Source organism: Cydia splendana, chromosome 27 (genome assembly GCF_910591565.1).
Source record: "Cydia splendana chromosome 27, ilCydSple1.2, whole genome shotgun sequence".
NCBI lineage: Eukaryota > Metazoa > Arthropoda > Insecta > Lepidoptera > Tortricidae > Cydia > Cydia splendana.
Window position 1 is genome coordinate 2395979 of NC_085986.1, and position 144179 is coordinate 2540157.

At 40.0% G+C, this 144179-nt stretch overlaps 1 protein-coding gene across 1 annotated transcript; it reads right to left on the bottom strand.

Moving 5' to 3' along the window:
* Positions 1 to 21621: 21621 nt before the first annotated feature.
* On the bottom strand, positions 21622 to 110529 carry LOC134803789 (ankyrin repeat domain-containing protein 50). Its single transcript, XM_063776625.1, has 41 exons — positions 110405 to 110529; positions 109480 to 109731; positions 102619 to 102713; positions 98986 to 99149; positions 97646 to 97756; positions 92174 to 92353; positions 91026 to 91144; positions 89967 to 90097; positions 88817 to 88911; positions 87822 to 87931; positions 85522 to 86161; positions 84970 to 85113; positions 84086 to 84185; positions 83591 to 83690; positions 83063 to 83185; positions 81698 to 81831; positions 79535 to 79693; positions 78157 to 78240; positions 77506 to 77635; positions 74576 to 74642; positions 70740 to 70891; positions 66411 to 66548; positions 64747 to 64926; positions 63399 to 63469; positions 61888 to 62069; positions 59743 to 59884; positions 58996 to 59186; positions 47200 to 47298; positions 46102 to 46285; positions 44606 to 44789; positions 43574 to 43643; positions 42282 to 42428; positions 41524 to 41607; positions 37862 to 37960; positions 35747 to 35856; positions 34714 to 34841; positions 33118 to 33293; positions 30540 to 30657; positions 26956 to 27039; positions 22555 to 22625; positions 21622 to 21787 (listed from the first exon to the last, which is right to left on the bottom strand). The coding sequence occupies exons 1-41, from the start codon at positions 110432 to 110434 to the stop codon at positions 21672 to 21674; spliced, it is 5694 nt and encodes a 1897-aa protein (XP_063632695.1). The 5' UTR covers positions 110435 to 110529; the 3' UTR covers positions 21622 to 21671.
* Between the last annotated feature and the right edge of the window lie 33650 nt (positions 110530 to 144179).

A 144179-nucleotide genomic window follows, 5' to 3' on the forward strand; every position in this document is an offset into this window, starting at 1 on the left:
AAAGTCCGCCGTTTATTGGCCGAAACCGTATCTACGGAAGAAACATGATTATTTCGCCGAAACCGAAACCGAATCTTCGGTCGGGCACTAAACTTTACACATCATCACAATCAATGATCCTTGGAACAGGTATAAACATATTAAAATGGGGCCTGCACAATACATAACCCTCCCCTGCGCAGTCGGTTAATAAAAGGGGTGTTATGGGAACAATTTGGCATGTTTTGATTCACCGATTGTTTCATAATTGACATTTATTGAACGAAGGGTGGAATTTAGTTACGCTTAATAATTGTCATGTTTGTGCGCATGATTTGATTTAATGAAATGTTACAGTACACATTCAATGGTGATAGTTAGGTATAACACTGGTGAAGCGCTGGTGGCCTAGCGGTAACAGCGTGCGACTTTCAATCCGGAGGTCGCGGGTTCAAACCCCGGCTCGTACCAATGAGTTTTTCGGAACTTAATACTGTACGAAATATCATTTTGTCACGTAAATATTCCTAGCCCGGCTGTGGGCTTTCCCTGAGGAAACTCACGGACAATTAAAGTTACTAAATTAAATAAAAACTAAATCTTACCAAAAGCTCAAGCAGGTGCTAAACCTATTTCCATCAACTATTCAGGGCAATAAAGGACATGAATGAAAGTTAGTTTTTGTGACACATCATTTATTACTAATTCGAACACGGGCAGTTACTCTACATGTAAATCATTAAGCTAGCATAAGCACCTTATTTTAATAATGTCAGACGACAGAGCTGGGTCGTGCCAGAAATGGTTCTAAAATGATTTACAAGCAGACCTATCTAAATTTGTTAGTCCCTAAATTATCATTTGCCATCACATATGATTCTACTAAATTCTTTAACTTTAAATTTGGAAATGCTTCTAGGACGGAAAGAAAGCGTACACCAACCTCATAACACTGTTCCACCAGTTCAAGCCCGACGTGTCATCCTCCGCTGTGCCGGAGCCGATTTGCAGCAGCGGGAATCTGACCCGACACCGCAGAGCAACACCGAAGGTCTAAGGTCTCAGTTTGAAAGTGACGTCATCTCCATCCAGCAGAAGAGCGAAATTCTTATGGCGAACTGCTCACCAGACACACTTGAAGTTTTAGGAATATGGACAGACTTCCATACTCTGATATGCGAACTGATTTCACATACGTAGTAACATAAAAACGAAAAACCCCAGTCAGCTGAAAGAAACAATTCAAGATTAATAACTAGTAGCATGTGCTCTGCTAACCTAAGAGACATTATATGATCTAAGTTTCTCACCAGCTGGAAATTCCTAGAGTGGACTCATCTCACAGCTGTGATACTCCCTCCCACCACATTGTTTTACCAGCAGACTGGAAACAAAGCGAAATGGTCAAACAAAGATTCAACAAGGAGTTGCACCTGAGGACATCCATATATTATCATATTCTACTTACTGTTTGTGGCAAAATAACAACAGCATGAGCTCCCTAGCTCATGGATGCAGCGGCTACTGCATAACCAAGCCTCTGATCGATGCTACCAGAGCATGATGTACTTCGCTTCACTGTTCTATGTATAAAAGATGCCCATCCAGGGCGAAAACCAGCCAGGAAATGATCTCAAACCATTCTGTCCCTGGGATGACACAATCAAAATAACAGTAACTAATGAAATTCATGGAATAATTTTATATGCAAGTATAACCCAAAGAAATAAATCATATTCAATTATTTGAATATATTTCAACCTATTTTGTATTTATAAATTAAGTTTTTGATTTAAATATTTATTAATATTATTCCATAAATTTAGGATTTAATTTGAAGTAGCAACACCATCAGCTTCAATTTGTTTCCTATTGGCTGAATGCCCGTCATGTATATTGTTGCTATATCAAAGACTTCCTTGCCATAGAACAAAACTACACTATATTCGAGACAATCCTAAAAACGTTAAACTGAGCTAACCATACAAAGTGCCGTGTCACAATACCCCTCTCCCCGCTGTTGCGTTTTACCAAGGGTAAAACGCTCGCTGTCCTCAGCGACTATCTAAATCTAAATCATGTGTCACAAGAAACGAAAAAAAAAAACACAAACAAAACAACCTCAACCATACTTAGTATGGGAGAACCCTAAACAAAAACCACCACCGAAGTGATTGTCGCAGGAACGAGATCCCTATCCAACAGAAAAGCCAAAGTAAACCACACAACTCCACATACCAAAACCAATAACTAATAAATTTTGAATTTTCTATCTCGAACCCACACAACCTAAATACAAAAAAAATGTGGTATCCGCACAGCCGGAAAAATCCACATCGCAATATCCAACTATCCAGTAAACCATCCCTTGGTTCTACCAGCACAACTTTATCCAGTTGCGCTGGCAAAACCAAACCAACTGCCAGGACCGATGTTCAGCATACTCAAAATATTTCTCCGCTAGACCGGGCAAAATTAAAATCAAACAATTCCTACTACTAAGTTTACTAATATAAACTAGAGTAGTTAAATAACGAAATTTGCATTCCAAACTAAATTCAAAATATCCAAAATTACTAACCGCTAGTTAGCTAAATTATAATTATGTGTTATGTGCCTGAGAACGTGTGCTGAGAGAAAAAATAAACGGACTACATAACCAAACCGAAAAACAACGTCCGCGGTATGCAGTGCGCGCCCTGCGATACCTCACAAAATAAAGCCTCTCCTTCGCACACCAAAAAAACAACGCCAATCCACACATGCACGGCATCCGCCACGTATTGGCTAAAACCATCAGCACCGTAACACCCAAATTTCTGCGTGACCTCGCACGACAGCAAAAAATAATCCCACATTAAAGACAACGCTCTTGACGTTAATTGAGCTATGGTTGCGCCGCTCCATACATTCATCGCTTTCAGTTCGTAGCATCCTTCCACGTTCATACTGTGTGGTGAAACAGTTATACCTGTTCGCCACGTCTCTGACAATTGGTGATTAAATATGACTTTGCAATATTTAACACTGTTGCTAAACTACAACCATAAAAACCTGTATGAGCTCTATTGTTCAGTCAACGGTGGCGGCGCGGCGAGCAGTACCCTGTACGCGGGCCGCACGTCCACCGTTCACCCTGTTCAGTCAACGATGGTGGCGCGGCGAGCAGTACCCTGTACGCGAGCCGCACGTCCACCGTTCACCAAACCAGAAGCTGCTACCTTCCCTTTCAGGTCTTTAATGTGCCATGATCCTATACAGTGACCATCTTCCGTCTCTAACTCGTAGACTAAAGGCGACAACACTGCCTTTACTCTACACTTAACATATTTCGGGGCGAGTTTCGCCATCCTGAAATTTTGTGCGTCACTCTGCACATAATTACGTTTCCATACTAAATCGCCTACTGCAAATTGTTCTGGACGTCTTCTCAAATTATAATTCCTAGCATTTGTTTCGTGTGCTCTCAATAAACGTAACCTAACCTGATGAAAAATATCCTTTAAAATCCCGAAATTACCCGCATATTCCTCCCTAGGTACACCTGGCTCGTAGTCCCTATCTGTGTCCTTATAAAACGACCCATTGATAACTGGCTCTCTAGCATGAACTAAAAAGAAAGGAGACTCATTTGTGGTTTCATTTACTGCACTGTTTATTGCAAACTGAATTTGGTGCAATTTTTCGTCCCAAGTCCTATGGTTCTCCTTTACGTACGAAGCTACAGCTGTCATGACCGTTTTATTGTATCGCTCAACCAGGTTTACCTGTGGAGTATATCGAGGTCCGTAAAAAACTTTAGGTACGTTATAACGCTTCATTAACTGTCTAAATTCCGATCCCGTAAACTGAACTCCGTTATCAGTAATTACGGTTTCGGGTACACCGTGCTTCAAAATGACATGGTGCTCAAAAGTCTTCGCCACCAACGCGCTGGTTGCGCGGCGAAGCGGAAAAAGAAGCGTATACTTTGAAAAGCAACACGTAACCACAAACAAAAACGTAAATCCTGCACGAGAGCGCGGAAGGGGACCTACCAAATCAATACTTAACGCTAACATCGGTCGATCACATACTTTTGGCTGTCCCATCAGACCTGGAGTCGCTTTCTGTGAATGCTTATAGGCTGCACAGGTATCGCAAGCCTTCACGAAATCGACAACGTCTTTGTACATCCCTGGCCAAAAGTATGTCAACGACAACCGCCTATGAGTTTTAAATACTCCAAAATGTGCCGCGGTTGGTTCGCAATGATTCGCGTGTAAAACAACGTTCCTATCACCCTTGCGCACTACCTCTTTCCAATCAAACTCTCGCAAAAGATTATACTTGTTTTTACTCAACCGGTACAATTTCCCTCCCCTAATACTATAGTTTGGGAAATTGGCCGGCAAAGTTTCACAACCTTTAAACGTCCTGTCATACCATTCGTCAGTCACGTCGTTAGGATTCACTTGGTCCACGGCGTCAACCTTCATGAGCCTGGACAGCGCATCAGGTACGACATTGTCGGAGCCCTTCCTGTGCTCAATATCAAACTCAAATTGAGACAGTCTGCAACCCCAACGTGCCAACCTGCCCGATGGATTTTCCAGGTTCATGAACCACTTTAGTGACGCGTGATCCGTAATCACCTTAAACCGACGCGAGCCTAAATATGCTTGGAACTTCTCAACCGAAAACAAAACCGCAAGAGCCTCTCTTTCCGTCGCGCTGTAATTCCGTTCACACTTGTTCAGAGAACGACTAACGTACGCAATAGGATGCTCCTGGTCATCAATAGTCTGTGAGAGCATGCCACCTACGCCATATGAAGATGCATCAGCGTGTACCGAGAACACTTTGCTAAAGTCTGGAACCGCCAGAATCGGAGCTGTCACTAATGCATTCTTCAAGGTGTTGAAAGCGTTATCGGCCTCAACAGACCATTTAAAAGCCGGGGCGTTCTTCCCCTTTGAAGTTAATTTATTTAAAGGCGCTGCTATACTTGCGAAGTTCCTTATAAACCGACGGTGCCAAGAGCACATGCCCAAAAACGTCTTTACTTCACGAGAAGTCGTGGGTATGGGAAAGTTCAAAACGGCTGAAACCTTCTCTGGGTCAGTTCTTAAACCTAATTCATCAACGACATGACCCAAGTACTTAATGGACTGTCTAAAGAACTTTGACTTGCCGAAATTTATCGTTAAATTAGCCATTTTCAACTTTTCCAACACACGGTTCAAAAGAAGCAGATGTGTCTGAAAATCTGACGAACATATGACAATATCGTCCACGTAACAGAACACCATACCATTCTCTATGTCACTGGTTATGTTGTGGTCAATGAGTTTATCCATGAGCCGTTGTTGTCGCGCACTCGCGCCACACAACCCAAAAGGCATGACTTTAAATTTAAATAACCCACGACCAGGGACACAGAAACTAGTTTTCTCCTGCGAACTTTCATTTAGCGGTATTTGCCAAAACGACGAGCTCAAATCAATGGTCGACAGGTACCGTGCTTCCTTTAAGCTATCTAAAATTTGCGGAATGTATGGCATGGAATACGAGTCGCCCTTTGATACTGCATTTAGTTTCCTACAGTCTAAGCAAAACCGCCAGTCCCCATTTGGCTTCTTCACTAAAAGTGCCGGGTTGTTCCAGGGACTTTCGCACGGAGTAACAACATCTAACTTCAACATCCGGTCTAATTCGGAACTTAAAGCTGTACGCTTCTCAGGAGAGAGCGGATACTGTCGCGTTCTAATAGGCTGGGCATCGCCCGTGTCAATTACGTGTTCGACTAACGACGTCCTACCTAATCCTTTTTCCTCGAACGAGATATCCTTGAACTTCCCTACCACTGAGTCGGCTAGTTCTTGTTGTGCTGAAGTTAAATTGTCGTATGCCTGAATGGTATTCACCGGATTTACTGAAATAATGGACAAACTTAAATAATTGTTTGGTCTTTCTATGTAGTCGATGCTGTCAAATAATTCTGGCGCTAAATTAAATGCGCGCCAGAAATCCACGCCTAAAATAACGTCCGAGACAATACTGGGCACAACATAAAACTGAATAACCTTTGTAACATTTTTGAATGTTACCGGAACAAAAATGTACCCCAGTGACTGGACTACGACGCCATTTGCAACGCTACATGTATTAGACTCCATTCGTTGGAGCTCAAATCCAAACTTAATAAAATCTTTATAAGACTGCCGTCCTAAAATTGAAACGGCGGCTCCTGAGTCCGCCAAACCGTAAATGTCAAAATTACACACCTTAAGTTTCAAATATGGCCGAATGTCACCTTCCCTAGGTGCGAAGAGAATCGTAGCAATCGAATTATAACTTAAGAATTTTTTCATTGAAGCACTCAATTTATCCGGAAAAATATTGCTACAATTCGGCCCTATTCGTTTTTTGTCTGTGAAACGGAACGTATTTCCGCGCTTTGACTTTGACGTTTACGATCTGTCTGTGTTGTCTGTGACAGCCGGTTCGGACAATTCCTCGCTATATGATCTTTTGTACCACATGAATAACAAATAATCTCGCCTTTAGATGGTTTAGCCCTGCATCTCTTAAAATCATGCGCAGTGCCACCGCATTTATAACAAGTAGGAACCGTGGCAGAGTTCTGTGCATGTGTGGATTGCGTGGACGAGCGTTGGACGTTCCTAACAGCGTTACTTTGTTGCCCACTCGATTTCGCTTGCGCTGGCGACCTACTAAATGTTTGTGAACGCTTGCTACTACTAACATCTACTGCGTTCACCTGCTTGGACTTGGCTTTATATGCGAAATCACTACTAAGTGTGTGAGCCGAACCAGACTTGTTGGGCTCAACAAAATACTGCGTACGCTGTGATGCCTGCTCTAATTTCCTACAACAATCCTTCAGCTCGGCTATAGAATCAACCTTTACTAATGCCAGTTGTTGTGAGAAGCTAGGCCTAATGTTATTCATCAAAATCTGCAACTTTTCCTCCTCCGGCAATGAAGGAAACGAGGAAACTCACGGACAATTAAAGTTACTAAATTAAATAAAAACTAAATCTTACCAAAAGCTCAAGCAGGTGCTAAACCTATTTCCATCAACTATTCAGGGCAATAAAGGACATGAATGAAAGTTAGTTTTTGTGACACATCATTTATTACTAATTCGAACACGGGCAGTTACTCTACATGTAAATCATTAAGCTAGCATAAGCACCTTATTTTAATAATGTCAGACGACAGAGCTGGGTCGTGCCAGAAATGGTTCTAAAATGATTTACAAGCAGACCTATCTAAATTTGTTAGTCCCTAAATTATCATTTGCCATCACATATGATTCTACTAAATTCTTTAACTTTAAATTTGGAAATGCTTCTAGGACGGAAAGAAAGCGTACACCAACCTCATAACACTGTTCCACCAGTTCAAGCCCGACGTGTCATCCTCCGCTGTGCCGGAGCCGATTTGCAGCAGCGGGAATCTGACCCGACACCGCAGAGCAACACCGAAGGTCTAAGGTCTCAGTTTGAAAGTGACGTCATCTCCATCCAGCAGAAGAGCGAAATTCTTATGGCGAACTGCTCACCAGACACACTTGAAGTTTTAGGAATATGGACAGACTTCCATACTCTGATATGCGAACTGATTTCACATACGTAGTAACATAAAAACGAAAAACCCCAGTCAGCTGAAAGAAACAATTCAAGATTAATAACTAGTAGCATGTGCTCTGCTAACCTAAGAGACATTATATGATCTAAGTTTCTCACCAGCTGGAAATTCCTAGAGTGGACTCATCTCACAGCTGTGATACTCCCTCCCACCACATTGTTTTACCAGCAGACTGGAAACAAAGCGAAATGGTCAAACAAAGATTCAACAAGGAGTTGCACCTGAGGACATCCATATATTATCATATTCTACTTACTGTTTGTGGCAAAATAACAACAGCATGAGCTCCCTAGCTCATGGATGCAGCGGCTACTGCATAACCAAGCCTCTGATCGATGCTACCAGAGCATGATGTACTTCGCTTCACTGTTCTATGTATAAAAGATGCCCATCCAGGGCGAAAACCAGCCAGGAAATGATCTCAAACCATTCTGTCCCTGGGATGACACAATCAAAATAACAGTAACTAATGAAATTCATGGAATAATTTTATATGCAAGTATAACCCAAAGAAATAAATCATATTCAATTATTTGAATATATTTCAACCTATTTTGTATTTATAAATTAAGTTTTTGATTTAAATATTTATTAATATTATTCCATAAATTTAGGATTTAATTTGAAGTAGCAACACCATATTATGATATTTACCAGTTGCTTTTCGGTGAAGGAAAACATCGTGAGGAAACCGGACTAATCCCAATAAGGCCTAGTTTCCCTTCTGGGTAGGAAGGACAGATGGCAATCGCTTTCGTAAAAACTAGTGCCTACGTCGAATCATAAGATTAGTTGTCAAACGGACCCCAGGCTCCCATGAGCCGTGGCAAAATGCCGGGATAACGCGAGGATGAAGAAGAGTTAATGTATAACACTAGCGACTCCCCGGCTTCGCGCGGGTTACACAAAACCTTACTCAAGAATCACTATTGATAATAGGTAAAACCCCATGAAAATCCGTTCAGTAGTTTTGAACACTTATGAGTTAGGGTCTAAGTGTTATTTGGCTGCGGTTTTCTGTTAGGTGGAGGTACTTCCCTAGTTGGGTTCTGCTCTATACTCTGTGTCTTTAGGTATTTAAATAAAAGTAAATAAACAATTTGTTCATTTTCGGGTAGTTCTAACATTTATTGGTTAACCAACCAAATATAAAACCGCCTGGATCTGTCTCTGAACGGCCTGACTTTAACCTACATTATTTGATCATGTAATGCTTTCATCTACCCTCAACTGGCTTAAGGAGCCATTTGAGGGTAGATTTTGTTTACTTTTATTTAAATACCTAAACCGGACGGAAGCTGGTCAGTCCTTAGGAAGACCTAGTGGCTGAACCTAACATCATGGGAGAGACTAAAGCTCACAGACTCCGTTGGTTGGGCCACCTCGAGAGAATGGATGAAGATCGGAACGTGAACAGAGCATACCTAAGCCGTCCAGCAGGAAGACGTTCTATCGGACGCCCCAGATATCGCTGGTGCGACACGGTGGAGGTGGACCTGCGCGAACTTAGAGTCAACAATTGGCGAGAGGTCGCACAGGACCGAGAAAAGTGGCGCTGTCTTGTGTCGGAGGCCAAGTCTTATTTTGGGTCGCTGAGCCAACGGAGTAAGTAAGTAAATACCTAAAGATACAGAGTATAAGAGTGGTATCCGTTTTAAGGAGCGTGTCTAGCCGTCGCGCTTCCTTTCTCGAGTCTCGTGGAAGGATGCTGTCTTCTCAAGTGCGCGGGAGTGCGCGTGGCGCGAGTAACGCGATACGCGGCAGGGCTGTCAACTTACAGGGTTATACCATGGAATATTAATAGTACTTAGAGTCAGACCAAGATAAGTCTGCAACTATTTTGACGTCAAACTTCTATGAAAATATGGCGTATTTTTAACACTTGCACTGCGTGTGCTATCAAAATCGTTGCAGAATTACCTCGGTCTCACTCTACCGTACAGAAATGAAACTTTATACAGAACTGAAGTTTCACAGCGATTCAGGGACGAATCATGTTGTTAATTTCTAATGTATGACTATTATACCTTTCGGCTATTTAGGGTCACCATTAGAACTCTTACCAGTCATTATCTTATCTATCACCGAAAAGCGCACAGTAAATGTGTAATGATATTTCGTACATAAGTTCCGTTGCAAATAAATTACTGTTTGTTTGTTTCCGAAAGACTCATTGGTACGAGCCGGGGTTTGAACCTGCGACCTTCGGATTGAAAGTCTCACGCTCTTACCGTTAGACCACCAGCACTCGTAAAATATAATAATTTTATTTATTTATTTAAGACACCGGCAACAGCCCTACCCGCTTGTCACGAGCTGTCGCCATTCTAACATCCTTAGGAGGCGCATTGTTTACAAAAACAACTGATTCTATGCCAACCACATGCCAACCAACCTTAAAACCAATGCACTACGGCACAATTTCGAACAACTCTAACATTTAATCGTTTCAACTGTTTTCTTTCACGTATGGAGTCGTAAATTGTTTTAACGTTTGTTTTATTGATTTAAGATCATTCATATTTGGAAACAAAAGAAAGCTATATCAAAAAATTAACTAGTTTAATTTGAACTGAATTTCAGTTTAAATGTTGGTAGGTTGGTAGTGTTCTCATCGAAAAATCTTTTTAATACTTTTATTGATGTATGAAAACAGATTTAAAAAACAATAATTAGGAATGAAGAAGTTGAATTTGATGGCGCTTAAAATGTCTAAATGAGGACGGAAGAGAGTAAATACAAAAAAAAATATCAAAAATTACCATGACACTTATTCTCTTAACAATAAAGTCGCGTCAAGATCATTTTGAACACCTCGCCCGCTTAGCAACTTCTGCTGCTGACTGTACCTAGACGGATGTTCGATGGTTCGCCTAAAAAGTATTCCTTGTTCATGGAGCCATTGTAACATAAGCTGTAAAGGGTCGTTGTCATCAGTAACAAGCCACATGGGAGCGCCATCTAGCGGTGGGTAGGATAAGCTCACTTAATTGACGTAAGTACCCGCGCGACGACGTAAGTCGAAAATTAATCCGTTATTTAAAGATTAAACGAATTCACAGTGGATGAATGATGATTGAATGAATTTAATTTAATTTTTAACAAGCAGAAACGTATGCGAACGATGTTATTAAGCGTAAAATAAATTTAAAAGTAGGAAAATTACTGTATTGCAGAGGCCGTGAGTTCAAGTCTCATCCAAGACAGTAAATGTTCAACTTTTAAATTATTCTAAGTTTAAATAATTGTTTAATGATTGTATGATACTTGATGATACCGACTCATGCAATAATTTTGAAGGTAAACGCATTCACTATATAACATTTATTAGATAAAAACAGTTAATCCCTTTTGGCTGTGAGACGTGGCAAAAAAATTTACATTCAAACATAAAAAAGAAATAATTCCGTTTTTTTTGTTCGTTATTAGTAAAAATCATCATCATCATCATCATCATCTCAGCCATAAGACGTCCACTGCTGAACATAGGCCTCCCCCTTGGACCTCTATTATATTATATTTTATTAATAAAAATATTATACCATAAAAAGAAAAACAATACTCAGTCATAAACTTGAAAAATCCCATAAAGTCGACTTAAAAACATTCCACCCTCAAAAATCAACTCTAAAAACTAACCTAAAAATCTCTGGTTTGTTTTCAAACTGACAGATAAGCGGCGAACCCGACACTATTCGCAGATAATTGGGCTTACACACTAACTAGCCAGCATATCTAGACCTCAGACATCTTTATACCATACGATTTTCACAAACTCACTAACATTACCTCAAATGTAAATAGGCTTAAACGCCAAAGGCGCTCACACATAGTGCGACATAAAATAGTAAAAAATGAAATAAAATGGAACTAAAAAAAAATCCATACTAAATTGTTGCCATGTTTAAGCATTTTACGTCAAAAATGTGACAGTTACCATAGTACTATTATTTATTCTGTCCAGTTACGTAGGAAGTGGCGCACTCAATAATTTTCTACAATTTCTTGTCGGGACTATACAAGGTCGATCACAAGAATTGGCACGAATGGAATGAATGTATGTATGTAATAGTAATACTTACTAAATTTTAATAATAAAATGTACATAATAATATATGTAAAATAATGTAATTAAATATAGAATAGTAATGTACCTATTCTAATAATTTTAGTATGACGTGTAAAATTGTGATTTTATTAATAAATTATTGTATTGAATGAGTGAATGAAAATATCTCTCTGTATCACATTTAATCCATGCAATGAAAGATTCGTTCACTCCATTCGTGCTTTCGTGTATCTTTCGTGAATCAACCTTGTAGGTACTTAGGACGTTTTGCGTTTGACGTTATATAAGCTTAGGGGAGGTCTACGTAAAACGGACGCTAACACAAAGGGTGAACGGTGTCAAATTACGTACCAAGGGAGTTTTTTATGGCAATTATTGGACAATTATTTTTGGTTTACGCTAGATTTGACCGAGGGCTTTTGTTTCGTGACAGACGTTTTTTTACTGTTTAATTTTGAGGAATAATTATGAGTATCAGTGGTCCTCGAGTTAGGGAGGCTGTGGGCTGTTTTTCTTAGAAGTTAGTTAATGAGGTACTTTCCTAAATACTAAAGTATTTGAACAAATTGAATTATTTCAGAAAAATATTTTAATTTGTTTTTATCAAGTAGAAACACTACTATATAAATTATAAACTGAAATAAATGTCATATACTAAGAAAAAGTGACCAAGGCCTCCAGTGCCCCAGGCTGGAATCGAACCAGCGTCCTCTGCTATCGCGGCAGATGCCTAAGCCACTCGGCCACCGGGTCACAGCGGCATCGGTCAAATTTTCCAAGTATATGCACTTCTTACTGAAGGCTTATGGCGCCCCCTGGCCATCTCTAAGGTAGAACAATATGGTTCGAACCTTCTAACTAGATCACTCATGTGATACCGAGCTAGCGAGAGAGATGGAGCTGCCATCAATACTAAAGTATTTGAACAAATTAAATTATTTCAGAAAAATATTTTAATTTGTTTTTATCAAGTAGAAACACTACTATATAAATTATAAACTGAAATAAAGACCTTGGTCACTTTTTCTTAGTATATGACATTTATTTCAGTTTACTTTCCTAAATGTTCAGAAAAATATTGTTATTTGTGTTTACTTTTATGTCATTTTTCAAACAAGCTGAATGTTCTATGGATGAATAGGGTCATTGCGTCAGTTTACTGTCCAGTGCGTTTCCGTCCACTTGGCGTACTTGCTACAAAGAATTGCGTATCATTTGAATATACCGGTATTTATTCAAATTGCGGGGGATGAGGTGAGCGAGATCCCGTGCCGTGATTGGTCCGTCCAAAGACACGGACGTCACACAAAGACACTTTCGACTCGAAAATGGAGTAAAACTACCGTATGCGTGGCAGAGCGGGTAGAGCATTATGCTCAGTCTGGAGGATATCTTGTCTGTGCATGTACTGGACGGTAAACTGACGCAATGACCCTGTATTTTTACAGTAGGTACATATGGTGCTAGTTACCGCCCTAGTTGCTAAACGGGCGAGGTGTTCACAATTACCTTGACACGCTCTTAAGGGGCCCACTGATTAACAGTCCGCCGGACGGTATCGGCCTGTCAGTTGTTCGGAACTGTCAAAATTTTGTTCTAACTGACAGGCCGATACCGTCCGGCGGACAGTTAATCAGTGGGCCCCTTTAACAATAAAGTCGTGTTAAGATCATTTTTAACACCTGGCCCGCTTAGCATATAACACTGTGTCGTGTCGATTTAAAGCACTCCCTTCGGTCGTGTTTTAATTTATTGGCACTCGTTGCGAATTTATTTCCTACTTTTCGCATTTATATCGTAAAGCAGGAAATAATAAAAATTTATTAATTATGGATTTGTATGGATTAGACTACGCCTCAATATATCTATCATTCTCTAAGCCAATTTGTGTAATAATGTCCTATATTTATTTATTTTTAAATGCAAGGCTCACATTTGTTAATATTTATATAATACCACCATCCTGTGGCGAGTAGTAGAACTAATCGTTGTATTCTTGCACGAGAATTAGTACATTTAAAATAAAACAGATGGCGCACAAAAACATGAAATGTAAAAAAATGCAGAATGTAGACTAATGTGTGTGCGTGTGTAACGCACTGATTTAAACTTTCAGGGTTTGAATTCATTATTTCATTATTGAATAAAACGGGACTTAACCCTTTACCGCATACGAAGCCATTGGCGGGTATGATATTCAACTCTATTTACAGCTACTAAAGTACAATTTAAAAAAAAAAAATTATTACATGCAGTAAGCGGTTAATCGCTTACAATTAAGTTTTAAATTTACCTCCAACGTTTCGAGGCCGACGTTGTCCCCGTGGTCTAAGAGAAGACTGGCTAGTTTCCGACGTGTATGGTTCCTATTGATATACTAGGCAGTATTTAGTGGCGGATTTGCAGTCTTTGCCACGCGAATTTTTTGTCACAATTTGCCGCCCTTAACATCTTGCCACCCTAATTGGCCCGGGCCTAATTGGCCTTAGGGCAAATCCGCCACTGACAGTATTTCTTCAAAATAAAACAAAAGTAAGAGAAATTATATATATTTCAATATATTTCTTCACAACATGTATCGCACGGCACCACCTACGCTATATTCGTACAAGATTCAACACAAACAACTCATAATCTAAATCACAATGTCACCAAACTCACACAAATGTGCAAATAGAAAGTTTACGAACCATTGTTAGTTGTTTTTAGGGTTCCGTACCCAAAGGGTAAAACCAGGCTGTATCTCACGAACCGTGATAGCTAGCTGTAACAGTTGAAATTTTCACAGATGATGTATTTCTGTTGCCGCTATAACAACAAATACTAAAAAGTACGGAACCCTCGGTGGGCGAGTCCGACTCGCACTTGTCCGGTTTTTTACATCAAACTGACTTATCCTCCTAAGGCCCAGCCATACAAATGAAAAATCCAGAATTTGCCACTGAAAGTTGAACCTTTAGTGCAGGGAATAGAGTTCATTTTGGGTTTGTTTGAAAATTGAACGAAACAAAACAAATGCGACTCTGTTCCAATTGAATATGATTTAAATTTCATCGAACTGATTAAGTCCTATAGGTAGGACCTTGGGCCTTAGGAGGTTATCACGAGGAATATCGTACATTGACCTTGACCCGCCTGTTCCTATCTCTGTCGCACGCGCGTAGAGTTAGACCAAGAAAAGTCTGCAGCGATTTTGATAGCCCACGCAGTATAAGTGTTATTTTGTATAATAACACTTGCACTGCGTGGGCTATCAAAATCGCTGCATACTTATCTTGGTCTAACTCTAATTATATTGCTCCATGATGCCAGTGTCCAATGACATTTGCGGAATTTCTGCATTAAATGTAACTTTATTGTTCATTTGATAATGAATAAATAAATAAATAAATAATAATAAAACATCACTTGCGCGTATGTATGTCCTTTGCCAATGTACGGGAGCGATAAGGATAGCGACATTTGTCTCGGCGTCATCGTCAAAGTGTTGTCCTTGGTTCGTAAACTTTTTAAAACTGCACGGCAATGGGCACGAAATTTGACATAATATTTATTAACCTAATGTAATTTCGTATAATTTTAATTGATATACTTATTGCGATTTGTGTTATTATAGTTTTCTGGGTTTTACTGTGTCTTTTATAATAACCCTAAAAACTTTGCAATGAACGTTACATTAGGTTTTAAAATATAATATCACGCTCCCAAAACTCAATAAATAAATATTACAATATTTTTACAAAATAAGCGTAAACTAAGGCGTTATATGCGATGATTTTTGTATGAGAGTCATATATTAATATTAATATGACCCACAACAAAAACTTTAAAAATAATTGTAAAAAAGACTAAAAAATATTGACTGGAGGTTAGCAAGAATCGATTCACAACTATCATACAGAAAATAATTTGTCATTTTTGTCCCAAAAAATATCAAGATATTTTATAGTAGGCCTATGTAATTGAGGTTTCGTTATTATTAAAAGTGATTTTATAGCAAGGGAAAATTATGACAACATTTTAATCATAAAATGAGTATAACTTTCAACTATGTATTTCAAAACAGGTATTTTCAAATCACTTTTCTTAGAACAGAATGACATATCTTGATACTTTTTGTGACCTAAAAATACAATATACATGAGATAGGTATAGTATTTGTTATATTTGTGTATGTATACCCTTGCTAGACACATCTAGAGGGTTAATCAAATTAGTCTTTATTCAAAATATTCATCTGTGGAAGAATAATCTTGAAACTCTGTACACTAAAAATGTATAACTACGATTTTAAAATTAAAAGAGATGTCACGAACCGCTTTTAAAGCAAGTCAACCCTTCATTATAGAACGTAGTTACATATTACTAAATAAAATATAAGAAAAGTATCCTAGCCTCAATTTATATGACACGAAATTCAAACTCGATCAAGATTCAGCCTCAAAAATTTAGTTAAATTTAATTCGATTTTTAATCTTACTCCGAAACACTACCACAACTATACCATTGAGAATTTTTTAAATTCTAATTTTTCTTAGCAATGACTTCTAAAGTATCTAGTTTATATATTTTTGCTGGTATCGAAACATCGCCACTAGGTTTTTTTTGTAACTTACATAGGGATTTTTATTTATTGTATTCATGAGTTAAAATAGATTAACTTTAAATGATGTCACTTCTAAATGAAAACATATGAAAAAATATTTATTAACTAAGAGTTTACACTTTTCTATAAGATTAACTTTGGTACCCGCACTAGGCACGCCTGTATCGCGCGGACCAATAACAGTATAAACAAATACTTTTTCTATTGTTAGTTACTAGTATTCTCGTGCGTAGTAATATCGTTAATATACCTGTCAATAGTAAAGAAGTCATTGCATTTATAATTTTGCCTCATTTCCCCTAAACATTAGTGCCTCGAACAATGTGTTAAATCTAAAACGCGTTTCACCTAATTTTCATTCACATAAATGTTATAAGTTATAAACCTATTATGAGGTGAATTCGTTACTATGGTATAATATTCAAAATATACTATCAGTAAGATTATTCATTGAATATTATTATAGAAAGTAAAATATTGCTTTTTTGAAACTATTGAGAGTATGTTGTATTGAATATAATTTTTCATATGCCCCAACATTCTTCTAAAAAAGTCTACATATACGGGTAAGTGTAACTGGTCGTACTTTCATTCCGGGGCCTGTTTACACATTGATTACTGTTTTAAGTGCAAGTGTATACATTTACCAAATTGCCACTAACATAAATAGGGACCGTGCGAGTTGGAGGGTCTGCCATCTTGTGGCCTGAATCGGAAACATATGTGCACATGTACATTGCAAGTGCTACCATCTACCGTTCTCGTCGGTACGTTTCCTTGTGCATAGTAGGTTCTGCCATCTTGTGGGCTACATCGGAAGGATAAACGACACATTTACGCCTCACGCCAAAGATCTGACGGCTCCTATGCTGCCCCCTATAGTAACTAGTGAACTTGCAATAAAACACTAATCTATGTGTAAATATAACTCAATGTAAAGGCAGGCCACACTTAGTTACCTTTTAACAATATATTTTATAACTAAAGAAAAATCCCCGCTCCGAATCGTTTCTGGTGCAGAGGCTGTCCATAGCCATCCAGCGGGGTAATGCCGTGAGCATTATGGGCACTTTTGCACCGGAAGCGATAAACGGGATTGACTAATAGTTAATTTCTTTGTAATTATGTAATTATTTGTAAAAATACTATATTAATGTCACTTTTAATGCAATAAATGATTGTTTTGAGTAAAGAAAACATCATTTTAAGCAAAGCAAATAAGAAAATCAAAAAGGTACCGATTTAATATTGAGGTATCTTGTTAATTATTTAAATTTTGAAGTGATAATATATTTTTGCATATATTCGCTAATATTGCAGTTAGCAACCATTTAGATAAATTATACACGCGTACGCTACAGTTGGTGTTGCCATCTTAAAATTTCAAAACCCTACTAAATTTATTATTTAACCTAAATATTACATAATACATATTGCCATATATTAACTTGTGTATACACGTCAGAATGTTTCGGTGTTTCTATAGACTTTTTTAATTCTTTTAGATGTTTTGTTTGAGAATTTATAGATAAGTAAATTATGTATTGTAAAATCTATAGAAACACCGTATCTACACAACAAACCGGGTATACACCGACCGGACGACCGTGCGGTCGGTACAGACCCGGCTAAAGGGACTAGTTTTCAAAATATTACCATAATATTACGTTTAAATGCACATCTTTTAGAACCAGAATGTGTAAATTTGTTCGCATTTCTGAGATCACGTTTTGTATGGTTATTGTACTATTTTTGGGATCAATCCACTGGATTATATTTTGTATTTTAGCTCTATGCTTAGGAATGCTACCGTACCATTTAGCTACGTATATTTTTCAAAACCTTAAACAAAGTTTTTATTGTTAAACTGAAATGTCATATACGAAAGAAAAAGTGATCGAGTCCTCCAGAGCCCAGGGCTGGGATACAACCAGCGTCCTCTGCATTCGCGGCAGATGCCTAAACCACTCGGCCACCCGTCTACGGCGGTATGGGTCGGCTTGCGGACGCTCTTAAGGGCTTACGGCGCCCTCTGGTGTTTATTTTTGCCAAGTTCGGTGAAGAGCAACTGTACGTAGTTTTCTTAATAATTTTTCACACTATTGCAATATAAGTCATTGTATCAAGCTTTTTTGACGAAGTCTCATGCGTAAATTTATAGTCATAAGGTTGAATGTCTTAAGAGATATTTCAAAGACTTAAATCATAATCGTAGCGTGCAATTTTTCAAGTATTAATTGATTGTTATTTAATTTAACACTAGTTTTCTACATATTTTAAAATCGAGTTAAAAGCAAATTTTCCTTAAGAAAATTTAGCCTAACAGAGGAAACTTAGTCACTACGGACGTTTTTATATAATTATAGATTCAGGTGTAGAGTATTATAAATACAGTGGTGCATCATTTTGATATAAAGTTTTTTCACATAACATTTCGCCTAAAGTTGCACATAAAGTACAGATGCATTTTTTGTTAAACTTTCTGTTTCTTATACTCTGTATCTTTAGTACTTAAATAAAAGTAAACAAATAATTTGTAAATTTTCGGGTAGTTATAACATTTATTGATTAACCAACCAAATACATAACCACCTGGATCTGTTACTGAACGACCTGACTTTAACCTACATTATTTGATCATGTAATGTTTTCATCTACCCTCAACTGGCTTAAGAAGCCATTTGAGGGTAGATTTTGTTTACTCTTTTTTAAATACCTCAAGATACAGGTTATAGTTGTTATATAAGATGTCATATTATATCAAACTTTACATTATGTGAAACATTGTAAATATTAGATTAATAACGTTTATATCTTTAAATCTTCGTACAAGAGTGAATTGCAAACAATTTGTACACAATTAAGCGTAGTTAAGAAGCAGTGATTAGCCTTAATTTAATTGATTCATTTGTGTTACGAAAATTAACCATGTAAATTGTATTTATTGTACTTAATTCATACAAATATAAGTCTATAGCATACGAGGTAAACGTATTAGTGCTCGACATGCTAATGCGCAATAGATGACACCCTGCTGTCACCTCTATTGACAATGACTTAAGTTTCAAGATGACATGTACTGGGACCGCGTCGAGCACCAGTACGTTACACCTTGCTAACACACTCTCATGCATATAACGTAAATAGAAATGGCTTATTGGTCGTAAGACAATGGAATCAATTAACTTTTGACAATTTTTTTGCGCTTCACTCATAAAATAGTTTTATAATATTTAAATTTTGGCTTTTTAACGAAAAGACCGCCTGTTGTTACCTGGTTCTATTTTTCCGTTAAAATTTCTTTGTAGTTTTACATGTATGTAAAATGTATAATTATTGGTACAATAAAGAATATTTACTTACTTTTGGCTACAGACAGAAGAAAGGTCCCAGGTCGTATAGTCTGTATTTTTAGGTATACAATAAAAGTAAACAAAATCTACCCTCAAATGGCTCCTTAAGCCAGTTGAGGGTAGATGAAAACATTACATGACCAAATAATGGAGGTTAAAGTCAGGTCGTTCAGTGACAGATCCAGGCGGTTTTGTATTTGGTCGGTTAACCAATAAATGTTATAACTACCCGAAAATTTACAAATTGTTTGTTTACTTTTATTTAAATACCTAAAGATACAGAGTATAGATTGCAAGAATAAGGAACCATTTCGCGCAGTTTATTTATACGTGCCGATTTCTCAAACTACACATTTTAACGTAACTACAACGACGATCGTTTCGATTTGGACGAATGGGTATTTCATCATTGCGTTACGTTATATTATCGACCTTAAATCTCAACACATAATGTCGATATTTGAATGGTTCACACCTTGGGTTTTCTTAACGCCTTTTTATAAACATCGAAGTTTACAAAAATGTCCTCGATTAATTTTCTTCAAATTTTTTACATTTAATTTGTTTTTTATACAAGTCTTACACATTTTACTTTTTAAATTGGCTCACATCGACAAAGTATAATAATACATACAAAAAAAATGTCACTTCATATAAAAAATATCAAAATCATAAAATTACACAATATCTCAGGTTCCTAATTACACTTAAACAATTAAATCATATTTACATAACCTATAAATAATAATATTGTTAATATCATAGTCTAAATGTAATGAGACTTATATGCCAGGTCCTTAGGATCATAGTTTAATACAGATGAGTGCATAATTGTTTTCCATCGTATTTTCTCGGAAACGTTCGTATTTGTCATGCTACTTCAGTCAACATCAGTACTTTATGTGCCGAGACCAGGCGTGGCTCACTTCGCTATTTCGTCGCTTTGCTACAGGTAGCTAAAAGTACATCCGTTCCACACTAATTTTGGTGGCTAGCCATAAGCCGCGCGTGGCGCTGTCGCCACCTAGCGGCCATATCTGTCCTGATCGTAACAGACGCGCTTTGTTAGAGAGTGAGTCTTCTGTACCTAGTACTATTATTTATTCTGTGCCGAGACTGACTGAAATAGCAAGACACGTTCGTACGTTTCTGTGAAAATACGATGGAAAATAATTATGCATTATATCTGTATATTATAATTCCCTTAGACCGATATAATTATGAATATCATTAATACAAAACAAATATTACACCATTTTCACATTAATTTCTTTGATTTATAATACCGATTCATTATTTCGCATCTGCTCTCTCGCTCTTCTGTATGTACTCGTACAGATACTAGTAGCCTTACCACGAGACGCTGACATATTCGCGAACGTCTGTGCAACTTACTTTCCATAAATCTCGGTAGCACCATAGAGAAAAAAATACATAGAGTGCTCACTCCATAGATCAGTTTTAGTACCAAAAAGACTAATATTTTCATAGTCGACATCTAGCATCGAGTAGCGGAATTATCAGCACTGCTAAGTAGCAGTAGTAGTACTGTCAAGTGACAATAGATGTAGCACCGACCGGAAAGTCTTATGTTGTTGAGCTAGATGTCTCTATGGTAGCACTAATATGCCAGTACGAGCGAGATGTATAGAAAGTTACGCACACGCTAGCGAATATGTCAGTGTCAGATCAGTGTCAAACTCGTGGTAAGGCTAAAGTACATTTCACTTTACCCCCTTGACAAATTATGATGTCATTTTGCCGTTAACATTTGATATTATTTAATTTGCCCTAATTTTTAACCTAAGAAAATATTAGGCCATTTAGTAGCTATTCGCTGAAATTAAATTAAATGATAAATATCAATTTGTTACAGATTTACTTGAAAAATAGTCTGTCCTTGTCTGACGCTAACATTTCTTCTTTACTCAAATAATTGGGCTAAATTACCCTATAGAGATCTTTGTCTAACATGACTTTCTGTTCGGTCCTTGCCTCTCGCTCTAGTTTATAGCGGCGTCTCCTTCCTCCACTGGAAGGCGTTGGTTTTGACAGCCGGGTTGGCGGAGCTGGCGCTCGCTGCTAGGGCTACCCCCGTGCGACGAATATTGGCGGCGGCGCTGTCTGTTAAAAAAAAGAACATTTTTTATAGTATAGCTGCTTAATAACCATAGGGTAATTCGCCAATAACTGGCCACTTTTAGTAACTGGCCACTTTTAGTAACTGACCGCCCTAAACTAAAAATGAATTCTAGTTCACTTAGTTAAGTTACTGCAGTCATAGAGAAATACTCCAGTAATAAAAACCGGCCAAGTGTGAGTCGGACTCGCGCACAAAGGATTCCGTACCATTACGCAAAAAACCGGCCAAGTGCGAGTCGGACTCGCGTTCCAAGGGTTCCGTACATAAGTCCGACGCACGCTTGACTGCACATTTCTAATAGGTTTTCCTGTCATCTATAGGTAAAGTACTATTTTGTGTATTTTTTTCAAAATATTAGGCCCAGTAGTTTCAGAGTTAAAGGGGGGGGAATGGTCGGACAGACAGACGCACGAGTGATCCTATAAGGGTTCCGTTTTTTCCTTTTGAGGTACGGAACCTTAAAAACGGCAAAAACATCACGTTTAAATATTTATTAAGTATACTCTGTTTTTAGTATTTGTTGTTATAGCGGCAACAGAAATACTCACCATCACGGTTCATGTGATACAGCCTGGTAACAGACAGACAGACAGACAGACGGACAGCGGAGTCTTAGTAATAGGGTCCCGTTTTACCCTTTGGGTACGGAACCCTAAAAAGGAGAGAGAGGGAGAGGGAGGGAGAGAGAGGGCGAGAGAGAGAGAGAGAGAGAGGAGAGAAGGACTCCAGTAATGAAAATGTCACTTACCGAGGCCGTTTCTGACATTCGCGACAAGTCGCATTGCCGGATTTGTCACGATACCATTCCTCTTTCCTTTACTGTGAACAAATCATTATAGTAAATAAAAGACAAAAGATAATATCACCAGATTGTTGTTTATAATGTTAATAGGCCCACAGATTACCAGTTCGCCGGACGATATCAGCCTGTCAGTTGTTCGGAGCTGTCAAATTTTGCGTTTAACTGACAGGCCGATATCGTCCGGCGAACTGGTAATCAGTGGGCCCCTTTAGAGCGCTGTTGGCCTAGCGGTAAGAGCGTGCGCCTTTCAATCCGGAGGTCGCGGGTTCAAACACCGGCTCGTACCAATGAGTTTTGGAACTTAAGTACGAAATATCATTTGATATTTACCAGTTGCGTTTCGGTGAAGGAAAACATCGTGAGGAAACCGGACTAATGCCAATAAGGCCTAGTTTCCCCTCTGGGTTGGAAGGTCAGATGGCAGTCGCTTTCGTAGAAATTAGTGCCTACGTCAAATCATGGGATTCGTTGTCAAGCGGACCCCAGGCTCCCATGAGCCGTGGCAAAATGCCGGGATAACGCGAGAAGATATATTGTTGTTTATAATGATCACTCTTTTTTTCTGATAATGTGAAGAAATCTAGTTTTGGTTTGACTTTCATAGTTTTTTAGGTCAATCTAGTACAGCCTGGCAAAAAGAGTAGAAATTAAAAAGTGGCAACACTGTAGTGTCGTCCAGTTTTCTTATATAAATTGGTTTGAAAGGGACGACACTACAGTGTTGCCACTTTTTAATTTCTACTCTTTTTGCCAAGCTGTACGGCCGAGTTCACAAACCTCTTTACAAGCCCACATTCCAAAAATGTATTTACACGACCTTATTTCCAGTGTCTTTCGTAACCCAAATACTTTGTCAAAATCTATGACATTCAATCTGAAGCCATTTAAAATTCTACCCAAATAAATTATTATCTTAACCTAACCTGCATCTTGCATCTACATATGATATTGGGCTGAATGAACGCGACACGAGATCGACAGCCCGCCTGCTTCCGGCCGGGCGTCCCTACACTACATCTATAATATAGATTATTATAGATTCTATATGATAGTAGACCGGCCAGCGAAAGAAAAGTCTTCTAGAAATCGATTTTCGCTCATGTCGTCTCGGATATGGGTGAATATGGTGCATTCACTGTAATGCCCTGAACCCAAATATATGAGATGACAAGCGCGAAAGTGGTGGGGGTAGTTGCTGTGACGTCATAAAGTCGGCAGTACAAACTTTTGTAAACCGATTGCCACAAAATATGCATCTATATTTCGTTTTTTAGCATTAGAAAGAAGTAAGCGATCTTGACATGTCTTTCAATTGAAAAACGCTTTTTATAAACCATTACTTATGAAAGCAGAAGAATATAAATGATTGTATTAGATTCATAATTGTTACATATTTGCCGTGACTTATTTTTAAAACGTGTTATTCAATTAAAAGACACATCAAGATTGTTTACCTTTTTTCTAATGCTCAAAAAAACGAACTATAATTATGTCAACAGTTGATTAGGTGAAACATTAGATTAGGCGAAGAAAAGTTATGCGAAAGCGCCAGTATATTACCACACCTAGAGCGAACAATATTATTTCCAGTAAATTGAAATAATATTGTTAGATATCACACACCACAACTGGTTATTAATGTTATTATAAGCCAATAGACGTTTATACTGTAACATACAATCTATAGAATATATTAAGTTAAGGTTATATTTTAGCAACATAAATTACACATATGTCCAGTCGCCGTCAGATATATCGGAGCTGCCGAGGTGGTCAAAAATATCTGATCACGCACTCTAGCGCCTCGGAAATAAAGGCGTGTTCCGATATTTGTGAGCGCCTTGACCGCTCCGATATATCTGATGGCGACTGGACATTAAAAATAATCTTTCTCTCTAATAATATACCAAGTTTAATTGTAATTAGTAATAAAGTAAATATTCTAAGGGCCACTTGCACCAATCACTAACCCAGGGTTAACCGGTTAAACCTGGAGTTGCCATGGTTACCAGTACACTTTGAGAATGGGTTAACGATTTAACCGGGTAACTCCGGGTTAGTGGGATGGTGCAAGTGGCGCTTAGTATTTTTACATAGGTTACGTACGTGTATAATTGTTTTCCATCGTGTTTTCTCGGAAACGTTCGTATTTGTCATGCTACTTCAGTCAACGTCAGTACTTACAGTATAGAGACTAACTGAAATAGCAAGACACTTCATATTTTTCCGTGAAAATACGACAGATAATAATTATGCACTACATTTGTAGGTAGGGTTCGCCAGTAACTGGCCACCGGCCAATAACTGGCCACCCTAAACTAAAAATGAATACTATTTACCTATAAACAGAATTCATATTAGTATAAGGTTTCAATAACTGGCCAGCGTTCAATAACTAGCCACCTTTATATTAAAATGAATTCTGTTTGTAGGTGAATAAAATTCATTTTCTAGTTTAGCCTCCTGAGTTCCCCTTGTCATTATTGCAGTTTTGAATTTGGAACCGTCTTATATTCCATTTTAATTCAAATTTCGATTTGGATTAAATCCTTTATAAGGGCCTCAGGAACTCAGGAGGTTAGGGTGGCCAGTTACTAACAGGTGGCCAGTTACTGGCGAAATACCCTATTTAAACGCAAAATATGGGTCAATATACAATATATATATGGGATATATATACATATGTTAAAATTGCAATCCTATCTTTTTACTTATTTAACTTAATAAATTCTATAGATTTATTTATGACAACGGTGAAGATGATTTAATACAATTATTGTTAGTAAGGGTGATATTCCATCTGTCCAATATATTGGTCCAATTGCGTCTCACTCTCTCATTAAGCAAAATGTGAGACAAAAAAATTGGATAGGAGGAATACCACCCTAAGCGCCACTTGCACCATCCCACTAACCCATGGTTAACCCGTTAAACCGGTTAACCCAGTGTCTAATTGTATTGGTAACCATGGTAACTTCAGGTTTAACCGGTTAACCCTGGGTTAATGGAATGGCGCAAGCCTAAGAGACTTATACATAATTTACTTCTTAATATTATGTGCTCCCTGCCTATGTGAGCCTGAGCCCTTCTCGTTTCTTCTCTATTTTAAACCTTGTGCTCATACGTTTAAGGTGCAAAACCCAATACCTCAGAAATGAAACCTAAAACTTTCATGGAACTTTCTTTTAAGGTGACCTAAACCCAAATGATGAAGAGTGGATGATGTCACAGTGAAAGTATTATGCCAGTATTATGATCACGTAAAAACGCTTGAATTAAATGACAACCGAGTCTGCAGACCATAACATAATAGACAAGTTTATTCGTATTAAAATACATATTTAATGTTCTGAAAACTGCTACGGAATTTTCTACACTGCAAGAGCATTCCATGAAAATAGTTCGTTTTTCATTTAGTTTTTTTAACAAAATTATTTATATGCAATATCTATTGGGAGACACAATCAATCTTATTATTTTAAATTTATAATGTAATTTTTGACGATCATGATGATAATCCAGTAACTTTGTCGAATTTTGTAACCTGGCTCTTTTGCGTCAAATCCGGTAGTTCTGATTTTTTGCAGACTTGTTTATGATGTTGGCCCAATGAATAATCCAAGTTTGTGACTTCGAGCGCCGAACGCAACTTTGACAATCCTGTTTTGTTGGGGAAGGCGGGGGGGGGGGGGGGGGGGGAGGGGCGGTACGATCTTGTGGCTACCGGGCCAAATCAGCTTTGATTGACCTTATAAACAATTGTGCCAACCGGCATCGCCTAAGACAAAAGTGTATACTCACTGCACTTGCGGTGCTACTTAGCCTACGAATACAAGTTCGAAAAACTTATACATTTTGAAAGGCTTTATCTCGGAAAATATTAGATGTACAGAGACAATTCTAGTGTCTTATTGTAGCAAATTAGTCTACTTTAAAAACGCCCTAGGAAGTTACTATCAAAAACTAGTACTTTAGGGTTATAATCGCCCAAATGTAAAAAAAATTGCGGTTTATTCGATTTTTGACAAAGTTGCGTTCGGCGCTCGAGGTCACAAACTTGGATTATTCATTGGGCCAACATCATAAACAATTCTGCAGAAAATCAGAACTACCGGATTTGACGCAAACGCAAAATGTATCATTTTACTGTATTATGAGAAGATAAACATAATTTTGACGGATGTAACAAATTTATAGTGTAATTTTCATCTTGAAATAAAGTATAGTTTTCCTGGTTCTTACTGACTGACAAATTGGTTTGACCAACTATAGTTTTTACGATATCAAAATACTGGCTATATGACTTTAACCGCTCTGTTACAGTATAAACCTCTCTCGCTCACTCACGTTTTCTTAAATATGCGCCCTCTCGCTCGCCCCAGACTGCCTACTAGCCTGTTGTACGCCTGACGACTCTTCGAAGCTCCTCCACTATGCACAAAACTTTGCTTTAACCCTTTGTTACAGGCAAAGAGAATTTAAACTAGAGGAATATTGTCAAAGTCAATTAGGCGCCATTCATTTATTACGTAAGGAGATTTAGGAGTAAAATATTTCTTTGAAAATTAAAACTAAAACAAATCCAATGTGTATTCATTTTTCCTACAGATTCTTACGTAAGTAATAAATAATACACAGGGGGGAGGTGGTCCGCCTACTCTTATTTTTTCTTACATAGGGGTGGGAGGGGGTCATAAACTGGCATAAATCGTCTTACATAATAAATGAATAGCGCGGTACATTTACAGGCACAAAAATAAGGATCAAATTCAATTGTCGTTCTAAAAGTGTTGATAATTTTTTTTTATTGGGGACATCTTACACAGATCAACCTAGCCCCAAACTAAGCAATACATACTTACACACACACATACACATACATACATTACATTACACATACATTACATACATACACATACATTACATACATTACATACATTAGTGTCGAAAGATGGCAGTAAATGTACTGACTACATAATTTACTTTGACAATATTCCTCTATTTCAAATTCTCTTTGGTTACAGGCTATAGCTAAACCCTCCTTTATGACATACTAAAATTATTCTAATCAATAAAAACATATTTTAATTTCCTAAATAAACATTAAAAAAAAAAAACAAAAACCATTATATTTATTTATGTCGAAAGTTGGTTAAGCTAAGTTGTATAATAGAAATCCTTATACCTTAATACGACTAAATTGCAAAAAAAATGTACGTAATTAAGCGCAGTTAAGAAGCTGTGATTAGTCTAAACTTAATTGATTCATTTGTGTTACGAAAATTAACTAGTGGCTCTGTGAGCTGTAGACCTCGCGAGCAGAGCTTTAAATAACATGGTACTAAGAGCTTTAAATATAGTAAATTAAAAAAAAAAAAACAATACGAAATGTATGTGTAAAAAAATACAAAAAGTTATAATAATATCCCAGCATACAATTACTGGGGATCGAACCCAGACCCTCTGTGCAAACAGAAAAAGCGAACGTTTACAAACTGAGCCAAATAGTTCTTAGATGGGTTGACGAAATTTAGCTACTCCTTCTCAAATTAAAATTAGTTAAAATTAAATATCTCCATACCTTCGAAACCAGCGAAATAAATTTTCTGAATTTTTGGCCATTTAATCTATAAACATATCTCAAAAAGAAAACACTCGTATGGTACCGATACCACTATTTGTTTAGGCGCGAGCTATCACAACTCCGCCATTTAAAAAAAAATCAAAAAACCGGACGGACAAAAAATTTTTATTTAGACATAGAATCCAGTCACAAAATTTCACGAGATTCGGTTAAGAATTACGATCTGTAGAGGAGAACATCCGGACATACAAAAGCAAAATGCTCCAGTCGAAACGTAGACCTTCGCTACGCTCCGGTCAACTATGTAAATTGTATTGTATTGTATTTATTGTGTGTACTTAATTCATACACATAATATAAGTCTATAGCATACGCTAACACACTAGTCACTTTCATTCATCTATCTATCTAATATTATATACAATTACCTTTAAACGAGCAATTCTTGTTTATTTATTTATATGTATATTTATTTATTATGACGATAAAATTTGATATATGGGTATTTTCGGGAGCGATAATTCGATCTAGCTAGGTCTTATCTCTGGGAAAACGCGCATTTTTGAGTTATTATGTGTTTTCCGAGCAAAGCTCGGTCTCCCAGATATTATAACCTAATTAGAAATGGCTTAATTGACGTAACACAATGGAATAAATTAACTTTAGACTAATTACATGTCCTTAACTATGTTTTTTTTTTGCAATTCACTCTAACAACAAAAGCATTACACACAGCGGATTACACTGATTAATATACACGAGCGACAGATTTTCAGAAAAATATTCAAAGCACTAAAATCTCCTTTTACAAGTTTGATATTATTTAGCCATCTATCCTTTTAAAATACATGTTACAATCACTAACAGAGTAACAAACAGAGTTAGAACATAAGTGAGTAGGCAACAACAGGCGGACTTATCGCTAAAGAGCGATCTCTTCCTGACAATCTTCAGATAGCGATTCGGTGGCTAGAAATAAAGTAATTGGGCAGTGCAAACCCACATAACTGTAAAGTTTATAAATTAAATAGTATTATATTAACATATTGTAAAAAAAATGTGAAAAAATCTAAATTGATTGAATAAGAATTTATAGTAAGTATTCTTTAAGTATAGATTTAGGCCCCTCCTGACTTGGCAGTATTTATACTCTGTATCTTTAGGTATTTAAATAAAAGTAAACAAAATCTACCCTCAAATGGCTTCTTAAGCCAGTTGAGGGTAGATGAAAACATTACATGATCAAATAATGCAGGTTAAAGTCAGGTCGTTCAGTGACTGATCCAAGCGGTTTTGTATTTGGTTGGTTAACCAATAAATGTTATAACTACCCGAAAATTAACAAATAGTTTGTTTACTTTTATTTAAATACCTAAAGATACAGAGTATAAGGGCCGACAAGACAGGGAGGGCCTTAAGTCGTCTAATACCTAGAGTTAACACATACCTAATGTACGGGTCCGTACAGCAACATTTTACTTCACTTTAAAGCAATTTCTTTTACTTATTATTTTTTACATACTCGTACATATAAGTAAATTTATGTTTCTAATGCTAACTTAACTTGTACTTAATTATTAGTGTACCTATTTAGCTTAAGATTAGTTTAGAGCGCACAGCCAACAAACTGTCTCACAGTTTGGCGAGATATTAGATTAAGAGCCCAGCAACGTGCACACTAGCGCCACAGCTAAATAATCAAAAGTATTTAAATTTAACGAAAGATATTGAAAAAACCGGGCAAGTGCGAGTCGGACTCGCCCACCGAGGGTTCCGTACTTTTTAGTACTATTTGTTGTTATAGCGGCAACAGAAATACATCATCTGTGAAAATTTCAACTGCCTAGCTATCACGGTTCATGAGATACAGCCTGGTGACAGACAGACGGACGGACGGACGGACGGACGGACGGACGGACAGCGGAGTCTTAGTAATAGGGTCCCGTTTTTACCCTTTGGGTACGGAATCCTAAAAAGGGGGCCGCTACGTACTGTATTTTGTTTTTAAGTACCTTTTGAATACATCAGACTAGTTTTTATGTTGCTGGTTTCGTCGATCTAGGAACTCAAAACAAAAACGGCCGTTTTAACTTTGGACGCATAGATTGACGAATCCAGCAACATATAAACTAGTTTGATGTATTCAAAAGGTACTTAAATACAAAACACAGTACGTAGCGGCCCCCTTTTTTTCATTATCTTTCGTTAAATTTAAATAATCACGATTATTTAGCTGTGGCGCTAGTGTGCACGTTGATGGACTCTTAAGGTACTAAATATTGTATTTTTTTTGTAAAATTTTCAATAAAAAACAGAAGTATATGGATATATCAATAATTTCACTCACCTATCTCGCTCTTGCGGCGGTTTCGTGTCTCGCCCCAGTATGATTCGCATATGTGTGTCGCGGTTGAAGTGTGTGTCTGTCACCACCGGCTGAGCTGTCAGGCTTGGAGGTTGAGAGCCTGCGAAAAACAAAATATGTATTATAAATATAAAGCGTAGACACACTGGCACCGTCCCACCTCCAACGGACTAATGTAAAAGCGGGCGGGGCGGCGGAATGCGCCGAAATTTTAAAACATAACAAATATAAGAGCCTCGGTAGAGAGTACCATTTGGAGTTGAAACTCTAGGTCCATGGGGTCCCAGCGCGCATAAGTTGTTTGCAGAAATCGCGAAGCGTCTGGTTGACGTAACTGGTGACCGAAGAGCTGGCGGCTACCTCGCACAACGTATCAGCATTGCGATACAGCGAGGAAATGCCGCCAGCATCCTTGGTACAATGCCTAAAGGGCCTATTTTAGATTTAAGCTAGTTAATAATTTCGTTTAGTAGTATCACTGTATATATATTGTACGTAAAAAAAATATATATATAAGTAGTGACCCTGCCTACGAAGCAGGAGGGCCCGGGTTCGAATCCTGGTAAGGGCATTTATTTGTGTGTTCATCATAAATATTTGTTCCTGAGTTATGGATGTTTTCTATGTATATAAATATTTATATATATGTGTATATTATATATATCGTCGTCTATTACCCACAACACAAGCCTTATTGAGCTTACTGTGATGTATGTAAAAATTGTCCTATTATATTTATTTATTTATAAGTACTTCCAGACCAATAGTTTTTAGGGTTCCGTACCCAAAGGGTAAAAACGGGACCCTATTACTAAGACTCCGCTGTCCGTCCTTCCGTCTGTCTGTCACCAGGCTGTATCTCAAGAACCGTGATAGTTTTGTAATTTCAACTGTCTAGCAGTTGAAATTTTACAAATACTAAAAACAGAATAAAATAAATATTTAAGTGGGGCTCCCATATAGCAAACGTGATACGTGCAAACCCTTCGTGCGCGAGTCCGACTCGCACTTGGCTGGTTTGTATGAAAACCACATTCCAGTTCTATTCGAATACCTTGTAGCGTAGTCAGTACTGCTACTCGATAATAGATGTCACGTGTGTCGCGACTGACGAAAAGTGTAGTTCTCAACAATTTACAACTAATATTACAATATTACCAGTCTACTAAATATACTTCCAGTTAATCCGGTTATAATATTAGCTGATATTTGTTGAGCATTAGACTTTTCGGTCGGTGCTACATCTATTGTCAAGTAGCAGTACTAATACTTCCGTTACTTGACGCTAGATGTCGACTACGATAATAATAGTCTTTTTGGTACTAAAACTGATGTATAGAGTGAGAACTCTCTGTATTTTTTTTCTCTATGACAATAGTGATATAATCAAGCTTTTCAATCTCGTACCTCGCTTAGGCAACTCAGCAAGCTTCGTGGCCTTAACACGGTACTCGACTGAAAAGCTCTCCATTATATCACGATTGTATAAAATACTATTATGAAAATATTTTAATTGGTGTTTACGTTAGCGCGATCTACATGAATCTAGTATTTAACTGGATCAGGCATGAGTGGTGGGGGGAACTGACAGAACGGGATAGTCTTATGTATCTTTCAGTAGGAGTAGCAGCGAAAGCGCTATTATTGTTTGTCCTTGTCACAGTCTCACATTTTTTTTATACCCACCGTAAATTTAGTATGTATTATGGTGGGCAACAAATAAATTCGGCCAATCATAGTGTCGCATTGCGTAAGTGTTATACCACTTCTATAGGATCCTAACTTCTATGGCAATCTAACTCGGAGGTGGCGCCATCTCTTGACAGATTCATGTAGGTACTACAGTTCACTTACCATGTGTGGGGCTACAAATGTCGCTGATAGGGCTCCGTGGAGGAGAGGCGTAGAGCGGACTCATGTTGTCTCCGTCGCACGGGTACCCGTGGCGCTCGTCGCGTCGTCTGTCTCGCTCGCACGCGAGCACTTACCATGTGTGGGTTGTGTGGGGCTACAAATGTCGCTGATACGGCTCCGTGGAGGAGAGGCGTAGAGCGGACTCATGTTGTCTCTGTCGCACGGGTACCCGTGGCGCTCGTCGCGTCGTCTGTCTCGCTCGCACGCGAGTACTTACCATGTGTGGGTTGTGTGGGGCTACAAATGTCGCTGATAGGGCTCCGTGGAGGAGAGGCGTAGAGCGGACTCATGCTGTCTCTGTCGCACGGGTACCCGTGGCGCTCGTCGCGTCGTCTGTCTCGCTCGCACGCGAGCACTTACCATGTGTGGGTTGTGTGGGGCTACAAATGTCGCTGATAGGGCTCCGTGGAGGAGAGGCGTAGAGCGGACTCATGTTGTCTCTGTCGCACGGGTACCCGTGGCGCTCGTCGCGTCGTCTGTCTCGCTCGCACGCGAGTACTTACCATGTGTGGGTTGTGTGGGGCTACAAATGTCGCTGATAGGGCTCCGTGGAGGAGAGGCGTAGAGCGGACTCATGTTGTCTCTGTCGCACGGGTACCCGTGTCGCTCGTCGCGTCGTCTGTCTCGCTCGCACGCGAGTACTTACCATGTGTGGGTTGTGTGGGGCTACAAATGTCGCTGATAGGGCTCCGTGGTGGGGAGGCGTAGAGCGGACTCATGTTGTCTCTGTCGCACGGGTAGCCGTGTCGCTCGTCGCGTCGTCTGTCTCGCTCGCACGCGTAGCCGCGTAGGTCGGCGTCTCGTTCGTTGGCTGCGTAACTCCTATATGAAAAAATATTATATTAATAACATTAAAATTAAGAAGGAGCTGGTGGCCTAGCGGTAAGAGCGTGCGACTTTCAATCCAGAGGTCGCGGGTTCAAACCCCGGCTCGTACTAATGAATTTTTCGGAACTTATGTACGAAATATCATTTGATATTTACCAGTCGCTTTTCGGTGAAGGAAAACATCGTGAGGAAACCGGACTAATCCCAATAAGGCCTAGTTTACCCTCTGGCTTGGGAGATCCTATGGCAGTCGCTTTCGTAAGAACTAGTGCCTACACCAATTCTTGGAATTAGTTGCCAAGCGGACCCCAGGCTCCCATGAGCCGTGGCAAAATGCCGGGACAACGCGAGGAAGAACATTAAAATTAACATACAAAGTTTGTATGGAAGAGATCGCTCTTTAGCGATAAAACCGCCTGTTTTCTAGCATAGTTTATTTTACAGTACATCTGGTGCTACATTACGACACCAGGTGCTATAATAAGCACATTACGTAACTACGTCGAAAATTTAAAGGGTCATATGTACTGTATAACGTTATACGTTGTTGTGTTTGACCAGTCTGGCCTAGTGGGTAGTGACCCTGCCTGTGAAGCCGATGGTCCCGGGTTCGAATCCCAGTAAGGGCATTTATTTGTGTGATGAACAAAGATATTTGTTCCCGAGTCTTGGGTGTTTTCTATGTATTTAAGTATTTATAAATCTGTATAGTCATAGTCATAGTCATTTATTTATAATATTTTAAATATTACATATTACATGTCAGTCATGTCATGTGTGTGTAGTATATAGTGTGTATATATTATATATTTCGTTGTCTGAGTACCCACAACACAAGCCTTAGGGGTCATCCATTAATTACATCACACGTTTAGGGGGAGGGAGGGGTCAAGAAAATGTGACATATTGTGACAAGGGGGACGGGGGAGTCACAAACGTTGTGACGTCACTTTTAACTTCATCAGTAACCGAAAATTTATTTAAATTATTTTATTCGCTATACAGTAAAAAGTTTTTGAAATGATAATCGTTTTTATTAGTTAAATTTTATTTCTATTATCTATATATTATATACTAATATTTCTTTTGTCAAAAATATTTTGATAAAATATTAAATAAATAATTGCCGATTTCGTTGAAGAAATGTGACATCACACCAGGGGGGAGGGGTTTGCCAAATGTGACCAAGTGTGACAAGGAGGGGGGAGGGGTAAAAAAACCTAGAAATTGGTGTGACGTAATTAATGGATGACCCCTTATTGAGCTTACTGTGGGACTTAGACAATTTGTGTAATAATGTCCTATAATATTAATTTATATTTATATATACGATACACGTGCGAATTACCTATTTTTCGCACTTTTATAGTAATATTATTTTCTTGATTTGTGTGTATTGTTTTTTATATTTTACCTAAGTTTAGAATCCTTTTCGACCGCATGATGTTCGGGTATCACGTTTTCCCTCTCTTTCTCACGCCTGCTGCGGCCGCAGCGTGCGACCTGTTGCGCGAAAGAGAGCGATAGATTTGCTCGATTCGGCTGTAAAAAAATAGAAGTGTTAGCGAGATTTCGAGCAATAAAATCAAGGGCCTAGCCAAGAAGACAATCATTGTTTAGAGTTGCTGATTTTCGTAGCATCTGTCATCCGGATATTAGGGTTCCGTACCCAAAGGGTAAAAACGGGACCCTATTACTAAGTCTCCACTGTCCGTCTGTCTGTCTGTCACCAGGCTGTCTCTCATGAACCGTGATAGTTAGCGTGACAGTTAGCGGCAACAACAAATACCTACTAAAAAGTACGAAACCCTCGGTGGGCGAGTCCGACTCGCTCATGTTCGATTTTTTTTTTAATTGCATATCTAAATGGTTCTTATAAAGATCGTAACTCACTGGTTGGCGTTATTTTAATTTTGGGTAAGATCTTAAATGTAATTTAATTAAATGAAATTGGGTGAACGTATAGTTGAGGGCATTATATTTTAGTCATTAAATATTGAGCAGGCTCGATCAAGAGGTTATTGAGCTAGAAAAGCTTAAAATGCTAAAATGCTATTTGTGAGGGGTCTTGCTATTCTGGTCAATTTAATTGCAAGAAAGTATCGCCGAGTTTGGTATCAAATGAAAGTGCTCGGTTTACACATTTTTAATATTGTTCCTTAATTTATATCTTGCTAATTATATATATAATAATTAGCAAGATAAAAACGAAATAAAATATACATAATATTAGTATTTGACATTTCACAAGAAAGATTACGGCTTACCACAGATACAGTTTATTTTAATCTCTATGGTGACTTAAATTTATCAATAAGGGCTCCACAGATCTTGCAATAAATCGCACGATCCTTTGACGACTAAGTTGCACTGCATTCAATTGATCTTTTTGGCGAACCGCGAGTTCTCAGTTCGGGGCGAACTACTAGTATAAGTAATTGATTAACCTTCTCATGATGTGTGAGATCGGGAGGCGGCTCGTGGTCTCTTGTGGAGCCGGCGGACGATTTCGTCGAGTTGCTGTGTGTGCTGCGACGCTTGTATTCCGGAGAATCTTCTGTAAAATTTATGAGATGTATAAAGGAAATATTTACCCTAGAAATTAGAAATTCGTCCACATCTGTGACCAATCGTCGGAAGATTTTATAGTCCTAATGTCAAAATATACGTATACATACCATACATGCATACATATAATCACGCCTATTTCCCGGAGGGGTAGGCAGAGACCACGGATTTCCACTTGCTACGATCCTGACATACCTCTTTCGCTTCCTTCACTTTCATAACATTCCTCATCCACGCTCGCCGGTTTAGGGTGCTCTTGACCTGGCCTTTCTTCAGGATTTCCCCGATCTGATCAGAGAAAGTCCGCCGAGGTCTAATACCCCTTCCAACTCCCACTTCCACTTCTCCCTTATACACTCTCTTTGTTAGCCTTCTTTCACTCATTCTTACCACGTGTCTAAATAAATATGGTGTCAAAATATGTTCAATTGTTAAAAGATACTCGTGTATAGGTACAATCGCCTGCGCTCGCGGTGTTCCAGTTAAGAAAAAATTGCCTTAATCCTTGCAACTAGGGCATGCTCCCGGGAAATCCCGGTTCTCATATTCCCGGGAATTCCCGGGAATTTTATAGTGTCAAAAGAACCGGTACTGGAGACCCGGAACCGGTACTTCCCGGTTCTCATCGTATGACTATTTATTCCCATTTCAATAGTAGTAATGTTTTAGTACTTTAGCTCGGGACATTATATAACATTTAATAATGATGCTATGGAACAGGGAACCCAAATAACCCGACAACCTAAAGTAAAGTAGGCATTCGTGCAGGCAGGCCGTGCCGTCATAGTGCTGAGTGCATCGACTACGCTACGGCCGTGTGGCTCGGCCCAGGCGGAGGCAAAGTGTGCCAGTTAATTTCGTAAAATGGGTTTGAACGCCAATTAAGTGTTGTTTATAATAAAATAAGTCATTTAGTCATTCTTATGCATTATTTATATGAAAATAAGTCATTCATAAAGATTGTACGCTAACACAAACAATTTCTTAAAAGTAATCAAAAGATGCCTTGAGAACCGGGAAGAACCGGGAATCCCGGTTCCGGCCATGCCCAGAACCGGGAAATGAAATTCTTGGTACCGGGATCGGTACTGCATGCCCTACTTGCAACCCTACCTGGCTACCTGCAAGGCGTTAAAACGAGTATCGCCCTAAGGGTGCGAGCGCAGGCGATTGTACTAGTATATTTCTACATACTACAAGAAACACACACAGATGTTAGCGTACATTGAAAATAATATTTAATATGTATGTAAAAGATAAAATCTAAAGATTTCATAATTTTTAAAAGTTTTTAATCAAAATTTATATCGTTTGAGGAGTACAATACGAGTATACTACACTACTTTACTTACACATGGGTAGTTACTTAAATTCTTGGTTTACTTTTTTGTACACAGTGTTCGTTTTTAGGGTTCCGTACCCAAAGGGTAAAACGGGACCCTATTACTAAGACTTCGCTGTCCGTCCGTCCGTCCGTCCGTCCGTCTGTCACCAGGCTGTATCTCACGAACCGTGATAGCTAGACAGTTGAAATTTTCACAGATGATGTATTTCTGTTGCCGCTATAACAACAAATACTAAAAACAAAATAAAATAAAGATTTAAATGGGGCTCCCATACAACAAACGTGATTTTTGACCAAAGTTAAGCAACGTCGGGAGTGGTCAGTACTTGGATGGGTGACAGTTTTTTTTTTGCTTTTTTTTCGTTTTTTTTTGCATTATGGTACGGAACCCTTCGTGCGCGAGTCCGACTCGCACTTGCCCGGTTTTTTTATCATGGTTTATTTAACTCATTTACTTTCAATTGCTCAAAGGTTGACTCGAAGAGATCCCTTATAGGGATAAGTTCGCCTTTGTACATTATATATGTATAAATTGTTTCATTGTAATTTAACCTATCTTATGTACAATAAAGTGTTTACATACATGCATATATGGTTTAATTATTTGCCCGTGTTACAGGAAACACCCGGTATGTACGTATATACTTACTGGTGTTGTGTTCAGGCAGCAGCGCGGGCGCGGCCCGCTCGAGCAGGCGGCTGATGTGCGCGTGCCCCGCGCGCCACGCCACCGTGGCCGGCGTGCGCCCTGCGCAACAACCATTCATTACTACACGCCGGGAAATTAGGGATTGATGTTCGAGCGCAGCGAGGTACAATAGAGATATGAGGCTGGCATCCCTATTCTCGCCGAGCACATGTGTCAAGTGGGAACGCAAGGACTTAGGAGGTTACAAAATGTCGAAAGCAATTAAAAAGTCAATTTCCATCTTAAATATTTGCATGCTCGCTTTAATCATCTTCAGTATTTCCGCACACGTATAAGAAACATTACTATATATAGGCTAGTAATAATAATTTTAATTATTAAAAACATTTAGATTACAATAGATTAAACATACAAATTATAAACTAAAATAAACCTAAGAATGAGTAAAACGAACTTAACAAATAAAATATTGCCCCCCACTCTGGTTGTCTCCCGGATCAAATGTGCCAAAAATACTGGCGGCATTACCCCGCTGAATGGCCAGTGATATTTGTTGGATAAGGAAAGAACCAGAGCGAGGGTCGCAGCCCCTATCCCTTAAGCGTCGCCCTATATCCTTAATAAAGGCTTTGGCCTCGGCACACCAAGGCCCCGCCGTCTCGACGGCAACCGGGACAAAATCGTACACCTGTTCAAGGTTCGCGTACTTGCTGTGCTTCAACCTAGCAGCAGTTTCAGCCGCTGCACCTGCCTTGTTTACCGTGCGCGTGAGATGAGTGGGAGCAAAAGTACTCACACACGTGGCATCCCAAAGCAAGCTGCGGCCCTTCGCCCAAGGAACAAGTGTAAGACCATCCGATCTCTTGCCGTCCAAACGACTTAGGCCCTGGGGCTCCATGATACATGGGACGTTCGCCGACACCAAAGCTCGCCTTATTAATTCATTAATGGCACAGTGCCTAGGTATCCTACCCACACACCGCAAGCAGCTTAGCCCGTGGTGACCATCCGCCTCCACCATTGCCCCGCACTTACACTGATGTGGCTCGCACACCTTGCCCCCAATTCTCAGTGCTACCGCCATCCGTAACGTGTCATTATCAACTAAGGTTCCCAAGTGTGGCGACGGCAAGGCATGCAACCATGCCCCGGACTCAGGTTCCCTAACAGCCTTTAGCCTGGCAACGTCCTTCCCTACAGCACTCTCCAATAGGCCCTTATGCCACTCACGGCACAGAATATCATCCCAAAGTCTTTGTGAAGAGGGGTTTTCTGGTCGTTCAACTCCTGCAAAGCGGCACGACCACTCGGAAAGAGCCTCCGTGAGAAATGTAATACAGATATTGCCACCATTTAAGGAGAGAATTCTAGTGGCAAGACCTGATGCCGCATGAGATGATGCTAGGAAAGCCACCAACCCGACGTCACGCATGCAACGTACCCCCAGACCCCCATACCGAACAGGAAGTGATGCCTGGCGCCACTGTGGTTCATCGAAGCTGACATTCAAAACACCCTCTAAGCCCTGTCGAAGTACACGATCAAACACCTGTACATCCTGATCAAACCTCCAAATCGGTGCAGTTCTCAAGATATATGTCACACGAGGCATTGCAAAGCAGTTTCGAAGAAGGATGAGTGAAACGTGCGCCGACAAGTGTTTGAAATGTACAAAAGCAGACTCCAGTGCCTGAGTCTTAGCCCGGACCGCCGAGCTCACCCCCTCTGGAAAAATGGGTGCTCCTAATAAGGAAAATGAAGTTTTGTTCAGCAGCCGGAGACCTGGAAAAACCGACTGGAAGTTAGGCACGGAATCTAATGCTGAGGTACCACATGGATACAGCTCACATTTTGTGGAATTTACCTCTAGCCCAATTGATTGTAAGTAAGGTAAGAGCCTACTTACATCATCCAGGACTACATTAGGGCTTCCTCCAATAGTGCCATCATCCAGGTACCACACGTTCAATGGTGACTGCAAGGTCGTTATACAATTCTGTATCGCAAGACAAAATACCAGAGGACCCAACGGATCTCCTTGTTGAGCACCTACCTGTGAAGAGATCGTGCTGTCACCAAAGAACAGGTTACTTGGAGAGGAATAACATTGGAAAAGAAAGGGATACAAAGTTGGAACACGTGTCTTTACCTGTTCCAATATTATATCTCTTTCTACCGAATTAAATGCATTCTTGACGTCAAGCTTTAATATAACGGTATCGCTGTTCTCACGGGACTCAGCAAAATGCCTAGTCGCATGGATTGCCGCCTCACAACCTAAAGGAGTGCCAAAACCTATTTGACGCGGCTGAAAATACGCTGCCATCTCATCCTTTACCGAACGGCAACCCAACTTAGCAACGAGTCGACGTAAGGTTGTACCTATTGCAATGGGCCTTACGCCTCCATCTTTTTTCTCTAACGCGCATAAACTCGCACCATATAAATAAGGGCAGACTTGGGGGTTAAGCATGCCACGTAAAAGAAAATTACACAATTTAGTAAGCGACTCGAGAAGTTTGTATCCATTGTCACCCACATTTAGCGAGGTGAGTTCCTTCAAATGTTGTGGGCGAAGGCCATCTATGCCGGCAGCAGAGCCATTGTAAAAAGAACCTATTGCGTTAGTAACGTCGGATACTGATATTGTAAGGAAAGGACTCGTTAGGTCAGGCTCAGGCGGAAAATCAAGTGGTCTAGAAGGTGCAGGGTGCTTAGCCCTCAGAGCCTCCAGAGTGTCGGCACTAGACGGAGCAAGAGAAGAATCGGACAACAGGAGACGAACCGCCCCTCTCAAATCTCCATCATGAACCTTGCCTTCTATTGACCGGTACAAGGATGGCCGGCTGTATCAGGAAAATACAAACTTGAACTGTCAATGTTTTCCTTAACCTTTGAGGTCAAAGATCTGGCCGTCCCGCCCTCAGGCACCCTCAGCGCGGTAAAAGGAAATGACAGAAAAGCGAACCAATCGTTAACCTCATTAGTCCGGAGACACGCATCGACCAATTTTGCCAATTTGCCTGCAGCAAGGTTCCTCGCGCCTTTGGGGATGTGCTTCAACACCCGGACATTCTTTTTCAATGCAGGCAAACTATGAAGACCTGCATCAATCGTGGGTACACCTTGCGCGGGCACTGTACTGGGGTCGGAGCTAGAGGGTTGTACATGTTGAATTGTATAACTAAATCTAGTTAAATAGATAGAAAATGAGCAATTTATCACAATAAATTGGAATCTTTAAAAAACATGGGAATAATAAAAAAATACGAGACCTCAGTTAAAAAAAATAATAATAATAATTTCCAAATATGAAAAAAATAATGGTACCATTCGATTCCTTAGATTTTATTAAAAAAATATTGTACACCAACAATATAAATAAACGCAATATTTCACCAACAAAATAGCAATTTCCTTGTTTTCCATACATCGAAACGGCTTCTAACGTTACATCGTGACGCCACGATGTATTGCCATTTTGTTAGAAGCGTTTCGTGAGTAAAGTGCGGGTTGGCGGTCTGGCGACTTTGACCATCATTTGTGACTTTTGTATTGCTTTAAGACGATGGGTCCCATACAGACATTTGATCCTCAAAACAAACTTGATCGATTGATACCATTCATAAAAAAAATATCAAATACCCTATTGTATCTCTTACCGCAATGGTCAGCTTGCAATGGGTCCGCTCCGTGCTGCAGTAACCACAAAACGCATTCTTCGTGGCCCTCCTGAGCTGCGATACCTGAAACAACCATTTTATTTAAAACACATTTCAAAAAGCTTACAATCTACTTACAAAATTGCAAATATCTTAACCTACTTACAAACTTTGCTTAGTTTGGGGCTAGCTTGATCTGTGTAAGATGTCCCCTAATATTTATTTATTTTATTTGTGAAATTTTGTGAGAAACTCGATAATTATACGGAATTTCTTTCTCTATCTAGTTTATTTAATGTCGGAGTAATGGAGGTTCGCGAGCACTACACCTCACAGAGCCACTATTTTACCTAGCGGAGTAGCGCCTTGCATGCAAACAGCGGCTGTCTCGGCGCCGTGTGCGAGCAGGGCCGCTACATGCAGGGCTGTTAGCGTGCGCGCTATACGTCAACGTTAGGGTACCCTGAATCTACATCTACCGCTTCTCACGGCCACATAATAGTAGTTTATGTGACTGCTACATAATGGAAGGCATTAAAACTCGAGTGTGGGTTTATGAGACGAACGAAGTGGGTTTCATAATAGGATCACACGAGTGTTTTAATGCCTAATTATGTATGTGTTGTGTATGCGGCGCCGAGGCCGCGCCGCCGCGTGAAGGGTGGTACGTCCACATCTGTCGCGTCCGTCTTCGCCCGAGTCCCCTGAAGTGTATTATCTACATCTACCACTTCTCACGGCCACCTAAAGTGTGTTACCTAACGGAGTAGCGCCTTGCGTGCAAACGGCAGCAGTGTCGGCGCCGTGTGCAAGCAGCGCCGCCAGCACGGCGCCGCGGCCGCGCCACGCCGCCGCGTGCAGCGCTGTTCTTCCACATCTATCACGTCCATCTACATCAGCTGCGCCTAAAATGGTAAAAATCATTAGCAACATATACACGACGCAAGTTATCACCATCATCATCATATCAGCCAGAGGACGTCCACTGCTGGACATAGGCCCCCCGGGTGTGTAATGTTTTTAATAACAACTATTTTCGAATTTTCATTTTGCATAATACGAATTGCATAAGTTTGAAATGCAGAAATGATTATTTAGTATAAAAACAAAATGAATAAGAACAAATTGCATAATTTCAGAAAGAATAATAAGTCAGTTGCATAGTAATGTATTTGCATAACAGGCAATCAGTATAATGATCACTTTGTATACTATTTAATGCTCATAACGTTCTTTTTCCATAAAAACCACGCACGCCTTCCAAATGTCCGGGACCCCATGGTCCCGAGAATTTGTAAGAGACAGACAAAATAATAATAATAATTCAGCCTATACACGGCCCACTGCTGGGCACAGGCCTCCTCTCTTGATTGACAGGGTAATAAAAAGAGTACTATTATAAAATAAGTCGGTTCTGGCGCTTCGCCGGCCGATGTCGCGTAAAATTATTCCTAATGATCGTTATAAACAACGTTTTTATGATTATAGAACATTCTGTAATTAAATTATTATAACGAATAATATTATGGATTTTGTTTCTATACATTATGTTTATTATGAGTTTTAAAAGTAGTTAAATGTAATTATGCAAAATGTTTGTATTAAAATTTAACGGCACCCAAAGAGTGCAACAATGACCGGTCTTGCGCCACCCGCATCCAGCGGAGTCCCGCGACCTTTACCAGGTCGTCAGTCCACCTTGTGGGGGGTCTGCGCCTTCCGGTACGTGGTCGCCACTCGAGAACCTTTCCGCCCCAATGGCCATCGGTTCTCCGTGCAAGTTATAAAACAAAGTCCCCCGCCGCGTCTATCTGTTTGTATGTTCGCGATAAACTCAAAAACTATTGAACGGATTTTCATGCGGTTTTCACCTATCAATAGAGTGATTCTTGATGAAGAACGGGTAGCTAGTTTAGACTAAAAATCGAATGATTACCATACGAAACGACAGACACAGCCATTGATAGAATAGTCAACGAAATAACAGAACTTAAGGAAAGATGTAAAATTCAGCGAATAGTGAGTTTTGAACTCTTTATTGAGTACTCACCGACTTTTATGAGTAAGTTCACCATGTCGACGTGCCCTTGCCACGCAGACACGTGGAGCGGAGTTCGACCCTGTAATAAAAGAACCCAAATTAGAATTAGGTATATGCTACCTTTTTATTTATTTAAACTTTATTGCACAAATTTACACAAAAAGAGTATAAATGGCGGACTTAACGCCTTGAGGCACTCTCTACCAGTCAACCATTGGGCTAAACAGAGTTTGGTGCAGGATTGTAAATAGTGGATATGAGAATAGACACAAGTCGAGACTACATACTATGATACTATACTTACTTACACAAATATACATTTTAAATATACCTACGTATATACAAATTCAATATATATAAATAAACATACATATATATAATAATTATGTACCTAGTGTGAGACATCACGCAGACATTTAGTGTGAATTCAACCTATATTTCAGTTACAAATAAATTAAATTTTTAATAGCATTGTTAAATATTTTCGTTCTTTCGTATCGTTAGCGCGATACAGCGCATGGAACAGCGACATCTAAAGCTACAACGTATAACGCGCTTCGGCGGTCGGCGTCTAAGGCCCACGTGCACCATTCCACTAACCCGGGGTTAACCGGTTAAACCTGGAGTTACTATGGTTACCAGTAAAATTTGACACTAGGTTGACGGTTAAACCGCTTAACCCCGGGTTAGTGGAATGGTGCAAGTGGGCCTAATCGTATCATCGAAACGGACTACGATACTTATACAAACTACGAGAAACTTTAATTAGCGCGATGCATTGCATGAAAAAGCGACATCTAGCGGCAAATGTGACTAACCTCAAGATCCGTAGTGTCCGCGCGAGCACCACACTCTGTTAGCAAGAATCTAGCCATAGCCAGACGATTGTCTAATGCTAGAACGTATAACGCGCTTCGACGATCGGCGTCTTTCCCGCGTACATATCGATTCAACCGTAAATGCTTATACAATCTACGGGAAACTGCCGATAACGCGTTGCAGCGCATGAAACAGCGACATCTAGCGGCAAATGTGACTAACCTCAAGATCTGTAGTGTCCGCTCGCGCCCCACACTCTGTTAGCAAGAATCTAGCCATAGCGAGACGATTGTCTAACGCTAGGACGTATAACGCGCTCCGTCGGTCGGCGTCTAAGGCGTCCGCATCGGCGCCGCGTTGGTATAACGCGCGTACTGTGTCGAAGTGGCCTTCTAGGGCCGCCAGTCTGTGGAAGATGAAATATTTTTGATTATTTATTTATATATATAAAAAAAACCGGGCAAGTGCGAGTCGGACTCGCGCACGAAGGGTTCCGTACCATAATGCAAAAAAAAAAAACAAAAAAAAAAAGCAAAAAAAAAAACGGTCACCCATCCAAATACTGACCACTCCCGACGTTGCTTAACTTTGGTCAAAAATTACGTTTGTTGTATGGGAGCCCCATTTAAATCTTTATTTTATTCTGTTTTTAGTATTTATTGTTATAGCGGCAACAGAAATACATCATCTGTGAAAATTTCAACTGTCTAGCTATCACGGTTCGTGAGATACAGCCTGGTGACAGACGGACGGACGGACGGACGGACGGACAGCGAAGTCTTAGTAATAGGGTCCCGTTTTACCCTTTGGGTACGGAACCCTAAAAAATAAGTATTTCGCCAGTAACTGGCCACCGTTAGTAATTGGCCACCAAATGAATTCTATCCACCTATAAACAGAACTCATTTTAGTATAAGGTTTCAATAACTGGCCAGCCTTCAATAACTAGCCGCCTTATACTAAAATGAATTCTGTTTATAGGTGAATAGAATTCATTTTTAGTTTAGGGCGGCCAGTTATTGGCGAATTACCCTAGTAGTAAAATAATATACTTATAAATGTTTTGTATGTTTGTTTGTTTTGTCTTATTTATAATACTGACACTAGATATATGTATGTAAGTTATTGTATTACCTAACCCTATATGGACTTCATGTTTGAAATAAAAATATTTCACTTCATTTCATTTTATATAAACTTTATAGCACAAAATATAAACAAAAATGTAATAATGGCAGACTTAATGGTAAATGGCATTCTCTACCAGTCAATCATAGTCAACCTTATTTTGGTCAGTTCAATTTCGTTGGTATTCTGGACAAGTTTATTCTTGCTTAAAATAAGCAAGCCGGAGGGAATAGTTCTTATCGGGCAAGCTGGAGTAATTTTGCTAGTTTTACTTTTTAACTGACAGAAAACCAGCCGCAAATTAGGAAAGCTGGTGGGAGTCGAGTTAGGCAAACCGATGGAAACCGAGTTTCTATTGGGCAATCTGGCGAAAATCGAGTTCTGATTGGACGACTCGGTGGGTATCGACTACTTGAGCAAACCAGAGTAATTTGGCATACCTGAGCGCGGTCTTGCCATCATGAGCGCGCTGGTCGACCGGCGCGGACCAATCGTCGACCAGCACTTCGACCAGACCAGTGTGTCCCTCCTGAGCTGCCAGCATTAAAGCTCCCTTGCTCTCTCCTGCCCACGTCATATGTTTCACTCACCTGAGCGCGGTCTTGCCATCATGAGCCCGCTGGTCGACCGGCGCGGACCAATCGTCGACCAGCACTTCGACCAGACCAGTGTGTCCCTCCTGAGCGGCCAGCATTAGGGCTCCCTTGCCATCGTTGTCCGCTTCGTCCACTTTCGCACCCGCTTCTAGAAGAGCTTCGCATACTTCTATGTGACCTGCAAAACAAAATTCCATTAAAATACAAACATTACATAACAGAAAACTCCGCCAAAATTAAAACACCCCCATCTATAGTCTGCACCTTTAGGTATTTAAAAAAAGTGTAAACAAAATCTACCCTCAAATGGCTTCTTAAGCCAGTTGAGGGTAGATGAAAACATTACATGATCAAATAATGTAGGTAAAGTCAGGTCGTTCAGTGACAGATCCAGGCGGTTTTGTATTTGGTTGGTTAATCAATAAATGTTATAACTACCCGAAAATGTACAAATTATTTGTTCACATTTGTTCACACAAAAAGCACTGAGGTTGACTGAAGTAGCATGACAAATACGAACGTTTCCGAGAAAATACGATGGAAAACAATTATGGGCTACATGTGTAGTCTCTAAATATTAGCAGAGCGTGGGCCTTAGGGCGCCCATGGTCGGTCATATTTATGTGACTATCACAGACACCTCGCAATAGGGTATTAGACAATTTTTTTATCAATGGTATCAATCGATCAGGTTTGTTTTGACGATCAAATGTCTGTATGGGACCCATCGTCTTAAAGCAATACAAAAGTCACAAATGATGGTCAAAGTCTGGCACCCGCACTTTACTCACGAAACGCTTCTAACAAAATGGAAATACATCGTGACATCAGCATGCACGTTAGAGGCCGTTTCGATTAATGGAAAATTGTAATATTGCGTTTATGTATATTGTTGCTATACCACCTTTTTTTGGATGAAATGTAAGGAATCTAATGGTATCTAAAATTTTGAATCTTTCAGGTACTGTATATTTGTATTATTTCCATATATTATTTTAATATCCACATTATTGTGATAAATTGCTCATTTGCTCTCTATTTTACTAGATTTTGTTATACAATTCAACATGTGTCAACAACCCTATTGTGTACCTTCGAATGCGGCGTAATGTAGCGGCGTCCACCCAGAGTTGTCTCTGTGGTGTTCATCTAGACCTCGGTCAAGGAGCTGCCGGACTACTTCCACGTTTCCTGTCCAACAAACGAGAAATAACTATTATTATTTAAAAAAAACCGGCCAATTGCGACTCGCACATAGTACTATACTTAACATAACTTGGACTTGTTAACTTGGACTTAATTGTAACATCTTATTATGTAATTTATGTTCATGACTACGCAATAAATGAAATATGAAAGGGTCCCGTGCCATTACGCAAAAAACGGCAAATAAAGCACGTTTGTTGTATGGGAGCCCCACTTAAATATTAATTTTATTCTGTTTTTAGTATTTGTTGTTATAGCGGCAACAGAAATACATCATCTGTGAAAATTGCAACTGTTTAGCTATCACGGTTCATGAGATACAGCCTGGTGACAGACAGATGGACGGACAGACGGACAGCGGACTAATAATAATAATAGGGGTAATAGGGTCCCGTTTTTACCCTTAGGGTACGGAACCCTAGAAAAAGTAAAGGATGAGCGCTGGTGGCCCAGCGGTACCCAACAAACAATTAAGCGACACTTAGCACTTATTTTATCACCTAAAGACATAGAACGGCTGTAGAATAGCTACATATTCTAAGCTTACAGGCTCTGGTGACATCAAGGTCTTTAAGAGGTCCATGTATAGCTTTAAGATCCACAGTAGCCGTTTTGGCCGCTATAATGCATCTTAAGCCGCTAGTGTTATAGCTCAAAGTGAATTCTACCACCTTAATATCTATATGAGTGATAAGCAGCTGCAATTTTCACTTAAGGTTCTAAACAGGCGATAAAAAGTCTTTTATAGCTCCGTGTATCATAATCGCTACTTAACTCTCTTGTATCACTTACAGTCGAAAAGAGAAGTTATGAGTCACCATTATCGATCATGTAGTCGCAGACGAGCGTTATTCAATACCTTAGTACATCTTATACTGTTATTAGAGTCTTACTTAGAACCTAAGCCTATAGCGCCATGTTAAATTGACCGATGAATCAATAAGCAAAACAAAAACTATTAATTAGAACGTAAATACTTCATAAAAATCGATACTTTTACTCAATATTGACCTAATGTTAGTATTGTTATATTTAAAACCGGACTTCACGTATATTGAGTAATTTTTCGAAAATTAAATACGGTGGACCACAAATAAAAAATATTATATTCAGATAAATATGCAAAGGATCAGAGGCCCATTAAAATTTTGTTAGTAATACATATAGTTTTTGACAGTGTAATTAATTTCGCCATCATAAATCCGCAGATAACTCCTGCATCAGTGAACTAAAATAATTATTTGCTTTTAATTATCCGCCATTACATTTCACTTCAAGCTGTCACAGAGCAAGCTTACGAATAATAATACAAAATGGAAACATCTGCAACCAAAGCAGATAAGGCTAAGGAAAAAATGTGCAATTACCTTCTTGAGTGTTACAAATATTGACTTTAAATGCTAATATACCATCTAAAGCTGAAAGTATCATCTATACGGCCCTACACTACTACTCAAATAGTTAGTATTCGCTTATTTGGCACCCTTTTAAATCCTAAGTACTTAATCAACGCTATTACAACACTACTTTAGCGCTCTTCTACTACAACAGTTTGTAGTCACCTATATGCAACCCATCTAGCTCCTAAAGAATTAATTAACACTATTGTAGCTCCACTATACCGCTCTTATGTCTCTTTTTTTATCCGCTAACCCTACTGTAGCACTGTTATAAATCTTATGGTGATAAAATTTGTGCCCAATCCGGGGTTAGAACGGGGTTATAGCCGGCTATAACTCCTATTTTTAGAGCACTAACAACCCCTAAAGAGTAAATAGGCGCTTATATAAATCTCTTCTAACCCTTAAATTTAGCGCCTAATGTTAGTTGGGTAAGAGCGTGCGACTTTCAATCCAGAGGTCGCGTGTTCAAACCCGAGCTGGTACCAATTAGTTTTCCGGAATTTATGTACGAAATATCATTTGATATTTACCAGTCGCTTTTCGGAAGAAAAAGGTGTACCTTAGAACACGGCAGATCCCAACCCCAATCGGCCAATCGGCAGATTTAAACGGCGCGCGAACTTTCATGCGATTTTAGTTACATTGCGGACTGCTGGTTACGTCCAATTCAACCGACCGATCAAAACCCGCAATGTAATGAAACTCGCATGCGAGTTCTCGCTTCGTCTAAATGAGCTGGTGTAATTAAGTACAGTCCCTCCCTGGCAGTCATTAGGATCAATCTTAACCCACCTTGAGCCGCGGCCGTAGTGAGCACAGTCCGCCCCTCCCTGTCCATGGAGTCGACGCAGGCGCCCCAGAACAGCAGCAGCCTGGTGGCGCGCGCGTGGCCGGCGGACGCGGCCGCCCACAGCGCCGTGCGGCCCAGCGCGTCGTGCGCCTCGATGTCGCATGGCCCACATATAACCAACTACACCCACCTTGAGCCGCGGCCGTAGTGAGCACAGTCCGCCCCTCCCTGTCCATGGAGTCGACGCAGGCGCCCCAGAACAGCAGCAGCCTGGTGGCGCGCGCGTGGCCGGCGGACGCGGCCGCCCACAGCGCCGTGCGGCCCAGCGCGTCGTGCGCCTCGATGTCGCATGGCCCACATATAACCAACTACACCCACCTTGAGCCGCGGCCGTAGTGAGCACAGTCCGCCCCTCCCTGTCCATGGAGTCGACGCAGGCGCCCCAGAACAGCAGCAGCCTGGTGGCGCGCGCGTGGCCGGCGGACGCGGCCGCCCACAGCGCCGTGCGGCCCAGCGCGTCGTGCGCCTCGATGTCGCATGGCCCACATATAACCAACTACACCCACCTTGAGCCGCGGCCGTAGTGAGCACAGTCCGCCCCTCCCTGTCCATGGAGTCGACGCAGGCGCCCCAGAACAGCAGCAGCCTGGTGGCGCGCGCGTGGCCGGCGGACGCGGCCGCCCACAGCGCCGTGCGGCCCAGCGCGTCGTGCGCCTCGATGTCGCATGGCCCACATATAACCAACTACACCCACCTTGAGCCGCGGCCGTAGTGAGCACAGTCCGCCCCTCCCTGTCCATGGAGTCGACGCAGGCGCCCCAGAACAGCAGCAGCCTGGTGGCGCGCGCGTGGCCGGCGGACGCGGCCGCCCACAGCGCCGTGCGGCCCAGCGCGTCGTGCGCCTCGATGTCGCATGGCCCACATATAACCAACTACACCCACCTTGAGCCGCGGCCGTAGTGAGCACAGTCCGCCCCTCCCTGTCCATGGAGTCGACGCAGGCGCCCCAGAACAGCAGCAGCCTGGTGGCGCGCGCGTGGCCGGCGGACGCGGCCGCCCACAGCGCCGTGCGGCCCAGCGCGTCGTGCGCCTCGATGTCGCATGGCCCACATATAACCAACTACACCCACCTTGAGCCGCGGCCGTAGTGAGCACAGTCCGCCCCTCCCTGTCCATGGAGTCGACGCAGGCGCCCCAGAACAGCAGCAGCCTGGTGGCGCGCGCGTGGCCGGCGGACGCGGCCGCCCACAGCGCCGTGCGGCCCAGCGCGTCGTGCGCCTCGATGTCGCATGGCCCACATATAACCAACTCTCACATGTACCCTATATATACCCTAGCATAAGTATCGTGTATCAGAATAAACCTATACTCCTGAGATAGTGTTTGTCTTTACGTCCCACCTCACATGGCGATCCTGCCAGTGCGGCCTTGCGCTGCACTGGCGGCGCTTCGCGCCAGCCGGTACTTTAATAAATTAAATGGAGAATTCAGTGCCTTATGAACAGTGACGAAACTTTTATGCACGGGACAATAACTAGTGAATAAACAATGCAACAATTGAACAGTGTAAGTTTCGACGACTTTAAAGGTGAAAAATAAAATGTGTTGGTCAATTATTAAAAGGAACTCTTTATGGACTTACTAAGTAATATTAATATACTACGTTTCAACACCAACGATTAAAACGTAAAAGGAAATCTTACTGAAACAACAAGAGAAACTAGGATCGTGTTGCTGCCGGGAGCTGTTGGTGTCCTTGGACGAGGGTACCCAATGTACCCGTTGGATCAACGTTGGATGGGAACTGAGGACGTCGTCATCAACAGGCAACAGGGTCACGATGGTGAAATTATATTGACCTTTTAGACAATATTTCGTAAAATCATTTTTTTTTTTTGTAGGAGTAGTAATTTAGATTAAAATGTTTCCTGTATTAATATTTGTGCCTTGAATAGATATACACACCTATATGTAATTTCAAGTAAATTCTCGGTTTGATTTATAAGTCTTTAATCATTAGTTAATCCAGCGCTGGATACGGAAGTAAATCAGTAAACAGTTATATTGAATAAAATATGAATCGATTATTTGTGTATTTTAAGATTGTAACAATATATGTAGTATGTAAGATGTGAAGCCGCTTGATGACGAAACACTAATATGGTTAAAAGGTTAGTATATAATTCTTTTTTATTTCTCAATGTAATTTTTTCGATTAAATCAAGTCACATATTTTTCATATTTTGTTGATCAGTATTCTTTTTAAATTTCAAATTTATTTTAATCCAATTTCATTCAGTGTAACATAAGGTTTTGTTTTCAAATTATTCCCAATACATTGCACAAGTCCAGTATTCCCAAATACTTAGAAATAATTTCATCATAACTTGCAAATAAGGTAGGTATACATCGGTCACGATGTCACCACGATTGGTATGCGCCGTCTGTAATTACAGCTCAAATTTCACATAAACATTTGTATCACTGTGCACTTAATAAGATCATTTAAATTGTAAGTACAACAATAGTCCATGATAATTAAAACTACATATCCCACTTTTAACCATATACTATACTAGATTTTATGACTTTGGTATAGGTTAATTAAAGACTTTTAGTTAGTATTTAAGATGTTTTTATTTTTATTTGATTAAGCTCTTTATTATGTACCGGACTTGACAATTTTATAAACACGGATCTGACATATTAAACAAATGAGATATGACTATATAGGTAAATATAATTATGGCTATGACTTTTTAAAATTTAAAATGGTATGTACTGCAAGCAACGAAATTGTATTGAGTTAGTTGGAATTTAGTACGTTTAGGTAAAGATTTAATGTTGGATTTTAAGGGTTGAATTTTAAGGTTCGTAAAAATGTTTGTAACGGTGTGTCTATTGTTGTGTCAGTTATGGAAATGCGGAGTCAGATTAGTGATGTTTTTAATTAGGATTATTTTGATTTTAAGACATTTTTTTTATGTAATTTAATGTGTATTGGAGTTGACATATAATATGGACTTGACGGATTTAGGATCAAAGTGAAATTAAATGATGACAATATTGATAAATGAGGATAAAAAGAAGGTAAAAATAATATATGTATATAAAAAAAACATAGGATTGTGATCGTTTATGAAAAGTTTTATTAGTTGGTAGAGGTATGCTCAGGATTGTTTTAAAGTTGGATTTTATGGCTGTTGGTTTTAAAAAGTGTAGGGATTGTAAAATGTAAAGAATTATAATGGAATAGTTGTGAGAGGTATAGTTTGATATGTGTAGATGGAATTGGTTGCATAAATGGATCGTGTTTTATTTAAGCAGTGCTTGGGAAGGCTGATATATATAAGTTTTTCAAAGAACAATTAGCCTGATCAACTAAGAGTTGTTGAAATTCTTACATGTTGAAGCTTTCATGGGGTTGCGTTATATGGTTGGTTTTTGAATGTTTTTGTATGAGAGGAAAATATAAAAGAAAATAAATATGCCTATCGCATCTTCGGTGGCCCGAGAGGCGGCCTTGAGCGATACGGTATAGCAAGGGTACGCCAGGATACAAGGCAGGCACGGAATCCTTGGATGTCTGACCATGATTCGGTCGAGTATCAATCGTGGAGACTCCTTGGACACATGGAAGGTTATGATGCAAGGAAGTGTTAAAAGAACTGCCTGAATGTGAATATGAATATATGTATGTGTGCGCGCGTAATAAATAAATTTCCTTGTATCCTGAGCAAATAAATAAATGTGTATTAAGGTCGGCCGACCACAAAAGTAAATGCGTTGTGTACCCTTGCCGAAAGTGATGCACACAGGATGCACACTTTGAGTTAAAATAATATAATAAATAAACTGAAATTTAACAATAATGACGTCTTAAAAACTGAATAATTAAGAAACTACTTGCAAGTATGTAACAATAACTATGGATTTGAGAATATGATGTAATTGATGTATTATAATATGATAAATACGGAATGTAATAAATAACAACTAGGTACCTATTAGGATTGACTTAATTATAATTATACACGTGTGTCTTAAATAGACAAGAATTTTTTTTTACAATAGTGATAATGTTCAAATAATGTGTTTTTTTTTATAAATCTTTGTATTTTTAATTTTTCTTATAACTGCGTAACGTATCTACTTTGTAATTTTGTTTCGTCATCAAAGCGTGCTGCAATTGTGTTTATACTTTGATTATTAATTTGTCAATTATTTTATAAATATGTTATTATTCTGCTTTGTTTTACGACTAAGGTATTTTTTTTGTTATTTTTTTTCTTTGTTCAACCAATCTAAAAATTAAAATGAAAAAAGGTTACCTACAATAAATATTGATTGTTCTTAGATTTTATATCTTGTTTTTTTGCGTTTTTTTTCATAGATTGTAAAACAGTGTAACTATTTACTCTTTTCATACTATTACTAGATATATGAAAAAAGATTATTTTGTAAACTTATAATCTTTTTTTTTCTTTTGGAAGGGAGGTGTAGTGTGCACCATATATGACACGCACACTCTCTCACATGTACCCTATATATACCCTAGCATAAGTATCGTGTATCAGAATAAACCTATACTCCTGAGATAGTGTTTGTCTTTACGTCCCACCTCACAGTCCGCCCCTCCCTGTCCATGGAGTCGACGCAGGCGCCCCAGAACAGCAGCAGCCTGGTGGCGCGCGCGTGGCCGGCGGACGCGGCCGCCCACAGCGCCGTGCGGCCCAGCGCGTCGTGCGCCTCGATGTCGCATGGCCCACATATAACCAACTACACCCACCTTGCGCCGCGGCCGTAGTGAGCACAGTCCGCCCCTCCCTGTCCATGGAGTCGACGCAGGCGCCCCAGAACAGCAGCAGCCTGGTGGCGCGCGCGTGGCCGGCGGACGCGGCCGCCCACAGCGCCGTGCGGCCCAGCGCGTCGTGCGCCTCGATGTCGCATGGCCCACATATAACCAACTACACCCACCTTGAGCCGCGGCCGTAGTGAGCACAGTCCGCCCCTCCCTGTCCATGGAGTCGACGCAGGCGCCCCAGAACAGCAGCAGCCTGGTGGCGCGCGCGTGGCCGGCGGACGCGGCCGCCCACAGCGCCGTGCGGCCCAGCGCGTCGTGCGCCTCGATGTCGCATGGCCCACATATAACCAACTACACCCACCTTGAGCCGCGGCCGTAGTGAGCACAGTCCGCCCCTCCCTGTCCATGGAGTCGACGCAGGCGCCCCAGAACAGCAGCAGCCTGGTGGCGCGCGCGTGGCCGGCGGACGCGGCCGCCCACAGCGCCGTGCGGCCCAGCGCGTCGTGCGCCTCGATGTCGCATGGCCCACATATAACCAACTACACCCACCTTGAGCCGCGGCCGTAGTGAGCACAGTCCGCCCCTCCCTGTCCATGGAGTCGACGCAGGCGCCCCAGAACAGCAGCAGCCTGGTGGCGCGCGCGTGGCCGGAGGACGCGGCCGCCCACAGCGCCGTGCGGCCCAGCGCGTCGTGCGCCTCGATGTCGCATGGCCCACATATAACCAACTACACCCACCTTGAGCCGCGGCCGTAGTGAGCACAGTCCGCCCCTCCCTGTCCATGGAGTCGACGCAGGCGCCCCAGAACAGCAGCAGCCTGGTGGCGCGCGCGTGGCCGGCGGACGCGGCCGCCCACAGCGCCGTGCGGCCCAGCGCGTCGTGCGCCTCGATGTCGCATGGCCCACATATAACCAACTACACCCACCTTGAGCCGCGGCCGTAGTGAGCACAGTCCGCCCCTCCCTGTCCATGGAGTCGACGCAGGCGCCCCAGAACAGCAGCAGCCTGGTGGCGCGCGCGTGGCCGGCGGACGCGGCCGCCCACAGCGCCGTGCGGCCCAGCGCGTCGTGCGCCTCGATGTCGCATGGCCCACATATAACCAACTACACCCACCTTGAGCCGCGGCCGTAGTGAGCACAGTCCGCCCCTCCCTGTCCATGGAGTCGACGCAGGCGCCCCAGAACAGCAGCAGCCTGGTGGCGCGCGCGTGGCCGGCGGACGCGGCCGCCCACAGCGCCGTGCGGCCCAGCGCGTCGTGCGCCTCGATGTCGCATGGCCCACATATAACCAACTACACCCACCTTGAGCCGCGGCCGTAGTGAGCACAGTCCGCCCCTCCCTGTCCATGGAGTCGACGCAGGCGCCCCAGAACAGCAGCAGCCTGGTGGCGCGCGCGTGGCCGGCGGACGCGGCCGCCCACAGCGCCGTGCGGCCCAGCGCGTCGTGCGCCTCGATGTCGCATGGCCCACATATAACCAACTACACCCACCTTGAGCCGCGGCCGTAGTGAGCACAGTCCGCCCCTCCCTGTCCATGGAGTCGACGCAGGCGCCCCAGAACAGCAGCAGCCTGGTGGCGCGCGCGTGGCCGGCGGACGCGGCCGCCCACAGCGCCGTGCGGCCCAGCGCGTCGTGCGCCTCGATGTCGCATGGCCCACATATAACCAACTACACCCACCTTGAGCCGCGGCCGTAGTGAGCACAGTCCGCCCCTCCCTGTCCATGGAGTCGACGCAGGCGCCCCAGAACAGCAGCAGCCTGGTGGCGCGCGCGTGGCCGGCGGACGCGGCCGCCCACAGCGCCGTGCGGCCCAGCGCGTCGTGCGCCTCGATGTCGCATGGCCCACATATAACCAACTACACCCACCTTGAGCCGCGGCCGTAGTGAGCACAGTCCGCCCCTCCCTGTCCATGGAGTCGACGCAGGCGCCCCAGAACAGCAGCAGCCTGGTGGCGCGCGCGTGGCCGGCGGACGCGGCCGCCCACAGCGCCGTGCGGCCCAGCGCGTCGTGCGCCTCGATGTCGCATGGCCCACATATAACCAACTACACCCACCTTGAGCCGCGGCCGTAGTGAGCACAGTCCGCCCCTCCCTGTCCATGGAGTCGACGCAGGCGCCCCAGAACAGCAGCAGCCTGGTGGCGCGCGCGTGGCCGGCGGACGCGGCCGCCCACAGCGCCGTGCGGCCCAGCGCGTCGTGCGCCTCGATGTCGCATGGCCCACATATAACCAACTACACCCACCTTGAGCCGCGGCCGTAGTGAGCACAGTCCGCCCCTCCCTGTCCATGGAGTCGACGCAGGCGCCCCAGAACAGCAGCAGCCTGGTGGCGCGCGCGTGGCCGGCGGACGCGGCCGCCCACAGCGCCGTGCGGCCCAGCGCGTCGTGCGCCTCGATGTCGCATGGCCCACATATAACCAACTACACCCACCTTGAGCCGCGGCCGTAGTGAGCACAGTCCGCCCCTCCCTGTCCATGGAGTCGACGCAGGCGCCCCAGAACAGCAGCAGCCTGGTGGCGCGCGCGTGGCCGGCGGACGCGGCCGCCCACAGCGCCGTGCGGCCCAGCGCGTCGTGCGCCTCGATGTCGCATGGCCCACATATAACCAACTACACCCACCTTGAGCCGCGGCCGTAGTGAGCACAGTCCGCCCCTCCCTGTCCATGGAGTCGACGCAGGCGCCCCAGAACAGCAGCAGCCTGGTGGCGCGCGCGTGGCCGGCGGACGCGGCCGCCCACAGCGCCGTGCGGCCCAGCGCGTCGTGCGCCTCGATGTCGCATGGCCCACATATAACCAACTACACCCACCTTGAGCCGCGGCCGTAGTGAGCACAGTCCGCCCCTCCCTGTCCATGGAGTCGACGCAGGCGCCCCAGAACAGCAGCAGCCTGGTGGCGCGCGCGTGGCCGGCGGACGCGGCCGCCCACAGCGCCGTGCGGCCCAGCGCGTCGTGCGCCTCGATGTCGCATGGCCCACATATAACCAACTACACCCACCTTGAGCCGCGGCCGTAGTGAGCACAGTCCGCCCCTCCCTGTCCATGGAGTCGACGCAGGCGCCCCAGAACAGCAGCAGCCTGGTGGCGCGCGCGTGGCCGGCGGACGCGGCCGCCCACAGCGCCGTGCGGCCCAGCGCGTCGTGCGCCTCGATGTCGCATGGCCCACATATAACCAACTACACCCACCTTGAGCCGCGGCCGTAGTGAGCACAGTCCGCCCCTCCCTGTCCATGGAGTCGACGCAGGCGCCCCAGAACAGCAGCAGCCTGGTGGCGCGCGCGTGGCCGGCGGACGCGGCCGCCCACAGCGCCGTGCGGCCCAGCGCGTCGTGCGCCTCGATGTCGCATGGCCCACATATAACCAACTACACCCACCTTGAGCCGCGGCCGTAGTGAGCACAGTCCGCCCCTCCCTGTCCATGGAGTCGACGCAGGCGCCCCAGAACAGCAGCAGCCTGGTGGCGCGCGCGTGGCCGGCGGACGCGGCCGCCCACAGCGCCGTGCGGCCCAGCGCGTCGTGCGCCTCGATGTCGCATGGCCCACATATAACCAACTACACCCACCTTGAGCCGCGGCCGTAGTGAGCACAGTCCGCCCCTCCCTGTCCATGGAGTCGACGCAGGCGCCCCAGAACAGCAGCAGCCTGGTGGCGCGCGCGTGGCCGGCGGACGCGGCCGCCCACAGCGCCGTGCGGCCCAGCGCGTCGTGCGCCTCGATGTCGCATGGCCCACATATAACCAACTACACCCACCTTGAGCCGCGGCCGTAGTGAGCACAGTCCGCCCCTCCCTGTCCATGGAGTCGACGCAGGCGCCCCAGAACAGCAGCAGCCTGGTGGCGCGCGCGTGGCCGGCGGACGCGGCCGCCCACAGCGCCGTGCGGCCCAGCGCGTCGTGCGCCTCGATGTCGCATGGCCCACATATAACCAACTACACCCACCTTGAGCCGCGGCCGTAGTGAGCACAGTCCGCCCCTCCCTGTCCATGGAGTCGACGCAGGCGCCCCAGAACAGCAGCAGCCTGGTGGCGCGCGCGTGGCCGGCGGACGCGGCCGCCCACAGCGCCGTGCGGCCCAGCGCGTCGTGCGCCTCGATGTCGCATGGCCCACATATAACCAACTACACCCACCTTGAGCCGCGGCCGTAGTGAGCACAGTCCGCCCCTCCCTGTCCATGGAGTCGACGCAGGCGCCCCAGAACAGCAGCAGCCTGGTGGCGCGCGCGTGGCCGGCGGACGCGGCCGCCCACAGCGCCGTGCGGCCCAGCGCGTCGTGCGCCTCGATGTCGCATGGCCCACATATAACCAACTACACCCACCTTGAGCCGCGGCCGTAGTGAGCACAGTCCGCCCCTCCCTGTCCATGGAGTCGACGCAGGCGCCCCAGAACAGCAGCAGCCTGGTGGCGCGCGCGTGGCCGGCGGACGCGGCCGCCCACAGCGCCGTGCGGCCCAGCGCGTCGTGCGCCTCGATGTCGCATGGCCCACATATAACCAACTACACCCACCTTGAGCCGCGGCCGTAGTGAGCACAGTCCGCCCCTCCCTGTCCATGGAGTCGACGCAGGCGCCCCAGAACAGCAGCAGCCTGGTGGCGCGCGCGTGGCCGGCGGACGCGGCCGCCCACAGCGCCGTGCGGCCCAGCGCGTCGTGCGCCTCGATGTCGCATGGCCCACATATAACCAACTACACCCACCTTGAGCCGCGGCCGTAGTGAGCACAGTCCGCCCCTCCCTGTCCATGGAGTCGACGCAGGCGCCCCAGAACAGCAGCAGCCTGGTGGCGCGCGCGTGGCCGGCGGACGCGGCCGCCCACAGCGCCGTGCGGCCCAGCGCGTCGTGCGCCTCGATGTCCGCCTCGTGCTCCAGCAGAAGCTCGCAGATTTCACTAAACAAATAATATACTTGGTCAAGCAAATAATGTCAGTAGCAAAAGGCGGCAAATTTGAAAAACGGGACAAGTGCGAGTCGGGCTCGCCCACCGAGGATTCCGTACTTTTTAGTATTTGTTGTTATAGCGGCAATAGAAATACATCATCTGTGAAAATTTCAACTGCCTAGCTATCACGGTTCATGAGATACAGCTTAGTGACAGACGGACGGACGGACGGACGGACAGCGGAGTCTTAGTACTAGGGTCCGGGTAAGGTTGTACCGGACGTGTAGGCAGGCTTCAAGAATGAATACGCTAGGTAGGGTAAGTATTTTCAGCTCTTTGAATAGGCTCCGAGCGGGATGATCGTGCGGTTTGTTAGCAATTATTCGAACGGCGCGCTTTTGGAATTTGAACACCTTTTTACGATCAGCCGCTGTTGCCCACATGTTTTGGTTCGACGTACATTGCTGCTTTTCTTAGCGCAATACTGCTCTTTGAGTGCTGCCCTACTTCACTTTGCTGTACATTGCCACTGACATACTTTGCTTGACAGACTATATTGACTTACGTGTGGCCTTCAAAAGCAGCGACCAGTAAGGGTGTTGCGCGATCGCGGTCGCAGCGGGAGACGTCAGCGCCTCTCTCTAAGAGTAGCGCCGCGCAAGCTGCTCCAGAGGCGCAGAGGGATGCTACTGACAGTGCTGTTCGACCTGGAAAGTAAATAAATAGATAGATAGAGTGCTCTAATTCTAAGTATAAATAAAGTGCTCGAGTGGAGACCACGGACTAGCAAGCGCAGCGTAGGACGTCCACCCAGATGGACAGACGACCTTGTTAATGTCGCCGGAAGACGCTGGATGCGGGTCGCTTGGATGCGTGGACGTAGGGAGGAGGCCTATGTTCAGCAGTGGACGTCTTATGGCTGAGATGTTGATGATAAGATAGATAGATAATCTGTTTATTTGTTTGCCACAATACACACAGAATATTCAAATACAAAAATGACATAGAGAAAAAAAAACAATCAATAGAAAATGCAGATATAAGAGTCACAAAGATTTTTACAAAAATAAAAAAAGAAAGAAAAAATACATATAAATACTGTTTCAAACCATTAGAATGCTGTGTGCGTCGCAGCAAAACAAAAGCCGCTTTGTCGACTAAATAGTGTTTCGTTTTAAGTTTATAAAATACATATGTATGTTAGTCTGTAAGGTATTTGTAATATGGGCCTTGTTGCCTGAATTAAATTTCTAAATAAAAAAATAAAAGGGTTCTGGCTCAATATTACGCTTCACCCTATGGGAGAGGCACTGATATTCTGCCAGGAAATGAAACCATTTATTTTATTTACTTGGAACTATAATAACTGATGATATTGTGGATAATGAAATTGAAATGCATCACGACGTTTCGACGAAAGCTCGTAATTCTAAGACAGAAAATTTTACAAATAAAGATTTTTTTTAACTAAATTTTACTAATTTACCATCTTCATCGGCATGGTCGACGCTCGCCCCAGCGTCCAGTAACGCTCGAACAATGTCAGCATGTCCCATGTAAGCGGCCGCGATGAGCGGCGTGCGGCCCTCCTACTATATCTATCTCACTCTACTATCTCACCGTCTTCGTCAGCATGGTCGACGCTCGCCCCAGCGTCCAGTATCGCTCGAACCATGGTATAATAATATACTCCGCCTGGTACTCCATTCCGAGATTCGCGTATGACCTAACTGACACGCGCCTACGTCATCATGCTGTTTACAGGTTCTCAAACTTTGAAATGTGGGAGAATTTTAACCAACGGTGAAAATTATTTTAACGGCATTAATTTTAAGTTATTTATGTAGAAACATAGTAAAATAAAACAAATCTAATGTATTAAATTAAACTTTATTTATCTATACAAGACAAACGTTTAAAAAACTAATTCACAGTTACACATTAATTACCAAGCTTACGACGTGAAAAGTTTGGAAAACACTGCGACTGCTGACACTGAGCGAGAAGGAAATAACAATTAACACGCGTTCGACAAGGATGACGGTCAGGGCATGAAGTTATCTAGATCCGAATTGTCAAATGTCCACAGCGCTATCCTGTGTTGCCAGTAGTATAAACAGAATTACCCGAAAGTCTGAAATTTCTTTCGTGAATCGGAAGATATTGCTAACGAGTAATTAAAAATGACGTGTTATTGTAAAATTTAAGCTAAAATACATATAAATGAAAATTATAAAATTATAAAGAAATATTTTAACTTATTAACCATAGGTATAATGTACCCATGTAACATGTTATGTTGAAATAAAGTGGCAATGTTATTGTGACGTAATCGCGTGTCACTCTGGGAATGGAAGACCATGTTTTATTAGACCATGGCTCGAACAATGTCAGCGTGTCCCATGTAAGCGGCGGCGATGAGCGGCGTGCGGCCCTCCTACTATATCTATCTCACCGTCTTCGTCAGCATGGTCGACGCTCGCCCCAGCGTCCAGTAACGCTCGAACAATATCAGCGTGTCCCATGTAAGCGGCGGCGATGAGCGGCGTGCGGCCCTCCTACTATATCTATCTCACTCTACTATCTCACCGTCTTCGTCAGCATGGTCGACGCTCGCCCCAGCGTCCAGTAACGCTCGAACAATGTCAGCGTGTCCCATGTAAGCGGCCGCGATGAGCGGCGTGCGGCCCTCCTACTATATCTATCTCACCGTCTTCGTCAGCATGGTCGACGCTCGCCCCAGCGTCCAGTAACGCTCGAACAATATCAGCATGTCCCATGTAAGCGGCCGCTATGAGCGGCGTGCGGCCCTCCGCGTCCGCTTTATCGGGATCCGCGCCTGCTGCTAGTAAGCGGGACACGACGCATTCATGGCCCGACCAGGCGGCCGCTCTGTTGAACAGTCTCATTTTGAATTTTATTCGCTAAAAAGTCGTTTAAATTAAAACCGGACAAGTGTGAGTCGGACTCGTTCACCGAGGGTTCCGTACTTTTTAGTATTTGTTGTTATAGCGGCAACAGAAATACATCATCTGTGAAAATTTCAACGGTTCTCTAGTTACAGTCTGGTGACAGACAGACGAACAGCGGAGTCTTAGTAATAGGGTCCCGTTTTTACACTTTGGGTACGGAACCCTAAAAAGCGTAGGCCATATAAGGGTTACACAACGTAGCCATCGAAAAATTTAACAATTTTTATTCTAAAAGCGTGGTATTTTTTTTAATGGTAAAAAAAATACCACGATTTTAGAATAAAAATTGTTAAATTTTTCGATTAACAATACAATTTACAATACAATTCGATTTACGATACAATACAAATCCTCTTTATTGCACAACCTCAAAATAAATTTACATAGAAACACAAATAAGGGGTCATCCATTAATTACGTCACACAAATTTCAAGGTTTTTTGACCCCTCCCTCCCCCCTTGTCACACTTGGTCACGTTTGGCAAACCCCTCCCCCCCTGGTGTGACGTCACATTTTTTCAACGAAATCGGCAAATCGAATTAAGTATTATTAATTTTTTGTCAAAATATTAGTAAATTTATAACCCAAAACTGATTATGAAAAAAAATTAAACTAATAAAAACGATTATCGTTCCAAAAACTTGTTTTTGAACTGTACAGTAAATAAAATGATTAAAATAAAATTTGAAGAGAAGACAACGTTTGGAGAAATTAAACTCATATTAACCAATTAGGAGGTGCAAAACACTAGTTTAAAAATACAGAAAAAAAGACTTTAAAATTTTAGATCTTCAACAATAAAAAAATACATATACACATATGCAGACTACTAACATTTACAAGTCTGATTCAACTGTATTTTACTTTGCTTGTCAATAATTATTCTGCGTATGACTTCAATCAAAAGACCAGTTCTAATTTCGAAGTTCATACATTTATATTTCGAAATACCCAAATAGTTCTTAAAAAAATAAGGCTAAAAATAACTGCATTCCCGATGCCAGGGAGGTTTTGGGATTATACTGAGCAACTTTTACTATGGGACCAACCCCGAAATCGCGAAAATAATTTAACCCTCCCATAGAAAATGGACCAGCCATAATGTATGAAACAGCCAAATTTTTTTTCGTTTCGTGGTTTGTGATTTTTTTTTTGTTTCGTGTGTTGGTGCCAGAGTAAAAGTTGGCAACGGGAATGCACTTATTTTTTAGCCACCCATAAACTTTTATTATATATTTCTGCTCTCACCTCAAAGCCGTCCTGTTATCTGCATCGACGCAATCCACGTCACATCCAAATTCAAGTAGAACTTCCACCACCTGCAAATAATAAAAATATAGTTCCAAAATATACTCTGTATCTTTAGGTATTTAACACGGAACCCTAAAAAAGAGTAACCAAAATCTAAAGTGTCATTCTATGGAACTTGCTAACTATGTAAACAAAAGTCACTAGTAAATTCATCATTCTTTGACAATTTCAATATGGCGGTTTGTTTACATAGTTAGCAAGTTCCATAGAATGACACTTTACCTTCAAATGGCTTCTTAAGCCAGTTGAGGGTAGATGAAAACATTACATGATCAAATAATGTGGGTTAAAGTCAGGTCGTTCAGTGACTGATCCAGGCGGTTTATGTATTTGGTTGGTTAACCAATAAATGTTATAACTACCTGAAAATGTACAAATAATTTGTTTACTTTTATTTAAGTACCTAAAGGTACAGAGTATGTCTGCAACGATTTTCAGAGCACACGCAGTGCAAGTTGCAGGCGTCCATAGGCTACGGTTACTGCTTACCATCAGGCGGGTCGAATGACTTGTATGCTCGTTTGCCACAAACGTAGCGGGCATTCTCGGCTCCGTTCGGCTCAGCATTGCTCCGAGCAATTATTAGGGTTGACACAACTTGAAGTCTCTTTACGACCACAGATAAGATAATGACTTGAATTTTGACAACCCTAAATAGCCGACAGTGGTGATACATTAGAAAGGGACAGCATGATTCGTCCCTGAACCGCTGTCAAACTTCGGTTTTGTAGGAAGTTTCCTTTCTGTACGGTAGTACTATTATTTATTCTGTGCCGACGCAATTTCGTGGCCGGGCCGTATGAGTGGTTGTAGTACAAACAGCAACACTCCTAACTGTACATCGGAGCACTTTATTACATAAGGCATAAGGTCCACCGATGCACAGTTAACAGTGTGGACGATGGTATGGTCGGCTAATCCTTTGTTTATTGTTAAGTAAAACCGCACGTGCTTACCTGCAAAAAAAGGGTCGTATAAATTTTAATTGGCACCTGAGCGCGCTAAAAAAAACCCGTGTAGGTGCGCTCTCCTATAACGTGCCTTTGTTACGCATCTCGATGACAAAGACTGGTTCTGTAGCGCTCGACTCGCCGGCACTCAGTAGCCGTAGAGGGACCACATAAGAAGTGGCAAATTATTTTCCATTTGTTCATTTTGAATCTTATTGCAATTCCCATAGGAGTTGTAATTCAATAACCGGTTAAAGTGACCGATGCAGGCGCCGTTTTACTTAATAGACAAAGGATTGGCCGTTCGGGGCCAGCTGCGAATCGAACAACTATACCTCGGTATGTCCCGCCCAGGCCGCCGCCCTCAGCGCGCTCCAAGCGTCGGCGTCGGGCGCGTCGGGGCGCGCGCCGGCGCGCAGCAGCACGCAGCACGTGGACGCGCGGCCGGCGCGAGCGGCCGCGTGCAGCGCCGTGCCGCCCGTCGCGTCCGCTACTAGCGCTAGCTCCGGGCAACGCTGTGATAACAAACAATACAAGTTGTTGTTAAGGTTATTCGATAGTTTGCCGTATTTTAGGCGCTCTAGCCTCCTAAGTCCTGAGTTCCTTTAAAAATAACAAATTAAAATCGAAATGTGAACTACAATGGAATAAAAGAGGGTTTTAAATTCAAAACTGCAAAAATGACTCTGGGTCTTAGGAGGCTAAATTCCAAATTAGAACTGGTTTGGGGTCATCCATTAGGGGTCGTAAGTCAAATATGATCACATGATTTCTGGACGACCCCTTAATTACATCACACGTTTAGGGGAGGGGAGTCAAGAAAATGTGACATGTTGTGACAAAGAGGAGGGGGAAGTCACAAACTTTGTGACGTCACTTTAACTTCATCAGTAATAGAAAATTTATTTAAATTATTTTATTCGCTGTACAGTTCAATAACGAGTTTTTGGAACGATAATCGTTTTTATACGTTTAATTTTCTGTCTCAATCAGTTTTGGGTAATAAAATTACTAATATTTGATTTTCATTAATATTTTGATAAAATATTAAATATATATTTGCCGATTTCGTTGAAAAAATATGACCTCACACCAAGAGGTTTGCCAAATGTGACCAAGAGTGGCAAGGATGGAAGAGAGTGGTAAAAAAACCTAGATTTTTACTTATAAAACAAGTGCCATGAAATTTCATCTCAGCATGGAGCTAGTAACGCATTCACTGCCAGGGGGCGTGGCCTAGAAGCAAACTTGTACGACGGTGAACGCATAGAGTTCGAAGTCTGCAGCAATTTTGATAGCCGACGCAGTGCAAGTGTTATTTATACAACATAATTTCATAGAAGTTTGACGTTTAAAATGACTTGCACTGCGTGGGCTATCAAAATCGCTGCAGACTTTTCTTGGTCTAACTCTATATGCGTTGCCGCTACTGCCTGGCAGTGTGTGCGTTAATAAATTAAATACTGTGTAAAAGCCAATTTGAAAAATAGTATATTTATTATTGAACAAAAAACGGAGTAAACAAACCGTATTGCGATAAAAAGTAAATAACCATGAGGAAAAACAGTGATATTTGTTACATTACAATTAAATTAATAAATATATATCATTTATAAACTTCCTGCTACGGCTGCTGACTTGAACTAAGAATTCATATTTTATAAATTATAATTAACAGGTAAATTTTATACATTTAATTTTCTACTTTGACACAATCAGAATAAACTCTAAAATATAAAATGTGACGTTTTTGGTAGTTTTCAACTGTTTATGCTGCTTCCTAGGATATTTGAAGTGAAAACTTCTTAAGCGGCGCTGTGCACTTTTTGTGATGGGGAAAAAATGTTAAACTCGCGACAGGTCACGTGACCGTAAGATTCGTAAGACGGACACGTGACCTGATCGGAAAACTGTTACAATGTCATTGAGTTTTCACTTCTGCCGGCACTCCCGGAGAGCAACCCGTTGTTTTTTTTTTATAGTAAAATAGTCAACAAACCTTTAGCAGAGCCGTGAGAGCATCATCCTCTCCTCTGGTCGCTAATTCGAAGACCGCGTTCGGATCAATAACGACCGGCTCTTCGGATTCCACGTCGGGCGCTAGCACTTCTGTTTCAAGAGGCGCGTCCAAAGAGAGCTGCAAGAAAAATAACTCTTAGATTCATCACAAAATCACACACTCAGGGGCATTGGGGGTGGGTCTGTTTGTGTGGCAATAGGGAATATTAAGCAAAGCTCTACGTAGGTGGCGTAACTAGTACATATACAGTAAACAAACATCAATGACACATCATACGTCACATGGCCTACCGTGAAACACGACAATCGAAACATCGGTTTCTGTCTCTCTATCACTCTTGCATATTCGAGCGATAAAGAGGCAGATAACTAAATTTCGATTTTCGCGTTTACCGGTAGGCTCTTGTTAACAAACCGCCTTGATGCACCAATGTCATATTTTATTGTCTGTGAAAACTTGTCAAAAACAGTTTAAGGCACAGTATGTATAAGTTAGTTTATGAATTTACTAGAGTACTACTGCTGCACTCTGGCGGCAGAACATTGCAGTAATATCCCCTTACTACACAGCGTGGCCCGTTTTCATTGTTCCTTGAGATTGTATGCTTACTACGTTGTTCTTACCTACCTTTTTATTTTATTATCAATCAATCAATCAATCAATCAATCAATAAATGTATAAAACCTTAACAGTCCATCCATACACTTAAAATAGAAGTTTTCTCTCTTGTGAGAACTACACACACACACAGCTTATGTGCTAAGTAATAATTTTATTGTACAAATGAATACAAAATAAGTGCACTAATATACTCTCACCCTAATTGCGTATTATGGATCTAAATATGTTTATATTGTTTATGTATGCATATGCATTAAAATACCAAATCACGTAGCGTGGTACGGGCATGTGATGCGAAGGGATGAAAGTCATGTGACGAGAAAGGTATTTAGCCACGTCAAATTAAGCCGAATTTGGGCAATCTGCGGAAATAATGCGTGTAGTTTTGAAAAGTGGTAGATTTACGGCATACCTTGTGGTGTCCAGATAAACATACTATAAGTCCTCGAGGGTAGAGGGTGTGCTGTGGGTGTAGGGGGGGGGGGGGGGGGGGGTTGAAGGTACCTTTTTTTTTTCATATTTTTGCTCATATTTCTACAAATTTGGTTATGTTCATTTTTACTCTGCGATCAATACTTTAGAAGCTACAGGCTGTTAAAGTTAAATAAGAGATAAAAAATTGACGGTTTAAGAATTGTTAATCATAAATGAAAATTTTAGTTTATAATAAGCAAGCTAAGTAACCTGCTGATAAAATATAAAAAAACCGGCCAAGAGCATGTCGGGCCATGCTCAGTGTAGGGTTCCGTAGTTACCCGACCGTCAAAATAGACTATTTGCAAAAACTCAAAAACTGCTAGACCGATTAGGTTCGCTATATTTTTCCTTGAAAGTCTTTACTAAGCTATGTTTTCACGATTTTTTTCATATTTTTTGGACCCATGGTTCAAAAGTTAGGGGAACTAAAGGGTAAAACAGAACTTTTTTTCTTTCAGATCGGTTATTTCCGAAAATATTAAGTTGATCATAAAATAGTTCGTGAAGACCCTTATTCATTTTAAAAGACCTATCCAACGACACCCCACACTATGGGGTTGACGCGAAAAAAAAATTCATCCCCACTTTAATGTAGGGAACCACAATAAAAAAATACTTTTTCTAGTTTATATTTTACGACTTTGTCAGCGTAACTGATTTATATATTCGTATCGTGTCAAGTACGAGGAAAGGAAAACTGAGGAAAAAGGTGGATGGACTGTGTGAGAGATGATATGAATCGAACGCAAGTGAATGATGAAATGACGGGCGACAGAGAGGTGTGGAAGAGAAAGACATGCTGCGCCGATCCCAAGTGAATGAGACAGGGGCAAGAGAATGATAAGAATGATGATGCATAATAAAATAAATACATCATGTGTACCTTGTACAAGGTTGGCAATACAATGAAGATAGTGATAGAGATAGAGAGATACAATATCTTATCTCCAGTATGCAGATGACATGGTAAACATATGCATATAACATTACGTAACATCAGTTGGCTATTAGTCATAATTACTGTTTGTTTGTTTCTTTCCTTTAATGATTTTACTACCAGAAACTACTAGGGAAATTCTTAAAATCTGACGCATTTAAATCAACAGAACAAATTACATTTGTTATAATATGATTGCGGTCCTGTCATAATAAACTGACCAGCACCATCCAGCACATAGGTGTTGGATGGATAGATAGCAAATTGCAGGTAACTGTATTTGGGTGAATGAACTTTCTTTCGTTACTCGTTGCCATGGTTACGCGCGTTCTCCTAGGCAAAAAGAATAGATAGTATAGAGGGCTCCTGTCATTGTAAATTTTGTAGTCACTGTAAATTTACTGCCATCTATCGACACACGACTAAAACTCAAAATGAAAACGTATAAAGTTATCAAAAAATGTATATATATGGATAAATGATTTTATTATTTTTATATCAGTTTGATCCATGTTCATTCACTGATATCTATGTGTTAAAATTGTTAAATATGAAACGGTGTCGTCACGCCATCTAGCCGAGGATAGGCTAAAGGTGTGTGCGCCATCTATTCGAGAATGACTTTTACTTGAATTCCGAGGCACGTTTTTTCCTTAGACTTTATTCGTCTTATACGAAGTTACATATGTCTTTGTCCTAGGTCAGAGTCAGCAAAGTTTATAGAAAAAGAGCCAAATGCAGCAAAAATCAGCAATAATATGTAGATCAAAGAGCCGCACGTGTTGTTTTCAAGTGTTCTTTTTGGCGTGGCTTAAAGAGCCGCAATTGTACCTTCAAAGAGCCGCATTGCGGCCCTCGAGCCGCGGTTCGCCGTCCACCGGACTAAGTCATTGAGGTCTGATTTACTTATGAAACTCTTTGAATACTTACCAAATCAGGCACCAGCTCGGTAGTCTCTCCCGGCGCGGAATCAGACCGGCTCAGTTCTAAAAGCGCTCGAAGTACGCGTCTGTCGTGGGGCCATCTGGCGTCTGTATTGCCTGATATTAGCTATGCATGGCCTCTAAGGCTAGTCTATTTAAATTTAAACTTTATTGCTCACACAATAAGGTGTAACTTACCAAATCAGGTACTTCTTCGGTAGTCTCTCCTGGTGCAGAATCAGACCGGCTCAGTTCTAGTAATGCGCGAAGTACGCGTCTGTCGTGGGGCCATCTGGCGTCAGTATTTCCTGATATTAGCTCAGACATGGCCTCTAAGGCTAGTCTTAAATTTAAACTTTATTGAATATACAATAAGATGTAACTTACCAAATCAGGTACTTCTTCGGTAGTCTCTCCCGGCGCGGAATCAGACCGGCTCAGTTCTAATAACGCTCGAAGTACGCGCCTGTCGTGGGGCCACCGTGCGTTTGTGTTGACTGATATTAGCTCTGACATGGACTCTAAGGCTGGTCTATTTAAATTTAAACTTTACTGCACATATAATAAGGTGTAGCTTACCAAATCAGGCACCTCCTCAGTAGGTAGTCTCTCCTGGCGCGGTATCAGACCTACTGAGTTCTAAGAGCGCGCGAAGTACGCGTCTGTCGTGGGGCCATCTGGCGTCTGTATTGCCTGATATTAGCTAAGCATGGCCTCTAAGGCTAGTCTATTTAAATTTATACTTTATTGCACATACAATAAGGTATAACTTACCAAATCTGGTACTTCCTCGGTAGTCTCTCCTGGCGCGGAATCAGACCGGCTCAGTTCTAGTAATGCGCGAAGTACGCGCCTGTCGTGGGGTCATCTGGCGTCTGTATTTCCTGATATTAGCTCAGACATGGCCTCTAAGGCTAGTCTATTTAAATTTAAACTTTATTGCACATACAATAAGGTATAACTTACCAAATCTGGTACTTCCTCGGTAGTCTCTTCCGGCGCGGAATCAGACCGGCTCAGTTCTAGTAATGCGCGAAGTACGCGCCTGTCGTGGGGTCATCTGGCGTCTGTATTTCCTGATATTAGCTCAGACATGGCCTCTAAGGCTAGTCTATTTAAATTTAAACTTTATTGCACATACAATAAGGTATAACTTACCAAATCTGGTACTTCCTCGGTAGTCTCTCCCGGCGCGGAATCAGACCGGCTCAGTTCTAGTAATGCGCGAAGTACGCGCCTGTCGTGGGGTCATCTGGCGTCTGTATTTCCTGATATTAGCTCAGACATGGCCTCTAAGGCTAGTCTATTTAAATTTCAACTTTATTGCTCACACAATAAGGTGTAACTTACCAAATCAGGTACTTCTTCGGTAGTCTCTCCCGGCGCGGAATCAGAGCGACTCAGTTCTAATAACGCTCGAAGTACGCGTCTGTCGTGGGGCCATCTGGCGTCTGTATTTCCTGATATTAGCTCAGGCATTATGGACTCTAGGGCCGAGGGGTCTGTGGATAAACAAAAATTATTTTTATTTAATTTAAAATATTATTAGAATAACGCAGCGGTCGGCAACAGGCGGCCCTCGAACCTCTCACTTGCGGCCCGTGAGCCCCCCTGGCTATTTTGTATGTAATATTGTCAAACAACAATGTCTGATAAAGTCACACATATTAACAAAGCGCGGCCCGCGTCTACTTCCTTAACAACTATGTGGCTTGGTTGCTAAAAGGTTGCCGACTGCTGGAATAACGTAATGTTGGTCACGAAAAAATCACGATAGATCACGTAGGGGGAGGGGGGTATAAGGAGACCTCATCACGTGTATTTTTCTACAGTGAACGAAACTAAGAAAAAATATATACCACACGAGTAGATACTTTTAAGTAAATAGAAAAAAAATACTATTTATCTTAAAATTAGGTCGAATGAAAAAACGAATGTCATTTGGGGGAGGGGGGGGGGGGGCAAGAACCAGTACCATAAGGGCACACGGGGCCCGTGCCCAGGGCCCCCACCCTCAGGGGGCCCCGAAGGACAGATAGTAACAGTATATTTGATTACCCATAATAAATAGAAAATCATAGTAGAAAAATGTCAGTTTAATTCGCTTTCTTTACTTTCCAAAAGGGCCCCAAATTCTTATGTGCCCAGGAGCCCCAGCTTAATTAAAGACGGCCCTGCCAAGAACCTCACTAAATATCATCAATTTGGGGGTCAAAAAGTAGCTGAAAAAACTTCGCGTGATTTGTGCACAAGCCCTTATGAAATAATGAATCCCTTATGATAACAATATACACATTACACGATTACTTACAATACCATGTTGTCCTACTTTCTTTCATTGCTATTTAAAACTACAAACTTTTCCTTTAAAAACACTACACTGTAAAACACCAGTTAAATATATGTTCTTCAAAACATCAAGAGTTTCAAATAAAACAGTACAAAAATCAAAACAAATTCATTTATAAAAATTCAGTTACACTATTTTTCTTGAATTATTTAAAAACATAAACAAAACACAACTATCCATCAACACAATTAAACAACTACTGCTTACAAATTATAATTAATTTCCCTAAAACATTTACAAATTCTTTTCAATTCAACCTTATCGCTTTAGAAATAGAATCCAAATTTCCTTGAACACAACATGCTATGTCTCAACGAAGGAAAACAATGACATCCACAAAACATGTCATAGTAATTTAAACTCTATTTCGTTCATATACAATACAAATTCATTCACACATGTAATAAACTTTAGACATTCTCTTATATTGCAATAAAAGTATGATTAAATTTCAACCTAATCGCATGAGCAATAAGATTGAAATTGTCTTGCTATCGGCATGTAAACACAGGATGTGATAAGAGTTAGTAGTAATTGGTAATCAGTTAGTGGAAGTGATACTGTAATGAGGGCTAATGACATGACACTTGACAGTGACACCGTTTATTTAATATTTGACAGTTAATTTGACGTTTTACCCAACTGATAAAGGGTCTGTGACGTGTTTTTTAGGGTTCCGCACCCAAAGGGTAAAAACGGGACATTACATACAAGACTCCACTGTCCGTCTGTCTGTCACCAGGCTGTATCTCATGAACCGTGATAGTTGGACAGTTGAAATTTTCCCAGATGATGTGTTTCTGTTGCCGCTATAACAACAAATACTAAAAACAGAATAAAATAAATATTTAAGTGGGGCTCACATACAACAAACGTGATTTTTTTTGCCGCTCCTTTATAGGCACAGTCAAACCTTCTCTTTTATTAAATCGTTAAATTTTCATATTGTGCACAGAAATTAAAAGACGCCGGTATTAGTGAGCAAAATGCGTATTTACAAACGGTTTTTAGTAGAAAAGTTTGCTTGTATCATCTATTCTCTTGTCGGTGGAGTATCTACCAGCTTTCCCTGTCGCGCCAGCTCTTTGACTTTTTGATACGACACGACCCCTACTTTTTCTTTCACTTTTTAGGGTTCCGTACCCAAAGGGTAAAACAGGACCCTATTACTAAGACTCCGCTGTCCGTCCGTCCGTCCGTCTGTCACCAGGCTGTATCTCACGAACCGTGATAGCTAGACAGTTGAAATATTCACAAATGATGTATTTCTGTTGCCGCTATAACAACAAATACTAAAAACAGAATAAAATAAAGATTTAAGTGGGGCTCCCATACAACAAACGTGATTTTTGACCGAAGTTAAGCAACGTCGGGCGGGGTCAGTACTTGGATGGGTGGCCGTTTTTTTTTGCCGTTTTTTGCATTATGGTACGGAACCCTTCGTGCGCGAGTCCGACTCGCACTTGCCCGGTTTTATTCTAAAAAGCGGCGTCTTGGTTTTCCTCTACCCCGCTCGCGTCCTATCCGCCCCTTCAGGATAGTTTTAGAAGTTGCTAGTATACTATTTAAGGTGAATAACCTATTATTCATTTCATCAAAACTACTCAAAAGTAAACTACAAACGATGATTGTAAAATAATAAATACAAATAAGTCTGCTGAATCTTTCTGACGCGAATGGAAAACACAATAATAAAGATACAATGACATAAAACTTAGTTCAGATATAAATGCTATTACAATTTGAATCTTCTTGTTTAGACATTAGGGTTCATATTTTATTGGGTTATTGTATTGCACCTGGTCAATCTGACATAGTTTAAGCGCTATGGCAACCAGGAAAACTAATGAACAAGACGAATTTATTTATTTAAATGATCTATAATACACCGACGACCGGGGTCGGTTTTGACGACCGGTCTGGCCTAGTGGGTAGTGACCCTGCCTATGAAGCCGATGGTCCCGGGTTCGAATCCCGATAAGGGCATTTATTTGTATGATGATACAGATATTTGTTCCTGAGTCATGGTTGTTTTCTATGTATTTAAGTATTTATACAATATTATATATATCGTTGTCTGAGTACCCACAACACAAGCCTTCTTGAGCTTACCGTGGGGCTTAGTCAATTTGTGTAAGAATGTCCCTATAATATTTATTTATTTATTTATAATAAACCACTAACGTGTATATTATTTTAATTAATTATATTTTATGGTCAAAGGTTAATAGGTAATAAAATAAGGAAAGAAAGAAATCAGGACTAGAGATGCCTCGAATAGTGGTCTTGGCCGAATACCGATTATTTTTTTTTGAGAATAAAAAACATTTATTTACATGCAAGATACATACAGTGGTACTACTAAACGAAATTAATAACTAGCTTGAATCTAAAATAGGCCCTTGAGGCATTGGCCAAGGATGCTGGCGGCATTTCCTCGCTGTATCGCAATGCTGATACGTTGTGCGAGGTAGCCGCCAGCTCTTCGGTCACCAGTTACATCAACCAGACGCTTCGCGATTTCTGCGAACAACTTGTGCGCGCTGGGACCCCATGGGGTTGTGCACAAATCACGCGAGGTGTTTTCGGCTATTTTATGACCCCCCGTCCCCCTTGGTGATATTTGGTGAGGTTTTTGGCTACCCCCCCCCCCCCCTCCCCAACATAACCTCACGTGTATTTTTTTGAAATTTTTCTATCCGACCGGTCAAGGCCACGCGCTCCAAAATTTCGTAAAATAGACTCGCTATTTTGAAGTGCGGAGTAAAAATGTATGTTTAACGAAACCGAGAAAAAGTATCCACTCATGTAGTAGGTAGAAATTACATAAACTTACCCGAAATTGAATCTTTTCCTTCTGATTCAGGGTCACCTTCTTTATCCTCGGGTTTACTTTCCGTTTTCTGTAACAGAAATGTCCATTAAAGTCCTGTAGACTATTAACAAAGAGAATTTGAAATAGAGGCGGATTGTCAATAGTTATTTGTTTTACACGGGGGCACAGTTGTTGTTTAACCGCTCGTGCTAATATTGATACCAGAGCAAGCGAAAGATTCTAAAAATGGAATCTTGAGCGTTGCGAGGGTTTCAAAGCATGAGGGTTAAACAAAATTTGCCCCCGAGTGAAACACAAAAATTTTCACCACACCAACCCAAAGCAAATATTAAATGTAAAATATCCAACAAAATCAAACCAAATCAAATTCAAATGAATGTTATTAAATATTTATCATCCAAAATCAAAATTTAAAAGTCAATTCTACCAGCAAACATAAGAAAACAACTCAAAATTTGTATTAGATTACTTTGCCTCACATGTGAATTACTGATAGCAAAGTGCAACTTTGCTATCCGTTTTTGAAGTGCAAAGTAAGCCTTTCCGAGCTGGTGTGGTGAAAAGTAAATTATGTAGCCACAGTAAATTTACGGTGCCAACAGTTGATTGAGTATTATTTTGCAAAAAAGCAATGTAAATTTTATATCAAAACACGTTTCCTGTTCGAAGAATTTATCGTGATTCATACATTAGCCAGGGAGTCAGACAAAAGTGGGTCACTGGCCTGAAGTCTTTATCATCCCTTTACAATGAATAAGAATAAGAATAATTTCATTTATTCATGGCAACCTAAAACTACATTTCATACAAACGTATTAGGGCTTGTGCACAAATCACGCGAGGTTCGATAGGGGGGGTGGGGGTCACGAAAAAATCACGACAGATCACGTTGGGGAAGGGGGGGTATAAGGAAACCTCACGTGTATTTTTGACGACCGGTCTGGCCTAGTGGATAGTGACCCTGTCTGCTAAACCGATGGTCCTGGGTTCGAATCCCAGTAAGGGCATTTATTTGTGTGATGAACACTAATATTTGTTCCTGAGTCATGGTTGTTTGTATATAAGTATGTATTTATCTATACAAGTATGTATATCGTCGCCTAGTACCCATAGTACAAGCTTTGCTTAGTTTGGGGCTAGGTTTGATCTGTGTAAGATGTCGAAAACCTCACCAAATATCACCACGGGGGAGGTAGGGGTCAAAAAGTAGCCAAAAACACCTCGCGCGATTTGTGCACAACCCCTTACTAAAAGTATATTGAAAGCATAAAGTACGAGTATATAGTTTACCACGAAATGAAACAATGAAATGCAGAAACGTATAGACTTAGAAATAATAATGTAAACCGTTGCATTAGAGCATTTGTACAGTCAGCAGCAGAAGTTGCTAAGCGGGCGAGCTGTTCAAAATTACCTTGACACGCTCTTATTTTCTTAACCATAAAGTCGCGCAAGATAATTTTGAACACCTCGCCCGCTTAGCAATTTCTGCTGCTGACTGTATATATTTTGAGTATCTTTTTTACAATGCAAGAAAAGTATAGGTATATTATACTATGTATTCATATTCACAACAATTTAACAGCGATTGTTGTAAAACTGAGAAAGTTTAGCAGATATTCGATAGATTTTGCTTATTTTTACCCGACTAAGGCAACGCAAAAGGAGGGTTATGATTTTGACGGTATGTATGTGGGTATGTATGTATTCATAATTAACATTTTGTAGTCACTCGACTTCTCGGCTCTGTCGAAAGCACATTTATAACAAATGAAAAAACTCGTGGCTCTACGACACAGGCCTATAATTCTCAACTCAGCTACCGAGACTTACTCGTCTGCGTCGAATACATGTTTCTCCCAAAGCGATAATTTTTCCGTTTTTACTTTTTAGGATTCCGTACCCAACGGGTAAAAACGAGACCCTATTACTAAGACTTCGCTGTCAGTCTGTCTGGCCGTCTGTCTGTCACCAGGCTTTATCTCGTGAACCGTCATAGCTAGGCAGTTGAAATTTTCACAGATGACGTATTTCTGTTGCCGCTATAACAACAAATACTAAAAACAGAATAAAATAAATATTTAAGTGGGGCTCCCATACAACAAACGTGATTCTTTTTGCCGTTTTTTGCGTAATGGTACGGAACCCTTCGTGCGCGGACTCGCACTTGGCCGGTTTTTTTGAGAAATATTAGAAAGAAAGTTAAAAGAAATTTTCATTTTAACAGTTTTTAATGATTCACGGTTAGATTCACTAGACTTATATCGACCGGGATATGAACCGTGATTACCTTTTGTATTGTACAATACAAAACAAAAGGTAATCATTGTTCATATCCCGGTTGATATCTATAAGTCTAGATTAGAGATGCGCAAAACGCTTCACTGAGTTGAAAAGATTGATTCATATCTTTCGCTCGCGGTGATATGTATCACTCATTTCGCTCATTTCGTTCATTTCGCTCAGTGGATCTGTAAGCTACATTGTTCACGAGTGAGTAGAGAGAGATGTCAATCAATCAAATGCCATAAGTGCGACCAAGATGGCGAATCACGCGATACGATCCCGCCATGTTTTCCCGACACCCTCCGAATTCTTCCGAACCGCTCCGAAACCTATTCGCATCGTCTCACTCGCTCGTCACGCTCGGCCGGCTCATTCGAATCATGAGTGGGTAAGAGCGAGCAGGAAACACTGAGATAGATGAGTTACTGAGCGAAATGAGCGAGTTGAAGAGTGAGTGAGTTCAGTCAAATGATACAGTTCATTTAACCTTGTGCCTACATTTGTCCTACGCAAAGGACGTAGAACACCTCTATGTATGCGACATATAGTTTAAGTTAAAAATACGAGTAGGTAGGAGGTTAAATAACTCACTCGTGAACGACACATGTCTAGTCTAGATTTCATTTTAATTCATAAGAGCGTACCTGAGTGTCGATGGTGTCTAGTTGTCGCATAGTATCGTTTTCTCGCCGTAACGCCGACTCCACGTCGCAGCCAGAATCCAGTACCCATAAGAGTACTAGTGTGTGGAGATCTATCACTTCTTCTTGGTCGCTACAAAAAAAAAGAATTCGTAAGAAACTTATCTTATAACTTAAAACACTTATATAAGTAAGTAAGTAAGCTCTTTATTTGCGTTAAATGTGGTTAACAAAAGGTCTTAAATACGTGGGCCGTACTGAAAGTTTCTAGATTCTGATATATGAGATGACTTATTTTTTCTAAGTGGCCAGTCCAGAAATTTTCAGTATGCCCTAAGTATTATAAATTCAAAAAAGCATCACACACTCTTATCTCTGGGAAAACGGGCATTTTTGAGTTTTTATATGTTTTCCGAGCAAAGCCGGGTCTCCAAGATATAAAATTTTGTATAAACAAACAAAAAGTAAAGACGCATAAAATTATACAGAAATTATCGCACTGTAAGACCTAGTACACTGTAAAACATATGGATCAGTACATCACCATTTACTACAGTTGTCAAATATAAGGCAAGGTATATTTATAAAATTATATTGGTCGGAAATACTAATTATACACAAAAAATATGCAAAATAATGGTTTAATTAACTTACTTAGTCTTCTTCTTCTGTCCCGCCATATGTTGTTCCAGACTAGTCATATGGAACACATAGTTGTGTATTTCCAGAGCGCTCAATCTGTAAAAAAATATATAAATGTAAAACATATAAAAAAACAATACTCATTAATTGCAAACACAAACATTTTGCAGTTCAAACAGCAACCATCCTTGACATATTTTGTTGGACGACTTTTTTTTTAAATTATTTAGTTATTTATTACACAAGAAGTTACAATTTTTTTGTTAAGGACAAAGCTCCACAGAACTATATTTTGTTTGACTCTGGATTACATGCATTCGGTATCACGATATGACTTGCATTGTATAACTGGGAAAAACTATACCACTTTGCAAACAGAGTTTAGATAATAGGCATTTTTTTTGTCCTATGACACATAATATTTCCTTTAATATAAAAAAATAGTATGTCACATATATCCTAGTATTACAGTCATAAACTGTGTATTACAGCTACGTTCATTCGATATCACGATATGGCTTGCATAACTGGGGAAAACCATACCTCTAGACCAGCAGAGTGTAGTACATTTACTCTAATCCTAAATATTTTTTTGTACTACAACAACGTGCATTCGATATCCCGATACGCCTCTCATACATGGGGAAAACCATACATTTTTAGCATTTACTCCAACTATCTTACAGCCTTCTAGGCAATTTTTGCATTACGGCTACGCGCATTCGATATCTTGATACGGCTTTCATATTTGGGGAAATTATGTCTTACCTTTTAGCCAATAGCGTGTAATACATGGCGAGGGCAGCAGAGGTAGCGCCGCGTGCAGTGCTTGACGTCCAACAGCCACAGCAAAAGAGACCTTATGGCAACGGAATAAGGCCGGCGATTGCTCGTGCCATCGTTGATACAGGTCAAGCCAGCTGATTGTAAACCTTATTGTATGAAAATAACGTACCTCTCTGCTAACAGAGTTAAACCAACTATCGTTCAGCCTTCTTAGGCTAGGCAATTTTTGTATTACGGCTAGGCGCATTCGATATGTTGATACGGCTTTCATATTTGGGGAAATTATGTCTTAATACCTTTTAGCCAATAGCGTGAAATACATGGCGAGGGCAGCAGAGGTAGCGCCGCGTGCAGTGCTTGACGTCTATCAGCCACAGCAAACGAGACCTTATGGCGATGACATAAGGCCGGCGATTGGTGTCATCGTTGACACAGTTCAAGCCAACTGATTGTAAACCTTATGCTATAAAAATAACGTACCTTTTTGCTAACAGAGTTAAACCAAATTTCGTTCAGCCTTCTTAGGCTAGGCAATTTTTGTATTACGGCTACGTGCATTCGATATCTTGATACGGCTTTCATATATGGGGTAATTATGTCTTACCTTTTTGCTAACAGAGTATAGTACATGGCAAGCGCGGCATGTCCATCGGCGGGGCAGCAAAGGTAACGCCGCGTGCAATGTTTAACATCCAACAGCCACACGGCGAAGGAGTGGTGGAAGATGGATAGGTAGCCTGTAGAACGCTCCATTACTAATATCCTGCAACAGATGAGTTGTCTAAATAAAGGACTGAATCGATTTGCAGCTATTTAGTCACTTGCAAACTGTTTTTAGTCCTTTAAACTGGGGGTCCCTTTGTTTCCCATTAAGATTTAAGTCATAATGTATTGTTTGTCATATTATCGTTAGTCATAAAACCAAAAAGAATAGATAGTATAGAGGGGTCCTGTCATTGTAAATTTTGTAGTCACTGTAAATTTACTGCCATCTATCGACACACGACTAAAACTCAAAATGAAAACGTATAAAGTTATAAAAAAATGTATATATATGGATAAATGATTTTATTATCTTTATATCATTTTGATCCATGTTCATTCACTGATATCTATGTGTTAAAATTGCTAAATATGAAACGGTGTCGTCACGCCATCTAGCCGAAGATAGGCTAAAGGTGTGTGCGCCATCTATTCGAGAATGACTTTTACTTGAATTCCGAGGCACGTTTTTTCCTTAGACTTTATTCGTCTTATACGAAGTTACATATGTCTTTGCATAAAACTGAGACCGTTAACTTTTCAGGATTTTCGTAAGGTTATTTTATAGATAGGTTAGGTTAGGTTAGGTTTGTTTTATGGCAATCGTGAAAAGTTACGCGTTTCTGAGAAAAACCAATTATGACTAACGAAAATTCGGACAAACAATACATTATGACTTATGACAAACTATTTGGGAAACAATAGAGACCCTTTAAACTGTCATCTACTACGCGACAAACCTTCCGCTTTTCATAAAATAAATATAGAATAGAATAGAATAGAGAATATGAAAGATAGTTGTAAAACATTGCTTTTGTGATGCCAGTGAACAATAAAGACTGAATCACTAAACGTTTAATAACCTCTAGCGGCACAAAGTACAAGAAACAATGGCAGTGAAAGTAAATATTGTTAGAAAATAGAATTATGTAATTTGTTTTTGTTTCAAAATCGAACGAAACTATACAACTGCAACTCTATTGCAACGGTCGGCAACGGGCCGCATGCGCCCGCGAACCTTTCGCTTGCGGACCGCGAGCCTCCCTGGCTATTTTGTATGTAATATTGAAAAACGACAATGTCTGCTAAAGTCACAAATATTGCGGCCCGCGTAAGCTTCGTTAACTACTATGTGGCCCTTGGCTGCTAAAAGGTTGCCGACCGCTGTCCTATTGCAATTAAAAATCGGGCAAGTGCGAGTCAGACTCGCACACGACGGGTTCCGTACCATAAAAAAAAAAAAAAAAAAAAAGCAAAAAAAAAACGGTCACCCATCCAAGTACTGACCACTCCCGACGTTGCTTAACTTTGGTCAAAAATGACGTTTGTTGTATGGGAGCCCCATTTAAATCTTTATTTTATTCTGTTTTTAGTATTTGTTGTTATAGCGGCAACAGAAATACATCATCTGTGAAAATTTCAACTGTCTAGCTATCACGGTTCGTGAGATACAGCCTGGTGACAGACGGACGGACGGACGGACGGACGGACGGACGGACGGACAGCGAAGTCTTAGTAATAGGGTCCCGTTTTACCCTTTGGGTACGGAACCCTAAAAAACTATATTGAGATATTAGGACAATGGGACGCTAGAGGTAGATGTATAAACTATAAATTAAAAACCGGGCAAGTGCGAGTCGGACTCGCGCACGAAGGGTTCCGTACCATAATGCAAAAAAAAAAAACTAAAAAAAAGCAAAAAAAAAAACGGTCACCCATCCAAGTACTGACCACTCCCGACGTTGCTTAACTTTGGTCAAAAATCACGTTTGTTGTATGGGAGCCCCATTTAAATCTTTATTTTATTCTGTTTTTAGTATTTGTTGTTATAGCGGCAACAGAAATACATCATCTGTGAAAATTTCAACTGTCTAGCTATCACGGTTCGTGAGATACAGCCTGGTGACAGACGGACGGACGGACGGACGGACGGACGGACAGCGAAGTCTTAGTAATAGGGTCCCGTTTTACCCTTTGGGTACGGAACCCTAAAAATAAAACTTACCTTCGCAGTAAATGTAGGCGTCTATTAAAATCCTCTCTAGTAACACTGTACTCTTTAGTGAGAAGACATTTGTACAGCATTTCTTCAGTGACACCACAGCGAGCCGCCAGCAATACGTCCAGTAGAAGACGGACCTGCCGAAAATGTTTTTTTTAGACAAAAGTCTGGAATAAATTTACCGGTAACTCGTAATATCATGTAATGGTATTTGAACATGTGCTTTTCAAGCCTCTTTTTCTCAAAAGTCTACAGCATGGGGTTTTTCATAAACGGAGTGTAGGTAGACGTTCTTAAAGAATCCACATCACACATGTCTTGTTTGTCTTGTTGTCTTGGAGTTGTAACCGCGTACCAACAGGCCGATCGTGAGTAACTATATAGATAAAGTCACATAGTTTAGGAAACTGTACCCGCATTTATAGTCCGACAAGAAATTGTAGGAAATTATTGAGGGCGCCACTTCCTGCCTAACTGTCACATTTTTGACATATTCTTAAATATGGCAACAATTTATAGTTCGTTTTTTTTAGCATTAGAAAGAACTTCAAAGAAGGTAAGCGATCTTGATATGTCTTTTAATTGAAAAACGCTTTTTTAAAATCAGTAACTATTACTTATGAATGCAGAAGAATATAAATGATCGTATTAGATTCATAATTGTTACATATTTGCCGTAACTTATTTTATGTCGACCCATATCAGAATTTAGGATACTAAATTTAGCAAGAGAAGATCGCGCAGTCTGGAGGGCGTACTCTGGAGTACCAATTGGCCGAAGACCGTCTGGGCGCCCTAGGTACCACTGGAGAGACGAAGTGCAGAAAGAACTTAGCGAACTCGGCGCCATCGACTGGAGAGAAACGGCTTTGGACCACTTTGGACAGAGTAGCATGGCGGTCTTTGGTGTCGGAGGCCAAGATCCACTTCGGGTCGTTGCGCCACAACAGTAAGCAAGTCAATTCAGAAGGTGACTAAAAAGGCCTTCTGCTAATAAATATAATTATGTACATCCATACTAATAATTAATTAATATTATAAATGCGAAAGTGTGTCTGTCTGTCTGTCTGTTACCTCTTCACGCTTAAACCGCTGAACCGATTTAGTTGAAATTTGGCATAGAAATATTTTGAGTCACGGGGAAGGACATAGGATATTTTTTTATGTCGGGAATCATCCCTAAAGCGAGTGAAAAGGGGGGGTGGAATTGAGAGAGTTAATGAATTGCCTGATCACTGATTGAAACTTATGCTCAAATTGAATGTTTGCTATTACACTTTATTCAGGCGCTATGCTTACACTAGCTGCTGTTACTGATTTCACGCAGACAAAGTCGCGGGCAAAAGCTAGTAATTATATAACGGGTACCTTAGTGAATCGCCTTCCATGGAATAGCCGCTGAGCCAGCCATAGATATAGACCGTTCAGTGTCCCAGGTATCTCCTTGATTTCGCGGAGCGCTATGAAGCCATCTGCCACTCCGTCTAACACCTGTAGACAATTTTGTTTAGTTTCGTAGTATTATTTCTAGAATTAAGAACATATAATACACATACCGTGTTGCCTTCTGCACTCTTTATACTGAATACATAATACAGATATTTATTGGTAAAATAAAAGTACCGTTTGCAAGTCAAAATAAAATACAAATTTTACAAGTAGGTAATAATTATAGTTCAATGAAAAAAACATAATATAAAACAATAATAATTTTACGTTTCACACAGGGTCAATGATCTTTGGTTAAGGGTATACAACTCATCAATTAAATAACAGTAGATATTACATGCAATTCGTTAACGTTTCACTGTAATTTTTTCAACGTCGGCTTTTACTGTAAAATTTGTGCTATTTGTTCTGTCTGAGTATGATGAGAATGTGGATATATATACATACCTTCTCTAAATACAGAAGGCAGCCATCGCTCTTGATCCGTAGATGGTCGAGCGCGGCCGCGGCAGCCGCGGCGGCGGTGGCGTCATGCGATACGCGCGCTCTGAGGAAAAGTAGAATGCAATATTAAATACATCAAATATGAACGGACTATATGGCATTCAATGATATTCTTGGTCTATGGCAGAGGGTTTACGTTGTCGGCACTTGTTTTGCCATTTATCAAAGACGGATCCCTTTGATTGTCTGATTCATGAGTCATAATTCTGAAACCGTTAACTTTTCAGGATTTTCGTAAGGTTATCCTATAGATAGGTTAGGTTGGGATAGGTTTGTTTTATGGCAATCATGAAAAGTTACGCGTTTCTGAGAAAAACTAATTTATGACTAACGAAAATGCAGACAAACAATACATTATGACTTAAAACTTAATGGGAAACAATAGAGACCTTTGAATCAAAAGAACAGGTTTTATTGAAACCATGTGTAAGCTATTACCTGAGTCTAGGCTCTGTATCAAGTCTGGACAGCACGTATCTCTGTACGTCAGCCGACACGTGAGCTCGCTGAAGCTCATCCAGGGTTATCTTCCTGAATCCTGTCAACAAATAATAGATATTTACGATACAAGTGCGGAAAAGAGGAAATTCGAAACGAGTGGCGATAAATTATAACACGACCCGACACGATAACTTATTCGCACGTGTATCGTACAACGTTTTACAGTACATATGACCCTTTGAACCTTTGACATATGCACGGAAAGTGTCGTTTCCTGCACTAGTGCGGAAAGTAGGACCATATGCACTGGGTAGTCTCCATATAATTTATAACCTAAAAACGCCAAATCTCGCACAAATATATTAAAATGACAGGTGTCATCCTACTCATCGAGTTTAAAACATACTATAGTGAACATTTCTGTCAATGTCAGCATTAGATTTTGAACTTTACGCCAACGACACTAGGTTGATCAATTGTTTTTTTAGATGTCCTTGTAGGTTCCACCTCAATATAACGTTAGAGCGATGTAAGAAACGCGTCGACCGATACACCACCATCTAGCGGACGATTGTGTCAACTTTACCCTTACCCCTGAACATTAGGTCTGAACTTTACGCCAACGACACTAGGTTGAAAGTCGCTTGTACATGTGAACATCTTAGTGAGACTCTTGCTCTGTCTTCTGGCGCAGCAGACAGACTATGTCTGTATGCTTTATCTACTTATAGATTTTACGTCAACACGTCGTTAGCGCGATGTAGGAATCGCCGCGGCCAGTTCAGCGCCATCTAGCGGACGATTGCGTCAACTTTACCTTGATCAATAACATTCGAGTTTGGACTTTACACCACCGACACTAGGTTGAAAGTAGCTTGTACCTGTGAACATCTTGGTGAGACTCTTGCTCTGTCTTCTGGCGCAACAGACGAGCAGCAGCCACTGCGGGAACAGGTGCTGGTGACGAGAGAGCAGAGCGGCAACAGTGCGCGACTCCGTCGTGCTGTCTCGCTCTGGCGGTTGGCCTGAAAAAGAAACAAATGTCTCAAAATGCCCCAGCGTGCACGCCTACGACCTAAAGCGACAATTTTGTATGATAATCCATTGCCGGCGTGTTTCATTATCTCATAGAACAAAACTAGAGATAGAGAAAACCTATGCTGGCTCCATCTATGCAAATCTTTGACAATTGCCAACCCCATTGGGGCAATGCGATCGAACTGTCATTTGGGATAAAAAAACAAGATTTAATTCAACCTTCTTAAAGCACGCTTCCAGATTCTTTTCACTCAGTCCTCCACCAATGTACACCTGCCAGACGCCCGCAACCTGGCATCTATTCTCAAAATTTACCTGTTTCCCTTTAGGTCTTAGTTATGGCGCTTGCGATTTGACAGATGCTAAATACAATTTAAATTAAATAAGAAACTTACCATTTAACCCTTCATCAATGGCGTCCACCAGCAAAAACAAACATTGCTTGGGCGGATCTATCTCCAAAAGTGGAAATAATAGTGCCTTTTTAAAGCACTCATCCGGATTCTTCTCCAAATTATGAGGCAACAACGCTTGCTGTATCTCCGGCTCGGACAACAATTTATCATAGTACGCGTTCGCTATTAAAGTCCTTGGACTGACTGGCAAAGAAGGTATTGGAGGCGGGTCATCCTCTTTCTTCTCTCGTTCTAGAACATTCTGGTACTCAGGTAACTCTTTTTCTTTCTTCTGCGGCGAATTTTCAACAGAATTAGGTTTTAGCTCGCTCTTGTTAGGGTATTTAAAGTTAGCCACTGGTATTCTAGACTTAGGAGGACTGTTAGTCTTCTCATTTTCGCTGTTACTATCAGTTTTTTGATCTGTGGATAGACTTTTTTGGAGTACGCTAGGTTTTTTCTCAGTGAGCGGTTCTGAGCTTTGACGGAGTAGTCTAGAGTTGCGTATCTCTTTGGACTGGCGTTGGGAAATATTGCGAAGGAATAGGTTTTCATGGTTCTCGTATAGAGGGTTCTCTTTTTCGTCTGTAGCGAACGGGTTGGTGGTTTTGACGCTGGAGCGCGGCAGGATTTCTGGCACCTGCAAAGGAAAGTCAGTTTATTAATGATTTCTTTTGCTATACTCTGTATCTTTAGGTATTTAAATAAAAGTAAACAAATAATTTGTACAGTTTCGGCTTCGGTTTCGGGTAGTTATAACATTTATAGCTTCATCATCATCATCATCATAACTTAAGAGTTTTGCTCTTGTCGGTGGAGAAATCGCCAATCATTTCTTTCTTGTGCCAGTCTTTTAATTTCCTCATACGACGCATTATTTTTTATTTGGCTGAGATAAGTGATTCTAGGTCTCCCTTCTTCTCTTGTCTTTTCAATCCTGCCAACCAACCAAATATAAAACCGCCTGGATCAGTTACTGAACGACCTGACTTTAACCTACATTATTTGATCGTGTAACGTTTTCATCTACCCTCAACTGACTTAAAGAGCCATTTGAGGGTAGATTTTGTTTACTTTTATTTGAATACCTAAAGATACAGAATACAAGTTAGCAAGCAAGATCTAACCCAATTTTGACGCGGGGGAGAGAGAAGTATCAGAAAATACTACGTAAAAAATGTTTAAAATTGCAAGAACACTGAACGTAAGAACTAGACTACTTTAGTCTTAATAAATAGAAAAAAATTGGAATTTTCATTTTTTTTGTATGCAGGGTGGCCAAAAAATAAGTGTATTCCCGTTGCCAGGGAGACTGTTTCATACATTTTGGCTGGTCCATTTTCTATGGGAGGGTTAATTTTTTTTCGCTATTTCGGGGTTGGTCCCGTAGTAAGAGTTGCTCAGTATAATCCCAAAACCTCCCTGGCAAAGGGAATGCACTTATTCTGGCCACCCTGTATAAATCCATCCAGGAATCTAATCAAAATCAGATTACCATAACTGGTCTTATCCAAAATCTTGACGTGAGATTTATGGAGTGGGGGTAAGGTCGAGCCATATCTTACTATATTTTCAGAGGGGGTCATAAAGGATAGAAGACGTCCCATAGGACGCCCCAGGTATCGCTGGTGCGACATGGTGGAGGCGGACCTGCGCGAACTTCGGGTCAACAATTGGCGAGAGGTCGCACAGGACCGACGAAAAGTGGCGCTGTCTTGTGTCGGAGGCCAAGTCTCATTTTGGGTTGCTGAGCCAAGTAAGTCTAAAATGGTCAAAATGTGAGACACTTATATTGGACATTCTAATAGGGACCGTGCGCGTTGGAGGGTCTGCCATCTTGTGGCCTGAATCGGAAACATATGTGCACATGTACATTGCCAAAACAAGTGCTACCATCTACCGTTTTCGTAGGTAGGTGTCCTTGTGCATAGTAGGTTCTGCCATCTTGTGGGCTACATCGGAAGCATAAACGACACATTTACGCCTCGCGCCAAAAGTCTGACGGCTCCTATGCTGCCCCCTATAGTTCATGCACGCCTCATATAAACATATATTGCTTTATTTACTCTTTTCGTATTTTTTTGTCAATACCAGGCGTGGCTCCCTCTGCGATTTCGTCGCTTTGCTAGAGGTAGCTACAAGTACATCCGTTCCACACCAATTTTGGTGGCTAGCCATAAGCTGCGCGTGGCGCTGTCGCCACCTAGCGGCCATATCTGTCCTGGTCGTAACAGACGCGTTTTGTTAGAGAGTGAGTCTTCTGTACGTAGTACTATTATTTTTTTGTAGTCATTACTCACATTTTCAGCATTAGTATCGGCCATAGAATCAGTATATGCTTCCCGCTCGTGGATACGATCAATCGTGCGCGTGCGCCGCCCGCCGCCATCTTCCTCGTCCGTTCGTTGGTCTGTTCACAAAACACACAATTCGTTTCAATAGGGAATATTAGACAAAACTCTGCGTAGGTGTCACCACTAGCACATACAGTAAACAAACCTCATTGACATCATCAATGACACATCATGCGTCACTAGGTCTATCACATGGCCTACCGTGAAACACGACAGTCGAAAGTTCGGTTTCTGCCTCTCTATCACTCTTATTCGATCGATAGAGAGGCAGATAAAGAAATTCGAATTTTCGCGTTTCGCGGTAGGCCACCTGTAAACAAACCGCCTTGGTGCATCAATGTCATAGTGAAAACTTGTCAAAAAACTGTTAAAGGCCTAGTATGTTTAAGTTACTCTATGGTTTACTAAATAAATTAGTGCTGCTCTCTGGCGGCAGAACATTGCAGTAATACTCCCTATTCTACCTATATGTTTATTACGATTAAGTAATTCGACCCAGAGCAGAGTTAAATTGGTTTAACTCTCGACTAATTGTGATATAGCGAAGTTCAAATTCAATCGTAGTTTTCTAGACCTTAATTCATGGCCATATTCTTTACAAGTGTGTGTTATATTATTGACAGTGTTATATAAATGGAATTAGTGACAGCAGCTAAAGTAGGTATAGCGCCTGTATAATGCTAATAGCAATCACTCAATTCGCGCATTGCTTACTTCAATTATTAGGCAATCCATTAACTCTTTGAATTCCACCCCCCTTTGCACTCTCTTCAGGGATGATTTTCGACATAAAAACTATCCTATGTCCTTCCCCGGGACTCAAACTATCTCTATACCAAATTTCAACTAAATCGGTTCAGCGGCTTAAGCGTGAAGAGGTAACAGACAGACAGGCAGACAGACAAACACACTTTCGCCTTTATAGTATGAATAATACGAACCCTCACTATCAGCCAGGAGAGGTTTAGAACTGTCTTCGCCATCGTCACCAAGCTCCTGGAATTTGCTGATCAATCGCTCTTCTTCGGAATTGCGTCTGGGAATAAAAAAAAATTCGTTAATTGCATGAGACAAGCAACATTCATCTTAAAACAACAATTTTTATTTCACATCATCTATTCGAATAAGGGCTTTTTCTTCCCCGCTAGGAGGGATCAAAGTGGCACTTTTCTTCCCTGCTAGGAGGGATCAAAGTTATACTTTTCTGTTCTAGGACACGATTTTTTCTTTCTTGCATACTATTTTTTTTTGGTCAAATAATACATATTTTGGAACAACAATTTCCTCATAGTTGATGTGAATAGCAGTATGTGCCACACGGTATCAAAATTATTCTATTGTAGAATCCATCGCTTCATTCAGGATTCAATGTACGACGCCCTTGACGGAAATATATTATTTTGATCCCTTGTAACACAAACTACTATTTCAGCTTCTATTAATTCTCAATCAAGAGGAAATGACTAAAACTATTGTTTTGCTACAATGCTACATTAACCCTCCAACGGAGCGGCAGCTGACGTATCTGGGTTCATTACACATCTCTTTTAATCCGTAAATTTTCATTTGAATTTAAACAGCGTTTTTTAGGATTATACATAAGTCCGCAGAGAAAATATAATTTTGTAAAATATAGAAGTACCTAAATAATGTTTAAAAAATAAGCTAGTTAATATAACATAGTTTTTATATTCGTTCTCAAGTTATAAATAAATAAATTATTGGGCAATCCTACAGAAATCGATCTAGTCCCACAGTAAGCTCAATAAGGCTTGTGTTGTGGGCACTACCCGGATTTAAATCTTCTCGAGGCAGAGGTGTAGGGTTGGAGCCGGTATAGCTATATTTGACGTTCATAAGCGCATTGTAATATCGCTACCCCAATATTACAGGGTTCTATGTAACATTTTCAAACTAGTTGAAATTCGACTTAATGTAACAATGACAATGTTCAAATTTCAGTTCGATAAAAGGGAAACATAGAACCCTGTAATATTGGGCCAGCAATATGCCTACTTGAATAAACTATTTTTTATCTTTATCTTCAAACCCGGGATAGGCAAAACAAAAAAGTTTATAATGTTTTCTTACCCGTCGCAATCCCTCGGAGAGGCATCCCTCTCGCTCGTATCAGCACGAGGACGGCGCGACGATTGACTCAAAATCTGCATAGCCAAGGAGCGGATGAATTCTCCCGGACGAAGGCTACTTTCGCTGTGACCCTGTAATCATGCAATCATTATTTAGTCCCTAAATTAAATAAACTATCGTATACTAATAGTTATTTACGATACAAGTGTGAAATATATGAATTTACATATTCTCGAGATCGAATCGACATGAGTTGCGAATAACCTATTCGCACGTGTATCGTACGTTTTACAGTACATATGGCCCTTTACATTTTCGATGTAATTACGTAATGCGCTTATTATACCACAGAGTGTCGTAATGGAGCACAGAAGGACTGTAAAAAGCCTTAATATCCATTGAAACTTTTGATTGTATAGTAATCACTGTACACATCGGTAACTCGTGGCATTTAGGTAGCACTTAAAAGTTTAGTTTAATTAATCCCTTTTTTTAGTGGTTTATTTTTCTCGACTCGTATAGGAAGAACATTGTCACATCACTAGTCTGTTAGAAACTGTCAAGTGCCACGAGTTACCGATGTGTGCTCATCACTAATCTTTTAAGTGCTACCTAAATGCCACGAGTTACCGATGTGTAGATGACCATTGGAATTTAGTATAGTGGCGTATTGTCAAAGTAAATTTTGTAGTCACGGTAAATTTACTGCCATCTTTCGACACAGGATTAAAACTTTTAGAACGCCATTTAACTTCGATCCTTGTTCTTTCACTGATACGTGTTAAAATTGTTAAATGTCATCCATCGCCATCTACTCGAGTATAGGCCAAAGGTATGGCGCCATGTTTTCGAGCATACATTTTTCTTGATTTTCGGAGGCACGTTTTTTTTCTTAAGACTTAATTTATCTTATACGGAGTTATATATTGGCAGGCCATGCATCACATACATATATACCACATTGTTCTTTTGATTGACAGAACAAGATACAAGTTTTTTTTTTTCAAATTAGTGCCGATATATCTTTAATGACCATAGATGGTAGCAATAACTGCTTACTTGTAAGAAATGCCTGGCCAGCAGTCTTCTGTTCAGCGCCCTCTGTTGGCGAGCCTGCGGACCCTGGCCGGGATCGCTTAGCTCCTGACATAGCGCAGTTTTGCCACTGCCAGCGTCCCCTGAAACAATGCCAAGATAACTATTAGCAAAGAGGATTTGAAGTAGAGAGTTACTGTCATGGTAAATTATGTAGCTACAGTTAATTTACTGCCATCTTTCGACAGAAGATTAACACTGTTTGAACGCCATTTGACTTTGATCCTTATGCTCTAACTGATATGTGTTAACTTTTTAAATATTAATATTCATGCCATCTACTCGAGCATAGGCTGAAGGTTGTGGCGCCATCGCTCGAAAACATGAAGCCATACCTTTAGCCATAGTCGAGTAGATGGCGTGAATATCAATATTTAATAAGTTAACACATATCAGTGAAAGAATAAGGATCAAAGTCAAAAGGCGTTCTAACAGTTTTATGTTCTGTCGAAAGATGGCAGTAAATTTACAGTGGCTACATAAGTTACTTTGACAATCCGTCTCTATAGACTTTATTCTCTTTGCTATTAGTCAAACCCGTTCTTTGTAGCTTCCGGTGCAAAAGTGCCCATAATGCCAGCCTCATTTATTTATAATGACAGCTGAAGTAGATGGCGCAATATAATGCAAATCACGCACACAAGTAATTTGTTTTTCTCTTTGTTCTTGCTGTAATTAAAAGGTTGAAAGAGGTATGTATAGGTAGAAAAACAGGCCAAGTGCGAGTCGGACTCGCGCACGAAGGGTTCCGTACCATTACGCAGAAAACAGCAAAATAATCACGTTTGTTGTATGGGAGCCCCACTTAAATATTTATTTTATTTTGTTTGTTGTTATAGCGGCAACAGAAATACATCATCTATGAAAATTTCAACTGTCTATCTATCAAGGTTCATGAGTAGCCCGGTGACAGACAGACGGACAGACAGCGGGGTCTTAGTAATAGCGTCCCGTTAAATCATTTATTCATTTGCAAGAATGTAGTACACAAAACAAGTTCTTACAATATAAAAATGTCCAATACATTCTGCTTAACAAAGCATGCAAAAAAGGTTTGCTTAAACTACCCGTTTTTACCCTTTGGGTACGGAACTCTAAAAAAGGTACTGTACCTAATATAAGAGCCCCGCAAGCCTTGCTAGCAGGTCGCTGTTCCAGACAATGTGCTATTTTTTGGAACGCCCATTCCCGACAGAAAAACCTCCTCTTGTCTGCGGATATAGTCTCAGAAACACGGTGTGCTGACGACGATTTGCGGACTGGACGGGACGATGGTGGGGTTAGAGGTGTCCCTAGGAAAAACAAACACAATTATACTCTGTATCTTTAGGTATTTAGATAAAAGTAAACAAAACCTACCCTCAAACGGCTCCTTAAGCCAGTTGAGGGTAGATGAAAACATTATATGTGACGTTCCACGGGAAAAGGTACCTTATGAGGGTTTCTAGTTTCGGAGATATGAAATGTTTTGTAAAGAGGTGAAAAAATGCTCAATTTTTTTTTATTGTGTGATCTGAAACCTTAATGCGTAACGTTTGTTTACCTGTTTTTATTTTTGTTATAAGTTAGTTATAAGCCTAGTAATGTCGTCTCAGAGTTTAGTAGAAAAGGTACCTTATGGAAAAAAGATTGAAAATTCCCAAAAAAACTAGTCAATACGGGAAAAGAAGTTTGGTAGAGAACTGTATTAGCATTCTGCAAAACTAATTTGATAATTTCAGTTCTGGTTGGGGCGCCTCGCAAATATTATAACCGTACATCGACCGACATCACAAATCCAAGTAGCCTGCTATTATACCAAAGTTACTCTCGTCAAGTGTTTCTTAACTAGAATAATCTTCATTTAGTTTGGTCGCATGCAGTAAATCAGCCGTTGGTTTGCTGAAAAATGCCAATACCCGACGCATTACCTTATGGAATATCTGAGGTCATTGAACCTCAATGCCGCTTATCTTCAATAGCAACCGAAATATATTATTGATAAGAAATAGACGATTTATACCATTACCAAAATATTATTAGTTTATCCTAACTGTTCCATCATCATCATCATGCCTCATCATGTAACTTAATCACAAGGTACCTTTTCATTACATACAAATTATTGGTCTTTTTTAAGATTATTATGACGAAGAACTAATTAAATTTGGGGCAGTTTAATGTAAATTAATATTTTCTATTCATAAAAGATAAACTGTAATATGATTGATATTTTGTAGTGATGTATTATTAGATTTATTTCCATAAGGTACCTTTTCGTAAATGTATGGAGCAAATACTGTTATTGTTATGTAAGTTTAAAGTGGCATAAGGGGTTAAATATAGTATTTAGTTGGGGTTTTAGGATTTATTTCATTTGAATGACATAATTTCTTTCATATGTGCTCAGAAAAATTGATTGTGTGTCACATTAAAAGTAAAAATATTCAATTTTATGATTTTATATGAAAAAGTCAGAAAATATATTTTCACCTCTAAATCGGTATTGTTTTTTGCTTAAACTGTCTGTCAGTGTCGTTTTCTAATAGATAAAATTTAAATCTTGAGAGCTCATTGCAATCAATCGTGAAAATGAAATAAAACTTTATTTTCAAGAGATTGGTTAGTATACACATAAATCAGTCGATATCAAAAGTTTCTATTTGCATTACAGAACAAGTCGCAATACTTTTTTAATCTCAGATATATAAGGTATTATTATTTGTAGTCAACTATGTAACTTACTTCAGGAACATAGTTTTTTAGGCGGCTAAACTTAAAACTTCTCTATCGTAAAGTTGCTCATTTCACAGCATTATTTTCAAAAAATCATATCTCTGTAACTACGCAACCTAGAAGGTTGATCTTTTGTGTTATCGATAGCTTATTTATTGTAGATTACTGGGGTATGCATAACTCCATACCCGCCATAAGGTACCTTTGACCGTGGGACGTCACATATGATCAAATAATGTAGGTTAAGGCACAGAATAAATAATAGTACTAGGTACAGAAGACTCACTCTCTAACAAAACGCGTCTGTTACTATCAGCACAGATATGGCCGCTAGGTGGCGACAGCGCCACGCGCGGCTTATGGAAAACCCCAAAATTGGGGCCGTACGGATGTACTTTTAGCTACCTGTAGCAAAGCGACGAAATCGCGGAGTGAGCCACGCCCAAGGACCGGAAAACCCCTCTTTACGCTTAATCCTATCAATTCGGTAACCCAATCGATTCGGTTACCGTATCATTCGGTAACCCTATCATGCTGTTACCTGATTGTAATGGTAACCTTATTGAAACGGTAACCCTAACCTTTAACCGAGTTAATCTCAAAACCCCATCGCGATAGGGTTTTTGTTAAGGGTTTTTAACAGGTTTTCATTCAGTTATGGTAACCTTTATTATCGGTTGCTTACTGGTTTGCTACATTAAAGTAGTTTTAGTGATGTGCCGTCAGAACTAAAAAAAATACTAAAAAAATTGTTTATTTTATTTACTTTATTTATATTTTGTTGATTTTATTGACTTTATTTATTAAATTTATTTAATTTAATTTATTTATTGAATTTATTTAATTTATTGAATATATTTATTATTTTAAAATTTATTAACTTTATTTTATTTAATTTATTTATTTCATTTATTTCATTTATTTCATTAGTTTAATTTGTTATATTTGTTTAATTTATTTAATTTATTAAATTCATTAAATTTATTAAATTTATTTATTTTGTTTATTTATTTTATTTATTTTATTTATTTTATTTATTTTATTTATTTTATTTATTTTATTTATTTTATTTATTTTATTTATTTTATTTATTTTATTTATTTTATTTATTTTATTTATTTTATTTATTTTATTTATTTTATTTATTTTATTTATTTTATTTATTTTATTTATTTTATTTATTTTATTTATTTTATTTATTTTATTTATTTTATTTATTTTATTTATTTTATTTATTTTATTTTATTTATTTTATTTTATTTATTTTATTTATTTTATTTATTTTATTTATTTTATTTATTTTATTTATTTTATTTATTTTATTTATTTTATTTATTTTATTTATTTTATTTATTTTATTTATTTTATTTATTTTATTTATTTTATTTATTTTATTTATTTTATTTATTTTATTTATTTTATTTATTTTATTTATTTTATTTATTTTATTTATTTTATTTATTTTATTTATTTTATTTATTTTATTTATTTTATTTATTTTATTTATTTTATTTATTTTATTTATTTTATTTATTTTATTTATTTTATTTATTTTATTTATTTTATTTATTTTATTTATTTTATTTATTTTATTTATTTTATTTATTTTATTTATTTTATTTATTTTATTTATTTTATTTATTTTATTTATTTTATTTATTTTATTTATTTTATTTATTTTATTTATTTTATTTATTTTATTTATTTTATTTATTTTATTTATTTTATTTATTTTATTTATTTTATTTATTTTATTTATTTTATTTATTTTATTTATTTTATTTATTTTATTTATTTTATTTATTTTATTTATTTTATTTATTTTATTTATTTTATTTATTTTATTTATTTTATTTATTTTATTTATTTTATTTATTTTATTTATTTTATTTATTTTATTTATTTTATTTATTTTATTTATTTTATTTATTTTATTTATTTTATTTATTTTATTTATTTTATTTATTTTATTTATTTTATTTATTTTATTTATTTTATTTATTTTATTTATTTTATTTATTTTATTTATTTTATTTATTTTATTTATTTTATTTATTTTATTTATTTTATTTATTTTATTTATTTTATTTATTTTATTTATTTTATTTATTTTATTTATTTTATTTATTTTATTTATTTTATTTATTTTATTTATTAAACTTATTTAATTTATTTATTTTAGATATAATATAATAATATTTATAATAAGAACACACCACACAGGTAGGTATAAAGATAAACAAAGGAAAGGCAAAAAAACTTGTTTGTCCTGGAGGCTTCATAGACCGCCCATGCCAACCTCGGTTATTCAATAATAAGTTGAATTTAAGTGTGCGTAAAGATTACAATCGTTTGAACTGGTCCAAAACCTCATAATGAGGTAACTGAATAGACTGGGTTTTTATTTCGGTTACCGGTAACAGAGGTTAACTCGATCTGATACGGTTACCGAATCAAAGTGTTACCTTATTAAGCGGTTACCGTTATGGTAGGGGTTTTTATAAACACCTCTAAAATAACCCTATGAAAAACCCCGGTTAAGGTAACCGGTTCCTGTCCCTGGCCACGCCTGGTTAAAGTCAGGTCGTTCAGTGACAGATCCAGGCGGTTCTGTATTTGGTCGGTTAACCAATAAATGTTATAACTACCCGAAAATGTACAAATTGTTTGTTTACTTTTATTTAAATACCTAAAGATACAGATTATAGGCTATTATCAAATTAATACGCAATAAAGATCATACATTCTTTCATTATACCCTGGTGAGTCTAAATCTACATTAAAATGTACATATTCGTTGCAATCCAATTTGAACCTTTCCAGAAATAAATAAAGTAGTATTTCTTTTTCACCACACCAGCTCGGAAAGACTTACTTTGCACTTCAAAAACGGATAGCAAAATTGGACTTTGCTATTGCACTTCAAAAACGGATAGCAAAGTTGCACTTTGCTATCAGTACCTAATTCACATGTGAGGCAAAGTAATCAAATGCAAATTTTGAGTTGTTTTCTTATGTTTGCTGGTAGAATTGACTTTTAAATGATGATTTTGGATGATACATATTTAATAACATTCATTTGAATTTGCTTTGGTTTGATTTTGTTTGATATTTTACATTTAATATTTGCTTCGGATTGGTGTGGTGAAAAATTTTGTGTTTCACTCGGGGGCAAATTTTGTTTAACCCTCGTGCTTTGAAACCCTCGCAACGCTCAAGATTCCATTTTTCGAATTCCGTTCAATTTCGGAATCTTTCGCTTGCTCGGGAATCAATATTAGCACGAGCGGTTAAACAACAACTTTGCACCCGAGTGAAACAAATAACTATTGTTTCATTGTGTATTGAAACAAACGACATTCGTTACAATTTACTTATAGAATAAGGGTCAAATTAAAAATTGGAAAACTTTCTATGGTGGGTCTTATGAGGATACCATGGTCTGATGGGGCAATTTGATTTCATCTTCCTCGCGTTGTCCCGGCATTTTGCCACGGCTCATGGGAGCCTGGGAGCCTTGGTAACTAATCCCAAGAATTGGCGTAGGCACTAGTTTTTACGAAAGCGACTGCCATCTGACCTTCCAATCCAGAGGGGAAACTAGGCGTTATTGGGATTAGTCCGGTTTCCTCACGATGCTTTCCTTCACAGAAAAGCGACTGGTAAAATATCAAATGATATTTCGTACATAGGTTCCGAAAATCATTGGTACGAGCCGGGGTTTGAACCCGCAACCTCCAGATTGAAAGTCCCATCCCACGCTCTTACCGCTAGGCCACCAGCGCTCAATATTGCTCTATAAGTCGATATCGATTTAAAGTTTAGATAGAGTGCCTTAATGAGGTTATTTTATTAGTTTTATTACTCACCGTCAAACTCTAAATCCCTCTCCCTATCCCTGTCTCTGTCCCTGTCCCTGTCCTTGTCCCGCTCGCGCCGGTGCTCTCTCGGTTCTCTCTCTCTTTCACGTTCAAGAAAACCTGCAATGGAAAAAGAAATGTAACTACTACAATATCGCTGGCCCAATATTACAGGGTTCTATGTTTCACTTTTATCGAACTGAAATTTGAACATTGTCATGGTGACATTAAATAAGTCGAATTTCAACTATCTTGAAAATGTAACATACAATACAACCCTGTAATATGGGGCCAGCGATATGTAAAGCGCAATAGGGAATATTACGCAAAACTCTGCGTAGGGGGTGCCACTACCACTAGCCATCACAATCTGGGGGTCTACTGCGAAACAAGAAAATCGAAATTTCGTTATCTAACCTCTCTATCACTCTTGCATATTCGAGCAAGAAAGAGGCAGATAACTAAATTTCGATTTTCGCGTTTCCCGGTAGGCCCTTGTTAACCAACAGCCTTGATACATCAATGTCATATTTTATTGTCTGTGAAAACTTGTCAAAACAGTTTAAGGCACAGTATGTATAAGTGACTCTATGGTTTGCTACCTAGCTTAGTGCTGCACTCTGGCGGCAGAACATTGCAGTAATACCCCCTATACACAGAAAAAAATGGTCAAGCAGATCTTGTCAGTAGAAAAAGGCGCGAAATTCAAATTTTCTATGAGACGATATCCCTTCGCGCCTACTATTTTCGAATTTGCCGCCTTTTTCTACTGACAAGATCTGCTTGACCAGCTATACCTACAATGTGTGAAAGTCGATACAAGAAAAAATAGCTCAGATTATTAGGACTGTAGCGCCGCCTGGCGGGTATGGGACACGTCAGTTTTGACAGTTGACAGCTGTCAAATTGTGTTAACATATCGTCTATGAAACTTCCCTCACGTCGGTCTTTGTTTGCAAACCGTCGGATACGTCATTACCAAACTCAAATGGAGCTGGGCGGGACATGTTGCCAGGCAGAGTGATGGCAGGTGGGCCAAGACGTTAACGGAATGGTGGCCGCTTTCAGACGAAAGGAGTGCCTGGCGTCCGTTGGCTCGTTGGGTGGACGACATCCGGAAGACTGCGGGTCACTTCTGGATGAGATTGGCTCGGGACCGGGACAAGTGGCGTACTCGAAGAGAGGCCTATGCTCAGCAGCGGGCGATAAAAGGCTGATATGATGATGATGTGATGTGTGATGTGGGTTTATCGTTCCTTATTTTTCCCACTAAGTGCGTAATGGGAAAAATAATTCGCACACAGACAATATATAAAATACTAAATAAAATAAAGTATGTATTTTCTCACCATCAAACTCATCCCGTTCCCTGTCCCTATCCTTGTCTCTCTCACGCCGATGCTCCCTCTCCCGTTCTCTGTCCCGCTCTCGCTCGAAACCTCGGTGCCTCTCGGTTGGTGTTCTGTCATGGCCGCGATCGCGAGATATAGCGTTCTCGTTTAGCGGTAGAGATCTGTAAGAAAAAAATATTTCATTAAGCGTTAAAGCCAGGAAATAATAACTCTGTATCTTTAGGTACTTAAATAAAAGTAAACAAATAATTTGTACATTTTCGGGTAGTTATAACATTTATTGATTAACCAACCAAATACAAAACCACCTGGATCTGTCACTGAACGACCTGACTTTAACCTACATTATTTGATCGTGTAATGTTTTCATCTACCCTCAACTGGCTTAAGGAGCCATTTGAGGGTAGATTTTCTGGTCTGAGTTTACTACGGATGTTTTCTTTGTATATAAGTATTAATATATATTATAAATATCGTCGTCCAGTACCCACAACACAAGCCTTATTGAGCTTACCATGGTACTAGATCAGTGGTTCCTAACCTGGGGGTAATTACCCCTGTGGGGGTAAAACTGGTATTTTGGGGGTAATAAGCTAACCTAATATAACAATACAACAAACGTACACTTTTTATTACCATTGGGAGGAGGGGTAAAATCAGGTTCCCTAGTTAGTCATAGGGGTGACCGGACTGAAAAGGTTAGCAACCACTGGACTAGATTGATCTGTGTAAAATTGTCCTATAATATTTATTTATTTATGAATGAATGAAAACATTTATTTTCAGGCAACTATTGGCCCATAGATAAATACCTTAAAACTAGCATACATATTATTACACAATATATCTTAAAACTAAAAACACAATTATGGCTGCGATGCAGTTATTTATTTATTATTTAATACTACCTCAAATTGACTCTGTGTTCGGCTTGCCTCACCGCCGAGTGCCTGTGTTGCTGCTGTCTTATGCTCACTTGGTTTTGGAGCCCTAATTGTTTATAGTCTGTATTGTGAATATTACCTCAAATTGACTCTGTGTTCGGCTTGCCTCACCGCCGAGTGCCTGTGTTGCTGCTGCCTTATGCTCACTTGGTTTTGGAGCCCTAATTGTTTATAGTCTGTATTGTGAATATTACCTCAAATTGACTCTGTGTTCGGCTTGCCTCACCGCCGAGTGCCTGTGTTGCTGCTGCCTTATGCTCACTTGGTTTTGGAGCCCTAATTGTTTATAGTCTGTATTGTGAGTATTACCTCAAATTGACTCTATGTTCGGCTTGCCTCACCGCCGAGTGCCTGTGTTGCTGCTGCCTTATGCTCACTTGGTTTTGGAGTCCTAATTGTTTATAGTCTGTATTGTGAGTATTACCTCAAATTGACTCTGTGTTCGGCTTGCCTCACCGCCGAGTGCCTGTGTTGCTGCTGTCTTATGCTCACTTGATTTTTGAGTCCTAATTGTTTATAGTCTGTATTGTGAGTATTACCTCAAATTGACTCTGTGTTCGGCTTGCCTCACCGCCGAGTGCCTGTGTTGCTGCTGTCTTATGCTCACTTGGTTTTGGAGTCCTAATTGTTTATAGTCTGTATTGTGAGTATTACCTCAAATTGACTCTATGTTCGGCTTGCCTTACCGCCGAGTGCCTGTGTTGCTGCTGCCTTATGCTCACTTGATTTTTGAGTCCTAATTGTTTATAGTCTGTATTGTGAGTATTACCTCAAATTGACTCTGTGTTCGGCTTGCCTCACCGCCGAGTGCCTGTGTTGCTGCTGTCTTATGCTCACTTGGTTTTGGACTCCTAATTGTTTATAGTCTGTATTGTGAGTATTACCTCAAATTGACTCTGTGTTCGGCTTGCCTCACCGCCGAGTGCCTGTGTTGCTGCTGTCTTATGCTCACTTGATTTTTGAGTCCTAATTGTTTATAGTCTGTATTGTACTACCTATACCTAATTTTTATATTTTTAATTTTATCTTAAATGTATACTATGGATCGATGTTGTCTGGAATAAATGATTTATCATTATTATTTGTATGTCTGTTCCATATCTCGGGACCATGGGGTCCCGGACCTTTGGGAGGCGTACGTGGGGCCGAAGCCAACAGCGCAGAGGCCCTTTAAGACACTTTAATCTAAAAGCAAGGGATACACGTGGCGGATACCATCCCCGAACGCACAATGTGATACATCCGGAGATGGTCCCCGCCAGGTGCAAAGACTATTGCAGTGCAGCACTTTTGTGCTGCGATGGAAACTAAGGTCATAGGCTATTTGATTTGAATGTTGGATGGACTGGATATAGGGCTATGGGAGGAGACTAGCGGACACCTGCCGTGACAATCAGTCTCAAAATTGTATAAGACAGGTGGTGACTCGCCAACTCATTGAGTGGGCCCCGCAATGGCCGCACGCACAGTGCGACAACAGGGCAACACTTTAGAGTGGCTGTGAGGTTGTCGAGAGGTGAGTCTGCGGTAGCCAGATCCCGGTAATCCGTTCAGCAGGCCGCCGGCGTTATGACATTTTACACTTCCAACCTGGAGCATAGGTCCCGCTCTTGCGACTCCACTCTGGCCGGCCAATCAAGGCAAGCACAGAGGCGAGGGCCAGATGAAAGTGCCCTCTGGAATAGGGGTCCGCGGTGTCGCCACTCACCGTCAGCTCGCCACAAGCTGCCCCCGCGGGGTTATTATTATTATTATTGTGAGTATTACCTCAAATTGACTCTGTGTTCGGCTTGCCTCACCGCCGAGTGCCTGTGTTGCTGATGCCTTATGCTCACTTGATTTTGGAGTCCTAATGTTTATAATCTGTATTCTGAGTATTACCTCAAATTGACTCTGTGTTCGGCTTGCCTCACCGCCGAGTGCCTGTGTTGCTGCTGTCTTATGCTCACTTGGTTTTGGAGTCCTAATTGTTTATAGTCTGTATTGTGAGTATTACCTCAAATTGACTCTGTGTTCGGCTTGCCTCACCGCCGAGTGCCTGTGTTGCTGCTGCCTTATGCTCACTTGATTTTTGAGTCCTAATTGTTTATAGTCTGTATTGTGAGTATTACCTCAAATTGACTCTGTGTTCGGCTTGCCTCACCGCCGAGTGCCTGTGTTGCTGCTGTCTTATGCTCACTTGGTTTTGGAGTCCTAATTGTTTATAGTCTGTATTGCGAGTATTACCTCAAAATGACTCTGTGTTCGGCTTGCCTCACCGCCGAGTGCCTGTATTGCTGCTGTCTTATGCTCACTTGATTTTTGAGTCCTAATTGTTTATAGTCTGTATTGTGAGTATTACCTCAAATTGACTCTGTGTTCGGCTTGCCTCACCGCCGAGTGCCTGTGTTGCTGATGCCTTATGCTCACTTGATTTTGGAGTCCTAATGTTTATAATCTGTATTCTGAGTATTACCTCAAATTGACTCTGTGTTCGGCTTGCCATACCGCCGAGTGCCTGTGTTGCTGCTGCCGTATGCTCACTTGATTTTGGAGTCCTAATTGTATTGTAGTCTGTATTGTGAGTATTACCTCAAATTGACTCTGTGTTCGGCTTGCCTCACCGCCGAGTGCCTGTGTTGTTGGTGTCGCATGCTCACTTGGCTTTGGAGTCCTAATTGTTTATAGTCTGTATTGTGGATATTACCTCAAATTCACTCTGTGTTCGGCTTGCCTCACCGCCGAGTGCCTGTGTTGCTGCTGTCTTATGCTCACTTGATTTTGCCTCAAATATGCCTCCACCTAGAAAATACAAATGTTTATGTAATAAAAAATTTTACAAAAAAAAAGAAAACCGACTTCAAAAAGGATAAAATAAAATATAATCCGTTTTTAAGTATATGCGTTACTAACTGATATGTTTGAAGTCGGTGCCAAGCCAAATTTGAAGCATACCATGATTTTAGGACGATCCGATAACAATGTTTGCCATAACAAGGATTGCCTTACACGACAGCAATTATCATACTTTCTGTAGATACCTAAGAACCCACTGTCAGTCAATCCACCTTGGCGCAGTCCGTACCATGTTTGTCGGTACTAGTATAAAACCAATGCGATTGCTGATATGTTTTTTAAAGAGCAATTTTTACTATTTTTCGAACTGTCCATAGTACTCAGGTGTGGGATTGGGACTGAGTTATTTCCCGCCTCTTATCCAGAGAACTTGATTTCAAAATATAAAACAATTCAAGAACCATCTACAGGGCTTTAACTTTTTACCTGCATGGCAAATTTCACCATTTTACATGGCAGTTGTTTAGCTGAAAAGGTGACAAAGAGACAGACAGAATTACTTTCCCTATTATAATACCTATTAGTACAGTTGTAATGTGATTTATAGACATAAAGCTGATTATTTTTGACTGGTATTGTTACTATTTGTCTTGGCACCGACTTCAAACATATCAGTTAGTAACGCATATACTTAAAAACGGATTATATTTTATTTTATCCTTTTTGAAGTCGGTTTTCTTTTTTTTGTAAAAGTTTTTATTTTTCCATTTTTAATTGTGAGGCATTGTTAACAGCTTATGAGTGACGCGTGACGCATGAATGAAAATAATAATGATGCGTATCACTAAATTCGTAATCATTCCTGTCACTACAGTGCACAAACACAAAATCCATCCTCCGCCCCGCCACTGACCCAATCCCTCAACCCCCAGATCACTCAACCTCACAGCACATCAACCCCTGATCACGGAACCCCTCGACCCTGAAGCCTGAACCACCAACCCTTCAACCGCCATTTCCCGACTCCTCAGTAGCCTTACCATAAGTCTAACACTGACATATTTGCTAGCGTGTGCGTAACTTACTTTCTATGCGTCTCGCTCGTACTGGCATCCTATTAGTGCGAGCGAGATGTATAGAAAGTAAGTTACGAAGACGATAGCGAAGATGTAGTGTCAAACTCGTGGTAAGGCTACAGTTGTACTTCATCAAATGGGTTATTAACGGGAGGAAATGTTTGAGTTACTATAAAAAACAACGATGTCGCCATACTCGTACCTTTAAAAATTGAGGAGTTCCCTCATTTCCTTATGAATTCCGTCACCAGATTATAACCAACAATATTATGGGAACACCTTGGAGGTAACTTCGTTCAAACAAAAAAATAATTACTCAAATCGGACCACGGGTTCCGGAGTAATCTACACTTATAAAATCATCATCATTTATCATCAACAATCATCATCATCAGGTCCACTCCATCAAATTAGTGGTTTTTAAGAGGAAATGCTTGATTTGCTTAAGACAATACCCAAATCACCATACATGTGCCTTTACAAATTGAGGAGTTCCCTCAATTCTTCACGGATCCCATCATCAGAACAGCACCAGATTAATGTGGGACGCTCTTGGAGGCAGTTCCCTTCAAACAAAAAAAGAATTGCTCAAATCGGACCACGGGTCTCGGAATAATCGCTGAACGTCGTACATTTTAAGAAATCGTCATGATTATCATCAAAACAATCATCATCATCAGGTCCACTTCATCAAATTGGTGGTTTTCGAGAGAAAATGCTCGAGTTGCTTAAGAAAACACCCAAATCAACCTACATGTGCATTTAAAAATTGAGGAGTTCCCTCAATTCCTCATGGATCCCATCATCAGAACAGCACCAGATTAATGTGGGACCACCTTGGAAGTACCTCCTTTCGAACAAAAAAATAATTACTCAAATCGGCCCACGGGTCTCGGAGTAATCGATGAACATACATAAAAAAAAAAAAAAAACATAGCCACAACCCATATAACCATTCCAGTCGCAGAATCACAAAGTGGTAACTAAATGTCAGATGTGTCGTAACAGAGTCCACACAATGTGTCTAGAATTGTTTCGAAACAAAGTGTCGTCGCCGTGTCTACACTTTTCCGTAACAAGGTGTCGACACATTTGTGTGCACTTTGCGTGCGGTTTGCGACTAAATCTGACAGCAAATTTGTGACAGCAAATGTCAATATAAAATACCTCTTGAAAACCAAGGTTTGTCAAACTACTATTAGTGTCTCGTGTGCTCGTAATTCTAGTAAGTCATCATGGGCAATGCAAATGATAATAATCGACCGAAACCATATAAACACCCAACACCCGTCAACCTTTTACGGAAAAGTTTTTAAAGAAATTCAATAAGCTACTTAGGTCAGGCAACGAATGCTCCAAAAGTTGTAGAGGGAAATGCTCGGAACACAATTTTTGACTCCGTAACTCGGTTTGACAAGTTAGGAGGTGAACATATCAAAAGTCCCCGGCCGTAGCCCTTGAGCGGGGGGGAGAGAGGGGGCTTTGAAGGTCCCATTTTCCCGTTTTTCGATTATATCTCGGAAACTATGCATCTCAGCGACATGGCCACTTATACAAAATGAAAGTTAATTTAATTTGTTACAAGTTTATTCAGTCAATTTTTTCGATATGTTGAATAGTTTTTGAGATATCCGCTCTTGAAAGTTTATTTAGGGCTCTCAATTTTATCTTGATATATCTATATCAGTGAAGGTGGTAGGCCGTGTTTGGTATCGTTTTCGTATAAATCTGGGGTGCTGAATCCATTTAAGATATCACATTGACACCATTCCACAAAATAAAAATAAATCTTTTTAGGGTTCCGTACCTCAAAAGGAAAAAACGGAACCCTTATAGGATCACTCGTGCGTCTGTATGTATGTCCGTCTGAATACACAAAATAGTTCTTTACCTATAGATGACAGGAAAACCTATTAGAAATGTGCAGTCAAGCGCGAGTCGGACTTAATGTACGGAACCCTTAATACGCGAGTCCGACTCGCACTTGGCCGGTTTTTTTTAAACTCTTCTTGACGCTTAACCGCTGAACCGATTTCGTTGAAATTTGGTATAGAAATAGTTTGCGTCCCGGAACAGGACATAGGATAGATCTTATAACCAAAATCATCTTTTGAAGGTGTGAAAAGTGGCGTGGAAATTTGTACGGGAAATCAATAACTGCTGAACCGATTTATATGAAATTTGGGATGGTCTACATCTTTGATTTAGTTAAAAATGATGAAAAAACATGACTTCAAACCTAAACTTAAACAGTATTAACTTCAAGAAGTCAATTCTGAATTCCCCCCTACACCTCATTTCACACCTTTAAAGGATGATTTTTGAGATAACTTATTATATCCTGTCTCGGGACTCAAAATATATGTGTACCAAATTTAAATTAAAACTGTTCAGCAGTTTAAGCGTGAAGAGGAGTTTAAAAGAAAGTATTTTAATAAGTTTATATGTTTTTACTTCGGAATGGTGTCAATGTGATACCTTAACTAAATTTGGTACTGCTAATTTATACGAAAACGATACCAAACATGGCCTTGTAGCTTTACTGTTGTAGAAGTCAAAATAAAATTGAGAGCCCTAAATTCTTATTACTTGGCCAAACTTGTGTAGAAGGAAAAGGTAAAATAAAAGTCTTCGGCAGGAATATAAGACACAAATATATTTTTTTTTTGCGTTACTATTTCATTCATCAAATATAAACATACCTTGATTATACTATTCTAGTGAGATCCTCATAGATAAACAAAAACATTTACTTAAAAAATTACAAGGTCGAAATGTCACGGAACTTGTGAGAGTAATATGTGGAAAATATAAACTTTTATGACAAAAAAATCTGGACACAATTTAAGAATCACCCAATTGCGTCGAGGAGTCATCTGTATTTTTGCTTGTTTCATTACCTCCTCGCTTCTTTTTTGTCCTTTGTATTCTGTAGCAATTTGTTAGATCTGAAAATAAAGATAACTTGCGTCGTCACGGATGTCGATTTATAGGTTTTAGGGAGTGCAGAATTCGAAAACGATGATCATTTTATAATCCAAGATGGCGGCTACGTATTTTGTCATAAAAGTGGAATCCAAAATAGTCATGATTTTCGAAATCTGCGCCCCCTAAAACCTATAAAACGACATCCATGACGACTTTTCTGACATAGTGCATGGCCGCCATCTTGGAATCCAAAATAGTCATCATTTTCGAAATCTGCGCCCCCTAAAACCTATAAAACGACACCCATGACGACTTTTATGACATAGTGCATGGCCGCCATCTTGGAATCCAAAATGGTCATCATTTTCGAAATCTGCGCCCCCTAAAACCTATAAAACGACACCCATGACGACTTTTATGACATAGTGCATGGCCGCCATTTTGGAATCCAAAATGGTTATCATTTTCTAAATCTGCGCCCCCCAACACCTATAAAACGACACCCATGACGACTTTTATGACATAGTGCATGGCCGCCATTTTGGATTTCAAAATGGTCATCATTTTCTAAATCGGGGCCCCCTAAAACCTATAAAACGACATCCATGACGACTTTTATGACATAGTGCATGGCCGCCATCTTGGAATCCAAAATGGTTATCATTTTCGAAATCTGCGGCCCCTAAAACGTATAAAACGACATCCATGACGACTTTTATGACACAGTGCATGGCCGCCATTTCGGATTCCAAAATGGTCATTATTTTCGAAATCGGCACTCCCTAAAACCTATATATCGACACCCATCTCGACTTTTATGACAAAGTGTTTTGCTACCATCTGCATGCAAGACATTTCTATTATTTTTACGTACAAAAATGGCCCCCTGTCAACTTTCAATCGAGATTTAATCGATAATTTATTCGATTAATATTCAGATTAATTCAATTTCAATCTATGTTAGGTCGACTAAACTAATCGCGATTAAAATTTGAGAATTAACTTTTTTTATTCCATTTTAGTCGAATAAACAGTTAATCGATTAATGCCCATCTCCACGGCATTTTTACACTTTGAGAATATCTGAAAACAAATCAACACAAGGAGCCATTTTGCAAATCCAGTAACATACCAGTAACTTTGTTATTACTTTTGACAGCGCGTGTCATGTGTCAACACAGAGTCGACACAAAGTCGAAACATTGCAACTACTTTGTGACTGCAATATTTCTCAGCCTTAAACCATATTTATACATCATAATTAACAAGTTTGGTAGTATGTAAAGCGTTATTTCTGTTATTTAAGTATAGTATACGCATCGAAGTACTAAAAATGCTTCAAATAATATAGTTATGAACACAGGCACTGAGAAGTAAACAATTTCATTTCCGGCTAAACTAAAACAATGTGGTGGCGCGTTGATTATATTACACTTAGTTTATCAAATCACTCGAGCAGTTTAATTCCCCATAATAATTTAAGTCATATTGTAATATAAATGCAAACAATATATAATTACGTCTTGTAATCCGTTTTAGAGATGGCGTATTAATGTCACTTATTTTTATTTAAGTATTTTTCCATCTGACAGTTTCCATTTGACAGGAACAAAATGAACGAATGAACGAATGATTTTGGCATAAAGTAGTCGCAAACCCGAAACAATGTGTGCACACGGCGACCACACTTTATGTCACTTTGTGTCATGTGTCGACCCTTCCCCATTTCTGGTAACTGTGTCGACACGGCGACGACTCTGCGACTGGAATTGTGACCGAAACAGACGGTGTCGACACAAGATGTGTCAACACCGCGTCGTAACGGCGACTGGAAATGGTTGTATGGGAACCGAATACAGAACCTCCTCCTTCTATGAAATGGAAGTCGGTTAAAAATAGAATTAGACACTACTTATTATATCCACAATATTACAGGTACAATAAAAAAAATATGTAAATAAAAAAAGTTGGACAGGTTCGCTGGCTTCGAGCAAGCTTCCGTAGCTTAGTTGCTTTGAGCGAAAGATCGCGGATTCGAATCCAGCTCAAAGCATATTTATTTTTAAATCCCGATGTCCTTTTCAAAGAACAAAATCAAATCGAATTTTGAATTATAGTGAAATAAAAGAAAGTTCCCCTCCACTTCAAATATAATGTTCCATAGTCTAATAAAACATGGTCTTCCATTCCCAGAGTGACACGGGCCTACGTCACAACAACATGGCCGCTATATATAGCGCTATCGCATATTATCATATAGCGCTGTCGCATGATGACGTAGGCCCGTGTCAGTTAGGTGACCTAGAAAAGACGGGAATGGAGTACCAGGCGGAGTATATTATTATACCATGATAATGTTCTAATATCTGGGAGACCGAGCTTTGCTCGGAAAACATTATAAAAACTCAAAAATGCGCGTTTTTCCAGAGTCTTATCTCTAGCTAGATTTTTTTTCGATTTTTCGGCCCCGAAAACCCCCATACAGCAAATTTCATCGAAATCGTTAGAGCCGTTTCCGAGATCCCCGAAATATATAAACAAATATATACAAGAATAGCTCGCTTAAAGGTATAAGATATTCAGCAGTGAGTAAGACTAACATTCTATTGTCATTTTTGAACTTTACTACTGTTGTAAGTCACTCTCGTAACAACTAGTGCCTATGCCAATTCTTGTGATTAGGCTACCGAACGGACCCCGGCTCTCCAAGTGAGCCGCGGCAAATTGCCAGGCCAAGATGGCTAGGTCCAAAACTAAGATTACATTACCTTCCCATCATTCGTCTCCGCTCTCTGCGTCTTCCTCCTCTCGCCCCTTTCCCCCCTCTCCCCCCTGTCCCTGTCCCTCTCCCCCCTCCTCTCCTTCTTCTCCTTATCCATCTTCACCTCCAGCGGGGCGTTGAGGAGTTGAAAGTTGCCTCCGTGGTTATAGTTGAGGGGGTCGAAGTCGGTCCGCGCCAGTTGGGGTCGCTCGCGGCTGCTCACCTGCTTCGGTTTTCGGTATTGTGATTTTGGTACTACCTGAAAATAAAATGGGGGTTTTCCATACACTTTTCGTCGGGTAGTTGCATAAATCTCTGTTTTGACATTTTGCTGGGACATCAAGTTAGCCGCGACCACGACCAGTGAAACGTGTGTCGAAACGTCGGTAAATAAAGGTAATTGAATAAATTTCGCGTTAGACCTCTATCTCTATAAATGTGAGTTAAAATGGGGGTTTTGTATTTTTTGAAAATTGAAACATCTACTACACTCTTAACCACTGCAAGGGGGGGCGAAACTGTTCCTTTCGGGCATTCTCGGCTCCGTTCAGCTCAGGGTTGGCACAACTTGACGTCCCTTTGCGTGTACGACCACAGATAAGATAATGACTTGGATTTTGACAACCCGAACGAGAACGAAGCGAGGCCGTTTAGTATAACAGAGCTGGCAGTACCGATTACTGTAGAAAGAATATTTTATTGAGTTCCTTTATAAAATGAAAACTCACGATAGGCATGCCATCTTTTCATAGATGTCGGCACTTAACGAGAGTAAATAAATGTCGGCACTTAACAATATTTTGTCTATCAACAACAACGACTGGGAAACGCAATTGACGGGCGAGCGAGGTCGTTTAAAATCTCGAAGCAGGCAATCCCGGTTACCGTAAAAAAATAGTTTTTTTTAAATAGGTAGATAAATAAAATCTCACCTGACTATAGATTGGCATGTGATTCGACATCTTACGCTAGCTTTGGTTAATTAATATATTAGGTTTGGCTTTGGTAGTTGACAGTACGATGGAGGAACGATAGGCTGCATATCACAGTAGGTAATGCCATCTCTTTCATACTTGCCGGCTCTTAACGAGAGCAAAAGATACAATATTTGGTCTATTAACCATAACGACCGGGAAACAGAATTGACGGACGAGTGCGATATAAACGAGCGGGGTCGTTTAAATCTCGAGGTAGGCAATCCCGACACGTAAAAAATAGTTTTTTTAAATAGGTAGATAAATAAAATCTCACCTGACTATAGATTGGCATGTGATTCGACATCTTACGCTAGCTTTGGTTAATATATCTAGAGGTTTGGCTTTGGTAGTTGACAGTACGATGGAGGAACGATAGGCTGCATATCACAGGGGCTATGATGGCTGCGGTTATCTGGAACAAAGAGAAAGGTTACGTTAAAAACGTTAAAATAAGTGAAATAAGTATACACACTCCACTCAAGAGCAATCACAATCAAACTGGTAACCTTTACGGTCACCACGAGTCGACACTTGAAGTTTACGTTAGCGTCTGCGTGAACTTGATCGCAGTCCATCTCGCTAGCATTGACGTATTGCAGAGATCGAGAGGGAATGCGATAGAGTTTACGCAGTCGCTAGCGTAAATGTCAAATGCCAACTCATGGTATGGCTACTTATACCGTAGTTAGTTTAAGAGGGGGCTAATGCAAAATTGCAGTTGAACTGCTACACGTCTTTACTAAGGCAGTATATTTAAGTATAAGATATCCAGTAATACATAGAGTTAGACCAAGAAAAGTCTGCAGTGATTTTGATAGCACAGCACACGCAGTGCAAGTGTTATTTTCAACGTCAAACTTCTATGAAATTCATCATCATCAAAATTTAAGAGCATGGCTCTTGTCGGTGGAGTATGCGCCAGTTTTCGCGGTCCTCGGCCAGGTTTTTCAGGTCCCTGTAAGACACGACATTTGCTTTTGCATTTAGTTGTTGTGTATAGCTTGCTCGTGGTTTTCCTCTTCCTCTCCTAGCTTCAATCTTGCCTTCTAATATAGTTTTAAAGAAAGTGTCGTGTCTTATCAAGTGACCTATCATTTTGCCTCGTCTATTCTCTATGGTCCTCAGTAGGTTTCTCTTCTCTCTAACAATTTGCAGCACTTCCTCGTTCGTTTTTTTCTCCGTCCAACTTATTCTCTCCATTCTTCTCCACAACCACATCTCAAAAGCCTCTACTCGTTTCCTATCTTTCTGCCGCATTGTCCACGTCTCACCCATACACCCATACAAAGCGATGCTCCAGATGTATATCTTAATTAGGCGTTTTTTTGTACTCTATGAAATTATGACGTATAAATATAAATAACACTAGCACTGCGTATGCTATCAAAATCGTTGCAGACTATTCTTGCTCTAACTCTATGTGGGGCATTATCTATGAAAAGGGACCTTATTGTCGATGGCGCTTACGCCGCACCTTGTCGCGCGGTATTGTATTTATATCGGAGCATCGTCAATAATGGCGTAAGCGCCATCGACAATAAGGTCCCTTTTCATAGATAACGTCACATTTATCTTATGTTTCCTCCTACTTTCCTGCCCGCTCTTAAAGGACATCCGTTTTATGTTTTAGTAGGCCGTCCATTTAAGGACGCATTGATGGCCGAGCTTTTATGCCAGAAACAGCTTACAAAAGCGCTTTTTACAAGCTGGTGATGCAAGTCCACTTCTTACGTATAGAAATGCGTTCACACTAGAAACAGTTCAAATCTTTGTGCTGTTTTTGACAAGTACGAGTATGTAACTATTTTGAGGCGTCCATGAATTACGTATTATTAGTAGTGCATGGCCACTATATGAATGAATTCCAAAATGCTCGCGCTATATATGCCCTGAACTATAGGGGGCAGCATAGGAGCCGTCAGATTTTTGGCGCGAGGCGTAAATGTGTCGTTTATGCTTCCGATGTAGCCCCACAAGATGGCAGAACCTACTTTGTACAAGGAAACGTACCGACGGGAACGGTAAATAGTATCACTTGCTTTGGCAATGTTCATGTGCACATATGTTTCCGATTCAGGCCACAAGATGGCAGACCCTCCGCACGATCCCTATACATGCGCTAACTAAATATAACGGATTATTATAATAGCAGATAAACGCACCGATTGTCAGTCTGTCTTGCTATCCATACGTATCTAAATGTCGCATGACTTATCCCGTGTGGGTGGAAACATTCCTGAGGTCTGAGAGACCTCGGTACAACTTACAAGGTCCCTGGCAGAAAGTTATACTGCATTTTGAATTTTGATAGTACAAACGTTCTGAGACCGATACCCATAGCCTTGAAAAGGTACATAGACTAGACAAAAAAAGACAAAATCGCTCTCCTTCTTGATGCGACTGGCAAATCATATTACTTTTAAGCAACCGGGTTTTTTAACCTAATTAGACCCCGCTGAATCCGAATTTGCCGGTTGCTCGATATTGATCCTAGCGAAAAATTGTACTGAATCTTTCTTGTAGGCAATTTTATGCAGATTACTTATGTAATAGAACATTTTTTGCTATGCGCCACCGTTTTAAAAGTTTTTTACGAAAAACTAAAAAAAGGGACCTTTAATGTCAAATATCTCACTTCCGGTCAAGATTCCGATCGAGCAACCGGCAAATTCGGATTCAGCGGGGTTTAATTAGGTTAAAAACCCGGTTGCCAAAAAGTAATATGCTTTGCCAGACGAAATCGATTTTATGAAAAATATGACCAGTCTAACAGTCAAAAACATGTCGCAAAAATATAGCTATTCTCCTACTAGACAAATTTCTTTTTTAGAACTGTCAAAACGATTTGCTAATACGGAATTTATATGAAACATTACACATTATACAATGACGTCACGGTCAACTCACCTACCCGTGCTAAGCCGAGCCGGGGCGGGTAGGTCGTAGTAAATAAACCGGCTATGTATGTACCTATATACAACAAAAGTGACCATCACTTTTGCCGCAAACCGGTAGACAGTAGAAAAGAGCAAATAGGCCTCGCCTCCCACATATGGGGCATTATCTATGAAAAGAGACCTTATTGTCGATGGCGCTTACGCCGCACCGCACAGCGTCGCGCGGCATTGTATTTATATCGGAGCATCGTTAATAATGGCGTAAGCGCCATCAACAATAAGGTCCCTTTTCATAGATAACGTCACGTATGTATGAATATTAACGAGGCGACAGTTGAAGAGCGAGCGAGGACTTTTGTAAAGCCGAATGGGCCGGGCTTCTATTTTCGTTTAAAAAGTTTTTGACAAAAATTTTGGTATGAGTTTTTATCGCTGACTGTACTTTTGTTTCCACATGCAACACAATCATGAGACAATTCTAACAACCCCGAACACAATTAGTTTGCGTTGTTTTATCACAGAGTTCCATGGCCACCTCCTGTCTCCATCATCAGATCAGCTCCATGTCATCATAATATTGCATTGTCATCCGATTCACATATTATTGTATGGAAAATTTCAGCTCAATCGGAAATTGGGTCAAATTTAGCATCCAATATTTGAATTTTGACCCACACTAAAAAAAATAACTAACAGTCGTTATAGGGCAAGTTAAATAAAAGCTTGTAAAATGGGCCAAAAGTTATGTTTTTCCATTTCGATGGACAGTTTAAAATTTTTGTGATATTCGTGAGCGATTTTATACATTAAAAAAAACCGGCCAAGTGCGTGTCGGAGTCGCGCACGAAGGGTTCCGTACCATTTCGCAAAAACGGCAAAAAAATCACGTTCGTTGTATGGGAGCCCCACTTAAATGTTTATTTTATTTTGTTTTTAGTACTTGTTGTTATAGCGGCAACAGAAATACATCATCTGTGAAAATTTCAACGGTCTAGCTATCACGGTTCATGAGTTACAGCCTGGTGACAGACAGACGGACGGACAGCGGAGTCTTAGTAATAGGGTTCCGTTTTTACCGTTTGTGTACGGAACCCTAAAAAACCGTACGATGCCCCTTTGGAGAAACGGATCCCTAAATTAAGGCAATTTTCGTAATCATTCACTATTCTTCTGTATTAGCCGCCTGCCGTATTAGGGAAAACCACCCTAGTCGAAACAATATCCATTCAAAATTGCACCCTATTCCTAACCAAACTAGGTCCATATTGCTATAACAATAACGCATTTAAAAATTGATACTCTGCAGGGCTTCCGGCAATTGTCAGTTTAAGGAGGAAATTCACTTAAAAGTTTCTCATTGCAAAATGAACCTTATAGACCAATAGTGGGACCGGATTTTTGCACTAAAAGTTTTGATAATTCTAAAGATGAAAAAGTGATACTTATCTGACATGGGACATATTTTTAAGCATATTTGTAAAATATGACGAAAAGTTAGAACGAGCGTTAGATATAAATTAGGTATTTATATATTTTTAGTAATGATTTTTTAATATTGAATTAAAGTGCAATGTTTAAGTTCCATCGTTTATAATATGTATGACGCTTTATAATGTAAAATTATTAGAAATTTTTTTAACGTGCTTCTTAGTCAAACTACAAATTAGCTTATTATTTTGTCGATATTGAATTAAAGTTTAATAAATCCACAACAACATATCTAAATTCTTAAGTTAATAGGCAAGCTAAAAATTTAGAAGAATAAGATATATGCTTTAGAATTAATATGCGTTTTTTGTCCTATAATATCTAATATTGAATTAGAGTCTGTAAAAATAAGTCTATTACTATAAAATAATATACGCAGCCATATTATGGAAAATAAGAAATTTCGGTGTGTAGCTTGAATTGTAATAGTAAAATATATTTAAAAAGGCGCGAAATTCATACATACGCCGCGCTGGTCCGTCAGTGTCGCCGGCGCGGCGCCCGAGAGGTTATCATAGCCTACCTATACCTCGCCCCTCGCCTCGCCCCACCTCCCGCTCACAGCACTGTCTGTCTTTTCTTATCATTCACTTGTTTGTTTAATGTGGACATATATAAATTAGATGCGGACATTACGTGAAATTAAGACGAAACAGGAGCTGAGTTTTAAATATTTTAGGTAAATATACCCGTCTCGCTAACGGAAGCGGCACCTAAAAGTAGTGCGATAAGGACAAGGCGAAAAATCCTGCGTAAAAATCTCAAAAATCGAGGTTTCGTACTCCTCTGTTTCCTCCTCCAAAACTTAACCAATCGTAACCAAATTTGGAAATCTAAATGATTATGAAATTATCTGTGTCGGACCGTTTTGCTTTTTTGGCTAATTGATATCAGTTTTGAATGCCACGCCTCTCATTGCGGCATAGTCAATTAGGCCATTTTGGCCATTTTTGAAGGGCTCTAGCGCCTTAAAAAACAAAAATATCAAAAAAAGCAAAACGGTCCGACACAGATATTGACAATATTAATCTGTGTTGAAAAAAGCATTGCTCTAGCTTCAAAAACCACGGAGGAAAACGTTTGTATGGAGAAATGACCACTCCCGTTGGCTCTTAAAGGGGTCCCTTTGTTTCCCATAAAGTTTTAAGTCATAATGTATTGTTTGTCATATAAGAACCTTCGGGCTCTCGAATTAAGGTTTATTTTTGAATGGCCTTAGTAGCAGTGTGATAGCGTTGACTCGGCTCGGAGAGTTGGCGAATTGGCGATTCATTCGCCGAGTTAGCGGATCGGATACCAAGTTATCAGTTAGTTTAGTGGCCGAGTTGATTAGGAAGAACATTTGAATTTCGAAACTGTAATAAAAATGTACATGATATTCACAACTATTTTTTACCATAGTTTGTCAAAGGACTGTCTCATTTCAAACATAGAGAGAATCATCATACTATCTTTGATTTACACTAGTACTAGCACCCAAAAGAAAAGGATGAATATAGTTTTTTGTTTTTATTTACTGACAAATTGGTTTGACCGACTATACCTATTTCTGGTTCCTATTGTCATGTCCTGTCCTATTCAACGTCAATATCATATTATGTATATTATAAACCAACTGCTCAATATTACACGTATACATATTGAATATACAATAAGGTAAGTGACCTCACCTTATTGTATATTCCGTGTCGGCCGTATATGCCTATATACGGCCCACCTTAAATTAAAATTTTTTTTTTTAATAAACAGGATATTAAGTATGAAAAACTCACTCAGATAGGTATCTTATTTATTGAAGTTTCTTCATTATACCAAAATAGTTATAAAAATATTACGATACTCTTGGAAAATATACCTTTTATAAAAGTCCTATTGTGGGCCTTATTGAACACTAGCAGGGTATTACTTAATCCCGCAAAAAATAATCATTTTGACAGTAGACAATAACAGATTTTATTGTTTTTAACCTAAGAGTTATACATATACAAATAACAATATTTGGTACTTCACAACAAGAGGATATTTATAATAAGTTAAAAATAATTCTTTTGGGCCTTATTAACTAAAGATATAAAAATTGTCTAGTTTACGCGAAAATAGTAGGTAACTAAAGTCACTAAACATAAATCTTTATTATTATTATGTTTTAACATCTGGGGGCACGGCAGTGCCCCCGCCAAGACGAGCAAAGCGCAGGGGCACTATCTACCTTTTCTCGAAGCGCTTCGTCGTTTTTTGGAACCCTCATAACTTGGGGTTGGATTATACTAGATAAACAAAGTTCTCGGACTTATTAAGCATATCAATTGCATAGCTCTTATACTTTAGATTTTATTCATATCTAAAAACTTCGATTTCGTCACTGACTCACTCACTTGATGATTATCAATACCTTTAGGGTACTTCCTGAAGTCCTCTAAGAAGCTGAAATTTGATATGTAAGATAGTTTTAGTACACAAACAACAAATAAATTAAAAAACTTGAATTTTTTAATCCCTAAGGGGATGATGAGGGGGTTTAATCTTGTATGGGGAATCAATAATCGTTGAACCGATTTAGTTGAAATTTGGTATGTAGATAGGTATTGTTATGGGGAAGGATATAGAATAGATTTCAACCTCAAAGTTTACCCTTACGGGGTGAAGGCAGATTTCAACCCCAAAGTTTACCCTTACGGGGTGAAGGGTTTATATGGGGAATCAGTAAGAAGTACATTGTGTAACAGATGCCCCTAGATACTTATTTCAGGATTTTTAATAGTAAATCACCCCCAACCCTTTAAATTAGGGGATGGAAGATTGTCATAAGCAACTTATAAAAAGAAGTGAAATCCCACCAAAAACATTTTGATGTAAAATGTTGCCCAGACGAAACCATAAGGCTCGCACTGTCAAAAAGTTATCAGATCTCTTGCCAAGCTTCTAACTCTACAAGCCCTAACTTCACTAGCTCTACACCTTAGTCAAAGTATGTGGCTCGGCCGTTTCGTTTCTACAAGAACTATTGTATGTATAATAAAAAAACCGCCCAAGTGCAAGTCGGACTCGCGTTCCAAGGGTTCCGTACATTACACAATTTTTAACAATATGTTTTTTTAGTGAAAAGTGAGTAAAATGTCTTTTAAAAACCCGTAGGGATCGGATCAAAAACTAAGTACTTAAGTCCGACTCACGCCACAGATCATACAATAGTTCTTACGAACAGATACTTATCTCTCAAACAAAACGCAAATACCTATCGTTTTGATACCTACACAAAAATACAATGGAGTGACCTTCAACGCGCCGCTCCCCGCACCGCGCGCACCGGCACAACGCTAGGGTTGCTGACGCTTAGAAATGATAAATAAATACCCACTTAAACAGAGGAGTGAAATAAAAGGAAAGCTAAATCTTAAATTATACCTAATATTCCGATTATGCTTTAGTGTTTGCGAAATAGTCATTTTAAAAGGTCATATGTCCCTGCAGTAACCGCAGTGTTTACGCCGTTTTATAAACCGCGCAATAATCCCAGTAAGAATTAGTTTTAAAACTTCGTGTAATTTAAAACCAGATAGAGATTAATGTTACATAGTAAAGAAAAATAATAGAAACCCCATGAATAAAGGTAATTAATTATAAGTTAACCAGAGCAAAAATGAGTAGGCACTTTCCGGTGTAAACTTACTGTCGTTAAAATAAACATTTACCAAAATAAATTAAAAATTTACTACCTATTTCAAATAGATAGATATCTAAATCTATACATTTGTCACACATATTAAACATTACATGTTTAATTAAAGAAATTCAATAGTAGGTAGGTACCTACTACCCGCGCGATTCGAACTTTAAGATATCGCGCCGTTAGACATTCACTAGATATGAAATAGTAAAGATATGTGACGTTCCACGGCAAAAGGTACCTTATGGCGGCTGGCGCTTACGCTTATTATTATCGCCACTCCAATATTCAGTCGGGGCAATGGTACCTTTTGCCGTGGAACGTCACATATCTTTACTATTTCTTATCTAGTGCATCTCTAATTCATTTCCCGAATCCCGCCGTACGTGTAACTATCGTAAAAATTTACAGTGCGGCGCGCGGTGACGTGCGTACGTGAGCGCGTGTGGCAACCAACTGGCTTGCTTTTCTACCGTGAACGGGAGCAGATTCGTAGGTATTAATCCGAGCTCGCGCAGAGAGTTCCATAGGCCTGCTCACGCTTAGCTCCACATTTCTAATAGGTTTTCCTGTCATCTATAGGTAAAGAGCTAATATGTGTACTTTTTTCATAATAAAAAGACCCAGTAGTTTCGGAGATAAGGGTAATGTTAATTTTTTGCCTGTTTTCTTAAATAACTTCTAAAGTATTTATTTTAAAATTATGAAAAAAAAATATTTGAGATTCTAATTCTAAAATGAGCCCCTTCATTTGATATATAACAAAGATATAGTTTTTTTTCTTCTATTTATCATTCATCTCAAAAGTGACCCCTTTATTTAAATTTATATTACATATTTACTTTACATGTATGTCTTTGGGTTATAGACAAATTTCAACTTATTAGTCCAGTAGTTTCGGAGCAAATAGGCTGTGACAGACGGACAGCCAGACACACGAGTGATCCTATAAGGGTTCAGTTTTATTCCTTTTGAGGTACGGAACCCTAAAAATAATGATTATAATAAGTTTTTCACCTTATGCCCATGTGGCGGTAGCAAAACAGCCAAGCCACATATTTTGACTAAGGTGTAGAGTTAGTGAAGGGGCTTGTAGAGTTTGAAGCTTGGCTCGACAAGAGATCTGATAACTTTTTAACAGTGCGAGTCTTAGGCTTATGGTTTCGTCTTAGCAACATTTTACATGAAAATGTTTTTGGTGGGATAATTTTTTACAGTATAAATATTTATTCGTAACAGTTAGTATTATCTTTTAACATGATTTTTACTGTACATCTGGGCCCTATTTCACCAACGTGACAGGTGCGACATTTGTCGACATCACTGTTACTGACGTCACAGGCCTTTATAGGCTACTGTAACCGCTTACCATCAGACGAGCGGTGTGGTTGTTTGCCACCAACCAGTGTTGGGCGTAATTAATTACTCGTGTAATTTAATTACTAATTTAATTACATGTAATTAAAATGTTTGTAATTTAATTACATAAAATTTAATTACATGTAATTAGTTTTTCTGTGTAATTTGCAATTGTGATTACATTAATTAGTAATTAAATTAATCAATTACTTTTCATTTACCTTTTTAATAATATGCAAATATGAACAAATTTACTTGTAGTAATTATAAAGAAAAACTTTTATGAATTCCATTATACGCTGGATAACGTTATAACATATTTTTTATCCCTGGAATCATACCTTTACAGGGTACTATGTGACACACCACGTTGAATATGGCGGTCGGCGCTTACGTCGCGTAGCACCGCATTAGTTTGCACGATGCACATCCCTGGTGCGCCGGGTGCGGGCCAGCCCCAACCCTATCCTGTGTGTGATAGCGGACAGACTTGACTGCCCGTATATGAGACACTGCTGCGAAATGCATGTTTCCAGCAGTGTATATATATTGTAATAGTTAATTAGGTACTAACATTAGGAACGCAAGTCTACTAACAAATCTGTATGAGTCCATAGTTGCTCGAAATAAATATTTTTCATTTCATTTTCATTTCATTAGTATTGGGGCGCCGGTAATAATGACGTAAGCGCCGACCTAAGGTGCCTTTCGGGTTGGACTGTAGCAAAGGGGGGGCTGGGACTTGGACAATTGTCACAAGAAATACGACAGTTGTCACGAAATTCCGACACAGAACTCATTTACTGTCAAGAATTACCGAAAGTTCTTTGAAATCTTGTGTCAATTGTCATCATAAACATCACAAGAAAGATACCTGTTTTTTGCCGATATAATAAAGTTTTTTTTTAATAATACAATGATAGTGACAAACAGGAATAAGGCCCGTCCGATGGTAAGCTATAACCGTAGCCCATGGATGCCTGTGACGTCAGCAACAATGTCACGTTGGTGAAATAGGGCCCTGGTGCTACATTACGACACCGGTGCTATAATAAGCACATTAAAACACTCCCTTTGGCCGTGTTTTAAAATTCGTCATTCGTTGCAAAATTTCTATTTTTCGCACTTCTATCGTAAATAACTACCTATGTATTAATAAAAAAAGTTACCTATATAAGTAAGTAGTTACTGCCTTTAAAAAGTATAAGTGTCTAAATGTTATTAGACTTTTTGATTCTTTAAAACGTCTTTAGGTCAATAAAGCAAGTGAAAAATTATTAGAGTTAGACCAAGAAAAGTCTGCAGCGATTTGGACAGCCCACGCAATGAAGGTGTTATTTATAAGTCATAATTTCATAGAAGTTTCTTCAAATCGGCCTTATTAATGAGAGATTAAAAATATTCAAAATTATCTTAAAATATTTTAATCTATTATTTCATCTCATACGTTCAATAAGGCCCGGGACTGGACCTTTTTACCTGCACTGACAGTGGATCTTCTTAGCAACAAGTACAAATTCAGAATAATAGGGAGCAACTGCTATTTTTGAATGCTGGGCCTTGTTACCCGCCGGGCCTCATATGCCTGCACCTCACCTACCTTATTTATTTGTTTTACAAGGGGAAAATTTGTTGATTAATCGTGCTAATATTGATACCCAAACAAGCGAAACATTCTAAAATTGAACCACAAGCGTAGCGAGTGGTTCGTAAAGTTGAACCTCGAGCGTAGTGAAGGTTTCAAGGGGCGAGGGTTAAATAAAATTTTCACTACATCAGCTCGTAAAGGCCCTCTTGATTGTTCGAAACGGATAAGAAGAGTGGCATTTAATTTGATGCAAATTTTGAGTTGTTTCCGTAGGTATACTCGTAAAGCTCAGTTGGTTGGTAAAATTGACTTTAAAATGATAAATATTGAATAACGTTAGTTTGAAATTGATTTAAATGATAAAGTAAATATTATCGGAGATATATATATATCGGATATCGCTCTTAAACAAAAAATATATGTCGCTAGTCATTTATAACCTAAAAGCGCCAAATTACGCAAAATTATATTGAAATGACACCTGTCTATTGAACTTGAAGAATACTTTAACAAGGGTGGTTATCTGTATGACAATGCACCTAAAATAATTTTCAAATGTATCTATTATTTCTATACTTAACACGATAACGAATTCTACGTAAACCAAACCGCGGGCAATCCCTAGTACATATAGAAATAAATAAGTGTAGGTAAGTTTCCATTAGTGTACCTACTATTAACAATATAACTATTTACCATTGATAATAATTTTATAAACGTTTTGCGTATTTTTTACGGGCACCGCGCTAATCGCTAGCCCGCCACCGTCGATCGCTGCCTCCTGCCACGGCGCACAGCGCGGCGCGCGAAAACGCCGCGCGTTTGAAATGTAACTCAATATAAGCGCGGAATGCATACTTACGTATCAGTATTTAGTGTCGCCGTGATTTTATATTTCTAATATTTTGTGTGGGAACTAAGATCTTTATTATGACCGTGTAATATTAACTCTACAAACTTTAATTCAATATTGGCTATACTGCTTAACCAGAAATGAATATCTAGACAAGCACATTGTCTACATTTCTAACTTTTTACAAGTATACTAAGTTGATAGATAATATCGTAATTTTACAATATTAGCTACTTTAATTCTTTATTGACAAAGTAATTCGTGTTTTTACGTTCACCAGAAAGCAGCTGTTCCAGATTTCTAAAAACCGAATATTGTGAATAAATTAAAGTGTTATTGAACATGTTACAGTTTTTTGTAACTTTAATTTTATATTTACATAGTTATTTAGCAAAATTGAAATATTTAAATATGGCCGAACGCTCCACCTATAATTTTCTAATATTTTACATAAATGTCATTTAACATGCATGCAATAACATATCAAAAAAGAAAAAACTTTAATGTTATCAAAACCCATTTTTGTTCCACCGCTGGTCTATTAATTTAAAAGAATAAAGTACAAAGTTGTATTTGTTCGAAAAGTTTTAGTAGGAATTAAAAGTAGCTGAGTTGTTTGAAAATGGTTCTTAGAAAGGAAGGAATAGGGTTTACAGTAGGTGTTTGTGAAAGTTTGTTAAGTTTGGAGCGTGCTAGAAGTTTTTGAATTGTCTAAGTGTAGCCAATGTAAGTAGAAGTACCTACATTAAGTACTCGTAGAGCTGTTTGGCAAAGGATCCTAACTTTTATAAAAAAACCGGCCAAGTGCGAGACGGACTCGCACACGAATGGTTCCGTACCATTACGCAAAAAACTCACGTTTGTTGTATGGGAGCCCCACTTAAATATTTATTTTATATTGTTTTTAGTATTTGTTGTTATAGCGGCAACAGAAATACATCATCTGTGAAAATTTCAACTGTCTATCACGGTTCATGAGATACAGCCTGGTGACAGACAGACGGACGGACAGCGGAGTCTTAGTAATAGGGTCCCGTCTTTACCCTTTGGGTACCTACGGAGCCCTAAAAAATAGTGATAATAGAATAAATAGGTTAGGTATTTAGATTTTTTTTTGCAATCATGGATTGAAATTACGAAATTAACACGGAAGAACCAATTTTTTGCGCATTAAATGATTTTAAAATTAGAAAAACTCACAAAGGTGTTGGACCCATTGTAACATCACAGCTTGCATTTCTCATACTGACTTCATAGTGATAAATCGTTTATAAGTTTCATTAGTTAATAAACTAGGCTATTGTATTGTATGTGAGATGTCACATCGCTTGCGTTGGATGCGCGTCTACGCAACGCAAGCAATGTGACAGCTAACTTATAATTCCAAATATTACAACCGTACGGTTACCATCAGTTTCTCACTGACATAAACGCCGTCGAGAACGTAATTTACTTTCTATACATCCCGTTTGCACTAATATGCGAGTGCGAGCGAGATGTATAGAAAGTAAATTACGTTCTCGACGGCGTTTACGTCAGTGACAAACTGATGGTAACCGTACCGGTCAACGCGCGTTTCTAGAGTGTGTTAGTATTAGTGTAAGCGTTATTTTAAACTCGTACTTCTATGAATATATGACGTATAAAATAACACTTGCACTGCGTGGGCTATCAAAATCGCTGCAGACTTTTCTTGGGGGCCGATCTTTGAATTTCGACTGCTCGATTTCGTGTATTTAATTCAATAATATCTCCAGTACCCGGCATTTAAATTCTACTAATAGAATTGAAAACGAATGGTCAATACCACTCGATTCCCAATTTCTATCGCTCGTATTTCAAAAATTAGCATTTCGCTGTTTTCCACCGATTTTCGAGTGACGAAATCGAACGCTCGAAATACAAAAATCGGCCCCAGGGTCTACAGGGTAACTCTACTGCCGCTCACCCACGCATGCAGACGCATGCGGTACTTTTCGGCCTTTATGTATTCATGACATGACTTTGACCTTTGACATTGTTGTCATTTATCAAGTACAACTGGACAGCGTTACAATGATTAAGTGTCAACTAGACAATGAAGTGACAGATTTAATTAATGGTGACATGTTAAAATATATGTCATTTCTTTTATCCCGTTCTTCAGCCGCAAGCAGAGATCGGAACCGGTTTATGGCAAAAACTTCGAAATAATTATATATTTTGAATTATTTTACATTCGGAATGTAGGACTCGGTTGTGTTTTTAGGTAACGACTTCATAATATTATTAGATTGCCCAATTAGAAATGAAATAATCAACAATATATAGTTTATGTTTCCGATTCAGGCCACAAGATGGCAGACCCTCCAACTCGCACGGTCCCTATAGGCAGGCGTGGCTCACTCCGCGATTTCGTCGCGCCGCAAGAAGTAGCTACAAGCTACAAGTACATCCGTCCCACACCAATTTTGGTGGCTAGCCCATTGACGTATTATATCTAAGGACTGGCCTTACGGGCACTAAAAATGGTACTAGTTCAGCGGTGTCACTCACCAAATCGAGCCAATCGCTCAGCCTAACGCAGCTAGTTGCGACCAATCGCGCGCGTGATGCGGACTCATCAACCAATCACGTGCGTGATACGAACTCATTAAAAAATCGCGTTGTAGCGGTGTCACACCCCTGTACTGGCCACATTTTTATTCCCCGTAAGGCCAGTCCTGAGATATTATACTTCCATGGGCTAGCCATAAGCCGCGCGTGGCTTAGCGGTCATATCTGTCCTAATCGTAACAGACGCGTTTTGTTAGAGAGTGAATCTTCTGTACTTATTATTATTTATTCTGTGCTATAGGTACAGTCACCTGCAATAATATGTTACACAACGAAGGCCGCAAAAATATCTGACACGATCTTATTTGTAGAGCCATAAGAGCGTGTCACATATTTTTGCGGCCTTCGAAGAGTAACATATTATTGCAGGTGACTGTACGAACGGCACTTAAAACAATGAACTAAGTATGAAGCCCGGCGCTTGGTGCTGCAAATTGAAAAGCCCCCATTACGGCGGCGAGGGCTCATTTCCCGTACAGCTTTGAGGGATAAATTATGGACAAATTGGGTTCCTTGGGCATACCCCATTCCTAGGTAATGAATACTTTCAAGGGTTCCGTGTCTAAAATGTTTAGTTTTACTGCGTGTAGGTACAGTATAGAGTTTGCACGACGGATCCGAAATGTATGGGAAGATCCGCGGATCCGGATCCAGATCCGGATAATTTCATACATTTCGGATCCGGATTGCAAACCCTAGTACAGTATCTATTAAAACTAAAACTATTAACTAACCTTACCTAACCAGACACAATTGTGGTCTACGGCTCCCTACAGAATACGTGACCCAGACATTCGGCTGATACCCGTTATCAACGCCCGACCGATAAATGGGGCATTATATATGAAAAGGGACCTTATTGTCGATGGCGCTTACGCCGCTCTGCGTCGCGCGGCATTGAATTAATATCTGAGCATCGTTAATAATGGCATAAGCGGCAAGCGCCATCGACAATAAGGTGTCTTTTCATAGATATCGTCACAAATAATTAACTATTAAACATAACATAACCGAATATTAAAATGATCTTTCAGTCCTTAACTAAGTTAACAAAAATTGACGTCCACTGCTGGACATAAACCTCCCTCAAGGATCCCTCCAACGACGTCGTGTGCTGTTCTCATCTTCCTTGCGATTCTACCCTACGATACCCTACCACAGAATAAGTAATAGTACTACCGTAGGTACAGAAAGGACACTTCCTACAAAACCGAAGTTTGACAGCGATTCACGGTCGAATCATGATATCCCTTTCTAACTTATGGCACTATACCTTTCGGCTATTTTAGGGTTGTCAAAATTCAAGTCATTATCTTATCTGCGGTCGTGCACGCAAAGGGACGTCAAGTTGTGTAAACCCTAATAATTGCTCGGAGCAATGCTGAGCCGAACGGAGCCGAGTTTGCCCGAAGTCAGGAGTGTCTCCCCACTGACCCTACGATGGTACCCTACAGAATACGTGAGTACGTGACCCAGACATTCAGCTGATATCCGTTATCATTATCAACATATGAGCGATACCGTGACAAATGTGATATCCGCGTCCCTTAATATTAACCCTCGTCACAACTTTTGATGTGTTTATTATATTTATATGTTTAATATCCTGACCGAATATTTCAGTAACATTTTTTATTTTTTTTTCGGCTGGGTTCTCATATTTACTACTAGTTTTGAAAAACTACTTTGTTTTTAGGGTTCCGTTCCTCAAAAGGAAAAAGCGGAACCCTTATCCTTATAGGATCACTTTTTTTCCGTCCGTCCGTCTGTCTGTCAAGACCCTTTATCTCGGGAACGCGTGGAGGTATCGAGTTGAAATTAAAACTATATACTCAGGTCCACAGCCCCTTGAAGCTGTGAATAAATCAAACTTCTAAGTTAACTACTTAAAGAAAATAAATAAATTAAATTAAAAATAAATTACATTTGTACGGAACTCTCGGTGGGCGATGCGCGAGTCCGATCTTAGGTCTTATCTCTGGGAAAACGCGCATTTTTGAGTTGTTATATGCTTTCCGAGCAAAGCTCGGTCTGCCAAATATTATATTAATAAACAAGAATTGCTAGTTTAAAGATACAAATATGACTTAAAGAAAAAAAACACTGCGTTGCCTACCAAACAATTACCATTTGGTATAAAATGTATAAAAAACACATGTTATTGAACTTGCTATAAAAACCACTTTTTACCATCAGTACCACTACCATCACACCCAGTTATGACATGATCATACTGAAATGTTTACAATTACTCCAACACCGTGTATACGAAACGACTTAACTCTTACAAACATAAACCTTATTGGAACTGCGTAAAGTCCATAATCAATTTTCTAAATCCTTGCACATACGTCCTTCTTGTAACTGTAATGCTAGACAATCTTCTAACGAGAGACAGAGGATATTTGACCTTATGTCTTGAAGATAAGATTGATTGTTGATTGACAGAGTATTTATAGATCAATACTCTACGAAATAGTGTACGGTCGCCATCAGATACATCGAAGCGGCCGACGTGCTCACAAATATCTGAACACGCTTGTATTGTCAAGGCGTTAGAGTGTGTGTCCGGATGTTTTTGAGCGCCTCGCCGCTCCGATATATCTGATGGCGTCTGTAGTTGTGGATGTATTTATGGATCGGTAACACGTGGTCGGTATAGATAGCACGTTTGTTCCCATTCGGGTTAGAGGTTTGGTTAACTATATATCGGTAAGTATAGGCACTTTGGTATTTCGGTAACTATATCGGTATAGGCACTATATACAGGGTTGGCTAAAAAATAACTGCATTCCCGTTGCCAGATTTTGGGATTATACTGAGTAACTTTTACTATGGGACCAAAGCCGAAATCGCGATAAAAAAATTGGCTGCTTCAAACATTTTGGCTGATCCATTTTCTATGGGAGGGTAATTTTTTTTTTCGCTATTACGGGTTGTTCCCATAGTAAAAGTTGCTCAGTATAATCCCAAAACCTGGCAACAGTGGCAATGTATAATTATTGGTGGAATAAAGAATATTTACTTACTTACTTACAGTGGCAACAGGAATGCAGTTATTTTTTAGCCACCGTGTAGATAGACAATGTTTTCGGAAAGCTATATGAAAGTTTGTATGAAGGATGTTTTGATGATTGCACGTTCACGCAAAAACGGCTGAACAGATTTCAACTAAATCTTCGCTTTTCTCGATAACATTTGGCGAGCTTGATATATGTAATTCAGAATTTAGATTTAAGTTAGTTATTAATTTCGTTTAGCAGCACTGTATACATATATCTTGTATGTAAATAAATGATTATAAAAGATATGGTTGTATGTAAAGTCGGTTTACGGACGATAATTTTGCGTGATAACGTCATAAGAAAACGTGGCCGTTTCGTTACCATGGAGATCTGTCCACAACGTTACCATGGAGATCTGTCCACAACGTGACACTTTTTCGTGCATGCCACCGGTGTTCATTATTTATAAGACGTTATCACGTCAAAAAATACATAAGTAAAAAAAATATTAGAATTTAGCTTGTTAATGTGTATTTATACTTATACCACAGAATAAATAAGAGTACTAGGTACAAAAGACTCACTCTCTAACAAAGCGCGTCTGTTACGATCAGGACAGATATGGCCGCTAGGTGGCGACAGCGCCACGCGCGGCTTATGGCTAGCCACCAAAATTGGTGTAGAACGGATGTACTTTTAGCTACCTGTAGCAAAGCGATGAAATCGAGGAGTGAGCCACGCCTGCTTATACTTGTATACTTAGCAATCCTTCAAGCATCCTCTGTGTCCTATTGTCTCCTTCAAGAGCTCTTCAAGGGCTTTTGTCTAAGTAAGTACTCGTAATTCGATTTTGTTTCTGTCAGTAAAGATGTTGTCGGATTATTTGCTATTTCAATCCGTCTCGGTACAAAAAGTACTGAGGTTGACTGAAGTAGTATGACAAATACGAACGTGTCCGAGAAAATACGTTGGAAAACAATCAGGGTTTGTGCACAAATCACGCGAGGTGTTTTCGGCTACTTTTTGACCCCCCTCCCCCTTGGTGATATTTGGTGAAGTTTTTGACTACTCCCCCCCTACCCCCGTCCCCCACATAACCTCACGTGTATTTTTTTGAAATTTTTTCATTCGACCTAATTTTGAAATGAAATGAAAACATTTATTTTCAGGCAACTATTGGCCCATAGATAAATACCTTAAAACTAGCATACATATTATTACAAAATATATCTTAAAACTAAAAACACAATTATGGCTGCGATGCAGTTCGCAACCCCGCAGTGTCAGGGAGCCGGCCGCGGAACCGCCTGAACTTGACACCCTTCGGCCAAAACTCCTCCTTGGTGAAGATTGATTGGTTGATTTTAAGATAAAAGTAGTATTTCGTAAAATAGACTCGCTATTTTGCAGTGCGGAGTGAAGATTTATGTTTAACGAAACCAAGAAATAGTATCTAGGTACTCATGTGGTAGGTATTTTTGAAGTGAAAACTTCTTTAGCGGCGCTGAGCACTTTTTGAGGTGGGGAAAAAAAAATGATAAACTCGAGACAGCGTAACGCGTAACGCATAACGCGCTGACGTCATGTGTGACGGACAATGTTATTCACCAAAGAAGTCATAACGTATCATAATCAGGTCAATTATTTAAAACTGGACTTTTATATTAAGCAATAAAGCTCAATGTTCTAATCTTGTACGGGCTGAAATACGAGGATGTCACAGTTACATAACTTTATATCACTCCAATATAATTCAATAAAGCTACATCTTGATGAAATCGCTAATAAAAGTGAACTCTAGTACTGGTGAATTAAACTCAAAATATCATGACCAAATATATTTAGATGCGAGGTCTGCAAGGTAACTTTACAATTTCTATTCGAATTTTAAACAAATAACGCTACAAATTTAAGCTCACTGGCCAGCAATTTCAGGACTAAAGTTCTTCAATAGAAAGGAGGATGGGTCAATTATACATACTGCTGCAGACATTTTGGACTAGTCATTGAGTTTTCACTTCTGTCAACTCAGCACTCCCGGAGTGCAACCCGTTGTTTTTTTCTTAATTTCGTTCACGGTAGAAAAATACACGTGAGGTCTCCTTATACCACCCTCCCCCAACGTGATCTATCGTGATGTTTTCGTGACCTATATCGAACCTCAGCTCTTAATGGTCATGGTCCGAAGTCAGGGTCAGGGTGTGTTAATATATTTATGGAACGTTGGCTTGTATATAAACATGTTTCGGAACTCAACTCATCAGCCGTAAAAGTTCATGGCGACTTTATCAATGAATTCATTCATAGTTTCTCCATGCTCGCAGCTCACTGTACAAGTGCGAATGTAACGAATCGTATACCTTTAAACGAGAAATTCTCGTTTATATGTATATTTAATATTTATATATTTCGGGTATCTCGGAAACGGCTCTTAAAAACGATTTCGATGAAATTTGCTATATGGGGGTTTTCGGGGGCGAAAAATCGATCTAGCTAGGTCTTATCTCTGAGAAAACGCGCATTTTTGAGTTTTTATATGCTTTCCGAGCTTTGCTCGGTCTCTCATATATTGACACTAATGGGGCCCACTGATTAACAGACCGCCAGACGGTATCGGCCTGTCAGTTAGAACAAATTTTTTACAGTTCCGAACAACTGACAGGCCGATACGGTCCGGCGGTCTGTTAATCAGAGGGCCCCTTAATTTGTGGTAAATAATGGTTCACCTTCGGTTCGCCTCTCGACATGCGCCTATGTTCGGTAAAGCACTTGGAATCACACTGGCCACTAACGAAGCAAAAACTCGGAACAAACCGTGAAGCCAACTTGTTCAACGCAATTCAATTTGTTCGCAACTGGATTGTTCGCACTGATAAACTCTTGGAATAACTGGAACTTATTGTAACGCCATTTTTATGTTGCAAGCGTATAAGTTATATTTACGTGGAATCGCGGAATCGTATACATTGCTGTATAGGTCCGGATAGTTAGTGTTAGTTGCTAGCTGCCTACGAAGCCGGGAAGGACCTCCCTTCCTGAACTCGAACCCCGGTAAGTTATTTGTGTGTTTATCATGAATATTTGTTCATGAGCTATGGATGTTATCTATGTATCTAAGTATTTAAATGTATTTATCTATATAAGTATCTTCATCGTCATATTAGCCAGAGGACGTCCACTGCTGGACCTAGGCCTCCCCCGAAGAGTGCCACAATGACCGGTCTTGCGCCACCCGCATCCAGCGGTATAGGTATTATAATAAGTATGTCGCCTATAGTAATTCTTTAACAAGCTGCCTCTCGACATGCCCCCGTAAAGCGTTATAAAGGATTTTTGTTGTTTTATTTTTATTTTTATTAGATGGAATCGCACTCTGGCCACTAACGAAGCAAAAACTGTGAACAAATTGTACGGCGAACTTGTTTAACGCAATTCAATTTGTTCACAACTGATAAACTCTTGGAATAACGAACTGGATGGTTTATTGGAACATTTTTCTAATACTACAAGCGTACGTAAGTTATTTTCACGTAAATACCTACGTTATATGTTCGATATATGTATAATAGGGTAGATGACAAGTTTTTTTAATGGTATCAGTCGATCCGCGGTCTATTTTGTTGATCGAATGTCTCACCCATTGACCCATTGCATTAAAGCAATACAAAATTCAGAAACGACTGTCAGTATAAAGGATGAGTCACGTTAGACCGGGCCGTGTCTGGGCCGGAGCTTCCGGCGCTTACTTTTCTATGACATGACAGGTGATCACGTGATGCTTTTCATAGAAAACGATGCGCGGCCCGGTCTAACGTCAGTCATCCTTAACTGACAATCTTACATCACACAAAACGCCCATTAAGACGAAACAGGAGCTGAGTTTTAAATATTTTAGGTAAATATACCCGTCTCGCTAACGGAAGCGGCACCTAAAAGTAGTGCGATAAGGACAAGGCGAAAAATCCTGCGTAAAAATCTCAAAAATCGAGGTTTCGTACTACTCTGTTTCCTCCTCTAAAACTTAACCAATCGTAACCAAATTTGGAAATCTAAATGATTATGAAATTATCTGTGTCGGACCGTTTTGCTTTTTCGGCTAATTGATATCAGTTTTGAATGCCACGCTTCTCATTGCGGCATAGTCAATTAGGCCATTTTGGCCATTTTTGAAGGGCTCTAGCGCCTTAAAAAACAAAAATATCAAAAAAAGCAAAACGGTCCGACACAGATATTGACAATATTAATCTGTTGAAAAAAATCATTGCTCTAGCTTCAAAAACCACGGAGGAAAACGAGAAGTACGTTTGTATGGAGAAATGACCACTCCCGTTGGCTCTTAAGGACTGTATCGTTTATTATGAATACAACTTTACTTAGTCGTTTTTTCTGGTATTATATTTTTATTAAAAAATTACACATATAGTTTAATTAGTGCTTTAATAATAAGTAACATTTCGTCCTGGGAGATCACGTAAAGCATATGGTTTGGACAATATTTACCCAATCCTCCCGAGTAACTACAACGATTTTGGACAAAAACTACAAGAAAATTTACGGTTTGCGAACAAGACGAGATATTACACAAAAAAAATCGTACTATGTAAACAGCAATTACATATGATTCGTAAAGCGAAACATCTGGGCATAGTCTAATCATTTCTTTTAGTTGGAAAAAAGTTTTGGATCTCTGCTTGGTGGCCTTTTAGAGAATATGGCATGTTACTTACGACCAGTGTTGGCCGAAAGTTAATGCGAATTGAAAATGTTGGCCATTAACCATTATAAATTGAACCTTAAACCGTAACGAACGATTAGTTTACGATTCAATTTATAATGGTTATTGGCCAGCATTTTCAATTCGCATTAACTTTCGGCCAACGCTGCTTACGACAACCCCGACTTTGGTATACAATATAACCATCATGGAGCGTTTCTATCGACCTGTTCTAGCCATGGTTCAGCAACGCCATGAATATCCGGCTTTGGATTTCGGTAAGTAGATTCTTTTAGCTGTTTCCCTCATTTCGCTGGCGTCAGAAATTGACGGGAATCCAAAATGTTGCATAAAAAGTCGTTTTCATGTAAAGATAAAAATTGACCACATTTATTCTGTGGATGTTCAATTGAGCAATCATGAAAACGACACTTAGATGGCATATTTTGGCAGCATATTAACCTTTTGTATCTTTAAATCGTACCAAGGAATCGGTGAAATAGTCTAAAATTAAGCTCGATAGGCTTGTCCAAATTACATTTGCTAGACGTTATTAAAATCATCATAAAGTCCCTAAAATAAAACAAATGTAAAACCTTCTTATACCAGATATGGCTTAAAAATACCCCCAGATTATACCTTAAGAACATAGTAATACAAAATAATACACACGTCAACAGTTAGACCAGGTTTTATCTGTAAGTATTTATAATAAACGATACAGTCCTTAACAAAATTTTGAAACTTTGAAGTCTTGTATTTTTTCTAATTTCCATATTTTTATTTATTGTCCCATTTATTGTGATAAGTTGCTCATTTTCTATACCTACCTATATTTTTCATACTACTTTGTACCTATCCATTTAACTAGATATAGTGTTATAAAATTCAACATGTGTCACCTTTAGGTACTGTGACTTCGCGGTCTTCGAAAAGTTTAATAAAGCAGTTTCTGTGGGTGTAGTGCAGACAGTATTTCCGTGTGACGTGACAATTCGGATTTCCGGAAGCGAAGTCGCAAAGCCGACACCAGTAAAGCTACACCCACATGAACTATTGTGAATAGGTATATATTTGTGCTTCCGACTATCCGACGCGAAATGAAATACAGCGTTCGAACTTCAAAAATATCCCAGACTAAATAACTGCAAACTCTGTTATCAATGTTGCAGTTTGTTAAAAATAAGGCTTGGCAAAAATACGGATGTTTTGATACAATCATCCTACAATTAATCAACCCACTTTAATAAAATTATTTATACTGATATCTCTCTGATGTGTCACAAGATTTGTAACTAGCCCTATAGTTCGTTTTTATAGCATTTGAAATCTGAATCTTGACGTGAACACAACTTTGGGAACAAATCAAATTATTTTATTAAAATATACTTTATTGATAAAAACAAAGAAAGAAATAAACAAACATAATAAAACTTAAAAACCTGCAGGTAAAATAATTGGCCTAGATATTGGCCTTTTATTAAATATTTTGATTTGTGTTTTTTAAGTAGTCACACTACTATATATAAATTATAAACTGAAATAGATGTCATATATTATAGAAAAACCACTGGAGGGCTTCGTCACTTTAATATATGACATCTATTTCAGTTTATAATCATGACGTGTGTTTTTATTCAAAAACACTTTTGAAAAATAAGTGACGGCAAATATGTAACAATTATGAATCATATACGGTTATTTACATGCTTTTGCTTTCATAAGTAATCGTTTCTGATTTTCAAAAAGCGTTTTTCAATTAAAAGACGTCAAATCGCGTAGTATTTTTCTAAATGCTAAAGAAACGAACTACAGCACAGGTTTCGGCTGTTTTGGTTTGGGCTGTTACTGCACACTAAGCGCTACTTGCACCAACCCACTAACCCGGGGTTAACCGGTTAAACCGTTAAGTCAGTGTCAAATTGTACTGGTAACCATGGTAACTCCAGGTTTAACAGCTTAACCCCGGGTTAGTGGAATGGTGCAAGTGGGCCTAAGTAAGTTTGTACATATGTCTTTAACCTCGTAAGACCTACAAATTAGAACGAATTTCGTTTGTTTTAAAATGCAATGAAACAAAAGAAATGCTACTTTATTTGGTTCATGAAAGGTTCAAATTAGATTGCACGAATATATACATTGTAATGTACATTTAGGGCCAGTTGCACCAACCACATTTGACAGACTGATCATTATCAACATCACTTAACAGAGAACTACGTAAATTCCCATACAATAAAATTTAGCGAACGCTTTAAGAGCCAACGGGAGTGGTCATTTCTCCATACAAACTCTCCTCACTACTCCTCGTTTTCCTCCGTGGTTTTTGAAGCTAGAGCAATGATTTTTTCAACAGAGATTAATGTTGTCAATATCTGTGTCGGACCGTTTTGGTTTTTTTGATATTTTTGTTTTTTAAGGCGCTAGAGCCCTTCAAAAATGGCCAAAATGGCCTAATTGACTATGCCGCAATGAGAGGCGTGGCATTCAAAACTGATATCAATTAACCAAAAAAGCAAAACGGTCCGACACAGATAATTTCATAATCATTTAGATTTCCAAATTTGGTTACGATTGGTTAAGTTTTGGAGGAGGAAACAGAGGAGTACGAAACCTCGATTTTTGAAATTTTTAATACGCAGTATTTTTCGCCTTGTCCTTATCGCACTACTTTTAGGTGCCGCTTCCGTTAGCGAGACGGGTATATTTACCTAAAATATTTAAAACTCAGCTCCTGTTTCGTCTTAACGGTGACAGGCGGTTTGGTGCAACCGACCCTTAGTCTCAGGAGGTGAAAGGCTGATCGGGAAAAATCTTTTTGGTGTTATTTTCTTATTTTGCATGAAATACCTAGTGAAAGTTAGTAGCTTTGTATTGTTTTTAAATAAATAAATAATTTCCCTAAGCTACAGGCTCCAATAAAGAAAACTCGACACCCACACATTGTATCGATTGTAAAGCTTCCGACTGTCCAGTGCAAAATGAAGCCGCGCCTGTGTTTACACATTGTATTATGTACATACAGCGGTATCCAGACGGTAGAGTCAGACCGAGAAAAGTCTGCAGCGATTTTGATAACACAGTGCAAGTGTAATTTTAAACGTCAAATTTCTATGAAATTATGACGTGTAAATAACACTTGCACTGCGTGGGCTACCAAAATCGCTGCAGACTTTTCTTGGTCTAACTCTATGATCAAATCGACCGATTTCATCAGAAATGAAATTGGCGTCAATCTCCAATTTAATCACCAATTTTAGATTTATGGTGATATTAGAGCCCTTTAAATTGAAAAACATGCCCCAGAACGAAAATACTGCGTCACAATTGGTATTCTTCTCACCTCATTTTATCGGTAATATCGGTCATTATCGGCCGTTGAATTCGGCGAATCAAATTGGCGTTTGCGTCCGCATGTCCCGATTCGATCGGGCAATTTAATCAGATTAGCGAAAAATTGACTAGTCTGATGGCTACGCCTTACGTTGTGCACTAGTGCTATTAGTCACAATAAAAAAAACCGGCCAAGTGCGTTCTCTACATATATTTTCTTGAGCAGAGTTCATCGTAATCTCAAAATACACATATATATGTCACTTTTCATATCGTATTTATCAGGCTCGTCCAATCCTCTAAAAGCCTCCGTCTTTGTGAGCGATCGCTCATCCCAAGAGAAATGAATGACCGATATATTCCGTGTTTCCGTGCTTTTGTGAGCTATGAGGCTTCGGAGTTGTTCTTAGTGTTTGTTGCTTTGTTTTATCCTACATTAGCTTTTGCCTGCGACTTCGTCAGCGTGGAATTATTTAGGTAGGTAGCTATTATTTTATTCAATCTGCGTTTCGTTGATTCCCCATACAAACTTCAACCCCCCTTTTCACCCCCGTAAAGGGTGATTTCTTGAATGAAAACTACCCTTTGTCCTTCCCCGGGACTCGAACTATCTCTATACCAAATTTCAACTAAATCGTGCACCAGCGCCGGTGCTACACCGCGCGGGCGGGACAGTTCCTATTGACAAAGTTTGTTGTGCAGTTGTTAAGTCCCCATAAAAGATTCCACCCCTTTAAGGGATGATTTCTGGGATAAAAACTATCCTATGTCCTTCCTCGGGACTCAAACAATCTCTATACCAAATTTCATCTAAATCGGTTCAGCGGTTTAAGCGTGAAGAGGTAACAGACAGACACGACTTCCTTTTATAATATTAATATTAGTATGGATTAGCGACCCGCCCCGGCTTCGCACGGGTTACACATAACCTTAACATATTACACCTTCCTCAAGAATCACTCTATTGATAGGTGAAAACTGCATGAAAATCCAATCAGTAGGGCTAAGATGGTCGCCTTTTTATTATCTGTCACCATGCCTGTCACGTTATAACAAGTATGAAAGTGCGAAAGTGACGCATGACATGACAGGTGATAAAAATGCGACCATGATATCCGTGCAGTAGTTTTTGAGCTTATCGCGAACATACATACACACAGGGGCGTATTTTGAAATTTGGCGCACGGGCCAATATGTTTCGCCGTCCCAGAAATCAAGGAAGAAAAACAAAGTGCAAAAGGCCTGGGGGTTGGCGCTCCGGGCCATGGCCCGGATGGCCCTAGGGTAAATACGCCCCCATACACACATATGTAATTTTTTTTATTTTTTTTTTATTTATTTATTTGGGAAACATACAGCACATAATAATACAATTAGGTAAAAGATATAGTTAAAACATAAGCCAAAACAGTTTCCACTTATAGCTAATACAAAATTCCTTTGCTCCGAAAAAAAGTACAATTATTAAGTATTTTGAATTTAGAAATTGGTTAAACAGTAACATTCAGCAAGTAAGATATTCCACAAGAACAATTAAAATATATATATATATATATAACAAGCATCATTTAGAATTTGGAAAATAACAAGCACATTTAGAATTTGAAATTACAAACAATAGTTACAATTACAATAACAATTAGAACAATACTAGACAAGATTACAAATTTATTACGAGCTACGAGTTTTATTTAGTTTGATGACAGAAACAAATCTATTACACTTATGCTGGAACAAATCAATGTGTGAATATTTCTTATTGTATATATTGCAAGCTCTTGCTAAAAATTTGTTGCTTACATATTTTTTGCGGGTGAATGGAACGGATAGTAAAGCGGTGGACCGTGTACGATACGTAGGACATCTAAATATTATCTTGCTGAGAAGATCTTCTGAAATCAATTAAATTATTTAATAATTTGTACAAGAAAATTACATCTCGCTTTTCTCTTCTCACTTGTAAGGATTCAAAATTCTCAGGCTTAAAAGATTTGAATTTATATTTCATACGATTAAGAAATTTTTTTTGAATACTTTCTAATGAATTAATGTGCACTAAAAAGTGGGGACTCCAAACTGTAGATGCGTATTCCAAATATGACCTTACATATGCATTATATAAAAGAAGTAACGTTGTGGGGTTTTTAAAATCTTTACTTTGCCTGAAAATGAAACCAAGCATTTTATAAGCTTTAGATGTTATCTTATCTATGTGTGAGACCAATTGAATTTCACTGTCTATAAATACTCCTAAATCTCTAACCTCAGTAACTCTAGTAAGTGGTTGGTTTCCAATTGTATAATTAAATGTTATAGGGTGAATCTTCCGCGTAAATGTAATAATTGAACATTTATTTAAGTTTAAATACAGCTTATTACATAAACAATAGTTGTTCAATCTATTAAGGTCATCCTGCAAATTAACGCAATCAGCCTCGGACTTCACAACGGTAAATATTTTAGTATCGTCAGCATACAACAATACTTTAGAATTTAAAAAACAGTTAATGACATCATTAATATATATGTTAAATAGTAGTGGTCCTAAATGCGAGCCCTGTAATAATATAATAATGTGTATGTGATAATGCTATAGGGACCTTGGGCGTTGGAGGGTGGAGGGTGTGCCATTTTGTGGCCCGAATTGGAATCATAAACATGTACATTGCCAAAGCAAGTGCTACCATCTACCGTTCTCGTAGGTTTGCTTATGCATAGTAGGTTCTGCCATCTTGTGGGCTACATTGGAAGCAGAAGCTTCACATTTACGCCTCGCGCCAAAAATCTGACGGCTCCTAAGTCCTATGCTGCCCCCTATAGTTCATGCACGCTCCCTATAGAATGTAATCCATTCTAGACTAAAACAAGCCAATAGATAATAAAATCATTAACCAAAATGGCCTTGGTTCTACGGTGTACCATACGCATCAAACATACTCACACGTATAAAATGAAATGAAAGGAACATATGTGAGGCAGTATATCTTACTTGTGTAACTCATTAGGATTTGTCGAAGCATTAACTAAACCCAGATAAGCTTAGCGGCGTCCGTCCTACATATGTCTCCGGCATCCGCAGATAGAGAAACACTGCGATCTGTACATAGCCCGTTATAGAATGAGGGTTTCCGCGATCGAGTTTTTCACTAGATGACAGCACCGTGGCGAGAGGTCTAGCTGTCGTAATCCACCAATCATGTTTAACCATGTTTTTATTGGAGGATTTTGACAGCAGCTGTCAAAAAGACCTCTCGTCACGGTGCTGCCATCTAGTGAAAATCTCGATCGCGGAAACCCTCATTGAATTCGTTCTAGACTTCTATCTTCTATTCTATTCGGTCGTATTATACGACTCATTGATCGTCGGGATATTTTCATATCTTTAGCGAGTTTAATTGCATTTTGGGCTGGATTTCGGCGAATACGCTCACGAATGCTTTTAATTATATTTTTGACACGAACAGATGGTTTTGGGCCTGATTCTTGAAAATCCTGTCTATTTAAATCGCTTAATGGCCGAGATATGAACCTTATATTAACATCTAAATGTTTTAGCTTCTTAAATATCTCGCACGTTCGGAATTTTTGCTTGCATACATTTACAACGAGCTGGCGTTTCGCGTCCATGTTGAAAACAATATAAAAGCAATAGATATCAAGCTGAAGTCTAGAAATCATAAATACGGATAAATTCTCCATTAATAAAAAATAATAAAGTAAAAAAAAACTGTTATATTTAAGTAAAATGGAAGAACAAAACTAGGACACTTAATCTGCCCAACCCTGTACATAGCTCGATATAGAATTGAATCCGTTGTAGACTTCTACCTTCTATTCGGTATCGGATCGGACAATGTGAAAACGCTCTTTATCCCCTTCGAATTTTCTAGCTGTACGCTCGCAGTAAAAAAAAAAACTAGTGGCTCCGTGAGCTTAAGACCTCGCGATAAGCTTCACAAGCTTAAAAAATTGAAAAATTAAAAATATATATATTGAGTCACATTCATAGACGGGTCTATCGAGAATTTATTTATTACCTTTATTTACCGACGTTTCGACACAGGTTTCACTGGTCGTGGTCGCGGTTGTATGTAATTTTTTTGCATGTAAAATTACATAATTTAATTTAAAATTACATAATTTTTAACAGTGTGTGTTCAAAATGCAAAAGTTTTAAATATTATAAAAGAATAATACTTCGTTTAGTCATTATGAAAGCGAAACTATGGTAAGTGTCATAGACGCTAATGGCGTAAGTCCTTTATTATGACAATATCTACCATTTAGAAGGTATCGTCTTGGGTCGTCCCATTCGTTTTTCGTCACGTTCTTAAATTAGTCCTATTCTGCTTTCGTCACAATCGTCGGTGGCTTTCAATGTAGAATGAGTGACGAAAGCAGAATAGGACTAATTTAAGAACGTGACGAAAAACGAATGGGACGACCCAAGACGATACCATTTAGAGGTAATATTTTCCAAAAAACTCTATAACTACTAAACCTGTTCACAATATTTTACGAGAATCGGTTGAGAATTGCGACCTGTAGAGGAGAACATCGATATGCGAAAGCATTTTCGCCCAAGGTGAAACGGAGACCTTCGCTAACGCTCGGTCAATTAAAAAAAATATGGTTGTCTGTAAAGTCGGTTTACGGGCGATAATTCTGCGTGATAACGCATAACGCCATAAGAAAACATTGATGAAAAATTGCATACTTTGGCCGTAACGTTACCATGGAGATCTGTCCACAACGTGACACTTTTTCGTGCATGCTACCGGTGTTCATCGATTTATAAGACGTTATCACGTCAATAACAAATCTGTCCAGCCGTTTTCTTCTTCTAAAGGGGCCCACTGATTAACAGTCCGCCGGACGGTATCGGCCTGTCAGTTATTCGGAACTGTCAAAATTTTGTTCTAACTGACATGCCGATACCGTCCGGCGGACTGTTAATCAGTGGGCCCCTTAAGTGGGCAAAGTCGCGGGCAGAAGCTAGAAGCCACTAAATAACAGTAAAAGCACATATTTGAAAGTGCGGCATCGTAAATCAAACTCGACACACGATATAATTTACGATGTATTGTCTCGTAGCAAAGTCAATGTCTCCATTGTGGGGCTAAACACATAAATAGTAAACTTAGAGATGCACCGGATATTCGGTTACTATCCGGCCGGATACCGGATAATAACTTTGCTTGATTTCGGAGTAAACAAATTGGGTTTAAGAAACAGTCACGGTCATATAGTACTCGTTTATTATTTCAAAATAATTTAAATAATATCCACTCACTTGCACGCGTACTCATTTCGAACCTAGAAATGAGTCCGGTCCGCGCCAACGTTCACTACGAAACAGGTCAAAACCTGCACAAAGCGCACCTAAAAAACCGAAATGTAGGTATAGTTCCGCCGGCCGAATATTCGGCGGCCGGATACTGAATATTCGGCCAATGGTCAGGCCGAACATAAGGTATCCGGCCAAACAATTATCCGTTGCATCTCTAGTAAACATGCCTAAACGCACACATGAATAATACACGCGTAACGCTCGGTAGTAAAGGGGGGTAGGTCAGAAAACAACAAGACTTCCTAGACCCCGAGACAGGCCGAGAACGAGTGTGTACACTTGAGATCATTCCGATTTTGGTAGCACTTTAAGAGGGGTTTCGCACTACGTCCGATCCGAACCCGTGAAAATATGGTCCGTAGTAACCGTAGAACTATTTCTATGGTAAGTTACGCACTAGATCCGATGTCCGTCATCCGATTTCTTTTCGTCATTTAACGTGTGCGGTGCGTAACTTACCATAGAAATAGTTCTACGGCTACTACGGACCATATTTTCACGGGTTCGGATCGGATTCGGATCGGACGTAGTGCGAAACCGCTCTTAATGTTTGTCTCTTCTAGACCTGTGGACAAAACAAGCATCTTCTTCCTCGCGTATTTTTTTTGCCACGGCTCATGGGAGCCTGGGGTCCGCTTGACAACTAATCCCAAGAATTGACGTAGGCACTAGTTTTTACGAAAGCGACTGCCATCTGACCTTCCAACCCAGAGGGCAAACTAGGCCTTATTGGGATTAGTCCGATTTCCTCACGATGTTTTCCTTCACCGAAAAGCAAATGGTAAATATCAAAATGATATTTCGTACATAAGTTCCGAAAAACTCATTGGTACGAGCCGGGGTTTGAACCCGCGACCTCCGGATTGAAAGTCGCACGCTCTTACCGCTAGGCCACCAGCGCTTACGTGGACAGAACAAGCATCCGAACATAAATACAAAGTAGCACATTTTTGTAGGATTAATTCCTAAATGTAGACCCAGCTTTACAACAAATGTCATATGAATGCGGCATGTAGAACGGGACCGGTAGCCGAGAACGCGACGTCGCGCTACCGGGAATAGAAAAGTGGGTAATCCACTAATCTAGGGGCTTAGATGGCTTGTGACTGCTAATTACGTATCGTTTTCTATACATGATGGTTTTTAATAGGTCTTAGAGCATTTAATAACTGGAGTGGCCATTAAGAGCTTACCCCTCTGCCGAAAAACTTGCACAATTGTGCAAACTTTTGTATGGACTGACATGGCTATTTGTACGTTACGTACAAATCATGTAGAAATAGCAATACATTTGACGTCCCCTCCCCCGCAAAAATCGGCAGACTGTTTCGTAAAGAAAATGAAAGCCATGACATCTCCAGTTACTAAATGCTCTAAGTAATAAGTATTTAAATGGATGACTCGTAATGATTCGAGTCTTATTAGGTGACGCCGTTTTTAACACCCGACGCAAAAAGAGGGGTGTTAAGCTCTGGTTTCCTAAGATAACGTTGCCGTCATATAGCGGCCTTCTCCATACAAAAAAGTAATTTATTAAATAACCTACCGTCGAGTTCAAAGTTCCATACATATTTAGCCGTATTATTATGGCGTATGGAGACGGCCGCTATATGACGGCACCGCAATCCTAAGAAACCAGGCCGCGTAGCCAACATGTCAATCGCTTACGCTCCGTAGCGATCGAAACGCAACTGTCACTGTCGCACTAATATGGAAGAGTGATAGAGAGACACAAAGCGTTTCGTTGTCGAAGCGATAGCGATTGTAACCTTCGCTAGGCCGGCTGAGCTTAATTATATGTTTGACGCCAATGCTCAATGTCAGTCTGTCTGTCTGTAGCTCTCCAAGGGATGGACCGATTTCAATGCGGTTTTTATTCACGTGAAAGCGAGTTTTCTTGCGGTGGTTCTTAGCTATGTTTGATAGAAATTGATCCAGCAGTTTGAAGAACATCAGCTATTTTCCAAAATGATGGAGACATTTTTGGCACAAAATGGATGTCATTGGCATATAATAGCGTACGAGTAGGTAGAGAAGGGGTTTTTTAATTGCAAGTTACCGTAAAATACGGTTACTTTGATTCATCATCGATTTTTTAGAAATAGGGAGTTGATTTTTTGAACGCGATCTTTAACATGTTCTGATGTGGTTGGCATGCTTAACAGAAATAGATGATGAAAGCATACAAAAACCAATTACTTGTAGTTTAAAAATCGATGATCAATGTTACCCTACGAATCTAAGTATCCCCAGTTTACGGTAATTAAAAACCCGACAAAGTAGACACCATTTTGTGGAATGCCCCTGTGACTCTTAAGCGGGGTTTCCTGTATTTCACAATTGAAATACGTACGTCTGTAGACACCCTAGAGTGCTTTCAATCCAGGCAGGCAAATGTTAATGCTATTTATTACCAGTGAAAGCGGGCGAAAGGTAAATAGGGGCGAGATATGATTTAAGATATTACTGGATGTGACACAATGACGGAAGTTATATAGACTTTAGTACATTTTAGACTTTAATAAATCGCTTTTTTTTGTGGAAAATTGTGTACCTGGGGATTTTCATAAAAAATATAAATGGGTATTTACTTTATTTCGAAAAACCATCAACTTTTGGGTTATTTAGACTCAGAATCACGAGTGCTATTGAATGAGACAAAGAAAAAAAGTGACCCAGTTTTTATACAAATTTTGGGTGTCAGTTTTGTAACGGTCCATACAAAATGTAATATGTGAAAATGCGTTACAAAACTGTAATTATTTTTTGGGACACATTTTATTTCTTTTTAAATCGATAGTCCTCGTGATTATGAGTATGCCCACCTGTTAAGTTTAAAGCTGCGGGTGTTGTTAGGTATATTACAAGGAGAAGGAATCAA

Coding starts and splice junctions, on each gene's coding strand:
- LOC134803789 (XM_063776625.1), bottom strand. CDS start 110,434: ATGTCGAATCACATGCCAATCTATAGTCAG. Junction 109,732..110,404: donor ACATGCCAATCTATAGTCAG/GTGAGATTTTAT, acceptor TTTTATTTTCAG/GTAGTACCAAAATCACAATA. Junction 74,643..77,505: donor TAGACACCATCGACACTCAG/GTACGCTCTTAT, acceptor TTTCTGTTACAG/AAAACGGAAAGTAAACCCGA.